Genomic DNA, 144,179 nt, shown 5'->3' on the forward strand with positions numbered 1-144,179 from the left:
CTCCGGGTACAGTGATACTTCTTGCCGTCATTAGTCATTCCTCGGTCTTCGTGTTGATGCAACCGGAATACCGACAAATGAATTGTGATGTGTGAAATCAATACGCCTAGCAACCTCGTTGCTAGGTAGTTAAAGGACAATAATTTTATTCTTAGTGTGTTGGTTACTGAATCATCATTCTAAGATTGATCGTGCTACCTAGTCCATTCTCCTGGTTCACTCCTCGATCGATGAGTTAGGATTATTTCAAATTCTTGCTCTATTGATCATATCGTCTTGCCCTGAAAAGCAAGATTGTTCTCGAGCTTAGTAACATACCGGTGGCTCGTGATTCTCTGAATATCTTCTCAGAAGTATTACCAGGTTGTCACCTGACCGCTATGTTGAGCTCGTGATCAAGTTGGTTCATCCTGTAAACCACCCTTTCTCCAAGAATCCGTGTTGGATACCCCTGAGCTAGTTGGTTAAGCTAGACAACAACTTGGAGAGTTGGGAGATAAAAGCTTGCCTGACTTAGTTCGTTCCAAAGGGATATTCTTGTGTAGTGTGTGTTGAAGAAGGATGATATCTTCATCGATTGGTCCCTGTGATCAGTTGCTGGATCTATTGTCTTATCAATCCTTTGATTTGAGTGTGGGCTATCGTCAAATCAAATCAGAATCAACGATATTCGTAATGTTGTCTTACTCGTGGTTGATTCCTCGAGCATACACCATTATATCTTTGGTCTGACCAATGCTATCACCGTGTTCACTTAACTATGGAATTCCTTTTAAAAGGAAACCTAGATGAATTGTTGTTGAGCCCATTAACAACATCCTTATCTCCTCCATAATTTTGTTGAACATCAAGCTAGTGTTGGAAACTTTTGAAAGCATTTGTTCATGCTAGCTCATGAAGCATATGTTTGGATGAAGGTAGTGACTTCCTTTAATTCATGTGCATCTGATGCAAGTTTCCGCCGTGGATTCGAGAAAGTCAATGTTGTTTTCTTGGAATCATTCCAAATCAGTCATGCACACGTGCGAAGAATTCTGTGGTTCGAAGACTTGCAACCTTCAATCTATATGTGTCCCTAGCACACCAAGCCACTGATTGAATTGTTCAAGGAGAAGAAGTTCCTTCTTAAGAGTATACCTTATGCAAGGACTTCGATATCCTCGATGATGGTTCCCCTCCTGAATTCGGTAGTGTTTTATTATAAGACTACTTTGTGGTCATGCTTGTCTTGGACAACATGTTCACATGTTTGTAGCAGAACCAACTCATGTTTTGGAGCTTGCTATCGTAGTTCGTCTCCCGAGAATCTCGCAACGTCATCTCGTCGATTTGTGTTGCAAACTTCCGTTTTTCTTCCTAGACTCGATGAGTCTGGAATATCCTGACACCAACCAGATCTGAATCTTAGGCAGATATGATGGGTTGGAACATTTCCCAAGAACTATAATATTGGTCTCTCGATAACCGGTAAGGTGGATGTCGTGGCCAACACACCCATCCGGTAGACCTATTATTATAGTATCTTATTTGATGGAATTGGCCACCTCCCCATAGGGATTTCATAGGATTTACTCCCTAGTTGCCCCTATGGATCTTTGTGTTCCCGAAGTCCGACCTTTACTTGATGTTCTAGATACCAAACCATTTCAATGAATGGGATACACTAGCACATCAAGGAGAACATTAGAAGCGGAGTGCTAAATGTCTCTCGGTCGATCATCCAGATTCTATCTCCTTGGCCCCGTCAAGGGTGAAATCTGAGATGATGTTATCTTCCTTTGCATCTGCATCATCCATCATCATTCATCATGGTAGCAAGTTGTGTTGCCAGGACCCTTGACACGGATGTTGGTAAAACCTTGATGAATGTGGAAATGCTCAAGTTCTTGAGAGCACGCACAAGCGCTACGTGTTATCATCGGCTCTAATTGGGATGCTCTCAGTTCCCTCGGCAATGCTATGACCTTCTCAAACAGTGAATTCACTCTCTATTGTTGGGTTCTTCCCCAGTTACCAGAATCATTCCCAGCATTTGCATTTTGTTCCCAGCTTGCACCGCCAATGTGCCATTCTACCATGGGTCTCTTCCATTTCCGGTGATAAGCAAATTCATCCATTACGTTGTCTTCAACAAGGTAATCCACATCATCCAAGTCTGGATATGCCATTCTACCGACCCCCTCCAAACGATCGCTCGAAAATTGCCTTAGGCTGGTTCAAAGAGTTTCAATGATCTTTGAATCAAAGGTAATTCTTTTTGCCACTTAAGGGGATATTTCTATGAGTCACCTTCCCTAAGGTGCATCATTATGGTGTCATGACAACTCAACTCCTCGCTACGTTGACAATCGTTTACCACCTTCCTAGGTGTGGAATTGTTGTCTACCTAGTGAACCTTCGTCATCCGTTTCTTTCCACCCCTCTTGATGTGTATCTCGTGTCTCAACCCGAGAGATGGTTCTATGTCTCATTCCGTGAGTTGTTCGACCTTCAAGAAGACCGATCCTCCTAGAGTTTTCCTTTCCTCTTCTTGTCATGATTAGCTGGAGTTCTCAGAGCAAGACGACAAGACAAAGATGGTGTTCAAATCAACGTTCATTTGAAGTGCAACCTGGATCGTGAAGATTGTGCTAGTTTGCGTTCCCCTTTCACCTTACCCTACGCTTGAATCTCGAGACGAGATTCTTGTTTAGTGGGGGTGAGTTGTCACAGCCCAGTTCAGCCCTTGCTTGACTTTGCTTGTTCATCATGCCATCATGTTTAAATTCCAAAGAAATTTGAAATGGGGATTGCTCAAACCCTAGCATTAAAGGAACTCACTAGGTTCACCTAAAATACTTTCAAGTAAGTCCAAATGGCTTTCAAAAATGTTCATGATTTTTGACAAAGGTGAAAAACCTCTACCAAAAATGATGCCAATATTTTTGGGCCATTATGGATTTTTGAATAATCCATATTGTACTTGAATTGGGGCATTTAAATACTATTAATATTTTTAAATGCTCCAACAATTCTGAAAATAGTTAAGGGCCTCTGTAATAATTCATTTAATGGCCACAATTATTTGCAGGATTTATTAAAATGATTTGGGCTATAAACTAAATCAGAAACAAAACTACAGAAATAGAAAAGAGAAACAAAATAGAAAAAAAGAAGGGAGACGGCCACCTGGGCCACTTACCTGCTTACCTGCCCGGCCCAGCTCCTCCCGCTGGCCCAGCCCGCCACCGCTACCCCCCCTGTCGTCTTCTTCCCTCGCCAGAAGGACGCGGGCACGCGCCCGGCGCGCGCGGCCACGCGCCCCGGCCACCTCCTCCCTGCCTGGCTGCCTCCTCCTCCCCTGGTTCCCTCCCGCGACGCCACGCAGCCCCCTCGGACCCCTCTCACTCTTCCTCGAGGCCCCGCCCCTCTGCTCTTTCTCTCTCGCCCGAACCCGAACACAGCCGTCGCCACCGACGCCGTTCGCCGCGGCCACCATCCCCCTCTCGCCTCCCCGACGCCTCCCAGAGCTCCGCAAGTCCTCCCTCGTCCTCCTCGTCGTCTCACGCGACCAGAAGAGCCCCGGAACGCCGCCCCCGACGTTTTCCCCCTCGCCGGCCGCCGAGGATCTTCTCCGTCGAATTCGGCCACTCCGGCGCGCCCCCGAGCTCGCTGACCCTCCCTGCACGATCCCCGTGAGTCCCTGCTCCGTTTCCCCCTAACCCCAAGTTCGATTTCGAGCTCTAGCCGCCCCCTCTACCGGAGCCGAGACGCTCCGCCGCACGGGCTCGTCGCCGGTGAAGCTCCGGTGACCTTTTGGTCCCACGCCTGCGTCCGTTGCACTCGTTGCGTCCCGTAGAGTAAAACTAGCGCGACCACCGTCTTGTTTGCACACCGCAGCGCCGGTCCCGCGAACACCCGAGCTCCGGCAGCCGCAAAAGAGGTCGCCGCCGGCAGCTCCGGCCACCCCAGCCTCCGCCACCACCACCGTTGGATGCGCCACTCCACCCTCTCCCCGTAGTTGCTCCCTGCGCGCCAAAAGAGCCCCTGTAGCTGGTTTCCGACGCGCACCACCGCGTCTGGCCTCGCCGGCGTCAAGCCGCCGGTGGGTCTGACCACGTTGACCACGGCGGGACCCCCCCCCCTCTCTGGGTCGATGACAGGTGGGGCCAGCCCCCCCCTGTTAATTAGTTTAATTATTTTATCTTAACTACCCCCTCTGCTGACACTGACAGGTGGGCCCCCGCTATCAGGTGATTAGCCTAAGCTAATCACCACCTAATCTAACCCCAGAGCCACTGACATGTGGGCCCTAGTGCCCTAATCCTTAATTAAACTAAAATAAACCCCCCTGTTAACCTGTGACGCTGACTAATGGGACCCCCTGGTCAGGTTTGACCCGGGGCAGCCCTGTTGACTTGCTGATGCAAGCATGACGCACTGCTGATGTCATAAAGTATTTTCTGGATTTAATTATATTCAGGAAATTCCAGAAAATGCCTAAAACTTCAATAAATCATAGAAAATTAACCGTAACTCCAAATTAAATAATTTATATATGAAAAATTATCAGAAAAATTCAAGGAATCCATCTGTACCATTTTCATGCATGTTAGAACAACTTATAGATGCTGTTTAGCACAAATCATATAAATGGCATTTGAATAATCACATATGGAGTTTGAATTTGAATTTTATATTCAAACCAACTTCATTTAACCTGTTGCTAGTTGCATTAGCCCAAAACACATTCATTTTGCCATGTCATGATCATGCATCATGTTGTGCATTGCATTGATTGTGTTCCTTTCTGTGTTGCCGGTATTTGTCCCCTCTCGATAGACGTGATACCGATGATGTGATCGTTGACACTGATGAAGACCCAATGTTATCTTCAGAAGTGCCAGGCAAGCAAAACCCCCTTGTTCATTCCGATACAATCCTACTCTCTCGCTCCTGCTCTCTTTTAATGCATTAGGACAACACCGATTCATCTGTTACTTGCTGCGGTAGCTGAACCCCTTTATCCTCTGCATGACCTGTCATTGCCACAGTAAATAGATGAAACCCACTAGCATGAGTAGGAGTTGTTTGAGCCCTGTTGTGCCTACTCATTCATGCTTGTTTGTCATGCCTGCTACTGCTTAGAGTTGAGTCAGGTCTGATTCATCGGGGATGAATCAGAGGCGTGTGAACATGTCCTACTGTGTGTGAGCTAAGTGTGTGAACACGATTTGGTAAAGGTAGCGGTGAGAGGCCATGTAGGAGTACATGGTGGGTTGTCTCATTGTAGCCGTCCTCAGGAACTGAGTTCTGTGTTTGTGATCCATGATTCAGCTACTACCATACATTGGGCCCTGAAATATGACCCCGCTCGACTTCTTATTCACCCTTGTCCTCTGTCCAGGAGTTGCAAGTAGTTTCTGGTGTTTGTAGTATGCTGGAGGCCGTGGACAGCGCTGACCGTAGGGGTGGGCTGTGATGCGGTAGGCACGTGGCCGGGTAACCGGGCGCCCGTTTGGTGTCACGGAACCCTGTTCACATCGTTTGGGGCTGTGAGCGAAACTCCGGCCGGATCTCCTCATGGATGGAACCCGAATAGGCGATAAACCTGGACTAGAGACTTGAGTGTTTAGGTAGGTCGTGGTCTACACCCACGTCGGCTTTCGCTTGAAGTCTGCCGAGCACATGTCGTGTGCAGACGCTAAGTGGTGGAAACATGTATGAAGAAGTACACCCCTGCAGGGTTAACATCATCTATTCGAATAGCCGTGTCCGCGGAAAAGGACTTCTGGGTTGCTTATATCAGTTCATAGACAAGTGAAAGTGGATACTCTAAAATACGCAAGATAAGCGTGAGTGCTATGGATGGCGTTCTCGTAGGGAGACGGGAGCGGATCCATAGTGGTGTATTGATATGGTGAATATGTGGACTCGTGTGCGCCACCTCAAAAGAGTCGCTTGCAGTCGTAGTTTAGGATAGCCACCGAGTCAAAGCTGGCTTGCTGCAGTTAAACCCCACCATCCCTTTGTTGATAATGATGCATATGTAGATAGTTCTGATGTAAGTCTTGCTGGGTACATTTGTACTCACGTTTGCCTATTTTATGTTTTTGCAGAGAGACTTCAGTCTCACTAGTAGTTTCCGCGTGGACTTCGACGTTTAGCTTGATACCTCAGCTACGATCTTGTGCCCTCGGCAGGATCTGATAGATAGTCAGGCTTCTCAGCCTTTTTCATTTATAGATGTCTGTACTCAGACATGATAGCTTCCGCTTGTGCTTTGACTTGTATGCTCTGAGTGTTGGGTCATGAGACCCATGTTTGTAATATCTCGCTCCTCGGAGCCTATTGAATAAACTACTTGAGTCGTAGAGTCATTTTGTGATGCCATGTTGTATTGCACATATCGAGCATATTGTGTGTATGTTATTGAAATGCTTGGTATGTGTGGGATCTGACCATCTAGTTGTTTATCTTTAGTAGCCTCTCTTACCGGGAAATGTCTCCTAGTGTTTCCACTGAGCCATGGTAGCTTGCTACTGCTCCGGAACACTTAGGCTGGCCGGCATGTGTCCTTCTTCGTTCCTGTGTCTGTCCCTTCGGGGAAATGTCACGCGATGAATACCGGAGTCCTGTTAGCCCGCTACAGCCCGGTTCACCGGAGTCCTGCTAGCCCAGTGCTACAGCCTGGTTTCACTCGCTGATGACCGACACGTTCGATGCTGGGTCATGGATGCCTGTCCCTGTAAGTCTGTGCCACTTTGGGTTTACGACTAGCCATGTCAGCCCGGGCTCCTTATCATATGGATGCTAGCGACACTGTCATATACGTGTGCCAAAAGGCGCAAACGGTCCCGGGCTAAGGTAAGGCGACACCCGTGGGAATACCGTGCGTGAGGCCGCAAAGTGATATGAGGTGTTACATGCTAGATCGATGTGGCATTGAGTCGGGGTCCTGACAGTAACCTACTATAAATATTAAAATTAAAGATCATGAGTGCTATGATTTACGTGATTTGGGTGCTAGTGTTTCCACGATTCCGAAAACTTTATGTGATATTCTAGGTTTCCATGATTTAATGATTTCTCTTTAAATTTGCACCTTGCGGATTCCACCATTAAGAAACCTATGGGAAGGATCAATGTTGTTCTTATTGTTGCAAATAGGAATTATGTGCCCGTAGATTTTATCGTTCTTGACATAGATTGCAATCTTTCATGTCCTATTATTCTTGGTAGACCTTTCCTTAGAACGATTGGTGCAATTATTGATATGAAGGAAGGGAATATTAGATTCAAATTTCCATTAAGGAAAGGCATGGAACACTTCCATATAAACAAAGTTAAATTACCTTATGAATATATCATGCGAGCTACTTATGAATTGAGTGCCAAAGAAGGCACTACTTAGATCTATCCTCGCTTTTATGCCTAGCTTGAGGCATTAAACAATAGCGCTTGTTGGGAGGCAACATAATTTTATTTTTCTTTCTTGCTTTTTGCTTCTGTTTAGTAATAAATATTTCATCTAGCTTCTGTTTGGATGTGTTTTCATGTTTTAGTTAGTGTTTGTGACAAGTAGAACCTATAGGATAACCTACGGTGATAGTTAATTTGCTTCTGCTGAAAAACAGAAACTTTTACGCGCATGAAAATAATTTTAGTAATTCACAAAAACGTTCTTTTTCGTTGATTCTTTTTGATGTAGATCAATAGACAAATTTCCCAGGACTTCCTATTTTTTAGGATTTTTAGAGTTCCAGAAGTATTCGAGAGTTACAGATTGCTACAGACTGTTATGTTTTTGACAGATTCTGTTTTTCGTGTGTTGTTTGCTTACTTTGATGCATCTATGGCTAGTATCAAGGGGTATGAACCATAGAGAAGATGGAATACAGTAGTTTTAACACCAATATAAATAAATAATGAGTTCATTACATTACCTTATGTGGTGGTTTTTCTTTCTTGCACTAACGGAGCTTATGAGATTTCCTATTGAGTTTTGTGTTGTGAAGTTTTCAAGTTTTGGGTAAAGATTTGATGGACTATGGAATAAGGAGTGGCAAGAGCCTAAGCTTGGGGATGCCCATGGCACCCCAAGATATTAAAGGATAACCAAAAGCCTAAGCTTGTGGATTCCTCGGAAGGCATCCCCTCTTTCGTCTTCGTCTATCGGTAAATTTACTTGGAGCTATATTTTTATTCGCCACATGATATGTGTTTTGCTTGGAGCGTCATGTATGATATTAGTCTTTGATTTTTATATTACCACAATCATCCTTGATGTACACACCTTTTGGGATAATACCACATGATTTGGAATTTATTAGAATACTCTATGTGCTTCACTTATATCTTTTGAGCTAGATAATTTTGCTCTAGTGCTTCACTTATATCTTTTAGAGCATGACGGTGGCTTAATTTTGTAGCATTTGTTGATCTCTCATGCTTAACTTATATTATTTTGAGAGTCTCTTAGAACAGCATGGTATTTGCTATGGTTATAAAATTGGTCCTAGAATGATGGGCATCCAAGTTGGGTATAATAAAAACTATCATAGGAAGTGAAATGGATGCTATGATCAATTTGATGCTTGATAATTGTTTTGAGATAAAGAGGTGGTGATATTAGAGTCATGTTAGTTGGGTAATTGTTAATTTAAAGAATACTTGTGTTGAAGTTTGTGATTCCCGTAGCATGCACGTATGGTGAACCACTTTGTGATGAAGTTGGAGCACAATTTTATTTATTGATTGTCTTCCTTATGAGTGGCGGTCGGGGATGAGCGATGGTCTTTTCCTACCAATCTATCCCCCTAGGAGCATGAGCGTAGTACTTTGCTTTGAATGGCTTGTTTATTTTTGCAATAAGTATATGAGTTCTTTATGACTAATGTTGAGTCCATGGATTATACGCACTCTCACACTTCCACCATTGCTAGCCTCTCTTGTGCCGCGCAACTTTCGCCGGTATCATACACCCACCATATACCTTCCTAAAAAAAAGCCAACATACCTACCTATTATGGCATTTCCATAGCCATTCTGAGATATATTGCCATGCAACTTTCCACCGTTCCGTTTATTATGACACGCATCATCATTGTCATATTACTCTTTGCATGATCATGTAGTTGACATCATATTTGTGGCAAAGCCACCTTCATAATTTTTCATACATGTCACTCTTGATTCATTGCATATCCCGGTACACCACCGGAGGCATTCATATAGAGTCATATCTTGTTCTAAGTATCGAGTTGTAATCTTGAGTTGAAAGTAAATAAAAGTGTGATGATCTTCATTATTAGAGCATTGTCCCAAGTGATGATAGGATGATGGAGATTATGATTCCCCCACAAGTCGGGATGAGACTTCGGACTTTAAAAAAAAGAGAAAGGACAAATAAAAAAATAGAAAGGCCAAATAAAAAAATGAGAGAAAAAGGGAGAAGGGACAATGCTACTATCCTTTTTACCACACTTGTGCTTCAAAGTAGCACCATGATCTTCATGATAGAGAGTCTCCTATGTTGTCACTTTCATATACTAGTGGGAATTTTACATTATAGAACTTGTCATGTATATTCCAATGATGGGCTTCCTCAAAATGCCCTAGGTCTTCGTGAGCAAGAAAGTTGGATGCACACCCACTTAGTGTCTTTTGTTGAGCTTTCAGACATTTATAGCTCTAGTTCATCTGTTGCATGGCAATCCCTACTCACTCACATTGATATCTATTAATGGGCATCTCCATAGCCCATTGATACACCTAGTTGATGTGAGACTATCTTCCTCCTTTTTTTCTTCTCCACAACCACCATCCTATTCCACATATAGTGCTATGTCCATGGCTCACGCTCATGTATTGCGTGAAAGTTGAAAAAGTTTGAGATTACTAAAGTATGAAACAATTGCTTGGCTTGCCATCGGGGTTGTGCATGATTAAATACTTTTTCTGATTAAGATAGAGCAACAGCCAGACTATATGATTTTGTAGGGACAACTTTCTTTAACCATGTTATTTCGAGAAGACATGATTGCTTAGCTAGTATGCTTGAAGTATTGCTATTTCTTATGTCAATATGAACTTTTATTTTGAATCATTTGGATCCGAACATTCATGCCACAATAAAGAAAATTACATTGAGAAATATGCTAGGTAGCATTCCACATCAAAAATTCTGTTTTTATCATTTACCTACTCGAGGACAAGCAGGAATTAAGCTTGGGGATGCTTCATACGTTTCCAACGTATCTATAATTTTTTATTGTTCCATGCTATTATATTACACGTTTTGGATGTTTATGGGCTTTACGTTACACTATTATATCATTTTGGGACTAACCTACTAACCAGAGGCCCAACCCGAATTGCTTTTTTGTGCCTATTTTAGTGTTTCAAAGAAAAGGAATATCAAACGGAGTCCAAACAGAATGAAACCTTCAGGAGCAATCTTTTTGGAACAAACGTGATCCATGGGACTTGGAGTGGACGTCAAGCAATAGAGGAGGCGGCCACGTGGGTGCCCGACATGCCCCCCACCCTCGTGGACCCCTCGAGCGTCCACCGACCTACTTCTTCCTCCTATATATACCCACGTACCCTAAAACCTTCGAGGAGCACCACAAAAACCTAATTCCACTGCCGCAACCTTCTGTATCAGCGAGATCCCATCTTGGAGCCTTCGTTGGCGCTCCGCCGGAGGGGGAATCGACCATGGAGGGCCTCTACATCATCTCCAAGGCCCTTCCGATGAGTTGTGACTAGTTTACCGCAAACCTTCGGGTCCATAGTTATTAGCTAGATGGCTTCTTCTCTCTCTTTGAATCTCAATGCAAAGTTCTCCTTGATCTTCTTGGAGATCTATTCGATGAAACTCTTTTTGTAGTGTGTTTGTCGAGATCCAATGAATTGTGGGTTTATGATCAAGTTTATCTATGAGAAATATTTGAATCTCCTCTTAATTCTTTTATGTGTGATTAAGTTATCTCTGCAAGTCTCTTCGAATTATGAGTTTGGTTTGGCCTATTAGATTGATCTTTCTTGCAATGGGAGAAGTGCTTAGCTTTGGGTTCAATCTTGCGGTGTCCTTTCCCAGTGACAGCAGGGGGAGCAAGGCACGTATTGTATTGTTGCCATCGAGGATAAAAAGATGGGGTTTATATCACATTGCATGAGTTTATCCCTCTACATGATGTCATCTTTCTTAATGCATTACTATGTTCTTATGAACTTAATACTCTAGATGCAGGCAGGAGTCGGTCAATGTGTGGAGTAATAGTAGTAGATGCAGAATCATTTTGATCTACTTGTCACAGACGTGATGCCTATATACATGATCATGCCTAGATAATCTCATAACTATGCGCTTTTCTATCAATTGCTCGACATTAATTAGTTCACCCGCCGTAATACTTATGCTATCTTGAGAGAAGCCACTAGTGAAACCTATGGCCCCCGGGTGTATCTTTTATCATATAAGTTTTCATTTTATTTTATTTGCATCTTTTACTTTCCAATCTATATCATAAAAATACCAAAAATATTTATCTTATCATATTATCTATATCAGATCTCACTTTTGCAAAGTGGCCGTGAAGGGATTGACAACCCCTTTATTGCATTATTTGCGAGGTTTTTGTGTAGGTGCGTGGGATTTCTGAGGAGCCTCCTACTGGATTGATACCTTGGTTCTCAAAAACAGAGGGAAATACTTACGCTACTTTGCTGCATCACCTTTCCTCTTCAAGGAAAGCCAACGCAAGCTCAAGACGTAGCAGCCTCCTACAGACCATTGGATAAACGGGCCTCCAACGGGCCATTGGATAAATGGGCCTCCAACAGGCTGTAAGATCGGGCGGCCTCGGGCCGTCGGATAAATGGGTCCACATGGGCCGTAAACTGGCGTAATTGGTAACGGCTAGCATGGTGATAGGCCGTTAATAGGCCGGAAGACAGCAAAGGCTTAATTCTGTCACACGCATAACATGTCGTTAACAGGCCATAATATAGGACATGCTAGAAACGGCGCAACAGGTTAATAGGCCACAAACAGGCTATCGGATATTGGGTTCCGGCAAAACCTTTAAGGTTCAAACTTTGGGGTGCGCACGAAGATTTTCTCTCTACCGATCCACGCCCCAAAACCTCACCGCGATTCTAAGGTAGCACGATGAACAACACAAGGGACACGAGGTTTATACTGGTTCGGGCCACCGTTATGGTGTAATACCCTAATCTAGTGTGTGGTGTGGTGGATTGCCTCTGGGGCTGATGATGAACTGTACAGATGAAGAACAGCCTCGCGAGGGGTGTTCTTGAGCTGGTGCAGTGTTCTACCAGGGAAGGATTCCATGCTCTCTACTGTGGTGGCTATCACTATTTATAGAGGCCCTGGTCCTCTTCCCAAATATTGAGCGGGAAGGGAGCCAACAACAACCATTTTGAAGGGGGACAGCTAGTACAAGCTATCCTGACTAAAGTTGGTCTTCGGCTGGCAAAGGCACTGGTGATGATGCCGTCTTGGGCTCCACAATGACCTTCGTCCTGCCGCTCTGCTGGTATTAGTCTCGTTGCACCGATATGGAAACCTTTGCATGATGCCTCGGTACTCCACGCCTGCGCTTGCCCCCTTTGCACCAAAGAGGAAACGAGGACACTGCGCTGGCTGGCACCCGCCGGGCGCCCGCCTGGTCTTCATCTTCATGTCTTGCGTCACGAGCACCTGGCGAGGTACTCCTTGCCTTGATCTCTCCGCCTCCTCGCGAGCCTGCCTGGTGTGGCCGCCCCTGAGAAAGCCTTGTGTCGTTCGCCCCGTGAAGCTTGGCCCGTCGCGAGGGCCTTGGACTTGGGTTGGTGAAGACGGGCCGTACTGGGCCACTGCTTGAGCCACGCCGCCGGCCGCAGGCACGCAAGTCTGGGAACCCCCGTTCCCAGAACGCTGACAATAGCCCCCGGGGCCAAGGCGCGCTCGGACTTGGCTTAGCATCGAAGCCAAAGGGCAAGTGCGGAGCGCCGCGGGCCCCAATAGCCTGCAGCCTTGGTCGCCGCGTGGCGGTTGATTGGATGTGGGTGTCTCCACTTCCCCATGCTGCCTCGGCAACTGCCTAACTGATAAAAGGCTGGCCTGGGTTATGCTTACCTTCATTTCTCTCATTCGCCTTGCTCCAGATCCCCTTCCTTGCCCTTGCTCTCTTGCTTCCGAAATCTCCAGATCCGCTCCATCCTTCCTCTTTCAGCGAGCAATGGCACCTCGCAAGCCCGCAGCCAAAGCCCTGTCGGCTTGGTACTCACCGGCCCTGGATCCTCCCAACATGACAGAGAAGAATCTCGCCGCTACGCGCCTAATGACGGCGGCACAAGGCAGTGAGATGGGGGAGATCGGACTCCGGGCCGGCTCCGCCACGCTGGAGGCTAAGGGGAGCACCTTCTACCCCTTCTTCATGAGCACCGTCATCGCCGCCCTAGTGCCTCCCTTCTCCTAGTTCTTCTATGCCGTCCTCCGCCATTACAAGCTGCAGGCCCTACATCTCCATCCCAACTCCGTCCACCTTCTGTCAATTTTCGCCTACTACTGCGAGGCGCACGTTGGGGTGATGTCGTTCGTGGCTTTGCTGCGCCACTTCTTCTCCCTCCGAATCACCGGCAGCCATACCTCGGTGTGTGCTGGCTTCATCGCGTACTCCAAGGCCAACGCGATCTCGAAGACCGGGAAGAGGGTCGATGGCTTCCGGAGCAAGTGGGTCATGCTGGATGCCGGATGCATCCTCTCTCGGTTGGTGTTGCCCACAGAGCAGCCCCTGGCTGATGAGGCATGTTCTCGTGCGAAGCTTGACGACCAACGGGCGAAGTCGGTGCTGGAGAAGATGAACACCGACCTGAGGCCAGGCAACATGAAGGCGGCGAAGCAAACCGGGGCCACGCTCCTGAGGGAGTTCCTGGTGCAGCGGGTGGCTCCACTTCAGGAGCACTCGCGCCCGTTGTGGATGCTTGGGGGTGCGGACGACGATCTCCGCCTGAACTCGGTGGCCCTAGCCGACGAGGATCTAGTCGCAACTCTCCGCTTCTTGGTTGGAGAGGATGTGGACGGTCTGGAGGGCGCTCCTGCCCCCCTGTTCCTCCGTGAAAACTGGCAACAGGTGGTGGATGCCATGCCCACCTTCGATGGGAACGGTCTGGTGCCGGAGGTGCCTCTTGAGGGCTAGGAGGCGACGGGGCCGGTGGAATTATCTTCTGATGATTCTTGCGGAGGAGGAGAGGAAGACTAAGAAGAAGAGGAGTGCGACTCGGAGGCGACCACTGAGGGGACGGGGGAGACATCTCCCCGGTGCAGGGCCAGCATCTTCCGCACCCTGCCGGACAACGACGAGGCCGACGCCAGGCGAGGGGGAGAGGACTCGCCCGTGATCCCAAAGAAAGAAAGGTCGGGGTTGATCTCCCGAGGGGCTACCCCGGCCCAGGCATAGCTCAAAGCCGCCTCTAGCCCTTCTGGGGCGCCCTCTTCTGCCTCTGGACCTCTCAAGGCTGTGCCCCGGACGAAGAGGCTCACGGGCTTTAAGCTCGACAAGAGACCGCCAGAATGCGCCGCGATTGACAAGTAAGTGCTCGAACCCCATCTTGTTCTTGTTTTTGCTACCGAGGCTTGACGTTCTCCATCACTTGGTTAGGCCGCCGCTTGCGAAGAAGAAGCTGAAGGGGAACATGGCGGCTCCTCCTGGGGCAAGCTCATCTGCCACAGCTGCGCCCTGGCCCGTGGGAATGGGAGGCAGCGGAGCTCGCACCTCGCCTGCCAGGTTGTCCTTGCGAGGCCTCAGGGAGCGCTCTGACGAGGTGCCAGCCCCCGTGGCCTCGCTGACTCTAGAGATACCGGTGGCTGATGTCGTTGCTGAGGTGGAGAAGGCTTGGGAGCTCCCAGTCTCCCAAGCCGTGATCACGCTACCGCCTTCTCCTCCTGCACCACTGGTTTCGGACTCCTCTGCCTCTTCTGCCGTCTTGGACCATGCCCTTGCTGGCTAGGCCGGCTATGAGAAGACCTCCAGGGCACCAACCCCCACCTGGTGGCCGGGCGCCTAGAGCTGATCTCTGGCTGGGTTCACTCCGACACCTCCGTCCGAGCGGCGCTGAGACGGGCTGCGGCAGCTTCTGAGGAGGAGAAGCAAGTCGCCACCCAGTCTGTAGCCACCCGTGATGCGGCGCTGAAGGATGCCACGGTCGCCCAGGACAGGTGCAAGGCGTTGGAGACCGAGCTGCAGGGTCTGCGCGATGAGCTCGCCAAAGAAGCTCGCGGCCACCAGGCGAAGGAGGAGGAGATGAAGGCTCGGGAGAGAACTATCGGGGACCGCGACACCGAGCTGGCTGCTGAACACAGCCAACTGAAGACGCTGGAGCAAAAGCTAAAGGTGGAAAGGGCCGAGCTAGATGCCAAGGCGAAGGTATTGGCCGAGGATCGCGTGGCCTTCACAGATCTTAAGGTGAGGTCTCGCAAGGCGTTGAAGACGCTCTACAACAATGGCCTGGAGAAGCCGCCAGCTGGGGCCAAGGACGGCCCCGCCCAGCTGCTTCCCTTCTTCGTCGAAGCGCTTGAGGAAGTCGTGACCGGCGTCGGCCCCATGGCCGGGGTTGAGGCTCGCGTCCTTTTTTCTGCAGCGCTGATGCGGGTCCTCAGTCACGTCTACCTTCGCAACCCTGGCGCCAACCTCGAAGAGCTGTTAGAGCCTGTGGACGGCGAGCGCTCCGCCGCTGCTGCTGAAGCCGTGAAGGGCCGAGCGGAAGCCCTGCTGGCGAAGTTCCGCGCCTTCGCCACTGCGCCCAAGGCAGGTACTGCTGATTCCGCAGCCTCAGGAGGTGGAGCTGACAGGCGCAACACCACCACAGAGGCGGGACTCCTGGCGAATGACAGCGCTTCCCAAGGGTGATCTTCTCGCGGCTTCTTTCCTGTTTCAACTCCTACAATATGCACCGTGCCTCGTGGAGGCGTTTAAACTTGTGTTTGTTATCGTGAGGACAATTTATGGTTTGTAATATTTGCTTCTAGATTTGCTTCGAGATTTTGTGGTTTCCTTCCTATTTGCTTTGGGTTCTACGTCAGCAGGGCCCGGCCCCGCGCATACCTCAGCCGCCGTTAGCCCCGACCGGATCACCAGGACGGGACCAAGGAGTGAGGGGCTACATGACAAGTTAGGCTCCTGAGTCGCGATGCTCAGGAGTTCCCCTTGACGCGCAAACATCAAATAGGGAGGGGTGTAGGAGTAGATATGTCATTCTACGTCGGCAGGGCCCGGCCCCGCGCATACCTCAACCGCTGTTAGCCTTGCGGAACTAAGGAGTGAGGGGCTACGTGACCAGTTAGGCTCCTGAGTCGCGATGCTCAGGAGTCTCCCTTGACGCTCAAACGGTCTTCATACCTTGTATCCGCTCGGGGAGGGGCGCGCGACGACCAGGTCCGAGAGACCTGGCTGGATGGCGTGCGCTCGGGCATGACCCGGGCGCAGCCCCCGTGTCCAGCCCCCGTCATGCCCCCTCGCATGGCGCTCCCGAGGGGAGGCATTGCGATGAGACCAGACACTGAGCTCTGGGCTCGCTGAGGTTGATACGGCCGTGGGCCGCCCTCAGTTGTTTATCACCAGCGCAGAGCATAGCGCTTCGCATGTGTACAGGCATAGCCGCTCCTCAGCAGTGTCGTCAGCCAGCGCGGAGCATGGTGCTTCCACTGGTACGTGGGAGGGGGTCCCCCTTCGGGATGAGCCCCTGGGGCGTGAACAGTCCCGCCCTGACATGTGGTTGGCATGGCAGGGCTAGACGAGGTGTATCTGGGCACTCGTGAGCCAGCGCGGGACTCACGAGGCCCTACCTCAAGGCGTGTTGCGCCTGGTCTTGAGCCTTGGATGGCTGTGTGTTCCTGCGAGATGGTTAGATACAAATGCTCTGCATCCTCAGGTCCTAGCCCTCGAGCGAGCTCAGCTGCCGCTGGTATGCCAGGTCGCGATGCCGTGGACAAGGCCAGTGGGTGAGGGCTGGAGAGCCAGTAAGAGCTCCTGAGTCGCGATGCTCAGGCGCCCCCCTTTTAACGTGCAAGCGATTTGCATGAGGGAGAAAAGGCCCGTGGTATGCGGGAGATGATAATCATAAGCAGGTTAAGCATGAAAGGCAAATCGACTTAGATAAATGCAGGAAGGATACATGCCACTAGGTCAGGCCCGAGCGGCTTGGGGATGATGCAGCCCAAGGGGCGCCCCCAGCAAGGTAAACTAAAGACATAAGCAAAAGGGATACATGCCACAGGGACAAACCCACGCGACCTGGGAATGACGCACCCCCGAGGGCGCTCCCAGCTGAAATGAACTCGAAGGATGTCACCTGATACCATTGTAGAGGAGGCGTTGAAGTAGCTGAAGACGCGTGGTGATGAGACCGACCCTCACGAGCCACCGGAGCCCTATGCCTTGGGAGGCTCTGGGGGTCCAGGCGGTTCCTCGAGGACCATCTCCATCTCCGCCAGGATTGCGTGGTGCCTGGCCTCCTGAACTACTAGAATACTCCGCAGATGACGCTGGTGAGTGGCAGCCGCGTTCGGCAGACCGAAAGGCATGCGAACATAGCTGTGCGGTGGACCCTCGCAGCGTCCCACGCGCGAAGGCCCGAAGCGCTCCTGAGACGCGACTCGACTGAGCCCTGGGTAGTCGATGCAGACGCGCAGCCCGCCATCCTCACCTGGATAGGGAGTTGCGCCAGGTAGGCTGCGATCGCCGCGTATGACTCTTGATTCTTGAAGCTCCTGAGTGGCCTTGGTGATGAACTCCTGAGGGTAGGGCCTTCCTTGCCCCATGCCTTCCTGAGGGAAATGTGCTGCGAAGCACGCCTCCAAGTGGTGCCCGAGCTCCTCCCTCGTGATCTTGGTAAAGTCCGAGGCCCTCCAGAAGAGAGCCCCCGAGCCCTGCCCGAGGAGGGCACCGGGCGTGCCTTCCTATGCGATGGAGGGAGGCGCCCCTTGCACGGGCGCGGATCCTGATGCGACACCTCCGGAGATGCCAGCCTCCTGTGGCCTTGAGCTGGGCGATGTCTTCTTCTTCTTGGGAACTACCTCGGGAGGGTTCTCGCTCCTGTTGTCTGGGTCCTCGATTGATGCAGCTTGGAAGGCACGCTCGAGGGAGCACACTGCATCCTTCTCTTCGCAGGGGACGGTGATAATTCCGCCGCTTCCCAGCATCTTGAGGACATCGTAACCATGGTGAGTTACCGCCATGAACTTGGCCAGGGCTGGATACCCGAGGATGGCATTGTATGGCAGGCGAATGTGGGCAACGTCAAAGTCGATGAGCTCGCTACGGTAGTTGTTGCGCTGTCCGAAGGTGACAGGGAGGTGAACCTGCCCTATCGGGGTGGTGGAGCCTTCAGTGACTCCTGAGAAAGGCTTGGTTGGCTGAAGTTGATCATATGGCACTTGAAGGTTGCTGAACATTTCGGGGAAAGAATGTTGAGCCCTGTGCTGCCATCGATGAGAGCCTGGTAACTTGTACATTGATGATGACTGGGGAGCAAAACATTGGGAGGATGCCAGCTGTAGCTGCACACTTGAGCTGATCCGCTGAGGTAAACGTGATGGCACACGTGGACCACGTGAGAGGGCGCGTGGCCTCGAGCTTGTGGAGGACTGCATAAACCTCGCGAGCAAATTGTCTGAAGATGCGCTGAGAGGCTGGGGCCTGGGCACTACCCAGGATGCAAGCGATAGCATGTGGCTCCTGGAAGCCCCCAGCCCCCTCGTCCTGGTGGTGGTCATCATTCCTTCTTGGCGGTGGTGGCCGAGGAGGAAGGCCTGAGTTGCCCTGCGGGCGGTTCTCCCGAGGCTGATCCCTCCAAGCCCCCTCGCGAGGCTTGTCCTGCCAGCAATCCTCGCAAGGGCGGTCATGCCACTCCTGGCGAGGGCCTCGGTCGTCCCATCATCCTCCACATCTTCCTCCTCCTTGGTTGTATCCCCGGTCGTTGCACTCGGGGCATCGACCGATGCGTCCTTCTCGAACGGATCTGAGCTCTTGGCATTCGTTGGTGTTGTGGGTGAGGAGGTTGTAGTAGGCGCAAAATCGGTTTCCCTTGGACGACTCTGGCTGGTCCCTGCCTCGCATCGTGTCCGGTTCTGCCGTGAGTACGACTGCTCCTTTGTGCTTCACGTCCTTGGCCCTTGCTTTCTTCTCTTTTGGGTCAGCAGCCGGAAGCTCGAGGAGGGAGAGGCGCCCCTCCTCTTGCGCACTTGGTCGCCAGGTTGAACAGCTCCAGGGATGTGCACAAATCCTCGTGGATGGCAAGCTCCTCCTTCATCTTAGGAATCTTGGGAATCTTGAGGCGAGTGCTGTTGAGACACTGGATGTACTTCTACAGGGTCTCTCCAGGCTGCTGCTTGATGCGGCGCAGGTCACCCACGACCGGAGGACGGTCGCGAGTGCCCTGGAAGTTGGCGATGAAACGGCTGTGCATCTCATCCCAAGAGGAGATCGAGCCGGGAGGCAGGTTCAGGAACCATGTGCGGGCAACATCCTTGAGTGCCATGGGAAACCAGTTCGCCATAACCTTTTCGTCTCCATTGGCCGCCTCGATGCCCAGCCCGTAGAGCTACAGGAACTCCATGGGGTCGGCAGTGCCGTCTTAGCGAGGAGGCAGATCTGACTTGAACTTGCCTGGCCAGGCGACGCTGCGTAGCTCGGTGGTGAAGGTGCGGCAGCCTGCGGTAGCCACCGAAGCCTTTTGCAGACGCTGGGCCTGCTCTTGATGGTTCCCGCATGCCGCCGCCAGGGGCAACATGGGGTCTTGGCGTGCTGGTGCAGGGATGCGGTCTTGACGTGCTGGAGCAGGGAGCACGCGAGCGCCTTCTTGAGGCCGAGGGATTTCTTGGCAGGTCCTTTCTTGTCGCGCGGGCCCTGGACGTGGTGGGTCTCGTCCAGGGGCCGTGCGCCTTGGGGCCAGGGTGCCTGCTTGGGGAGGAGGTGGTAGAGGCACCCCCTGAGCCGCATCGCCCATGCAGGACGGAGGGTGAGGCAGCGCGAGGGATGGCGCAAGAGAGACCCCTGCGGCGCTGCCGAGCTCGGTGATGCGAGCGAGCCACTCCTCGTAAAGGTCGTCGATGGGGCGCTAGTGCAGGAGCTCACGTGCCAGGAGCAACGCGGCCTGCGTGTCCGTGGGAGCGCGACGAGCGTGAGACGATGAACCGGCTGGAGTTAGCGACGGAGTGGCGGTGCGGCCTTCCCGCCGCACCGAGGGATGCAGCGACGATGCTTGCTGCTCGTTCCCCGCCGGGCCGGTGGCGGTGTTGGTGGTGGGTGACGGAGAACAAAGAGGAGGCCCACCGATGGGATCCGTCTGAGCGACGCGAGCGGCGAGAGCAGCCCAACGCTTGGCGCGAGGTCGGCGAGCATCTGCCATGGATGCGACGAAGCGGTGGAACGCAAAACAACAGAAAGAAGATGCGGCACACCCCTACCTGGCGTGCCAAATGTCGGATATTGGGTTCCGGCAAAACCCTTAAGGTTCAAACTCTGGGGTGCGGATGAAGATCTTCTCCCTACCGATCCATGCCCCAAAACCTCGCCGCGATTCTAAGCTAGCACGATGAACAACACAAGGGACACGAGGTTTATACTAGTTCGGGCCACCGTTGTGGTGTAATACCCTAATCTAGTATGTGGTGTGGTGGATTGCCTCTGGGGCTGATGATGAACAGTACATAGGAAGAACAACCTTCCAAGGGGTGTTCTTGAGCTGGTGCGGTGTTGTACCAGGGAAGGATTCCATGCTCTCTACATTGGTGGCTATCTCTATTTATAGAGGCCCTAGTCCTGTTCCCAAATATTGAGCGGGAAGGGAGCCAACAACGACCATTTTGAAGGGGGACAACTAGTACAAGCTATCCTGACTAAAGTTGGTCTTCGGCTGCCAAAGGCACTGGCGATGACGCCGTCTTGGGCTCCATGATGACCTCCGTCCTGCTGATCTTCTGCTCTTGGTCTCGTTGCACCGATATGGAAACCTTTGCCTGAATCCTCGGTACTCTGTGCCTGCACTTGCCCCTTTTGCACCAAAGAGTAAACGAGGACACTGTGCTGGCTGGCACCCGCCTGGTCTTGATCGTCATGGCTTGCGTTATGAGTACCTCACGAGGTACTCCTCGCCTTGATCTCTCCGCCTCCTTGCGACCCTGCCTGGTGAGGCCACCCTTGAGGAAGCCTTGTGTCGTCCGCCCCGTGAGGCTTGGCCCCTCACGAGGGTCTTGGACTTGGGTTGATGAAGACGGGCCGTACTGGGCCACTGCTTGAGCCACGCCGCAGGCCGCAGGCAGGCAAGTCTAGGGACCCCCGTTCCCAGAACGCCGATAGTAGTCTGGGGACCCCCATTCCCAGAATGCCGACACAGGCTGATTCTAACCACGGGTCGTACTTGGCCCATTAGGGGAACATGACAGTATTGGGCTGGAAGTAATCGAGGGCCGGAAACATGCCCAAGAATGTATGGGCCGTCAGTAGACCGAAAGCTAACACGGATTGGAAACGGCCCATGGAAATCATGAGCCGTTAATGGGTAGAAAGAAATTTACTGTTCATTATGGGCCAGTGTCACCTTGGGCCACCGAAGTGCCTAAAGATACAGAAGGCCTCATATGGGCCGAAAGACGTCGTGGGCCATACATGGGCCAAAAGTGAAATGGGCTAGTGTTATATTTGACGGCCTACATGATGTTGTTGGTCCGATTTCGGGAAGGCCCTAACGGGCCGTGATTTACCGGGCCGTAAAATGGGCTATATGTGAAAAGACCGTTAACACGCTTTTCATGGGCTGGCTCGCTAACTTTTGACCAAGTCAAACAGGCCGGCCTTTGTAAGCTAAATAGACCAGTGTTGGGCCTTCGCACATGTCGACATATCATAGGCGCCTATCTGACCCAATGACGAGCTGACACGTGTTTCCTTCGGACAATGAGAATTTTACACATGGAAAATCGCCATTGGTCCGGGCTGTTAACTGGTTATAGGATAAAAAACCGAACCCGATAGCTTAACGGCGACCCACTACGGTGGATGCCACATGTTGGTCACCCTGGACGAAAGCACTTCTATGACGCGTGATTTATCATCATGGAATTGACACTTCCGTGATGATAATTTAGGTAATGTGGAAAACATCTACAACAGTACAACTATGACTATCTTGATTTTGTCATAAAATCATCATGGATGTACATGCATGACAACAAACGTGACCTACTGTGACAAACACGTATCATCACGGAAGTGTATTTTTTTGTAGTGGTTTCCATGAGCAGGGCGCAAGGCAGGATGCGCCAGGCGCTCAGGAGTTCATCACCAAGGCAATCAAGGATCTTCAGAAGGCGCGAGCCATGCATGGCGAGCGTCTCCCTGCATCATCCAGAGCAGCTGCCGCCCCTGACGTGGTTGGCGAGCTGCGCGTCTGTGTCAACATCCCGGGCCTCAACAGAGCTGCTTCTCAGGATCTCTTCTGGTTGTCCCGCATTGGCCGGTGTGGAGGCCACCCCCACAACTATGTTCGCATGCCGTCCGGCTTGCAGGATGCGGCTATCTTGCACCAGTGCTACATGTGGGGCGTTCTGGCAGCTCATGAGGCCAGGCGCCAGGCGATCCTGATGGAGGAGGAGCCTGCTGGTTTAATAGGAGTGACTTTTGCGGCGCGCATCTCCAGCTACTTCAACACTTCTACACCAAAGGTGCCAGGTGACTTTTTGGTTTGTTCAGTTGAGGGCGCCCCTCGGGCTGCATTATCCTCAAGTTGTACGGGTCCGCACTGCAGCATGTATCATTTTGCGCATCTATTAGGATTGATCTCGCCTTATCGTGATTACCTAAATCACCCTTGCTATCCTATTAAGTGTGGAGTCAGCCCGCGCGACCTCCACGCATCGCTAACCCACCTCTCGCTCATCCTGCAACGGGGCCGCTAGCACGGTGCATGTGCTTGGCTCCGTCCCTGCAGCGTTGATAAATCTGAGAGATCGAGCTCTAGCTCGCAGCCAGCCCCGCGCATGTCACCTCACTATGTCCTCAGTGCCTTCACCTTTTCATGGCGGGTTGCCGAGCGGGTTGCCGAGCGCGGCTACGCTCTATATTTTCTTCCTTCCTCTAACTTGCAGGGACCACTTCAGCCAAGACATGGGTTGTGATCCCTCCAAGGCACCTTCGTGAGGCCAGCCACCCCTTCTTCACGCAATTCGCTTGCACGTTAAAGGGGGAGCCCCTAAGCATCACGTCTCTGGGGGCCCTACTGGCCCTCGAGCCCTCACCCCCTAGCCTTGACCACGACAGCACGACCTGGCATACTAGCGGTGGCTGAGCCTTGCTTGAGGGATAGGATCCTAGGACGTAGAGCACCTAAATGAGCAAGGGAGAATGGGTCGACACGGGTCTTGCCTGGGAATGCCACAGCCACCAGGACGCAGCCAGGCAGCGCAATGATAACTATAAAATCGCCAAGATAAGTCACATCATACGCAAAGTGTGCATCTCTCGTTCAGCGTTTCACCCCTCGCGATCTTGCTAGGGCAAGGATGTTTCCCTTTTAGTCTTTCGAGAGCCGCTTGCACGTCAAAGGGGACCTTCTGAGCATCACGCCTCAGGGGCTCTTACCGGACCTTGGGCCGCTCACCTACTGACCTTGACCACGACATCGCGACTTGGCATACCAGCGACAACTAAAGCCTACTTTGGGACTGTATCCTGCAAACATAGAGCACTAAGCTATCGGAGATAAAAGGGGGGACCATGCCGTAGTGGGAAACGCAAGCACAACATTGATTGGGGACACTAGCGCCTAAGCAAAAGCATCACAATTTTTGCATAGCCCCACGGGGCTCGTCACGATCCTGTGCAGGTGTCACATCCCTAGCTTCTGGTAATGCTCTAGGCTAGCTTCATGTGTGCATCATGTTTAAATTTCATTTAAATTTGAAATGAGGATTGGTGGAACCCTCAGAATCATTTTGAAAATGACCCAAATAAAAAAAAATTCCCCAAAAGGGTCCAAGAAAATGCTCATGTTGCCCTCTGAAAATATTGGACAGAGATAAAAATCAAAACAATATTTTTAGGAGCTCATGGACATTTATTTTGGCCATTTGGATTAATTCGATAAATATTTGCATTGGAAAGATATTTCTATATATATGAAATATGGTCCAAAAATTATGCCAATTATAAAAGAGCTCTGGAATAATACCATTAGCCCCTACAAAAATTGGCATAATAAAATTAAATGATTTAATATATATTTATTAAATCAAACAAATGTCAGAAAAATAGAAAACAGAAGTAAAATAGGAAAAAACAGAGAGAGGGAGGGAAACATTACCTGCAGCCCACCTGGGCCACTTACCTGTAGCCGGCCCAGCTCCTCCCGCTGGCCCAGCCCACCTCCTCCCCCCCTTGTCCTCTTCTTCCTCTGCCAGTAGGCAGAGGCGAGGCGTGGCGCGCGCCCGAAGAGCGCCGGCCACCTCCTGCTTCGCCGTGGCAGCCTCCCTGCCTCCCTCCTCGACGCCCGGAGACGCCACGCCACCCCCTCGGACCCCTCTCACTCTTCCTCGAGGCCCCGCTCCTCTGCTCTTTCTCTCTCGCCCGAACCCGAACACAGCCGTCGCCGCCGACGAGAACCACCACGGCCACAGCCACCCCCTCGCCCCTCGGTTGTGCCCACGAGCTCCGCGACGTCGTCCTCGACCCCCTCACCGAACCACGCCCCGCCGGAAGCCCTGCAGCGTCGACTTCGAGCTCTTCTTCAACCTTCGGCCGCCGGTGACCTCGTCTTCGATTCGCGCCGTCTAGGTCGTCCCCAGGCCCACTGAGCTGCGCTTCGACCTCCCAGTGAGCTCCTCCGTCGTTTCCCCCTAACCCTACGGCCTAGCGCTCGTTGTAGCACCACTTCCCATGATGGCCGAAGCACACCGCCACACGAACTCGTCGCCGACGAGGCTCCGGTGGCCAATCGGCCCCGTGCATATGCCCGTTGGCTTTGTGGGAGCCTGCAGAACGCGTTGTTGCTACCCGTTGATCCTCCCGTGCACGGTGGCGCCGTTTTCATCGGCGCCCGAACTCCGGCGACCGCCAAAGTCGTCGCCGGCGACGTCTCCGGCCACCCCAAGCTCAACCATCACCACCAAGAGCTGCGGCTCGTTCCCAGGAGCTCGTAGATGCTCTCCGCCTCCCGTTTGTGGCCGTAACGTGCAAATGCACTTCCTCCGCCGCGCTCGGCCTCGCCGGCGGCTAAACGCCGGCGAGTTGACCGGGTTTGACCCCCCAGGGTCGCTGACCAGTGGGCCCGACCCCCCTAACCTTTTAATTAAATTAAATTAACCCCTGTTAACCCCCCTGTCACTGACGTGTGGGTCCCACACGTCAGATTTGACCGGTCTGTGCCACGTTGACCTGCTGACGTCATCATGACATCAGGCTGACGCAATTAAATCATTTCTGGATTTAATTTGATTCTGAAATTCCAGAAAATAACTAAAACTTCAATAAATCATAGAAAATTAACCGTAACTCCAAATGAAATAAATTATATATGAAAAATTATCAGAAAAATTCAAGGAGTCCATCTGTACCATTTTCATGCATGTTAGAACAACTTATAGCTGCTGTTTAGCACAAATCAATTAAAGGGCATTTAAATAATCACATATGGAGTTTGAATTTGAATCTTGTATTCAAACCAACTTCATTTAATCTATTGCTAGTTGCATTAGCTCATAACACATTCATTTTGCCATGTCATGATCATGCATCATATTGTGCATTGCATTGATTGTGTTCCCTTCTGTGTTGCCGGTATTTGTTCCCTCTCGATAGACGTGATACCGATGATGTGATCGTTGACACTGATGAAGACCCAATGTTATCTTCAGAAGTGCCAGGCAAGCAAAACCCCCTTGTTCATTCCGATAAAATCCCACTCTCTCGCTCCTGCTCTCTTTTACTGCATTAGGACAACAACGATTCATCTGTTACTTGCTGCGGTAGCTGAACCCCTTTATCCTCTGCATGACGTGTCATTGCCACAGTAAATAGATGAAACCCACTAGCATGAGTAGGAGTTGTTTGAGCCCTGTTGTGCCTACTCATTCATGCTTGTTTGTCATGCCTGCTACTGCTTAGAGTTGAGTCAGGTCTGATTCATCGGGGATGAATCAGAGGTGTGTGAACATGTCCTACTGTGTGTGAGCTAAGTGTGTGAATACGATTTGGTAAAGGTAGCGGTGAGAGGCCATGTAGGAGTACATGGTGGGTTGTCTCATTGCAGCCATCCTCAGGAACTGAGTTCTGTGTTTGTGATCCATGATTCAGCTACTACCACACATTGGGCCCGAAACCAATGGACCCTCTCGGCTTCTTAATCACCCTTGTCCTCTGTCCAGGAGTTGCAAGTAGTTTCTGGTGTTTGTAGTATGCTGGAGGCCGTGGACACTACTGACCGTAGGGGTGGGCTGTGATGCGGTAGGCACGTGGCCGGGTAAACCGGGCGCCCGTTTGGTGTCACGGAACCCTGTACACATCGTTTGGGGCTGTGAGCGAAACTCCGGCCGGATCTCCTCATGGATGGAACCCGAATAGGCGATAAACCTGGACTAGAGACTTGAGTGTTTAGGCAGGCCGTGGCCGACACACACGTTGGGCTTCCGCTTGAAGGTTGCCGAGTACATGTCGTGTAAACGGCGGTAAGTGGTGAGAGCGTGTGTGAAGAAGTACACCCCTGCAGGGTTAACATCATCTATTCGAATAGCCGTGTCCGCGGAAAAGGACTTCTGGGTTGCTTATATCAGTTCATAGACAAGTGAAAGTGGATACTCTAAAATACGCAAGATAAGCGTGAGTGCTATGGATGGCGTTCTCGTAGGGAGACGGGAGCGGATCCATAGTGGTGTATTGATATGGTGAATATGTGGACTCGTGTGCGCCACCTCAAAAAAAGTTACTCGCAGTCGTAGTTCAGGATAGCCACCGAGTCAAAGCTGGCTTGCTGCAGTTAAACCCCACCATCCCTTTGTTGATAATGATGCATATGTAGATAGTTCTGATGTAAGTCTTGCTGGGTACATTTGTACTCACGTTTGCCTATTTTATGTTTTTGCAGAGAGACTTCAGTCTCACTAGTATTTCCGCGTGGTCTTCGACGTTTAGCTTGTTACCTCAGCTACGATCTTGTGCCTCGGCAGGATTTGGTAGATAGTCAGGCTTCTCAGCCTTTTTCATTTATAGATGTCTGTACTCAGACATGATAGCTTCCGCTTGTGCTTGATTTGTATGCTCTGAATGTTGGGTCATGAGACCCATGTTTGTAATATCTCGCTCCTCGGAGCCTATTGAATAGATTACTTGAGTCATAGAGTCATGTTGTGATGCCATGTTGTATTTGCACATATCGAGCATATTGTGTGTATGTTATTGAAATGCTTGGTATGTGTGGGATCTGACCATCTAGTTGTTTATCTTTAGTAGCCTCTCTTACGGAGAAATGTCTCCTAGTGTTTCCACCGAGCCATGGTAGCTTGCTACTGCTCCGGAACACTTAGGCTGGCCGGCATGTGTCCTTCTTCGTTCCTGTGTCTGTCCCTTCGGGGAAATGTCACGCGGTGAATACCGGAGTCCTGTTAGCCCGCTACAGCCCGGTTCACCGGAGTCCTGCTAGCCCAGTGCTACAGCCTGGATTCACTCGCTGATGACCGACACGTTCGATGCTGGGTCATGGATGCCTGTCCCTGTAAGTCTGTGCCGCTTTGGGTTTACGACTAGCCATGTCAGCCCGGGCTCCTTATCATATGGATGCTAGCGACACTGTCATATACGTGTGCCAAAAGGCGCAAACGGTCCCGGGCAAAGGTAAGGCGACACCCGTGGGAATACCGTGCGTGAGGCCGCAAAGTGATATGAGGTGTTACATGCTAGATCGATGTGGCATTGAGTCGGGGTCCTGACAGCGTTGGTATCAGAGCTTGACTGCCTGTAGGATTACCAAGCCAAACTGGTCGAAGTTGAGTTTAGAAATTCTTTAGTTATATAAGGGAATTGATTGTGGGATGGAACGTAAGGCTCTTTTTACTCCTTATACCTCATGCCCTTCTGATCTGAGTCATCTTATCTTTCCTGCGGGGATTAAGAACTAGGCTATCTCTTCTTTCTATTAGGATCACGTGTTACTAATCAGTAGACTTATAAGATTGTTGGATTTAAGTCTCAGTTCAGTTCCTACTACTTCCGTATGTTAATTGTTGATCTCGGAACCTTGATATTGTGCTTCTGAGTGGTTATGCCACCATTTTTGTGATTGTCTCAAATCTTTTTGAGCAATTATAGCCGTTATGCTGTCCGAGTCATCCCAGGTTTCTAAATAGTCCGATGCATTTGCAAATCCCTTCCTTCTGTTTCCGATGTTCCCATGGGCCAGATTAACCACACTAATCGGTGTGTTGAGGTAATTATTGCCTCGACATATATGTTGGAATTATTATTATGACCCTAAGTGCTTAGGGGATCATCTAGTGGTCTAGCCATGATTTGTGTCCTAGTGTGAAGATTCTGGCCTTTATTCTCGGAAGCATCCCGTGATGCTACTTAGTAGTAGGTATTCTACTCCTGGGTTCTGAACCCGAGATTCACTCTACCTACTTCATGTTGATAGTAATTGCTAGTGCCTTTAGGATATTAGTAACCTTTGCGATAGTCCTTGAAGTCCGTGGTATCTTCTTCTTCCAAATACCATGAACTACTTATGGCAGATGTTTATTGGATCAAAAAAAAATCACAATTAGAGTACTCTTGAGGAGTTCTCCATTCATAAATCGTGACTCTGCCAGTTCTACCTTTTTGCATGGGTTATCCGGAAGAAATATGTTGAACTTGGTTTGACATGCTAATCTATGCATCCACAACTCAGAAAGTCATATGTTCCTTTGAGTTGTTCTCTTTAGTTGCATTCTGACCCTCGTCTATCAATTGATAGTCAAGAGTATGCGTGCGTTCGTTCATCGATGCCTATGACTCTTGTGGTCTGTCAAGCCATTCTATTCCGGAATGACTAGGAGAAACAAACTCCAGTACCTCTTCCATATCTAGGATTGGGTCAAAGTAGTTGTATTCCGCAGATCAAATGCCAATCCAGCTTTTGGTTCTGCTCTACCTTGGAGTATTACATATTTTATATCGAGATTGTTATAGGAATTGCACACCATCCCATGAACTCTTGGTACAGTGATACTTCTTGCCATCACTGTTCATTCCTCGGCCCTCGTGTTGATGCAACCGGAATACCGACAAATGAATTGTGATGTGTGAAATCAATACTGCTAGCAACTCTGTTGCTTGGTAGTTAAAGGATAATAATTTCATTCTTAGTATGTTGGTTTTCGAATCATCCTTCTAAGACTGATCGTGCTACCTAGTCCTTATTTCGGTGCACCCTTCGATTGATGAGTTAGGATCTTGTCAAGTCCTCACTCATTTGATCATATCGTCTTGCCCTCAAAAGCAAGATTGTTCTCGAGCTTAGTAACATACCGGTGGTTCGTGACTTTCCAAATATCTTCTTGGAGGTGTTACCGGGTTGTCACCTGACCGCTATGTTGAGTTCGTGATCAAGTTGGTTTCTTGTGAACCACCTTCTCTCCAAGAATCGGTGTTAGATATCCCTGAGCTAGTTGGTTAAGCTAGACAACAACTTGGAGAGTTGGAAGATAAAAGCTTGTCTGACTTAGTTCGTTCCAAAGGGATATTCTTGTGTAGTGTGTGTTGAAGAAAGATGATATCTTCATCGATTGGTCCTTGTGATCAGTTGCTGGACCTATTGTCTTATCAATCCTTTGATTTGAGTGTGGGCTATCGTCAAATCAAATCAGTACCAACGATGCTCGTAATGTTGTCTTATTCGTGGTTGATCCCTCGAGCATACACCATTATATCTTTGGTCTGACCAATGCTATCACCGTGTTCACTTAACTATGGAATTCCTTTTAAAAGGAAACCCAGATGAATTGTTGTTGAGCCCATTGACAACATCCTTATCTCCTCCATGATTTTGCTGAACATTAAGCTAGTGTTGGAAACTTTTGAAAGCATTTGTTCATGCTAGCTCATGAAGCATATGTTTGGATGAAGGTAGTGACTTCCTTTAATTCATGTGCATCTGATGCAAGTTGCCGCCGTGGATTCGAGAAAGTCAATGTTGCTTTCTTTGGAATCATTCCAAATCAGTCATGCACACGTGCGAAGAATGCTGTGGTTTGAAGACTTGCAACCTTCAATCTATATGTATCCCTAGCACACCAAGCCACTGATTGATTTGTTCAAGGAGAAGGAGTTCCTTCATAAGAGCTAATCCGGACTTATGAAAGAACTTCGATACCCTCGTTGATGGTTCCCCCTCCTGAACTCGGTAGTGTTTTATTATAAGACTACCACGTGGTCATGCTTGTCTGGGACAACGTGTTCACATGTTTGTAGCAGAACCAGCTCATGTTTTGGAGCTTGCTATCGTAGTTCATCTCCCGAGAATCCCGCAACGTCATCTCGTCGATTTGTGTTGCAAACTTTCATTTTTCTTCCTAAGACTCGATGAGCCTGGAATATCCTAACACCAACCAGAGCTGAATCTCAGGCAGATATGATGGTTGGAACATTTCCCTAAGAACTATAATATTGATCTCTCGATAACCGGTAAAGTGGATGTCGTGGCCAACACACCCCGCCGGGAGACCTAATATTGTAGTATCTTGATTGGAGAAGTTGGCCACCTTCCCATAAGGATTTCGTAGGAATTACCTCCGTAACTGTTCCTTATGGATTTTTGTGTTCCCGAAGTCCGACCTTTTACTTGATGTTTTAGATATCAAACCATATCTATGAATGGGTTATACTAGCACATCAAGGAGAACATTAGAAGCGGAGTGCTAAATGTCTCTCGGTCGATCATCCAGATTTTATTTGCTTGGCCTCGGTAAGGTGAAATCTGAGAAAGTGTTATCTTCCTTTGCATCTGCATCCTCCATCACCATTCATCATGGTAGTAAGTTGTGTTGCCAGGATCCTTGACACGGATGTTGGTAAAACCTTGATGATTGTGGAAATGCTCAAGTTCTTGAAAGCACGTACAAGCGCTACGTGTTACCATCGGCTCTAACTAGGATTCCTCTCAGTTTCCGCGGCAATGTTATGACCTTTTCAACCAGTGAATTCACTCCTTATTGTTGGGTTCTTCCCCAGTTACCAGAATCATCCCCAGCATTTGCATTTTGTTCGCAGCTTGCACCGCCAATGTGCCATTCTACCATGGATCTCTTCCATTTCCGGTGATAAGCAAAATTCATCCATTACGTTGTCTTCAACAAGGTAATCCACATCATCCAAGTTTGAGTATGCCATTCTACCGCCCCCTCCAAACGATCGCTCGAGAATTGCCTTAGGCTGGTTTAAAGAGTTTCAATGATCTCTGAATCAAAAGTAATTCTTTTTGCCACTTAAGGGGATATCTCTACGAGTCACCTTCCTTAAGGTGCATCATTATGGTGTCATGTCAACTTAACTCCTCGCTACGTGGACAATCGTTTACCACCTTCTTAAGTGTGGAATTATTGTCTACCTAGTGAACCTTCGTCATCCATTTCTTTCCACCCCTCTTGATGTGTATCTTGTGTCTCAAACCGAGAGATGGTCCTATGTCTCATTCCGTGAGTTGTTCGATCTTCGAGAAGATCGACCCTTCTAGAGTCTCCTTCTTCCCTCCATGTCATGTTGGTAGGATTTCTCAGAGCAAGACATCAAGACAATGATGGTGAATGAATCAACGTTCAACTGAAGAGCACCCTGGATCGTGAAGATTATACTAGTTGCATTTCCCCTTCACCTTACCCTACGCTAGAATCTCGAGACGAGATTCTTGTTTAGTGGGGGTGAGTTGTCACATCCCTAGCTTCTGGTAATGCTCTAGGCTAGCTTCATGTGTGCATCATGTTTAAATTTCATTTAAATTTGAAATGAGGATTGGTGGAACCCTCAGAATCATTTTGAAAATGACCCAAATAAAAAAAAATTCCCCAAAAGGGTCCAAGAAAATGCTCATGTTGCCCTCTGAAAATATTGGACAGAGATAAAAATCAAAACAATATTTTTAGGAGCTCATGGACATTTATTTTGGCCATTTGGATTAATTCGATAAATATTTGCATTGGAAAGATATTTCTAAATATATGAAATATGGTCCAAAAATTATGCCAATTATAAAAGAGCTCTGGAATAATACCATTAGCCCCTACAAAAATTGGCATAATAAAATTAAATGATTTAATATATTTATTAAATCAAACAAATGTCAGAAAAATAGAAAACAGAAGTAAAATAGGAAAAACAGAGAGAGGGAGGGAAACATTACCTGCAGCCCACCTGGGCCACTTACCTGTAGCCGGCCCAGCTCCTCCCGCTGGCCCAGCCCACCTCCTCCCCCCCCCCTTGTCCTCTTCTTCCTCTGCCAGTAGGCAGAGGCGAGGCGTGGCGCGCGCCCGAAGAGCGCCGGCCACCTCCTGCTTCGCCGTGGCAGCCTCCCTGCCTCCCTCCTCGACGCCCGGAGACGCCACGCCACCCCCTCGGACCCCTCTCACTCTTCCTCGAGGCCCCGCTCCTCTGCTCTTTCTCTCTCGCCCGAACCCGAACACAGCCGTCGCCGCCGACGAGAACCACCACGGCCACAGCCACCCCCTCGCCCCTCGGTTGTGCCCACGAGCTCCGCGACGTCGTCCTCGACCCCCTCACCGAACCACGCCCCGCCGGAAGCCCTGCAGCGTCGACTTCGAGCTCTTCTTCAACCTTCGGCCGCCGGTGACCTCGTCTTCGATTCGCGCCGTCTAGGTCGTCCCCAGGCCCACTGAGCTGCGCTTCGACCTCCCAGTGAGCTCCTCCGTCGTTTCCCCCTAACCCCACGGCCTAGCGCTCGTTGTAGCACCACTTCCCATGATGGCCGAAGCACACCGCCGCACGAACTCGTCGCCGACGAGGCTCCGGTGGCCAATCGGCCCCGTGCATATGCCCGTTGGCTTTGTGGGAGCCTGCAGAACGCGTTGTTGCTACCCGTTGATCCTCCCGTGCACGGTGGCGCCGTTTTCATCGGCGCCCGAACTCCGGCGACCGCCAAAGTCGTCGCCGGCGACGTCTCCGGCCACCCCGAGCTCAACCATCACCACCAAGAGCTGCGGCTCGTTCCCAGGAGCTCGTAGATGCTCTCCGCCTCCCGTTTGGTGGCCGTAACGTGCAAATGCACTTCCTCCGCCGCGCTCGGCCTCGCCGGCGGCTAAACGCCGGCGAGTTGACCGGGTTTGACCCCCCAGGGTCGCTGACCAGTGGGCCCGACCCCCCTAACCTTTTAATTAAATTAAATTAACCCCTGTTAACCCCCCTGTCACTGACGTGTGGGTCCCACACGTCAGATTTGACCGGTCTGTGCCACGTTGACCTGCTGACGTCATCATGACATCAGGCTGACGCAATTAAATCATTTCTGGATTTAATTTGATTCTGAAATTCCAGAAAATAACTAAAACTTCAATAAATCATAGAAAATTAACCGTAACTCCAAATGAAATAAATTATATATGAAAAATTATCAGAAAAATTCAAGGAGTCCATCTGTACCATTTTCATGCATGTTAGAACAACTTATAGCTGCTGTTTAGCACAAATCAATTAAAGGGCATTTAAATAATCACATATGGAGTTTGAATTTGAATCTTGTATTCAAACCAACTTCATTTAATCTATTGCTAGTTGCATTAGCTCAAACACATTCATTTTGCCATGTCATGATCATGCATCATATTGTGCATTGCATTGATTGTGTTCCCTTCTGTGTTGCCGGTATTTGTCCCCTCTCGATAGACGTGATACCGATGATGTGATCGTTGACACTGATGAAGACTCAATGTTATCTTCAGAAGTGCCAGGCAAGCAAAACCCCCTTGTTCATTCCGATAAAATCCCACTCTCTCGCTCCTGCTCTCTTTTACTGCATTAGGACAACAACGATTCATCTGTTACTTGCTGCGGTAGCTGAACCCCTTTATCCTCTGCATGACCTGTCATTGCCACAGTAAATAGATGAAACCCACTAGCATGAGTAGGAGTTGTTTGAGCCCTGTTGTGCCTACTCATTCATGCTTGTTTGTCATGCCTGCTACTGCTTAGAGTTGAGTCAGGTCTGATTCATCGGGGATGAATCAGAGGTGTGTGAACATGTCCTACTGTGTGTGAGCTAAGTGTGTGAACACGATTTGGTAAAGGTAGCGGTGAGAGGCCATGTAGGAGTACATGGTGGGTTGTCTCATTGCAGCCATCCTCAGGAACTGAGTTCTGTGTTTGTGATCCATGATTCAGCTACTACCACACATTGGGCCCGAAACCAATGGACCCTCTCGGCTTCTTAATCACCCTTGTCCTCTGTCCAGGAGTTGCAAGTAGTTTCTGGTGTTTGTAGTATGCTGGAGGCCGTGGACACTACTGACCGTAGGGGTGGGCTGTGATGCGGTAGGCACGTGGCCGGGTAAACCGGGCGCCCGTTTGGTGTCACGGAACCCTGTACACATCGTTTGGGGCTGTGAGCGAAACTCCGGCCGGATCTCCTCATGGATGGAACCCGAATAGGCGATAAACCTGGACTAGAGACTTGAGTGTTTAGGCAGGCCGTGGCCGACACACACGTTGGGCTTCCGCTTGAAGGTTGCCGAGTACATGTCGTGTAAACGGCGGTAAGTGGTGAGAGCATGTGTGAAGAAGTACACCCCTGCAGGGTTAACATCATCTATTCGAATAGCCGTGTCCGCGGAAAAGGACTTCTGGGTTGCTTATATCAGTTCATAGACAAGTGAAAGTGGATACTCTAAAATACGCAAGATAAGCGTGAGTGCTATGGATGGCGTTCTCGTAGGGAGACGGGAGCGGATCCATAGTGGTGTATTGATATGGTGAATATGTGGACTCGTGTGCGCCACCTCAAAAAAAAGTTACTCGCAGTCGTAGTTCAGGATAGCCACCAAGTCAAAGCTGGCTTGCTGCAGTTAAACCCCACCATCCCTTTGTTGATAATGATGCATATGTTGATAGTTCTGATGTAAGTCTTGCTGGGTACATTTGTACTCACGTTTGCCTATTTTATGTTTTTGCAGAGAGACTTCAGTCTCAATAGTATTTCCGCGTGGTCTTCGACGTTTAGCTTGTTACCTCAGCTACGATCTTGTGCCTCGGCAGGATTTGGTAGATAGTCAGGCTTCTCAGCCTTTTTCATTTATAGATGTCTGTACTCAGACATGATAGCTTCCGCTTGTGCTTGATTTGTATGCTCTGAATGTTGGGTCATGAGACCCATGTTTGTAATATCTCGCTCCTCGGAGCCTATTGAATAGATTACTTGAGTCATAGAGTCATGTTGTGATGCCATGTTGTATTTGCACATATCGAGCATATTGTGTGTATGTTATTGAAATGCTTGGTATGTGTGGGATCTGACCATCTAGTTGTTTATCTTTAGTAGCCTCTCTTACGGAGAAATGTCTCCTAGTGTTTCCACCGAGCCATGGTAGCTTGCTACTGCTCCGGAACACTTAGGCTGGCCGGCATGTGTCCTTCTTCGTTCCTGTGTCTGTCCCTTCGGGGAAATGTCACGCGGTGAATACCGGAGTCCTGTTAGCCCGCTACAGCCCGGTTCACCGGAGTCCTGCTAGCCCAGTGCTACAGCCTGGATTCACTCGCTGATGACCGACACGTTCGATGCTGGGTCATGGATGCCTGTCCCTGTAAGTCTGTGCCGCTTTGGGTTTACGACTAGCCATGTCAGCCCGGGCTCCTTATCATATGGATGCTAGCGACACTGTCATATACGTGTGCCAAAAGGCGCAAACGGTCCCGGGCAAAGGTAAGGCGACACCCGTGGGAATACCGTGCGTGAGGCCGCAAAGTGATATGAGGTGTTACATGCTAGATCGATGTGGCATTGAGTCGGGGTCCTGACAGCAGGGAAGAAGCAAAAGAAAAACTCTAAAAGAAGCCAACGCCTCGGCGGCATCACCGGTAACGACGGGTTGACACCGCTGCTGAGGTACGGGCATGGCGGCTTGGCGGCTCATAGCTGACATCATCGCTCATGTCATGCTCGGAGGAGGCGCTGCTACTGGCGGAGGAGTCGCGGACAAGGCCAAGGGCAAGTTCACCATTGGCGGCCCCGCCACCTCGACTGCCCCCCCTCCCCCCCGAGGCAGCACTCCAGGCACTGCCTGTCCTCGTCGAAGACCCCCGTCGTACTCAAAGTGGATGGCGTGGCCTTCTTCTGGGCGGCAGGCATGGGCGATCGCGCCCCGTCCATGGGCCATGAATACATCGCCAGAGTTGATGACCGCGACCTCCGCCTCTGAAGCAAGGGCACAACGCCCGTCGTGCTGCGGCCATACCTCCATGGGCCCTCTTGGTGGTATCTCCTCCGCGAAATACCTCGGGAGCCTGATCCATGTGAGCGGCAGCATTGCCCCCCACACCATGAACTCGGGGTCCGTGCCTTCAGCATGGGTCCGCGAGTGAGGCAGCCCCATGGCCGCGGCCTGTCCTCGTCTACGGCCCCACTCCTCGCGGCTCCAGTCATCGCTCCCCTGCGCAGGGCCCTGCGCACAGGCATATAGTGGGGCTAGGAAGCCCGGTGGAGCCCGTTCGTGCCAAGGCCGCATCATCATGGTGTCTGTGGTGGTGCCCTGGGAGTGATCGGGACTCTTCTTCAGTGGGAGCAGCCCGGGTTCCACTTGAGGGGCCTTCCCCTTCTCCATGGTGGAGAATCTCCTGATTGGTGCCATGGATGCTTTAGCAAGGTGGCGGAGCGAGAAGAAGGAGGAGCAAGCAACAAGAAGACGGAGATGAGCAGGGGGCTCCGCGCCCTCTCCCATTAGCTGAAGGGAGGCCAACCGCCGACCACCACGATCTTGAGTAATGATGGTTTTTTTTGCATGCAACAGGCAGTTGTCAAGTCGGCAGTTCTTGAGGCAGCGGGGGGAAGCGGAGGAGCCCACGTCCCATCAAGAGCCATGTGTCGATTCGGTCTATAGGCGATTGGGGCCTGCGAAGCTTCACACTTGTCCTTTGGCTTCGCCTCGCAGCCAAGTACGAGCGTGCCTTGGGCCCGGGGGCTTCTGTCGGCGTTCTGGGAACCAGGGTACCCAGACATGCCTGCCTGCAGCCCACGGCGTGGCTACACCAACGGCCTGGTACGACCCATCTTCAGCACAAACTAGGCAAGACCCTCGCGAGGGGCCAAGCCTCGCGAGGCAGGTGACATAAAGACCTGTGGTTGGAGCGGCCTTCCTAGGCTGCCTCCTGAGAAGTGGAGATTTCTATGTAGGTGCTCAACCTCATGAGGCTGAGGTGACACAAGCCATGACGCCTAAGGCCAGGTGGGCGCCAGTGGGCGCATAGGGGCAGGTTTCCTCTTTGGTGCTAAGGAGGCAAGCACAGGCGCGGAGTCCTGAGGAATCAACCAAAGTTTGCCATTTCCATGCAACAAGACCAAGATCGCCAGGGCGGTAGGGCGGATGTCATCACCGAGCCCACCATGATATCATGACTAGAAGCTTTGCAGGCAAAGACCACATTTCTTTAGGATAAGATGTACTACTTTGCCTCCTTCAAAATTGGCTAATGTGGCATCCCTTCCCGCCTATGTTTTGGGGGAAGAGGACCGAGGTCACTATAAATATAGCCTAGCCACCACCATAGAAAGAGAGAGCTCCCGGAAGCTACCACCAGCACAAGAACAACCCTCCTGAGGTTGTTCTTCCTCCTTGTACTAGTTCATCCTCAGCCCCCCGTAGGGCTAATCCACCATAAAGTAGGAGTAGGGTTTTACACTGCAAGGTGGCCCGAACCTTGGTAAACTCCCGTGTCCATTTCCTTTCATGTTCATTGAGCTAGGCCGTGAGAGCAGTGAGTTGGCTGGCTGGAGAGGTTGAGTTCTTCGCACACGCTCTAGAGTTCAAACCTTTCTTTTGTCTGCGGAGCCTTCAATCCGGCAGTTCGCCTCTCCCACTTTGATATACCTTATTATGCATCTTTTTCCAATATAGAAACTGAATATGCAAAAGGTGCTCATGATGAAGTTTTACTATCTTTCTAAAGTTAGCCTCAGGCCTTGACAGAGGTCACATTTCCTCTATATTATCCAGCCACAAGATCAGCTAACTACATTTCTCAATGAGCCTCTTAATGTGTGAAAGCCCCTTCTGCCATTTTTTCAATGCAAACCTCAGAGCTTTCAATTTATCCACAATGATGGCAGATATATGAGGCTTATGAGAGCTCCTAAACAAGACAGTTTGCACACAATCCATGAAACCGGGCTAATGAACCCAGTAATTTTCAAACCTGAAAATACTTGCTTTTGGGATGGAAGTACCAATAGAAATCAAGCGAGGTACATGATCAGAAGAAGTTTTGGCCAAGGGAGTGACTTGTGTCATAGGGTATTGATTAATCCAACTAGCAGATGTGAAAACCTAGTCTAGCTGCTCCATCAGAGGAAAATCTTGCATATTAGACCAAGTAAATCTTCTTCCTTTTAAGGGAATTTCCAAGAGGCCCAGATGCCCAATGATTTCATTGAATATGAAGATGGCATTAACATCACCACCAGGGACGTTTCGGTTATCAAGGGATCTTATGAAGTTTAAATCTCCCATTAACATCTAGTTATGATCTGCCTCAATATCCAGAGCATACATCCATCTAACAAATTGATCCCTCATTTCTCCTTTACATGGCCCATAAACATTTACTAAAAACCATTTATCATTGTTATGAACTGAGGCAAAAATTATGACAATGGAAAATGGTTTTACCTCCACCAAAGTACCACGGAGGATGTCAGGACGCCAAACTGTCAATATGCCACCTGAGGCCCCTCTTGAGGGTGACTCGGTAAAACTATCAAAGGAGGGGGGCAGATTTTTTAATAAGAGCACAATCACAGCTAGACAGCTTATTTTCTTGCAAACAAATAACATCACTTTCGCTTTCAACCACTTTTTCTCTGATAGACCGTTGATGAGCATCAGAATTTAGTCCTCTGACATTCCAGCATAGGATTTTCCAATTGCGTGTAGACATTGGATTCATAGATATTCAAGTCTAATATAGCCAAAAGTACTACGACATGCAATGCCATACAGCCCAGAGTCTTACAAAAGATAACAAGCCAATCCCCAAAGTTCATGACACGCTCAATAGAAAGCATAAGATAATGTCGGATTTCGGGTTCCGGCAGACCCTCAAGGTTCGAACTCTGGGGTGCACGCGGAGATCACACCTCCTGCCTACCCACGTCTCGTCGCCTCACAAGGATCTAAACTACGTGAAGAGCAACACAAGGGACACGAGGTTTATACTAGTTCGGGCCACCATTGTGGGGTAATACCCTACTCTAGTTTGTGGTGTGGTGGATTGCCTCAGGGGGCTGATGATGAATAATACAAGGGAAGAACAGCCTCGCGAGGGTCTGTCCTTGGCTGGTGCGATGAACTGCTTGGGTGAGTTCAGGTGCCTCTTGGATGCCTATTTGATTTCTAGCTGCGGGGTGGCTCTCTATCCGATGCCTTCTGCAGTGGTGGCTAGTCCTATTTATAGAGGGAGGCCCTAGACCTCTTTCCAAATATTGAGCAGGAAGGGCGCCAACAATTGGCCATTTTGAAGGGGAACATCCACTACACTTATCCTGACTAAAGTCGGTCCTCGCCTGCCAAAGACTATGACGGTGACGCCGGCTTGGGCTCCACGATGACCTCCATCCTGCCGTTCTGCTGGTCTTGGTCTTGTTGCACCGAAATGGTTGCCTTTGCTTGATACTTTTGCCTGCGCTTGCCCCCTTTGCACCAAAGCAGAAACAAGGACTCTGCGCAGGACGGCACTCTCCTGGCTTCAGTCATCATGGCTTGCGTCACGGGCACCTCGTGAGGTACCCCGCCTTGATCTCTCCGCCTCCTCGCGAGCCAGCCTGACAAGGTTGTGCCCGAGGAAGCCTCCTGTCATCTGCCCCGGGAGGCTTGGCCCCTCGCGAGGGTCTTGAGCATGTGTTGATGAAGATGGGCCGTACTGGGCCACTCCCTGAGCCATGCCGTAGGCCGCAGGCAGGCAAGTCTGGGTACCCCCATTTCCAGAACACCGATAGTAGCCCCCAGGCCCAAGGCGCGCCTGGACTTGGCTTAGCAGAGAAGCGAAGGGGCAAGTGCGAAGCGCCGCGGGCCCCAACAGCCTGCGGCCTTGGGCGCCGCATGGCGGTTGATTGGACGTGGGCGTTGCTGCTCCCCACGGCGCCTTGGCAACAACACGAATTGACAAGAGAGCGGTACCCGTCCAGGCTTACCTTCTTTGCCTTCTCCAGTCATTGCCCAGATCCCCTTTCTCGCTCCTATCCTTCTTGCTTCCGAAATCCCTAGATCTACTCCAACCATGGATCTTAGCAAGGCATGGTGCCTCGCCAGACTCCGGCCGGAGCTTGGTACACGCCCGCTCCGGATCCTCCGAATGTGTCGGAGAAGAACCTGGCCCGGATGCGCCAGATGATGGCGGCACAAGGCAACGACGGGGCGGCCGTGCTCAAGGTTGGTTCCGCCCTTCCCGAGGACAAAGGAAGCACCTTCTATCCGCTCTTCGTGAGCGCCATCACCGCCGGCCTGGTGCCTCCCTTTTCTGAGTTCTTCCTCTCTGTTCTCCGCCATTACAACCTGCAAGCTCTGCACCTCCATCCCAACTCTGTTCTTCTCGTGGCGATTTTCGCCTACTACTGCGAGGCTCTTGTCGGGGTAAGGCCTTCAGTGGCCTTGCTGCGCCATTACTTTTACCTCCGGGTTTCTCGCGGCCCCATCACCGCGTGCGCGAGCTTTGTTGCGTACGCCAGCTCCAATGCTATCTCGAAGCCCGGGAAGAGGATTGAAGGCTTCAGGAGCAAGTGGGTTATGGTGGATGCTGGGCGCGTCCATCCCTAGCTGATCCTGCCCACGAGGCAGCCCGAGGCCGTCGAAGCTTGGTCCCGCGTGGAGCTCGTCGATCCCCGCGCGAAGCCAGTGCTGCAGAGGATGGGCGTGGACCTGTGGCCGGGTAACATGGCGACGGCGAAGCTGACTGGGGCGTCGCTCCTAAGGGAGTTCCTGGAGAACCGGGTGGCTCCGCTTCGGGAACATTCGCTCCCACTGTGGAGGCTCAGGGGGGGCGAAGCCGCCCCTCGCCCGAGCTCCGTAGTACTAGTCGACGAAGATCTGGCCGTGGTCCTCCAATTCTTAGTTGGGGGAGACGTGGCGAGATTGGAGGGTGCTCCTGTACCCCTGTTCCTTCGGGATGATTGGGAGCAGGTGGTGAACTCCATGCCCGCTTTCAACGGGGACGGGCCTGTGCCCGTGGAGGTTCCAAAGGACCTGGCGACCCTGGCGATGGTGAACGTATCTTCCGGCGACTCCGGCAGAGAGGAGGAAGAAGAGGAGCAGGAAGAGGAGCCCCATTCTGAGGCGACTGACGGGGAGTCGAGAGCGCCCCTCCCTCGGTGCAGGTCCCGCTCTCTTCGCCTCATGCCGGACGATGACGAGGATGGCGACGAGCGAGGAGGTGAGTGCTCGCCCCTGATCCCGAAGAAGGATAGGACGGGGCTAGTTCTCCGCGGGCCTGCACCGGCTCCGAGGCAATCTGCAGACGTGCCTCCTGCTCTCGAGTCTCTTGAGGTTGATCCCAGCAGCCGGCTCTCGGGCTTCAAGTTCGGTCGGAGGTTGCTTGAGCCCGCGGGCGATAACCAGTAAGTGGTTGATTCTTGTTTTGCCTCTTGTTTTGTTGCTGAGGCTTGACGTCCATATTCCTTGGCTAGGCTAGTGCCTGCGGCGAAAAAGCTGATGGGGGCCCCTGAGGCTTCGTCCGGGGCAGCACTTCCACCTGCGGGAGAAGGGGGCGGCAAGGCCCGGGCCTCTCCTGCCCGGTCATCCTCGCGAGGCTTGGCGGGGCGTACTGGGGCGAGCTCAGCCCCCGTGGCCCAAGCGACTCCCGAGATGTCCTCGCCTGACCCCACTGCCGCAGTCATTGGGGCGCAAAAGGTCCCAACTCATGGTGCTGTCATTACGCTGTCGTCTTCTCATCCTACTCCGCCAACTGTCATTTCTCCGACTCCTTCTACTATCCTGGATCGCGCTGCTACTGAGCTGGACCGGCTACGAGAAGATCTTTAGGGCGCCAACCCTTGCTTGTTAGCCGTGCGCCTGGAGCTGGCCTCCGGCTGGGTCCACTCTGATGCTTCAGTTTGAGCGATGCTGGCTCAGGCCGCGATGACTTGCAATGGGGAGAAGCAGGCCATCCTTCAGGCCAAGGCCGCTGGCGACGCCGCCTTGGGTGATGTTGCAGATGTCCAGGGTCGCTGCAAGGCGCTGGGGAGCGAGCTGCAAGGCCTGCGCGACCAGCTCACCAAGGAGGCCCGTGACCGCCAGGAGAAGGAGGAAGATATGAAGGCTCGTGAGGCTGCCGCCAAGGACTGGGATGCCAAACTTGATGAACGCCATGGCCGCTTAGGTACGCTGGAGCAGGCATTGGAGGCGAAGAGGATCGAGCTGGACGGCAAGGCACGGGTCCTGGCCGAGGACGGCGTGGCCTTCGCAAAGCTGGAGGAGAAGGCTCGCACCTTGCTGAAGACGCTTTATGATAGCGGCCTAGAGAGCCCGCTAGCCGGCGTCGAGGACGGCCCTGCCAAGTTGCTTCCCTTCCTGGTCCGCGGCCTTCAAGATGTCGCCCTCGGCCTTGGCCCCACGGCTGAGGCTGAGGCGCGTGTCCTTTCTTCTGTAGCGCTGAAGCGCTTCTTCACCCACGTCTACCTTCATGACCCCGACATTAACCTTGACAGCCTGCTGGAGCCTGTGAGCGGTGAGCTTGCCGCTGTCGCTGCTGAGGCCGTGAGGGGTCGAGCGGAGGCTTTGTTGGCGAAGTTCCACGCTTTCAGCACCAAGCCAAGGCGAGGTGCTGCCGATCCTGAGGCTCCATGAGGCGAAGTCACCCAACGCAGCTCCGTCACCGGTGATGGCACTGCCAGAAAGTGACCCCTTCGCGGCTCCTGTCCTGTTTTGAGCTCCTGCAACATGCATCATGCCTCGTGGAGGCGTTTAAACTTGTGTTTGGCGTTGTGAAAGCACTCTATGGACTGTAATATTTGCTTTTGAATTCCTTGAGATTTGCGCTTTTCCTTCCTACTTGCTTGTGTTCTACGTCGGCGGAGCCCGGCCCCGCGCATACCTCAGCCGCCGTTAGCCCCGATCAGAAACCAGGACGGGACCAAGGAGTGAGGGGCTACGTGACCAGTTAGGCTCCTGAGTCACGATGCTCAGGAGTCCCCCTTGACGCGCGAATAGCAAGTAGGGAGGGGAGATGTATGAGTAAATCTACCGTTCTACGTCGGCAGAGCCCGGCCCCGCGCATACCTCTACCGTCGTTAGCCTTTCGGAACTAAGGGGTGAGGGGCTACATGACCAGTTAGGCTCCTGAGTCGTGATGCTCAGGAGTCCCCCTTGATGTTCAAATAGCCTTCGTACCTTGGCTCCGCTCAGGGAGAGACGTGCGATGAACCAGGCCCGAGGGGCCTGGCAGGGTGGCGTGCGCCTGGGCGTGACCCAGGCGTAGCCCCCGTGCCCAGCCCCCTCGCGCGGCACTCCCGAGGGAAGGCGTTATGATGGGGCCGGACACTGAGCTTTGGGCTCCCTGAGGTTGATGCGGCCGGGGGCCACCCTCAGTTGTTTATCACCAGTGCGGAGCATAGCACTTCCGTATATGTACGGGCATAGCCGCTCCTCAGCAGTGTCGTCAGCCAGCGCGGAGCATGGTGCTTCACTGGTGTGTGGGAGGGGGCTCCCCTCCGGGAGGAGCCCCTGGGGCGTGTACAGCCCCGCCCTGACACGTGGCTGGCACGGTAGGGCCTGACGAGGTGTATCTGGGCACCTTTGAGCTAGCGCAGGACTCATTGGGCCCTACATCAAGTCGGGTTGCGCCTGGCTCTGGGCCTTTACTTGTAATATGTTCCTGCAAATTTGGTTAGATGTCGACGCTCTACGTCCTCAGGTCCCGGCCCTCGAGCAAGCTCAGCCGTCGCTGGTATGCCAGGTCGCGATGCCGTGGACAAGGCCAGGAGGTGTGGGCTGGAGAGCCAGTAAGTGTCCATGAGTCGCGATGCTCAGGTACCCTCCCTTTATCGTGCAAGCGGCCGACATGAAGGAAGAAGGGTGCCGCCACAAGCATCAAGTAATGATCATGATGGGTCAAACGCACGGCCCGAATAAACGCGAGAGGGATACATGCCGCTGGGTCTGGCCCGAGTGGCTTGGGGATAATGCAGCCCGAGGGGCGCCACCAACAAAGTAAGCTGAAAACAAGAACCAAAGGGATACATGCCGCAGGGACGGACCCACGCGGTCTGGGAATGACGCAGCCCTGGGGGCGCTCCCAGTTGAAAATGAAACTCGAAGGATGTCACCTGATGATGTTGAAGATGAAGGGATGCTAAAGTAGCGGACGGCGTGCGCTGTGGAAGCCGATATTTACGAGCCCCCAGGTCCAGGAGCCTCGGGAGGCTCCGGAGGTGCTGGCAGCTCCTCGCGGACCATCTCCATCTCCGCCAGGACTGTGGAATGCCTGGCCGCTTGAGCCTCCAGGATGTTCCTCATGAGGCGCTGACGCACAGCAGCCGCGTTTGGCAGGCCGTACGGCATGCGAACATAGCTGTGGGGTGGACCTTCGCAGCATCCCACACGTGAGGGCCAGAGGTGCTCCTGAGAAGCGGCTTGGTTGAGTCCTGGTATGTCGATGCAGACGCGCAGCCCACCATCCTCACCCAGATGGGGATCCACGGCGGGTAAGCGGCGGCTGCCACTCATGACTCTTGACTCCTGCAGCTCCTGAATGATCTCGCTGACGAACTCTTGAGGGTTTGGCCCTCCTGGCCTTGCTCCTTCCTGAGGGAAACGTGCTTTGAAACACGCCTCCAAGTGGTGCCCGAGCGCCTCCCTCGTGATCTTAGCAAAGTCAATGGCCCTCTAGGAGAGAGCCCCCGAGCCTTGCTCGAGGAGGGCGCCGGGCACACCTTCCTGTGCGACAGAAGGCTGCACCCCCTGAATGGGCGCGGACCCTGAGGGGCCTGCCTCCCGAGGGTTTGGACCAGGCGATGTCTTCTTCTTCTTAGGGACAGCCTCGAGAAGCCTTCCGCTCCTGTGATCTGGGTCTTCAATTGACTCGGCTTGAAAAGCACGCTCCAGAGAACACACAGCATCCCTCTCTTCACAAGGCACCGTGATGACTCCACCGCTTCCTGGCATCTTGAGGACATTGTAGCCGTGATGAGTCACGGCCATGAACTTGGCCAGGGTTGGGTACCTGAGGATGGCATTGTACGGCAGGCGAATGTGCGCGACGTCGAAGTCAATGAGCTCGGTGCAGTAGTTGTTGCGCTTCCCGAAGGTAACATGAAGGCGGACCGGCCCTATCGGAACCATGGGAACCATCAGTGACTCCTGAGAAAGGCTTGGTTGGCTGAAGCTGATTGTATGGCACTTGGGGATTGTTGAATGTCTCGACGAATAGGACATTGAGTCCTGCTCCGCCATTGATGAGGGTCCCGGTGACTTGCACATTGCTGATGATTGGGGAACAAAGCATCGGGAGGACTCCGGCTGTAGCCGCGCACTTGAGCTTGTCCACTGAGCTAAACGTGATGGTGCACGCTGACCACCTGAGAGGGCGTGTGGCCTCGTGCTTGGGGAGGACTGCATTCACTTTGCGAGCAAACTACTTGAAGATGCGCTGAGAGGCCGGGGCCTAAGCACCTCCCAAGATGCAAGTGATTGCACGCGGCTCCTGGAAGCCTCCAGCCCCCTCGTCCTGATGATGGTATTCATTCCTCCTCGGCTGTGGTGGGAGGGAGGCCCGTGTTGCCTTGTGGGTGATCCTCGCGAGGCTGGTGCCTCCAACCTTCCTCGCGAGGCTGGTCCCTCCAGCCTCCCTCGCGAGGCTAGTCCTGCCAGCGGTCCTCGCGAGGTCGGTCATAGCACCCTTGGCGAGGGCCACGGTCTTCCCATCGTCCTCCACCTCTTCCTCCTCCTCGTCCATAGCCCCGGTCGTTGCGCTCGGGGCGTCGGCCGGCACGCATGTCCCGCACGGCCCTGAGCTCTTGGCATTCGTTGGTGTTGTGGGTGTGGAGGTCGTGGTACACGCAGTACCGGTTGCCCTTGGATGACTCAGGCTGATCCCTGCCTTGCTTGGTGTCCGGTTCTGCTGCAAGCATGGCAGCCCCCTTGCGCTTCACGTCCTTGACCTTGGGCTTCTTCTCTTCTGGGTCGGCAGCTGGCAGCTCAAGGAGGGAAAGGCACCCTTCCTCAACCCTAGCGCACTTGGTCGGCAAATTCAACAGCTCCAGGGAGGTGCACAGGTCTTCATGGATCGCATGCTCCTCCTTCGTCTTGAGGTCATGCACGCCGGCGGAGAAGGCTGAGATGTTGGCTCCTCAGACACCCTGGGGATCTTAAGGCGAGCATTGTTGGAACGCTGGATGAACTTCTGTAGGGTCTCTCCCGGCTGCTGCTTGATGCGGCGCAAGTCACTCATGGTCGGGGGCCGGTCGCGGGTGCCTTGGAAATTGGCGATGAATCGGGTGCGCATCTCATCCCAGGAGGAGATCGTGCCAGGAGCCAGGTTCAGGAGCAAGGTGCGGGCACCGTCCTTGAGCACCATGGGAAACTAGTTCGCCATGACCTTCTCATCCCCGTCGGTGGCTTCAATGCCTAGCTCATAGAGCTGGAGGAACTCAGTAGGGTCAGCCGTGCCATCGTAGCGCGGGGCCAGATCTGGCTTGAACTTGCCCGGCCAGGCCATTTTGTGCAGCTCGGCGGTGAAGGCACGGCAGCCTGTAGTGGCCGTGGGAGGCCTTTGGTGACGGAGAGCTTGATCTTGGAAGTCTCTGTGTGTTGTCGCCAGGAGCAGCGTAGGGTCTTGGCGCACTAGAGTAGGAGCGCGTTCATGCTGGGCCGGTGCGGGGAGCACACGGGCAGCTTCTTGGGGACGAGGGATCTCTTGGCAGCTCTTCTCTTGCTGTGCTGGCGCCGGACGGAGTGGGTTCCGTCCAGGGGCCACGCGCCTTCGGGCCAAGGAGCCTTCTTGAGGGGGAGGCGGCTGAGGCGCCCCTGGAGCTTCGTCGCCCATGCAGGGCGGGGCGCGGTGCAGCGAGAGGGATGGCGCAGGAGAGTCCCCAGCGGCACTGACGAGCTCGGTGATGCAGGCGAGCCACTCGTCGTAGACGTCGTCGACGGGACGGCAGTGCAGGGGCTCCCGCACCAGGAGCAGCGCGGCGTGCGCGTCCGTAGGAGCGCGACGGGCATGGGACGAGGAACCGGCTGGAGTCAGCGACGGGGTGGCGGTGCGGCCTTCTCGCCGCATGAAGGATGCATGGACGACGCATGCTGCTCGTTCCCCGCCGGGCCGGTGGCGGCATTGACGGCAGGCAACGGGGAACAGCGGGGGCACCCGCCGACGGGGGACGTCTGGGCGACGTGAGTGGCTAGAGTGGCATGGTGCTCGGCGCGGGCTCGACGAGCGTCTGAATTGGATGCGACGGGCAGCAAAACATGGGGCGACGGAAGGCGGATTCCGATGCACCCCTACCTGGCGCGCCAAATGTCGGATTCCGGGTTCCGGCAGACCCTCAAGGTTCGAACTCTGGGGTGCATGCGGAGATCACACCTCCTCCCTACCCACGTCTCGTCGCCTCGCAAGGATCTAAACTACACGAAGAACAACACAAGGGACACGAGGTTTATACTAGTTCGGGCCACCATTGTGGTGTAATACCCTACTCTAGTTTGTGGTGTGGTGGATTGCCTCAGGGGGCTGATGATGAATAATACAAGGGAAGAACAGCCTCACGAGGGTCTGTCCTTGGCTGGTGCGATGAACTGCTTGGGTGAGTTCAGTCGCCTCTTGGATGCCTATTTGATTTCTAGCTGCGGGGTGGCTCTCTATCTGATGCCTTCTGTAGTGGTGGCTAGTCCTATTTATAGAGGGAGGCCCTGGGCCTCTTCCCAAATATTGAGCGGGAAGGGCGCCAACAATTGGCCATTTTGAAGGGGAACATCCAATACACTTATCCTGACTAAAGTCGGTCCTCGCCTGCCAAAGACTCTGACGGTGACGCCGGCTTGGGTTCCACGATGACCTCCATCCTCCCATTCTGCTGGTCTTGGTCTTGTTGCACCGAAATGGTTGCCTTTGCTTGATACTCTTGCCTACGCTTCCCCTCTTTGCACCAAAGAGGAAACAAGGAATCTGCATAGGCCGGCGCCCGCCTGGCGCCCGCCTGGCTTCAATCGTCATGGCTTGCGTCACGGGCACCTCGTGAGGTACCCCGCCTTGATCTCTCCGCCTCCTCGCGAGCTAGCCTGACGAGGCTGTGCCCGAGGAAGCCTTGTGTCATCCGCCCCGCGAGGCTTGGCCCCTCGCGAGGGTCTTGAGCATGTGTTGATGAAGATGGGCCGTACTGGGACACGCCCTGAGCCACGCCGCAGGCCGCAGGCCGCAGGCAGGCAAGTCTGGGTACCCCCATTCCCAGAATGCCGACAGATAAGTAGCCCAGTTAACAGGATCGCTACACCTATATAAAGAAACTTGTATTAATATCCAAGCCGATGAGGAAGAGGAGTCCTCCTTGGAATCAGCCATAAGTTGTCTGCGGCAAGGAGATTAGCATCAATTTCCAACTCCACTCCGGTAGCTTGAAGAGCCTTGATTGGTGTGTGGGGAGGGATATCATCTTGCATCTTCTTCCAGTGGCTGTCAGTCTCCTCAGAGTTGGGCTGGGCCATTCTGTCATGGGCTTCGAATGTGGCCTCTTCTTATTGGGTTGCGTGGGAAGCTGCTCAAAAATCACATTTTTGAAGCCATCGAGTTTTGCAGCACTCCTGGTGCAACACCGTACAGAGGTGTCCATTAGAGGGACAATCACCTTATTCTTCAGCCTGTCTTTTTCCCCTTTGACTGTTTCTCTGCAGAAAAAATAACTGATGAGGACCAGGGCATCTCATTGACCCTCTCTTGCAGAAAATCCACTGAAGTATCAAGAGATTCATCAGTCACAGTATCAAACAGAGCCCTGGCCACTGGCCGCCTTGCTAGAACAATGATTTTCTCTGGGATGGAACAAGGTAACATAGCCACCAGCAGTGGCATTTTCCTGGTGTCATCAAAGGCAATTGACCAAGTGCGCTTGGAGTAAATCACCTTGCCCAATGGCTTGAAACAGATCGGCCTTGGCACCTCTCGAGTGGTGAAATCACTCATCAAGTTATCAAAAGATCTTTTCCATATCATCTTAGGAGGGACCAGCGGTCCTGCCACAATGCGAGCCATAACAATGAAAATCTGGTGATGATGGATCACAGGTGGCTGATACGGCACTATCGCCAGCGGGTTCTCTGGTGCCACCTGAGCTTGCTGAACATTTATCTAAACTTGCTGCTCCACCCAAATAGATCCCTCTGGCTGATCATTCACAATAGAAATATGATCTTGCTCTGCTGCTGCCTGGTGCGGAGGCTGCTCATTCTCATCAACATCGTCCCCCCAAACTACATGACCCCAGCCATCAGCCACATCGTGACGTTCAGGTTGCTGTGGAGTTACATCTGGTGCATCATTCCAACCAAGCTGAGGAAAAAAAGGGGTAGCACAAATGGCAGATTGTCAGGCACCAGGTTTCCGGGTAGCGGATGAGGATTTCCATCTAGAGGCATCGGATCCTCATCATTCGGCATTTGATCAGCAAATTCAGCACCCAAAACATAACAGGCTGCAGTCTAGGACACTCAAGCTCCCCCCCCCACTCAGCATAATCACTGACCACATCACGGGGAACCAAAGGAATGTCAGGAAAGCTAGCCTCAACCAGAGTTTGAACTAAATATGGATCTTCAGTGTCCCATGAGATAAGTTTCACAAAAGTGCTAACCGCCCGAGATGTAAACTCAGTGGTGCAATAATCTATGGGAATTCCAATGAATATTATCCAAACCTTGCGGAAACCATGCGTACCCTTAAAATTGTCCCCCTCATCATGCTTCACGAATCTAACAAAGCCATCATTGCCAATCGGGAACAGAGCATGCTGAACTAGAAAGTATCTGACAGTCGGATCTCTAACTTGAAATAGGCCAACACCATGAAACCACATCTGAGCAGAGCGAACCAGAATATCTCTATTTTGCAGAAACTGAACAACGTACTCTCGAACCGGACCCAGTGGTCCCTCTGGTGCAGGTATCACCTCAGCAACCATGTAATCCTCATGGCATCAAGGCGGACGTGCTGCGGGCGTGAAGAAGGTGCGGGGCAGGCGGTGCTCGCCACCGTTGATATGTGGTGCCCCGCCGACACAAATTGCCCCGGTTCAAGCTTGTAGTTCAGCATGGAGGGAGGTGGAGAGGCCTGACTATTGTTTTCTTTGGGAGGAATACATGAGGAGTGCTGCAAGACAGGCTGTGTAGATGTGACCGAGCAGTCTATCCCATTAACGTTGGCTCTCTTCCCATAACAGGTAGAGGTTTTCAATATACCCGAATATTGTTGCTGTAAAATTGGATTCCAAACCAATACATTTGAGCGCGTGAAATCATGGGGTCCCGTCTAGAGTGACCAGGGCGAGAGCAGGCCCTGCAGACTGCTCATTCCATAAGAAGATGACACGTGGCCCCTCTGAGAGGAAAGAGAGCAAGTAACAATCTGGTCCACCATGTCATCGACCATAGCTTCGAATTGCATAGCCGCATCTTGTGTAGTAGGAATCTCAAGTATAAGGGTTGGTGGCCCAGATGAGGCAGTCCGCCCAGCAGTAGTAGAACCATCCAAAATATTTGGGCTGCCCTGCTGAATTGGGCTATCATTACTTGGGCTGCCATGCTGGGCTGGGCTATTGGACATATCTGCATTTTGAACAGAGAGAGGGAGAGAGAGAGAGAGAGAGAGAGAGAGATCCTGCCTTCATGATTCTAGCAGAATGATCTCCACCATGCACGAAGTTTAGCTACAAAGATATCGGAGCGACCTTCGATGAACGGGAGGTCGCCGGCCGATTAGAGTCCGGCAACGAAGCTACGGTACCAAAAACAATGTGTAGCCTTGTGACCATCCATTGAAAGTCGACCTGAGCAGGTTGCCTAATGAAGACACATTCATGGGCAGGAACCTCATAGCCCCCATCTAATACCGTATCAATGCAATTCTATGTAGCGGGATATCTATATCCTCTACATGTTATCTATCGCTCAAAATTAGCAAAGGATAATTTTTTCTCAGCAGAAACTGCCGATTTGATGGAAGACCTAACAGGGGGTTTATGCATGGCCGTTAGGCCCAAGGATGATCGATGCTTAGACGGACTATCCAGAATCCACTCTGCGTCACATTCTTTCCTCCAAATCTTAAGCTCACGGATCCAATTAGGCCCCCCATTGCCCCATCGATTAAAATACCATTTGAACATATCACAAGCGAAAGAATGGAGATCACAATAACAAAACCAACTTGCTTGCAAGAAACTTGAAAGGAATAAACCTTATCTTTGATTTGACATACCCGAAGATCAATTGGAGATCCACCAATTGCAAATTCCAACGCTGCTGCCATAGAATGTTTCGTCAAACGGAAAGTGTGACGGCTAAAGGAGACAACCAGAGCGAAAGATCTCCTGGCTCCCATCGGGTGCACCGTGAAACCAGTAGATCTGAAAACTTCCTTAGAAAAGACCATACCCTTGGAGAAATCCAAGCCAAGGGTAGATCCACCAGTGGAACCCATTGAAGATGGGTATTGCCTTGATCCAAAGATCATGCCAGAGAGAATCGTCGAAGAAGATCCACAGATTAGTGGAGGGTTTTGGAGATCACCGGCGATGAGGTCAGCACCGTGGTGGGGGGTGGGAGTGCCACTGCCTAGTACAGATTAGTGGTGACCTTGTTGGGTACCATTAAGGAAATATGTTGTGGTAATCATTGCTGGAAATTATAAACCTCCTGAGTCGACCATAGATCGAGTCTTGCTCCGGTAACCACCATACTTGAATCGTGCTACCACTTGTCCCTGCCATAGTGTAACGCCCCGAGACTGATGCGGCAGGTGTCTTTCATTTGTTCACCGTCGTTTCCATGTCATTTTCTTGCATGTTGCACTTTGCCATGTCATCATCTACAATTTATCTACATGTTTTTCAAAACTTGCATCCGTCTAGGTTCCCCCGATTCTCTCTGTTGTCCGTTCTGAGCCCAACCACACTCGCATGCACCCATTGCACCTCTCAGTCCTTGTTTTGTGAGCCGTAGAAAAACGTCCTTGGAATGGGCCGAGATTTGCCTAGTGGCCTTGGTATATCACCGGTAGACCGCCTGTCAAATTTAGTTCCATTTGGAGGTCCTTTGATGCCCCAATGGTTAACCGAGTTAACCGAAACCCCCCTTCTCTTTGCAGCCCAGCACCCCTCCACATCAGCCCGCTAGCCCATCCAAGCCCCCTCCATGCTCTCCGTCGTTGGATCATGATCGTGTGGGCGGAAACCGCACCTCATTTGGACTCTCCTAGCTCCCCCTACCTATAAATATGCCTCTCCCCCGAAATTTTCGCAGTCCAAACCCTAGCATCTTCCTCCTCGCATCGCCGGACATGTCCACCGTCGCCCTCCAGCCAATCCTCCGCCACGACATGTCCCCTGCGCCTCCTCTCTCTCCTCCCTCCGTTGCCGGCCCGCGGGGCCCGTGTCGGGCCCTCCCGGTCCAACCGCAGCTCGCCTCCGCCCGACCGCGCCCTACGCCTCCCGCTCCCTCGCGCCTCCGCCCACCGGCCGCCGCACGCCTCCAGCACCGCCGCCCGCCTCCGCCTGCGCGCCGCCCTGCTCCGCCACCCAATGCCGCGCCTCGCTTCCGCCGCTCGCCTGCCGTGCCACCGCCCCCGCGCCGTGCCGCCGCCGCTGCAACGCCTCCGCCGCCACTCGCCGTTCGCCGCCGCCGGCCGCCGCCTCCCCTCGCCGGGATCCGGCCGGATCCGGCGAGATCCGGCCCGGATCCGCCTCCGCGACCCGACTCTCTTCTCCGACCCGCTCCGTCCCGACCCGATCCATGTCTCCGACCCGATCCGTGTTGACTTTTTTGCGGAGTAAAATTCCACCAAGTCTCTGGCATTTTTCATCTCATATTGCCATGTTTGCATGATCATAACTCTGTGCTCGTTGCTTTGATTTGTGCATATCATATGTCAAAATGTTCATCTCTTGATGCTCTTCGTGATGGAGTAGTTTGCATGCATGTTCCTGTTCATATTGATACCTTAAGCTTCGTTGCCAAACTGCTACGTGATATAAACTGATGGAATCTGCTGTTCGTTAACATCATGTATGCATCTTGTGAGTGCCATAACTTTGTCCCTGTTGTCCCTATGATCATGATCTTGATATGCACATGTTCTGCTCTTCATGCTCTTCATGTTTGTTGCTTTCGAATTCATGTTAGGGCGCATTTTGACATATTAATCCCTGTTGCAAAAGTGCATGTTGCTGTTAACTGCTGAAAACTGTTGTAACTTGCCTATTTGTCATTTTTTATATCTTTTTGTGCAATTTGCTTTTGTGTATCATGTTTACACATTTTAGGAGCATAATTATGTCATATTTAATGTGGTCCGATTCATATATTTTGATAAGCCCTGTAGTGAGTGCATCAAAGTTGTGAAGTAGGCTACTCGTTGTTAATGTTCTATCAATCCTGAATCTGCTATATCATGTTGCTATATTTGCTTGATGCTGCCAATTAATCCATGCTTGATCTGGAGATGCTTATTTGACATGTTTTGCTGTCCATGCTATGCTCTATCATGCCATGACTTTTGATTCCCTGTATATGTCCTGTAGTATATGTTGTCATTGCCATGAACATGCCTACATGTTGTTCCAGTTTTCTGTTAACTTCATTATACAATGTTTTGAGCTTGTTATTGAGTGATCCATGCCTCTTCTAGAGATGCTCCAATTGCATGTTCTGAACTATGATATGAGTAACTTCATCACATGCCATGTCTGTGAACTTTGGATATCATATACCTCTGTTCCATGCTTGCAAACATGCTATCATAATGTTGTTGTTTTACACTTGCTGAAACTATTTCAACATTCAATTTTGTCTTATTGGTCCCTACTAATCCATGAGCCATATGTATATGATGCCATGATGTTATTTGCTCTTTGTTATGTGTACTTTGATACGATTTGCTTGGTTGCTATGTTTACTTGTTGTAGCTTGTCTCTTTCTTGCTCTCAAGTTGCCATCATATTAACTCTGCTCATGCTTATGCTCCTGTGTTATAAAGTTGCATATTGCATTGATCATATTGGTTTAATATTTATGCCTATAAAACTTATGCTTAATGATATTTGAAGTATTTTATCTGTACATTAAGTGCATGTCAAGTTTATGCTCATGTGTTTCCTGTAGCATGTTGTTTTGATGTTTGCAATGTGCCTACTTGCTGTTTTGGGCAGATTGTTATTATATCTTGTTTGGAGTGTATGTGTTGCGCCGTTGCTCCGTTTTGAGCATGCTCTATATGAAGCTTGCTTGATTTTGCATGTAGCTTCATCTTATCATGTTGCATCCATGTTTTGAGAGTGTTTTCTTGATGTCTGAATGCATTTTGCATCAATGCCATGTTTAGCTTGTTTTGCTCATATATTCTAGGTCGTAGCTCCGAATTAAATGAACTTTATATGTAACTTGACTAGAATTTCATGTAGATCATCTTGGTGCATCTTAACTTGCTGTTTAATAACTTGAACATAAGGTTTATTCAGATCTGGGCCAATTTCGAAATTTGCATACGAGGACTTATCGGATTTGTTATATGTTGTTCCGGCCTCATTTAAACTTGCTTTGATGTGTTGTTCTTGTATGCATCATCTCTTGTCATGAGTAGCATCATATAGCCTTTTTCATGCATCATGCTTGGTTGTGCATCTTGTCATGTTTATGTGTTGTGTGTTTACCGTGTTGTTTGCTTCTTTTCGGTTGTGCTTCTTCTCGATAGTTCATGTTTTGTTGCGATCATGAGGATTAGTTCATCTAAGCTTGGTTCATCTTCGTCCGTTCTTCTTCCTAGCAGGATTTCAGGCAAGATGACCGTTACCCTGGATCTCACTACTATCATTGCTATGCTAGTTATTACGATGATATCGCTATGTTGCGCTTCCTACCACTTGTTTATCAAGCCTCCCATATTGCCATGTCAGCCTCTAACCTTTTTCACCCTTCCTAGCAAACTGTTGCTTGGCTATGTTACCGCTTTTGCTTAGCCCCTCTTACAGTGTTGGTAGTTGCATGTGAAGTTGAAGATTGCTCCATGTCGGAACAGGATTATGTTGGGATATCACAATATCTCTTATTTTAATTAATGCTTATATATACTTGGTAGAGGGTGGAAGGCTCGGCCTTATGCCTGGTGTTTTGTTTCACTCTTGCCGCCTTAGTTTCTGTCATACCGGTGTTATGTTCCTTGATTTTGCGTTCCTTACGCGGTTGGGTTTATGGGAACCCCTTGACAGTTTGCTTTGAATAAAACTCCTCCAGCAAGGCCCAACATTGGTTTTCCATTTGCCTAACAACCTATAACCCTCCCTTGGGGTTTGTAGCCCCGAGGGTCATCTTTATTTTAACCCCCCCCCCCCCCCCCCGGGCCTGTGCTTCTCCAAGTGTTGGTCCGAACCGGGCGATGTTCGGCGCCCCCTGGGCAACCAGGGTCTATACCAACCCGACGTCTTGCCCATCCAATGTGCCTTGAGAACGAGATACGTGTGACTCCTATAGGGATTAGTCGGCACATCGAGCGGTCATGCTGGTCTTGTTTTACCATTGCCGAAATGTCTTGTAACCGGGATTCCGAGGCTGATCGGGTCTTTCGGGGAGAAGGAATATCCTTCGTTGATCGTGAGAGATTATAATGGGCTAAGTTGGGACACCCCTGCAGGGTTTAAACTTTCGAGAGCCGTGCCCGCAGTTATGTGGCAGATGGGAATTTGTTAATATCCGGTTGTAGAGAACTTGACACTTGACTTAATTAAAACGCATCAACCGCATGTGTAGCCGTGATGGTCTCTTCTCGGCAGAGTCCGGGAAGTGAACACGGTTTGGGTTATGTTTGGACGCAAGTAGTTTCAGGATCACTTCTTGATCATTACTAGTTTGTGACCGTTTGTGTAGCTTCTCATCTTATTCTTGTATTCGTAAGTTAGCCACCATATCATGCTTAGTCGCTGCTGCAACCTCACCACTTATCCATTCCATGCCCATTAAGCTTTGCTAGTCTTGATACCCATGGTAATGGGATTGCTGAGTCCTCATGGCTCACAGATTACTACAACAACAGTTGCAGGTATAGGTAATGCGATGATCATGATGCAAGAGAGATGTTTACTTGTTTTGGTGTTCTTCTTCTGCTTCTTCTTCGATCAAGGGATAGGTTCCATGTCGGCAGCCTAGGCTAGCAGGGTCGATGTCGTTTGAGTTCCTGTTTGTGTTTCATCCATAGTCGAATAATGCTCTTATGCAAGAGAGATGTTTACTTGTTTTGGTGTTCTTCTTCTGCTTCTTCTTCGACCAAGGGATAGGTTCCAAGTCGGCAGCCTAGGCTAGCAGGGTGGATGTCGTTTGAGTTTCTGTTTGTGTTTCAACCGTAGTCGAATAATTCTCTTATGTATGATGTTGTTGTATTCATGTGGCATTGTATGGCTCTTGTATGTATCCCCAACTATTATGTAGTGGTACGATGTAATAATATCCACCTTGCAAAAGTGTCTCCAATATGCGCTTCTATCCTTGGTGGAACCTTCGAGTTCCTTTAGGATAGGGTCGCATATTGGGCGTAACCCATAGGTAGGGTACGGTTTAGTAAGTTGTTAACCCATTTTTGTGCACACATCATATAGAGAGGCCATAGTGAAAGATACCATTAGCCCATTGTAGGCATGTCACTTGGCCCGGGGGTATGGGTGTCTTTAGTTGAGGTTGAAGAGGGGTAGCACCCCTAGTTGTGCGTGGTATAAGTATTGTGATCCCATGCTATTGGAGGCCGTTTAATGAGGCCTTCCCACTTAGAGTCTTACTCTATCATTGCCTTGGGTGGTTCCTAGCTTCGGTGAGTTAAAACTGGTGTGTGCTGGTCAGGTGTGTTTTCAACTCAAATACCGTAATGGGAATTAGTCAATGTCTTGGTGTTGGCTAAAGAAATCCTATACACGTGGGTAAATAGTACACCCTCTGCAGAGTTATATCTATTCGAATAGCCATGTCCATGGTTAAGGACTACATTCTGGGTTGGTCAAGTATCAGTCTTAGTGTCAATCTCCGGAGGAAATAATTAAATTGATCATGATCCATTTGTAGGATGTTCATTGCCACTACTAGTGTTATGATGTATATTGTTGTTGACCTGAGTATTATTATGGACTAACCTTTTCCTCTTATGTGCAACCATGCGTATCTCTTGGGATGGCTAGACTACCTGGGTTACTAGTTTTGTTTTGTTTTGTTTTCTGAGTATCACTTGGGATGGCTAGTCCACCTAGATACTCGGGTTTGTATCTTCATATAAGCCCTTTATGAGGTGTCGCTTCAGACACCCGACTATGGCATTTATTTTCAAGACCTCTAGAGGCATCGCTTTTAGACACCTATTTGGCATTTATTTTCAAGATCACACGAGGCGTCGCTTTCAGACACCCATTTGGCATTTCCTTCAAGACCTCTCGAGGCCTCGCTTTTAGACACCCGCTTGGCATTTCTTTTCAAGACCTCTCGAGGTGTCACTTTCAGACACCCGCTTGACATTTTTCGTGGAATTCCTCGGGCGGTCCAATGCCCGATGTTCCATTTCATTTCCTTGATTTATTAGTAACATGATTTATTTATCCTTTCGTACCGTGTTGGATTCAGGGCTCCGAAGACCCAAGAAAGGTTCAGACTCTGGGGCGTGTGTGAAGAACTCAACCTATCCAACCTACCAGCCCGTCAGCCCACGGCCTAGCTCAATGAACAAGGAAGAAGATGAACATGGCAGTTTACCCAGGTTCGGGCCACCTGCGGTGTAAAACCCTACTCCTGCTTTGTGGTGGATTGGCCTCACGAGGGGTTGTGGATGAACTAGTACAAAGGATGAACAACCTCCCGAGGTCTGCCCTGGTGAGGGTGGAAAGGGTCTGATCCCCTCTATGGTGGTGGCTAACCTATATTTATAGTGGCCTCGGTCCTCTTCCCCGGAAATGTAGGCGGGAAGGGATCCCACAATGGCTGATTTGAAAGGGGACAAGTAGTACATCTTATCCTGACGAAATGTGGTCTTTGCCTGCAAAGCTTCTGGTCATGACACTGCGGTGGGCTCGGCGATGACATCTGTCCTGCTGTCCTGGTGGTCTTGGTCTTGTTGCATCGGAATGGAAACCTTTGCCAAATTCCTCAGGAACCCATGCCTGTGGTTGCCTCCTAAGAACCAAAAAGGAAACTGCCTCTTATGCGCCCGCTGGCGCCTGCGTGGCCTTGGTCGTCATGGCTTGTGTCATCGCAACCTCATGAGGTCGGGTACCTGCATAGAAATCTCCGCTCCTTGGGAGGTCTCCTAGGGAGGCCACTCCCTCCGGAGGTCTTGGTGTCATCCGCCTTGCTAGGCTTGGCCCCTCGCTAGGGTCTTGTCTTGATGGCCTTGTAGATGTGCCGTACCAGGCCATCGATGGAGCCATGTTGTGGGCCACAGGCAGGCAAGTCTGGGTACCCTGGTTCCCAGAACACCGGCAGTAGCCCCCGGGCCCAAGGCGCGCTCGGACTTGGCTTCAAGGTGAAGCCAAAGGGCAAGGGCATAGTGTCGCGGGCCCCCAATCGCCTGCAAACCGAGCCAACGCATGGCGCTTGACGGGACGTGGATGTCTCTGCTTCACACGCCGGGTCGGTAACTGCCCAGGCTGACAAAAGACTGGTGCTCGCTACCGAGCCATCATTGCCTTCTCTACGCCTCGCTCTAGATCCTCTTTCTCCCAACCAAGAGCATCTCCAGATCCAGTCATGTTCCTCCTTCCTTCTATGCCTCTTCCTCCAAGATCTCGTGAATGGCATCCGGGAAGGCAAAGCCTGCCGCACCAGCTGCGAGCTCCTGCTCCTCCTCACCTTCGCTGGCCCTCGGCACGTCCTCCATCAGCGAGGAGAAGCACCTCGCCGTTGCGCTCCCGCTGACGGCGAGTGATGATGATGAGTGGAATGAGACCATCCTCCTGGCCGTCTCTGCCGAGCAAAGGACCTTGGCGCCGATGTTTTATCCCTTATACCTCCACAGTGTCTTCGCAGGGCTCGTTCCACCTGTCTCTAGGTTTTCACTACCGTCCTCGACCACTACCAGGTTCAAGCCCTACATCTTCAGCCCAACTCCATCCTCCTCCTATCCATCTTTGCCTTTTACTGCGAGGCATTCGTGGGTGTGAGACCCTCTATTCCGCTCCTCTGGCACTTCTTCTACCTGCGGCTGCATTATCCAACCCAGCGCTCCGGCTGCGTATCCATCACCGCGATCCACAAGAGCAGCATGCACATGAGGGCCGGGAAGAAGGTGGAGAACTTCCACCGCGAGTGGGTCTTCATGGATGCCAAAGGCCTCCACGCGCGGCTGGAATTGCCAAGACAGCTGTCGAAGAAGCTTGATAGGTGGGGTCATGAGAAGTTCTCCGACCCCTGGGGATGCGTCTATCCTGAGGAAGATGACTGCACACGTGGAGGCCAAGGCGCTGATGGGAGGCATGCTCATCAAGGATTTCCTGACACATCGCCTGGCCCTGCTTCAGGCGCATACACGCCCCATGTGGGAGTTCCGGGGTGCAGAGGACGACATCCGGCTGCGCTCGGGGAGCCTAACGGGTGAGGAGCTGGACAAGGCCAAGAACACCCTAGTCGAGGGGGAGCTGGGTAACCTCCCAGAGGCCTACACCCCATTGTACCGCCGTGCCGACACGACAGCGCTGTCGTGGCCATGCTTGTCTTCAACAAGCTGGGGCTCGTGCTGCCCGAGCTCCCCAACACCCAGGTGCTTATGTCTTCCGGCGACAACACCGGCGAAGAGGGCGAGGAGGACTCGGAGGCAACCGTGGATGGCGTGGCGGAGATATCTCCTCCGTCCCAAAGTGAGCTTCTCCGTGGCCTCACATACAACGATGATGCCATCAAGCCCCCGCCTGTGGAATCCCCATGCTCCACCGGGGTCTTCACGAGGTCCAGGGCCACTCCCCGAGCCCTGCAAAGGCCAGGCCAAGTGACCCTGAAGAAGAGCGGGGCGGCACCCCCTCCTCAAGGTCACGCCTCTGCCTTGCTGGCCGTCGGCGCCGCACCGAGGCCGGCCGACATGCGCCCCGCCAACCCCCAAAATGCGGCAAAGGCCGCGCCCAGGAAGATCGGAGGTGCCCCGGCCTCAGCTAGGAAGAGGGCTTACAGTACCCCTCACAAGTAAGTGCCTTACCTTGTTTTTGTTTTTCGCCCTTTGATGTCGTTCCCACAGCGCTCCCCTCTAGTGACCAGGATGGGCCTCTTGGTGAAGAAGAGGAAGGAAGGAGATGGAACCCCGGAGGCGCCACCACTCGCCACAGATGTGACGGCTCTGGCACAGATGGAAGAGGTTGCTTCATGCTTACTTACAACGGAGCAGGCCCCCCAAGGCATGGTGGTGGAACCTCAGGAGGAGTCTGCCCCCGTGGGCCAGCAGGCTCGAGAGCTGTCCGTCCCTGTCGCGCCCGTGGGGGTTTCAGAGGCCCCAGCGCCCCAAGCTGCCCTTGCTGCCACCTCCCTGGTGGTGATGCTAGCCCACGCGCCAGTGCTGCTTCCTCCCCAGGCCCTTGAACTGGCAGACTGTGGCCCCCTTGTCAGGCCTGGGGCTCTAGAGAAAGCCTACGCCACGCTAGATCAGCTCCAGACTAATCTCCAAGACGCCAACAGGTGCCTGGTGAGGGAATGGATGGGGCTGATCTCGGGGTGGCTCTAGGACAACACGTCCTCTAGGATGGCCTGGGGCCAGGCCGAGGCCGCCGCCGCGGAGAGCAAGAAGGAGGCCAATGAAGCCACGGGGGCTCGTGACGCGGTGCTGGACGATGCAGCATCTGCTAACGAGTGCTGCATCAAGGCGGAGGCTGACCTGTAGGCTCTCCGCGAGGAGCAAGCTGCCCACATCCAACGGCTTAAGCAGCGAGAGGAGGACCTCAAGGCCCGTGAAGCGACGCTCGCTGATTGTGACGCCAAGCTAAGTCAGGCGACCGGCGACCAAGCCGTGGAGCAAGACCGCCTGGGCAAGCTGAATGAGGAGGTGGACAAAGCCTAGGCCTCTCATGCCCAACATGTCTCCGAGGCGATGACTCAGATGGAGGTCAGGGAGAAGGCCCTCGCCACCAGCGAGAAAACAGCGGCCGTGGAGCGCAAGGCCTTCCTCTCTCTTGAGCTCAAGTCTCGCAAGTCGCTACGCTCCATCTATGGGGGGGTTACGAAGAGCCGCTGGCGGCCCCTGGGGACGGCCTCACTGGGCACTACCCCAAGCCTGTTATGGCACTCGAGGATGTCACCGCTGGAGTGGACTCCTCGGTGGAGGTGGAGTGCCGCTCACTTTTTACAGCGGCCACGACGCGCGTCTTCAGCCACCTCCAGCACCAAGACCCAGTCTTTGACCTCAGCGCACTGATGGAATCGGTGGCTCTTGAGTCCTGCACCACTGCCGCTGAGGCCGTGAAGGAGCAGGTGAACACCCTGTTGGGGAAGTTCCTTTGCATCCCCGACCCCAAAGCCGTGGCGGCAGAGGCCAGCGGCGGCGAATATGGTGGCAGTGTCACCGACGACAGGCTTCCCAAGGCGAGCGGTGGCAGCGGCCAAGGCAATGGTGGCGCTTCTTCCTAGTTTGACCCTGCAACATTTATCGTGTCTCGAGGAGGCGTGAAAACTTTTGCTTGACTTCTGGAACATTATGTTTTGTAATACTTGCCAGAACTCCACGATTTCCTTTCCATGCTCAGTTTCCTTCATGTTTGCCTTTGTGTTCTGCGTTGGCAGGGCCCGACCCTGCACATACCTAGACCGCCGTTGGGGCGTACGGATCACCAGGACGAAGCCAAGGGGTGAGGGGCTATGTGACTAGTGAGGCCCCTGAGTCGCGATGCTTAGGGGTCCCCCTTGACGTACGAACAACCCTCATGAAGGAAACGTGAGCAGCTTCTAAGTTAATAAGGAGCCCTCCATACCTTTCCTCGCCAGCTTTTGCCTCGGACGAACACGAGAAGACCAGACGTGAGAGACCTGGTGACATGGCGTGCGCCAGGCATGGCGTGAGCGTAGCCCCCGGGCCGAGCCCCCTCACACGGGCCTCCCGTAGTGAAAGCTTTGCGTTGGGACCGTATAGCGAGCCTATAGGCCATCCCGAGGTTGTCGCAACCACTAGGTTGCCCTCAGTTGTTTATTCACCAGCACAGAGCATGGTGCTTCCACTGGTGCGTGGGTGGGAGTTCCCTCGGGGGGAGATTGCAAGGCGTGTATAGCCCCTTCGTATGCGTGGCTAGCATGGCAGAACTGGAGGAGCTGTATATGGGCACTCGTGAGCCAGCGCGGGACTCGCGAGGCCCTACCTCAAGGCGGGTTGCGTCTGAATTTCCAGCGTGGGGCGGTTGTTAGAAACCCGTGAGATCTTGAGGTGTCCTGCGCTGAGTGAATCTCTGGAGGACATCGCATGAGAAGGCCAAACACCAATGACCCCAGGAGGTGACGTGAACGGGGCTGGCCTGCCAGACAGAGCTCAGACGTTGGGTCTCTCGACGCTACAGGGATAGATCCGAGCATAGATGTTGTGCCCAGTCTTCTGATCCAACAATCTTAAAGAAAGACAACCAACACGCGGCTCCCGCGGCAGCGAGGCACTGAGTCGCGCGCCCAAACTCATCCACTCTCGATTAGGTCATGCGAGAACAAGGCACCAAGGTCCACGGGAGGTGACATTCATGGGAGCTGGCCCGCGAGATAGAGCTCAGCCACTTGGGTTTAGCGATACTGCAGGGACAGACCCGAGCACAGACACCGTGCCAGTCCTTAGTCATGAGGCGATCGTGGGCGGGTTTGTGAGGGCGCACAACATTCATGGTGGCAAAGCACCGACATGCAGGTTGCAATATTTAAATAATTCATAAAAGGCGATGCCAGTTCTGATACATGCGCAAAATGAATTAGGTTGCAGGGGCAGGCTCTAACAGCTTGAGGATAATGCAGCCCAAGGGGCACCCTCAATTGAACAAACCAAAAAGTCACCTGGCACCATCATTGTAGAAGTGTTGGAGTAGCTAAAGATGCATGCTGCAGAGATCGCTCCTCACGAGCCGGCAGGCTCCTGAGTCCCAGGAGGCTCCAGAGGTCCGGGGAGCTCGCGAGGATCTAGCGCCTCCTCCAGCAGGACCGCCTGGCGCATTGCCTCGTGGGCCACCAAGACACCCTACATGAGGTCCTGGTACGAGGCGTCCACATTCAGCAGGCCGAACAACATGCGGACATAGCTGCAGGGGTAGCCCCCGCTCTGGTCGACACGTGAAGGCCATAAGAGCTCCTGAGAAGCGACCCTGTTGAGCCTGGAATGTTGACGCAGACGCACAGCTCGCCATCCATGTCAGGGGCGGCAGCTAGACTGGATGGTGCGGGTCAACACTCGCCACGCATGGCCAGCACCTCCCGAAGGTCCTCAATTGCCTTGGTGATGAACTCATTAGCACCGACGCCTCAGACCTTGCGCCTTGCTCACGGAGGCACACATCGAAACATGCCTGCACGTGGTGCCCAGACGCCTCCCTCGTAATGCTGGTCTGGCCAGAGGCCTTCCAGATGAGAGCCCTTGAGCCCGTCCTGAGAGGCGTGCCGGGCACGCCTTCCTATGCGTGAGGGAAAGGCGCCCTAGCAGTGGGCGCGGGGCCTGAGGCACGATCATCGGGTGCCCCAGCCTCCTGATGGCCCTTGAGGAGGAGCTGATTCTTCTTGGGGACGGCTTCAGGAGGCGGGATGGCTCCCTCGTCGTCAGAGTTCTCAACTGCCGCGGCCTGGTAGGCGCGCTCGAGGGAGCACACCGCATCCTTTTCATCGCAGGCAACCGTGATGATACCGCCACTTCCTGGCATCTTGACGACATTCTAGCCGTGGTGCGTCGCCGCCATGAACTCGGCCAGGTCAGGATACCCAAGGATGGCATTGTTTGGGAGGTGGGTGTGGGCGATGTCATAGTTGATGAGCTTGGTGTGGTAGTTGCCGGGCTTGCCAAAGGTGACAGGGAGGCGAATCTGCCTTATGGGAATGGTGGAGCTGTCGGTCACTCCTGAGAAAGGCTTGGTAGGCAGAAGCTGGTTGTAGGGCACTTGGAGTGTCTCAAACTTCTTGACAGAGAGAACGTTGAGACATGCGCTGCTGTCAATGAGGGTTATGGTGACGAGGACGTTGCTGATGGTCAGCGTGCAGAGCATTGGGAGTGCGCCGGGGGCGGCTGAGCAGTTGAGCTGGTCCATGGAGTCGAAGGTGATGGTGTGCTTGGAGCACCTGAGGGGACGCGATGCCTCAAGCTTGCGAAGGGCTACGTTCACCTCATGAGCGATCTGCTTGAACATGCGATGAGAGGCGGGAGCTTGAGCACCACCCTAGATGCAGGCAATGGCACAAGGCTCTTGGAAGCCCCCAGCCCCATCATCCTAGCGGTTGTCATCGTTTCTACTTGGCGGTGGCGGCAGCGGAAGAAGGCTAGCATTTCCTTAAGGACAATCCTCACGAGGCTAGTTCTGACAGGGGCCATCATGATGTTGGCCCTGCCAGCGGTCCTCACGAGGCTGATCATGCCAGTCCTGGCGGGGGTTGCGTTATCCCAGCAATCTCCATCGCAGTCGTAGCCGCGGTCGCTGCGCTTGGCACGGTGGCCAAGGCGCCCATCGTGGATTGCCCTGAGCTCCTAGAAATCGTTAGTGTTGTGGCTTTGGACGTTGTGGAAGACGCAGAATGGGCGGCTGCCCCTGGGAGGCTCATTGTGGTCACGTCCACGCTTCATCTCGGGCTCCGCGGCCAGCATGGTGGGGCCCTTACGCTTCACTTCCTTAGCCTTGGCCTTCTTGTCTTCAGGATCGACTTCTGGAAGCTCCAGGAGGCAGAGGCAACCTTCCTTTGCCCTAGCGCACCTGGTTTCCATGTTGAACATCTCTAGAACCGAACACAGCTCCTTGTGTATGGCGAGCTCCTCCTTCATATTGACATCTCGGACGCCAGCAGAGAACGCCAAAATGATGACATCGTCCGACACCTTTGCGATCTTGAGGCGAACGTTCGTGAAGCGTTGTATGTACTTGTGCAAGGTCTCGCCCGACTGCTGCTTTATGTGTCGCAGGTCGCCTGTTGTCGGAGCGCGGTCACGAGTGCCCTGGAAGTTAGCAATGAAGCGTTCGCATAGCTCGTCCTAGGAGGACATCAACCCCACCAGGAGGTTCAGGAGCCAAGAACGCGTGCCATCCTTGAGGGACATGGGGAACCAGTTCGCCATGACCTTGCCGTTGCCGTTCGCCGCCTCGATGCTCATCTTATAGATCTGGAGGAACTCAGCAGGGTCGAGGTGCCGTCGTAGTGTGGAGGCAGATCCGGCATGAACTTGCCAGGCGAAATGACGTGGCGCGGCTCTGGGGTTAAAGCACAGCATCCTGTCGTGCTCACAGGGCCGGTTGCATGGGGGGCTTGGTCTTGGCGCCCGCGCGTGACCTCCTCCGGCGGGGTGTAGTCTTGATGCGAAGGTGCTGGGAGCGCACACGCGTCATTCTGCGGCCGCTACACCACCTGGCAGCTTTCTTCATCGCGTGTCGGTGCCCTGCACAGCGGGTCACGCTGGGGTGCCTCACGCGTGGGCCCGAGGTCCACGCCATGAGCCACGTCGCCCGCCAGGGACGGCGGAGGACGAGGCGAACAAGCTCGGCGATGCGCCGAGCCAGTCGTTGGCTGGAAGGTAATGCAGAAGCTCATGCGCCATGAGCAGCGCAGCCTGCATGTTCACCAGCCCGCGACGGGCATGAGAAGACGATGATGTGGCTAGAGTGGATGATGGAGTTCCGGTACGGTCATTGCATCGCATGGACGGTGGAAGCAACGAGTCCTGCTGTTCGTGAGCAGCAGGGTCAGTGGCGGTGTTAGCCACCGGGGAGGCGGAGCGGTGAGGAGCGCCGTTGCCCATGGGTGTCGTCTAAGCGACGCGAGCGGCCCGACGCTCAGCACGAACATGGCGAGCGTCGGCCATAGGAGTTGCAGAACAAAGGTGGAATGAACGATGGAGGAGAGGCATCGACACGCCCCTAGCTGGCGCGCCAAATGTCGGATTCAAGCCTCCGCAGACCCAAGAAAGGTTTGAACTCTGGTGTGTGCGTGAAGAACTTGACCTATCCAGCCTACTAGACCGTGGCCGCATGGGTGCCATCCGAGCAACGCGAGCGGCTTGGCGCTTGGCACGAACACAGCGAGCGTCGGTGATGTCTACTACACAACCTTCGTCTTGTAGACGTTGTTGGTCCTGCAAGTGCACATGTTTGTAGGACAGTAGCAAATTACCCTCAAGTGGATGACCTAAGGTTTATCAACCCGTAGGAGTCGTAGGATGAAGATGGTCTCTCTCAAACAACCCTGCAACCAAATAACAAAGAGTCTCTTGTGTCCCCAACACACCCAATACAATGGTAAATTGTATAGGTGCACTAGTTCGGCAAAGAGATGGTGATACAAGTGCAATATGGATGGTAGATAAAGGTTTTTGTAATCTGAAAATATAAAAACAGCAAGGTAACTAATGACAAAAGTGAGTGTAAACGGTATTGTAATGGTAGGAAACAAGGCATAGGGTTCATACTTTCACTAGTGCAAGTTCTCTCAACAATAATAACATAGATAAATCATATAACAATCCTCAACATGCAACAAAGAGTCACTCCAAAGCCACTAATAGCGTAGAACAAATGAAGAGAATATGGTAGGGTACGAAACCACCTCAAAGTTATCCTTTCTGTTCTATCTATTCAAGAGTCCGTAGTAAAATAACATGAAGCTATTCTTTCCGCTCAATCTATCATAGAGTTCATACTAGAATAACACCTTAAGACACAAATCAAGCAAAACCCTAATGTCACCTAGATACTCCATTGTCACCTCAAGTATCTGTGGGCATGATTATACGATATGCATCACACAATCTCATATTCATCTATTCAACCAACACTAAGTACTTCAAAGAGTGCCCCAAAGTTTCTACCGGAGAGTCAAGACGAAAACGTGTGCCAAACCCTATGCAAAGGTTCATGGGAGGAACCCGCAAGTTGATCACCAAAACATACATCAAGTGGATCACGTGATATCCCATTGTCACCACAGATAAGCACGGCAAGACATACATCAAGTGTTCTCAAATCCTTAAAGACTCAATCCGATAAGATAACTTCAAGAGGAAAACTCAATTCATCACAAGAGAGTAGAGGGGGAGAAACATCATAAGATCCAACTATAATAGCAAAGCTTGCGATACATCAAGATCGTGCCATAGAGAGAACATGAGAGAGAGAGATCAAACACATAGCTACTGGTACATACCCTCAGCCCCGAGGGTGAACTACTCCCTCCTCGTCATGGATAGCGCCGGGATGATGAAGATGGCCACCGGTGAGGGATTCCCCCTCCGACAGGGTGCCGGAATGGGCTCCCGAGAGGTTTTTGGTGGCTACAGAGGCTTGCGGAGGCGGAACTCCTGATGTATCTTCGTATTCGATGGTTTTAGGGCATATGGGAATATATAGGCGAAAGAAGTCAGTTGGGGGATCCACGAGGGGCCCACGAGACAGGGGGCGCGCCTAGGGGGGTGGACGCGCCCTCCTATCTCCTGGCCTCCTCGAAACTTCCCTGGCTTGTACTCCAAGTCTCCCGGATCATGTTCGTTCCAAAAATCACGCTCCCGAAGGTTTCATTCCGTTCGGACTCCGTTTGATATTCCTTTTCTTCAAAACACTGAAATAGGCAAGAAAACAGCAATATGGGTTGGGCCTCCGGTGAGTAGGTTAGTCCCAAAAATGATATAAATGTGTAAAATAAAGCCCATAAACATCCAAAAGGGGTAATATAATATCATGGAACAATAAAAAATTATAGATATGTTGGAGATGTATCAAGAATCCCCAAGCTTAATTCTTGCTTGTCCTCAAGTAGGTAAATAGTAAAAACAGAAATTTTGATGTGGAATGCTACCTAGCATAATTCTGAATGTAATTTTCTTTATTGTGGCATGATTGTTTAGATCCAAATGATTCAAGATAAAAGCTTATAAAACATAAAAAATAATAATGCTTCAAAGCATACTAACAAATAATCATGTCCTATCAAATAGCATAGCCAAAGAAAGCTTATCCCTACAAAATCATATAGTTAGGCCATGCTTCATTTTCATTACACAAAATACTCCCATCATGCACAACCCCGGTTTCAGCTAAGCAATTGGTTCATACTTTTTAATGCGCTTCAGCTTTTTCAACTCTTACGCAATACATGAGCGCAAGCCATGGACATAGCACTATGGTGGTATATGGTGGTGGTTGTGAGGACAAAAAGGGAGAAGATAGTCTCACATCAACTAGGCATATCAACGGGCTATGGAGATGCCCATCAATAGATATCAATGTGAGTGAGTAGGGATTGCCATGCAACGGATGCACTAGAGCTATGAATATATGAAAGCTCAACAAAAGAAACTAAGTGGGTGTGCATCCAACTTGCTGCTCATGAAGAACTAGGGCATTTTTGAGGAAGCCCATCATTGGAATATACAAAGCCAAGTTCTATAATGAAAAATTCCCACTTAGTATATGAAAATGAGTACATAGGAGACTTCTCTATTTATGAAGATTATTGTGCTACTTTGAAGCACAAGTGTGGTAAAGAGGATAGTAGAATTGTCCCTTCTCTCTTTTTCTCTCATTTTATTATTTTTTTCTCTTTTTTTTCTTTTTTTTCTTTGGCCTTTTCTTCTTTTTTTTCTTTTTGGCCTTTCTTCCTTTTTTTTTCTTTTCTTTTTTTTTAAAGTTCGAAGTCTCATCCCTACTTGTGGGGGAATCATAGTCTTCATCATCCTTTCCTCACTAGGACAATGCTCTAATAATGAAGATGATCACACTTTTATTGATTTACAACTCAAGAATTACAACTCAAAACTAGAACAAGATATGACTCTATATGAATGCCTCCGGTGGTGTACCGGGATATGCAATGAATCAAGAGTGACATGTATGAAAATTATGAAGGTGGCTTTGCCACAAATACGATGTCAACCACATGATCATTGCCATAATAGGTAGGTATGGTGGCTGTTTTGAGGAAGGTAAATAATGGGTGCATGATAACGGCGAAAGTTGCGCGGTATAATAGAGGCTAGCAAAGTGGAAGGGTGAGTGTGCATATATCCCTGGACTCACATTAGTCATAAAGAGCTCATATACTTATTGCAAAAGTCTACTTGCCCTCGAATCAAAGTACTACTACACATGCTCCTAGGGGAAGGGTTGGTAGGAGTTAACCATCGCGCGATCCCGACCTCCACTGATAAGGAAGACAATCAAAAGAGCACCTCATGCAACAAATTTGTCACACAACTTTTACCATACGTGCATGCTACGGGACTTGCCAACATCAACACAAGTATTTCTCAATTTCATAATTACCCACTAGCATGACTCTAACATTACCACCTCTATATCTCAAAACAATTATCAAGCATCAAATTGATCCTAGTGTTTTATGCACTTTCTATGATAGTTTTTATTATACCCAACTTGGATGCTCATCATTCTAGGACCAAATTTGTAACCATAGCAAATACCATGCTGTTCTAAGATACTCTCAAAATAATATAAGTGAAGCATGAGAGACTAGGAATTTCTTCAAAATTAAGCCACCGCCATGCTCTAAAAGATATAAGTGAAGTACTAGAGCAAAACCTATCAAGCTCAAAAGATATAAGTGAAGCACATAGAGTATTCTAATAAATTCTAATCAAGTGGGCTTCTACCAAAAGGTGTGTACAGGAAGGATGATTGTGGTAAATTAAAAAGAAAATACTAATATCATACACGACGCTCCAAGCAAAACACATATCATGTGGCGAATAAAAATATAGCTCCAAGTAAAGTTACCAATGAACGAAGACGAAAGACGGGATGCCTTCCGGGGCATCCCCAAGCTTAGGCTCTTGGTTGTCCTTGAATATTACCTTGGGGTGCCTTCGGCATCCCCAAGCTTAGGCTCTTGCCACTCCTTATTCCATAGTCCATCGAATCTTTACCCAAAACTTGAAAACTTCACAACACAAAACTCAAAAGAAAACTCGTAAGCTCCGTTAGTATAAGAAAATAAAACCACCACTTAGGTATTGTAATGAAATCATTCTAAATTCATATTGGTGTAATATCTACTGTATTCCAACTTCTCTATGGTTTATACCCTCCGATACTACTCATAGATTCATCAAAATAAGCAAACAACACATAGAAAACAAAATCTGTCAAAAACAGAACATTCTGAAGTGATCTGTATGAAACGTATACTTCTGGACGTCCAAAAGTCCTACCAAATTAGGAAGTCCTAAGAAATGTTTGTACCAATCCAGAGCAAAAAGAATCAGATCAAAATAACGTTTCTGAGAATTATCAAAACTAATTTACTCGGTGCAAAAGTTTCTCATTTTCAGCAGGATCAACACAACTATCACCGTAAGCTATCCTAAAGGTCTTACTTGGCACTTTATTGAAACAAAAGCTATAAAAAATGATTAATACAGTAGCATAATCATGTCAACACACAAAAACAGTAAGGATAAATATTGGGTTGTCTCCCAACAAGCGCTTTTCTTTAATGCGTTTCTAGCTAGGGATGATGATGGCAACGATGCTCACATAAAAGATAAGAATTGAAACATAAAAGAGAGCATCATGAAGCATATTACTACCACATTTAAGTCTAATCCTATTCCTATGCTTAGGGATTTTGTGAGCAAACAACTTATGGGAACAATAATCAACTAGCATAGGAAGGTAAAACAAGCATAGCTTCAAAATTTTCAACACATAGGAAGGAAACTTGATATTATTGCAATTCCTACAAGCATAAGTTCCTCCCTCATAATAATGTTCAGTAGCATCATGAATGAATTCAAAAATATAACCAGAACCTAAAGCATTCTTTTCATGATCTACAAGCATAGTCAATTTACTACTCTCCACATAAGAAAAATTCTTCTCATGAATAGTAGTGGGAGCAAACTCAACAAAACAATTATCATGTGAGGCATAATCCAATTGAAAACTAAAATCCTGATGACAAGTTTCATGGTTATCATTATTCCTAATAGCATACAAGTCATCACAATAATCATCATAGATATCAACTTTGTTCTCATAATCAATTGGAACCTCTTCCAAAATAGTGGAATCATCACTAAATAAAGTTGACACTCTTCCAAATCCACTTTCATGTTCATCACAATAAGATTCAACATCCTCCAAAATAGTGGGATCACTACTTCCTAAAGTTGACACTCTTCCAAACCCACTTTCATCAATATAATCATCATAGGTAAGAGGCATGCTATCATCATAACAACTTTGCATATCAAAACTTGGGATGCTAAAAATAACATCTTCATCAAACATAGCATCCCCAAGCTTGTGGCTTTGCATATCATTAGCATCATGGATATTCAAGGAATTCGTACTAACAACATTGCAATCATGCTCATCATTCAAAGCTTTAGTATCAAACATTCTATAGATTTCTTCTCCTAGCACTTGAGCAAAATTTTCCTTTCCATCATACTCACGAAAGATATTAAAAATATGAAGCGTATGAGGTAAACTCAATTCCATTTTTTTGTAGTTTTCTTTTATAAACTAAACTAGTGATAAAACAAGAAACAAAAAGATTCGATTGCAAGATCTAAAGATATACCTTCAAGCACTCACTGTCAGTGTCAAAACCGATGGATCTCGGGCAGGGGGTCCCGATCTGTGTGTCTAAGGCTAATGGTAACAGGAGGCAAGGGACACGATGTTTTACCTAGGTTCGGGCCCTCTTGATGGAGGTAAAACCCTACTTCCTGCTTGATTGATATTGATGATATGAGTATTACAAGAGTTGATCTACCACGATATTGTAGAGGCTAAACCCTAGAAGCTAGCCTATGATGATTATGATTGTCTTGATCGTCCCTATACGGACCAAACCCTCCGGTTTATATAGACACCGGAGGGGGCTAGGGTTTACACAGAGTCGGTTACAGAGAAGAAATCTATTATCCGGATCGCCAAGCTTGTCTTCCATGCAAAGGAGAGTCCCATCCGGACATGGGACGAAGTCTTGAGTCTTGTATCTTAACGGTCCAACAGTCCGGCCAAAGTATTTATTCCAGCTGTCCGGATACCCCCTAATCCAGGACTCCCTCACTCACCTCCCTGGCAACAGCGTCAGAAAAGAGCTTAGTTGACGGGGTGTGAGTGTCGCTTACCTAGGCTCCCCGGCAACGGAGCCAGAAAAGAGCTTGATGTCTACTACACAACCTTCTTCTTGTAGACGTTGTTGGGCCTGCAAGTGCATAGGTTTGTAGGACGGTAGCAAATTTCCCGCAAGTGGATGACCTAAGGTTTATCAATCCGCAGGAGGCGTAGGATGAAGATGGTCTCTCTCAAACAACCCTTCAACCAAATAACAAAGAGTCTCTTGTGTCCCCAACACACCCAATACAATGGTAAATTGTATAGGTGCACTAGTTCGGCGAAGAGATGGTGATACAAGTGCAATATGGATGGTAGATAAAGGTTTTTGTAATCTGAAAATACAAAAACAGCAAGGTAACTAATGATAAAAGTGAGCATAAACGGTATTGTAATAGTAGGAAACAAGGCATAGGGTTCATGCTTTCACTGGTTCAAGTTCTCTCAACAATAATAACATAGATAGATCATATAACAATCCCTCAACATGCAACAAATAGTCACTCCAAAGCCACTAATAGTGGAGAACAAACAAAGAGATTATGGTAGGGTATGAAACTACCTCAAAGTTTTCCTTTCTGTTCTATGTATTCAAGAGTCTGTAGTAAAATAACATGAAGCTATTATTTCCGTTCAATCAATCGTAGAGTTCATACTAGAATAATAGCTTAAGACACAAATCAACCAAAACCCTAATGTCACCTATATAATCCATTGACACCTCAAGTATCCGTGGGCATAATTATATAATATGCATTACACAATCTCAGATTCATCTATTCAACCAACACAAAGTACTTCAAAGAGTGCCCCAAAGATTCCACCGGAGAGTCAAGATGAAAATGTGTGCCAACCCCTATGCAAAGGTTCATGGGCGGAACCCGCAAGTTGATCACCAAAATATACATCAAGTGGATCACGTGATATCCCATTGTCACCACAGATAAGCACGACAAGACATACATCAAGTGTTCTGAAATCCTTAAAGACTCAATCCGATCAGATAACTTCAAGAGGAAAACTCAATTCATCACAAGAGAGTAGAGGGCGAGAAACATCATAAGAACCAACTATAATATCATAGCTTGCGATACATCAAGATCGTGCCATAGAGAGAACACGAGAGAGAGAGAGAGAGAGAGATCAAACACATAGCTACTGGTACATACCCTCAGCCCCGAGGGTGAACTACTCCCTCCTCGTCATGGATAGCGCCGGGATGATGAAGATGGCCACCGGTGAGGGATTCCCCCTCTGGCACGGTGCCGGAACGGGCTCCCGAGAGGTTTTTGGTGGCTACAGAGGCTTGTGGCAGCGGAACTCCTGATCTATCTTCCTATTCGATGGTTTTAGGGTATATGGGAATATATAGGTGAAAGAAGTCGGCCAGGGGAGCCACGAGGGGCCCACGAGACATGGGGCTGCGCCCAGGCGGGTGGGTGCGCTATCCTATCTCCTGGCCTCCTCGAAGCTTCCCTGGCTTGTACTCCAAGTCTCACGGATCATGTTCGTTCCAAAAATCACGCTCCCGAAGGTTTCATTCCGTTTGGACTCCATTTGATATTCCTTTTCTTCGAAACACCGAAATAGGCAAGAAAACAGCAATATGGGCTGGGCCACCAGTTAGTAGGTTAGTCCCAAAAATGATATAAATGTGTCAAATAAAGACCATAAACATCCAAAAGGGGTAATATAATAGCATGGAACAATCAAAAATTATAGATACGTTGGAGACGTATCAGTCGGCCATAGGAGTGACAGAATGGAGGCGGAACAAACAATGGAGGAGAGGCTTCGACAAGCCCCTACCTGAAGGAAATATGCCCTAGAGGCAATAATGAAGTTGTTATTTATATTTCCTTATATCATGATAAATGTTTATTATTAATGCTAGTATTTTACTAACCGGTAACTTAGTACATGTGTGGATACATAGAACAAACATAGTGTCCCTAGTATGCCTCTACTAGACTAGCTCGTTAATCAAAGATGGTTATGTTTCCTAACCATAGAGATGAGTTTTCATTTGATGAACGAGATCGCATCATTAGGAGAATGATGTGATGGACAAGACCCATCTGTTAGCTTAGCATTGTGACCATTACAGTTTCATTGCTACTGCTTTCTTCATGACTTATACATGTTCCTCAGACTATGAGATTATGCAACTCCCGAATACCGGAGGAACATCTTGTGTGCTATCAAACATCACAACGTAACTAGATGATTATAAAGATGCTCTATAGGTGTCTCTTAAGGTCTTTATTGGGTTGGCATAGATCAAGAATAGGATTTGTCACTCCGTGTTTCGGAGAGGTGTCTCTAGGCCCTCTCGGTAATGCTCATCACTATAAGCCTTGCAAGCAATGTGACTAATGAGTTAGTTGCGGGATGATGCATTAAAGAACGATTAAAGAGACTTGCCGGTAACGAGATTGAGCTAGGTATGAAGATACCAATGATCGAATCTCGGGCAAGAAACATATCGATGACAAAGGGAACAACGTATGTTGTTATGTGGTTTGACCGATAATGATCTTCGTAGAATATGTAGGAGCCAATATGAGCATCCAGGTTTTTCTATTGGTTATTGAACGGAGATGTGTCTCGGTCATGTCTACATAGTTTTCAAACCCGTAGGGTCCGCATGCTTAACATTCGATGACGATTTGTATTATGAGTTAAGTGATTTGATGACCGAAGTTTGTTTGGAGTCCCGGATGAGATCACGGACATGACGAGGAGTCTTGAAATGGCTGAGAGGTAAAGATTCATATATTGTAAGGCTATATTCGGACATCGGAAAGGTTCCGAGTAATTCGGGTATTTCTCATAGTACCGTGGAGTTACGGGAATTCACCGGGAGAAGTAATGGGCCTTATTGGGCCATACGGGAAAAAGAGGAGGCAGGCCAAGGGGAGGTGGTGCCCCCCCCCATGGTCCCGAATTGGACTAGGGGTAAGGGGCGGCACCCCCTTGCCCTTTCCTACTCCATCTCTCTTTCCCTCTTTCCTTCTGTCCTACTCCAAAAAAGGAAGGGATTCCTTCTAGGACTTGGAAGTCCTAGTAGGACTCCATACTCTTGGCGCACCCCTAGGGGGGCCCCTCTCTCCCTTCCTGCTTTATATACGTGGGTAGGGGCACCCCAAAGACACGCCGTGTGTGGTGCCCCCCTCCATAGTTTTCCACCTCGGTCATATCGTCGTAGTGCTTAGGCGAAGCCCTGCGTTGGTAACTTCATGATCATCATCACCATGTCATTGTGCTGACGGAACTCTCCCTCGGCCTCAGCTGGATCTAGAGTTCGAGGGACGTCACCGAGCTGAACGTGTTCAGATCACGGAGGTGCCGTGTGTTTGGTACTTGATCGGTTGGATCGAGAAGACGTTAGACTACATCAACTGCGTTACTTAATGCTTCCGCTTTCGGTCTACGAGGGTACGTGGACACACTCTCTCCTCTCGTTGCTATGCATCACCTAGAAAGATCTTGCGTGATCGTAGGATTTTTTTTGAAATTACCGCATCCCCCAACAGTGGCATCCGAGCCAGGTCTATGCGTAGATGTTTTAGAACACAAAGAATTGTGGGCGATAATAGTCATACTGCTTACCACGAACGTCTTATATTGATTCAGTGGCATTGTTGGATGAAGCGGCCCGGACCGACATTACATGACCGCGTTCATGAGACTGGTTCTACCAACGTGCTTTTGCACATAGGTGGCTGGCGGGTGTCTGTTTCTCCAACTTTAGTTGAATTGTGTTTGACTATGGTCGGTCCTTGTTGAAGGTTAAAACAAACCACTTGACGAAAAATCGTTGTGGTTTTGATGCATAGGTAAGAACGGTTCTTGCTAGAAGCCCGTAGCAGCCACGTAAAATTTGCAACTGCAAAGTAGAGGACGTCTAACTTGTTTTTGCAGGGCTTGATGTGATGTGATATGGTCAAGACATGATGTGATATAAATTGTTGTATGACATGATCATGTTTTGTAACAGAGTTATCGGCAACTGGCAGGAGCCATATGGTTGTCTCTTTATTGTTTGCAATGCAATCACCATGTAATTGCTTTACTTTATCACTAAGCAGTAGCAATGGTCGTAGAAGCAATAATTGGCGAGATGACAACGATGCTACGATGGGGATCAAGGTGTCGTGCCGGTGATGATGGAGATCACGATGATACTTCGGTGATGGAGATCATAAGCACAAGATGATGATTTCCATATCATGTCACATATTTTGATTGCATGTGATGTTTATCTTTTATGCATCTTATTTTGCTTAGTACAGTGGTACCATTATAAGATGATCCCTTATAAAAATTTCAAGGTATAAGTGTTCTCCTAGAGTATGCACTGTTGTGACAGCTCTTCGTGTTGAGACACCATGTGATGATCGAGTGTGATAGGCTCTACGTTCACATACAATGGGTGCAAGCCAGTTTTGCACAAGTAGAATACTCGGGTTAAACTTGACGAGCCTGGCATATGCAGATATGGCCTCAGAACACTGGAGACCGAAAGGTCGAGCATGAATAATATAGTAGATATGATCAACATAGAGACGTTCACCATTGAAAACTACTCCATCTAATGTGATGATCGGACATGGTTTAGTTGATTTGATCACGTGATCATTTAGATGACTAGAGGGATGTCTATCTAAGTGGGAGTTCTTAAGTAATATGCTTAATTGAACTCTAATTTATCATGAACTTAGTCCTGATAGTATTTTGCAAATCATATTGTAGATCAATAACTCGCGTTGTAGCTTCCCTATGTTTTTATATGTTCCTAGAGAAAACTAAGTTGAAAGATGGTAGTAGCAATGATGCGGACTGGGTCCGTGATTTGAGGTTTATCATCATTGCTGCACAGAAGAATTATGTCCTTGATCACCGCTAGGTGACATACCTATTGCAGGAGCAGATGCAGACATTATGAACGTTTGGCTAGCTCAATATGATGACTACTTGATAGTTTAGTGCACCATACTTTACGGCTTAGAACCGGGACTTCAAAAATGTTTTGAAACGCCACGGAGCATATAAGATGTTCCAAGAGCTGAAATTGGTATTTCAGAGTCATGCCCGTGTCAAGAGGTATGAGACCTCTTACAAGTACTTCGCCTAAAAGGATGGAGGAGAATAGCTCAGCTAGTGAGCATGTGCTCAGAATGTGTGGGTACTACAATCGCTTGAATCAAATGGGAGTTAATCTTCCAGATAAAATAGTGATTCACAGAGTTCTCTAGTCACCATCACCAAGTTACTGGAACTTCGTGATGAACTATAATATGCAAAGGATGACAAAAGTGATTCTTGAGCTCTTCGTGATACTGAAATCAACGAAGGTAGAAATCAAGAAAAGCATCAAGTGTTGATGATTAAACAAGATCACTAGTTTCAAGAAAAGGGCAAATGGAAAGAAAGGGAACTTCAATAAGAATGACAAGCAAGTTGTCACTCCCATGAAGAAGCCCAAAGCTAGACCTAAGCCTGCAAAGGAAATGGTCACTCGAAGCGGAGTTACCCCAAATATTTGGTGGATAAGAAGGATGGCAAAGTGAATAAAGGTATATTTGATATACAAGTTATTGATGTGTACCTTACTAGTGTTCGTAGTAGCCCCTAGGTATTTGATACTTGTTCGATTGCTAAGATTAGTAACTCGAAACAAGAGTTACAGAATAAACAGAGACTAGTTGAGGGTGAAGTGACGATGTGTGTTGGAAGTGGTTCCAAGATTGATATGATCATCATTAGCACATTCCTTGTACTTTCAGGATTAGTGTTGAACCTAAATAAATGTTATTTGGTGTTTGCGTTGAGCATAAATATGATTAGATCATGTTTATTGCAAAATGCTTATTCATTTAAGACAGAGAATAATTGTTATTCTGTTTACATGAATAAAACCTTCTATGGTCATACACCTAATGTTGATGGTTTATTCAATCTCGATCGTAGTGATACACATATTCATAATATTAATGCCAAAAGATGCAAAGTTGATAATGACAGTGCAACATAGTTGTGGCACTGCCGTTTGGGTCATATCGGTGTAAAGCGCATGAAGAAACTCCATGCAGATGGACTTTTGGAATCATGTGATACTTGCGAACCGTGCCTTATGGGCAAGATGACTAAAACTCCGTTCTCCAAAACAATGGAAGGAGCTAATGACTTATTGGAAATAATGCATACCGATGTATGCGGTCCAATGAGTATTGAGGCTCGTGGCGGGTATCGTTATTTTCTGACCTTCATAGATGATTTAAGCAGATATGGGTATATCTACTTAATGAAAATAAGTCTGAAACATTCGAAAAGTTCAAAGAATTTCAAAGTGAATTGGAGAATCATCGTAATAAGAAAATAAAGTTTCTATGATCTGATCATGGAGGAGAATATTTGAGTTACGAGTTTGGCCTTCATTTAAAACAATGTGGAATAGTTTCACAGCTCGCGCCACCTGGAACACCACAGCATAATGGTGTGTCCGAACGTCATAACCACACTTTATTGTAGTCAACACCTTCTCCTGAATTGGAATGTAGTTCATCACATAAATAAGTTCCAGTGATTCCTATACCAATTAGTGAGGAAGCTAATGATGATGATCATGAAACTTCATATCAAGTTACTCCCGAACCTCATAGGTCTTCCAGAGTACGATCCGCACCAGAGTGATACAGTAATCCTATTATGGAACTCATGTTACTAGACCGTGATGAACCTATTAACTATGAGGAAGCGATGATGAGCCCAGATTGAATGGCTTGAGGCCATGAAATCTGAGATGGGATCCATGTATGAGAACAAAGTGTGGACTTTGATGGATTTGCCCGATGATCGGCAAGCCATAGAAAATAAATGGATCTTCAAGAGGAAGGCGGATGCTGATAGTAGTGTTACTATCTACAAAGCTCGACTTGTCACAAAATGTTTTCGATAAGTTCAAGGTGTTGACTACAATGAGATTTTCTCAACTATAGTGATGCTTAAACTCGTCCAAATCATGTCAGCAGTTGCCATATTTTATGAAATATGTCAAATGGATGTCAAAATTGCATTACTTAAATGGATATTTCTTAAAGAAGAGTTGTATATGATACAACCAGAAGGTTTTGTTGATCCTAAAGGTACTAACAAAGTATGCAAGCTCCAGTGATCCATCTATGGACTGGTGCAAGTATCTCGAGTTGGAATATACGCTTTGATGAGTTCATCAAAGCATATAGTTTTATACAAACTTGCGATGAAACCTGTATTTAAAAGAAAGTGAGTGGGAGCACTACAGCCTTTCTGATAAGTATATGTGAATGACATATGGTTGATCAGGAATGATGTAAAATTTTCTGGAAAGCATAAAGAAGAGTTTGAAAAGATATTTTCAAAGAAAGACCTCAGTGCAGCTTCTTACATATTGGGCATCAAGATCTATAGAGATAGATCAAGATGCTTGATAAGATTTTCAATGAGTAGACACCTTGACAAGATTTTGAAAGAGTTCAAAATGGATCAGTCAAAGAAGGAGTTCTTGCCTGTATTAGAAGGTGTAAAGTTGACTAACACTCAAAGCCCGACCACAGCAGAAGATAGAAAGAGAATGAAAGTCATTCCCTATGCCTCAGTCATAGGTTCTATAAAGTATGCCATGCTATATACCAAACCAGTTGTGTGCCTTGCTATAAGCTTGGCAAGCGAGTACAATAGTAATCCAGGAGTGGATCACTGTATAGCGGTCAAAGTTATCCTTAGTTACCTAAGAGGACTAAGGAAATATTTCTCGGTTATGGAAGTGATAAAGAGTTCGTCATAAAGGTTACGTCGATGCAGGCTTTTACACCGATCCAGATGACTCTAAGTCTCAATCAGGATACATATTGAAAGTGGTTGCTATTAGCTAGAGTAGCTCCATGCAAAGCATTGTAAACATAGGATATTTTCAAAATACACACGGCTCTGAATGTGATAGACCCGTTGACTAAAATTCTCTCACGAGGAAAACATGATCACACCTTAGTACTCTTTGGGTGTTAATCACATAGCAATGTGAAGTAGATTATTGACTCTAGTAAACTCTTTGGGTGTTGGTCACATGGCCATGTGAACTATGGGTGTTAATCACATACAGATGTGAACTACTGGTGTTAAATCACATGGCGATGTGAACTAGATTATTAACTCTAGTGCAAGTGGGATACTGAAGGAAATATGCCCTAGAGGCAATAATAAAGTTGTTATTTATATTTCCTTATATCATGATAAATGTTTATTATTCATGCTAGTATTGTATTAACTGAAAACTTAGTACATGTGTGAATACATAGACAAAACATAGTGTCCCTATTATGCCTCTACTAGACTAGCTCGTTAATCAAAGATGGTCATGTTTCCTAACCATAGACATGTGTTGTCATTTAATGAACGAGATCACATCATTAGGAGAATGATGTGATGGACAAGACCCATCCGTTAGCTTAGCATTATGATCGTTATAGTTTCATTGCTACTGCTTTCTTCACGACTTATACATGTTCCTCACACTTTGAGATTACACAACTCCCGAATATCGGAGGAACACCTTATGTGCTATCAAATGTCACAATGTAACTGGGTGATTATAAAGATGCTCTATAGGTGTCTCTGAAGGTGTTTGTTGGGTTGGCATAGATAGAGAATAGGATTTGTCACTCCGTGTTTCGGAGAGGTATCTCTGAGCCCTCTCGGTAATGCTCATCACTATAAGCCTTGCAAGCAATGTGACTAATGAGTTTGTTGCGAGATGATGCATTACAGAACGAGTAAACAGACTTGCTGGTAACGAGATTGAACTAGGTATGAAGATACCGACGATCGAATCTCGGGCAAGTAACATATCGATGACAAAGGGAACAACGTATGTTTTATGCGGTTTGATCGATAAAGATCTTCGTAGAATATGTAGGAGCCAATATGAGCATCCAATTTCTGCTATTTTTTATTGACTTAAGATGTGTCTCGGTCATGTCTACATAGTTCTCGAACCCGTAGGGTCCGCACGCTTATTGTTCGATGACGATTTGTATTATGAGTTATGTGATTTGATGACCGAAGTTTGTTCGGAGTCCCGGGTGAGATCACAGACATGACGAGGAGTCTCGAAATGATCGATAGGTAAAGACTCATATATTGGAAGGCTATATTCGGACATCGGAAAGGTTCTATGTGATTTGGGTATTTTTCGTAGTACCGGGGAGTTACAGGAATTCACCGGGAGAAGTAATGGGCCTTATTGGGCCATACGGGAAAAAGAGGAGGCAGGCCAAGGGGAGGTGGCGCCCCCCCCCCATGGGCCCGAGTTGGACTAGGGGTAAGGGGCGGCGCCCCCTTGCCCTTTCCTACTCCATCTCTCGGAAAAAGAGGAGGCGGGCCAAGGGGAGGTGGCGCCCCCTGGGTCCGAATTGCACTTCGGGAAAGGGGCGGCTGTCGGTGTCAAAACCGGCGGATCTCGGGTAGGGGGTCCCGAACTGTGCGTCTAAGGCTAATGGTAACACGAGGCGGGGACACAATGTTTACCCAGGTTCGGGCCCTCTCTATGGAGGTAATACCATACTTCCTGCTTGATTGATCTTGATGATATGAGTATTACAAGAGTTGATCTACCACGAGATCGTAGAGCCTAAACCCTAGAAGCTAGCCTATAATTCTGATTGTTGTTGTCCTACAGACTGAACTCTCCGGTTTATATAGACAACGGAGGGGGCTAGGGTTACACAGAGTCGGTTACAGACAAGGAAATATACATATCCGAATCGCCAAGCTTGCCTTCCACGCAAAGGAGAGTCCCACCCGGACACGAGACAAAGTCTTCAATCTTGTATCTTCATAGTCAAACAGTCTGGCATAAGCATATAGTCCGGCTGTCCGAGGACCCCCTAATCCTGGACTCCCTCAGTAGCTCCTGAACCAGGCTTCAATGACGATGAGTCCGGCGCGTAGATTGTCTTCAGCATTGCAAGGCGGGTTCCTTGTCCAAATACTCCAAAGAAGATCTTGAACACAAGAATCATGTCCGGCTCTGCAAAACAAGTTCCACATACCACCGTAGAGACCATAATATTCCACAAGTCTAATCTGCTGACAACTTTTTCATAGCGTGACATCACGCTGCGGCCCGGTCATTATTCGAATCGTTTTTCTCAACCTGCCACCGCACATCTCGCGAGGCGGTTTTATTGGCACGTCTTGTCGAAGCAGAGATCGTGTCCCCTTATCACGGGATTCTCATCAATACGGGTGTGGGTAACCCAACCGCGCCATTAGCACGGCGCTTGGGGAATAAGCGAGTTTCTAGGGCAAGTGGGGAGGCGCACGACCCCCACGGCCTTTATAAGGAGACAAGGATGCCCCTTTCTCACCCACACCTTCTTCTTCCTCTGCTCACCCGTTCTCGAGCTCCAACGCCCAAGCTTTCAACTTCTCCGTGAAATCATTCCGAACATGTCCGGAGTGGGAGGCAAGTGGATGGCCTCCTCCGTCACGAAGGGGGACATCAAGAAGCTCCGGGAGGCCGGATACTTGTCCGCAGACATCGTGCATCGGCTTCTAGCCGAAGGGCAGATCATCCCTACCTCGAAACCCCAGGAAAGGGTAGTATTCTTCTCTCATTTCATCCGCGGGCTGGGATTCCCCCTTCACCCGTTCGTCTGTGGACTAATGTTCTACTATGGGCTGGACTTCCATGATTTGGCCCCCAACTTTATCCTCAACATCTTGGCGTTTATCGTCATGTGCGAGGCCTTCCTCTGCATCACGCCCCACTTCGGCCTATGGCTGAAGACCTTCAACGTGAAGCGAAAGGTGGTGGGTGGCCAACAAGAAGAGTGTGGAGGCGCCATGGTGGGAAAGATGCCCAATGTCACCTGGCCCGAAGGCTCCTTTGTGGAGACCGTGAAGGGGTGGCAATCGGGGTGGTTCTACATCACCGAGCCGCGTGACGCCAACTGGGCGGTGACCCCCAAATTTCGATCCAGCGTCCCCATGCGGCTCACCTCCTGGAAAGAGAAGGGCCTAGCCTGGGGCTCAGCATAAGAACTGACCGGACATCAGACCAGCGTCCAAAATATGATAGGAAAGAAGATCAAGCTCGTCAACGTGGTTCAGGTCATGCTCCTCCATCGTATTCTTCCGTGTCAAAGACGGGTTTGCAATCTGTGGGAGTTTGTCCCGGCCGAACACCAATGCTGCAAGAGCTCTTCTACACGACACACGAAGACGTCTGGAAGGTGCTTTTCAAGGCCAACGAGGTACCACCACCCATAACCAAAGATCGCGGACTCAGCGCGAAACGTCGAGCCAATCCGGTGAGTTTTCATATTTAGCAAGATGTGCTTTTTACCAGCACATCCGCGGGAGGAATCTAAGCCTCCATGCCGTTTTTAGAGGCCTGGGTAGCGATAGCGGAGCAGATTGACTGTCCGGCTCCGCTACCTGAAGATCCAGAATCGCATATTCTAACGAAGATGCTGTTTCCGGCACCCTATGAGGTGCTGGAGAAGAAGGCCAAGAAGACGGCCGCCGGGACCAGGGAAGGTCTCTGGCGCAAGGTTGCATTAGACATGACGTTCGAAGACACCGAGACGCACTCCTCCACGGAAGAAGAGGAGGAGGAGGAGGAAATCCATCCCCCCCTCGCCACGGGGGGGGGGGGGAGAAGAGGAAGGCCACCCGTCATGGGGAGGCCGAGGTGTCCAAGAAGGGAAAAATCTTCCTTCCGGACCACTCCACCGCAGCCACCAACAGCGGCGAGGAGTGGGAGCCCAGGGACAAGCCGATGGCTAAGTCGTAAGTATCTGGACACAATAGTACTTCCGGTATGTTTGCTTTATTGCTTCTTATTATGCCGAACATGCACCTCCAGTCTGGCCAAATCCCACATCGAGGTATCCTCCTCTTCGGAGGGGTCTCTGGACCCGTCGGTGATGAACAGTGATTCGCTTCCCACAGCCTCCTCCCCCAAGCCCGCGGACGACACTGAGGTGTTGTCTCGAAAGATACCAGGCCAAGGGGAGACAGTTCCGGAGACACCCCCATGCGAATCCCTGTCGCTGGGCACATGGGGGGGAAGACCCCCATGGGCTCCGAGAATGGAGGTCGTAGCCAGTTTGGCCCCCAGCCGAATACGGCTCCGGAAACCCAAGTGGTTCCGAATTCAGGTAGGCAGCCTCTCACTAAGGAGGGCGAGACGCCTGTACCGATGACCTCTGTCCATCCAGAGGCACCGGACAACTTGCTGGAAATGCTTCGCGGCACTTGCATTGATGAAGAACACCGTACTCTTATGAGTACGATGATAGAGAAGATCTGGTCCGCCAAAAGCGGATTGACCGAAGCTTGCGCCGGCCTTTTAACAGGCTTTGAGGTAAGTAAGAAAATTGTAAGAGAATATCACAATGTAGACAGTAGCCCCTGATGCTCTGTTTGGTGCTCGGAAAGAAAAATCCGAACAGAGGATCAAATAATGTTCGCACGAGTCCAACAGAAGATGTCTATGTGAATATGCAGACGTCACTGCTGGACACTGCCGCTCGTACTGCGGAGGTCTCTGGACTAAAGCAGGACCTGGAGCAGACTGAGGGGGAGCTCGGCCTCGTGAAGAGGCAGCTCGAGGGAAGTCAAGGTAGACGATACCCCATTTATATATTTATAAAGGATAAATGGTTTCTGCTGATAGAAGCGTCATGAACTTTGATAGCGGCCACGACCGAAGTGGCGGCCCTTAAGAAGTCGCTGACCGAGGCCGAAGACAAAGCAGCCAAGGAACGCGCCGAGCGCGAGAAGCAAGAGGCTCGTACAACGAGGTCCAGCAAGAGCTCCATTATTTCGTCCAGAAACGAGTCCTTGGAGTGTGACTCTAAGACTCAAGAGTCCGATCTTGCTAAGGCCCTCCAGAGCGTGCAAGACACCAAAACCGAAGCCCAGAAGGCCCTCCAGGAGATTCAGGCGGCCAAGAAGATTGCGGCGGGTAAGGCATTCATTATGCAAAGCAAGCATGTGAAGGAGACTTTCCTTTTACTTACCCGAATTTGGAGCTCTCCAGGAGCATTCGCAAATCTACCGCGCAGCATATCTGATGCCGCAGAGTTCTACCGAGCCGAAGAAGGGAGCTCAACGGAGAAATTGTTCTGGTCTCAATATCTTGGGACAGAACTTCCGATGCCCTTGAGCGACCAGCTGAAGCAACTGGTCGAGCTGCACAAGGCAGCCGAACTGGCCATGAAGGACCTCATAGTCCGTCTGTGGCTTGCCGAGCCAATGCCCAGCAGCTACTTGGATCTCGTGAAGCGTCTTGTGAGTGCCTGCCCACGACTTGAGGTCATAAAGCGGTCAGTTTGCATTGAAGGTGCGCGAATGGCTTTCGCCCGCGCCAAAGTGCACTGGGCGAAGATGGATGCCGAAAAGCTGATGACTAAGGGGCCACCAGAGGGCAAGGAGCACCGCCGTCCCGAAAATTATTATGACAATGTCTTGAAGGGCTCTCGCCTTGTGGCGGAGCAATGTGCTAAGGATGTAATCTTTGAGTGAATGCATTCATTGTATCCTGTAATATGAAACAAGTTCATTTGCGCAATATAATACTTGTTGATTTAAATTTTTACCTCCTGGCCGCTTAGAAAATCTGAGAGTTCACCAGTCGTCGGCTTCTGCCCCCATGTAACTAGTACAGGGGTGTTCGGAATAAATCTAAACACTCTTTATCCAAATTTTTGGTCCTTTAAGGAGGAGTTTAGCGCAACGAACAAGGCAATCGGACTATATAGCTTTATCACCCTCACTTAGCCATCGAAGTTCTATAATTTTAAATTTTGGCATAGCCCCTGGTATTCAGAAGGCTGAACTTGGGGCGCTATACACGCCTAAATCGGACAAAGACCGATTCCGCCCATGAAGCGGAAAAAATCTTTAAGGATTTGAAACCTCTCGAACAGCGACCAGCTCTCGCCGCATCTCGACAGTCAGTTTTCGGCTTTCTCTACTGAGGTGCTCATCCGGAAGAACCGGGACACAATCGCAGTTGTTCTCCCTTTACTACCCTAGCCGATATAGCGGAACGTAGGATAGCAAGCACAGGAGCTGGGCAACCCAACTATTGACCCAAGACATGATTCAGAGCTGATGCATCTAATGATATAAGTTCAGGGTGCCGCACTGTCGAAAGTGTTCGGACATTCTTGCCAGGTTATGGGGTACACTGAAGCCCCTGGCGAACTGAATGTACCAAAATGTACGGGTGCGATTTGTAATAAATAAATAGTCAAGGAAAAAAAGAAATGTAGTAATAAGCTGATGTTGCGCATTATTTTCCATTGTTATTATACGTCAAGGCATATGTATACAAGTAGTGCGATAAGCAAATAAGGCTATTTGACATATGTCGGTGTCAAAACAGGCGGATCTCGGGTAGGGGGTCCCGAACTGAGCGTCTAAGGTTAATGGTAATAGGAGGCAGGGGACACGATGTTTTACCCAGGTTCGGGCCCTCTCGATGGAGGTAATACCCTACTTCCTGCTTGATTGATATTCATGATATGAGTATTACAAGAGTTGATCTACCACGAGATCCTAGAGGCTAAACCATAGAAGCTAGCCTATGATTATGATTGTTGTTGTCCTACGGACTAAACCCTCCGGTTTATATAGACACCGGATGGGGCTAGGGTTACACAGAGTCGGTTACAGAGAAGGAGATCTACATATCCGAATTACCAAGCTTGCCTTCCACGCAAAGGAGAGTCCCATCCGGACACGGGACGAAGTCTTCAATCTTGTATCTTCATAGTCCAACAGTCCGGCCAAAGTATATAGTCCGGCTATTCGAGGACCCCTTAATCTAGGACTCCCTAAGTAGCCCCTGAACCAGGCTTCAATGACGATGACTCCGGCACGCAGATTGTCTTCGGCATTGCAAGGCGGGTTCCTTCTCCGAATACTATAGAAGATTTTGAACACAACAATCGTGTCCAGCTCTGCAAAAACAAATTCCACATACCACCGTAGAGAGTACAATATTCCATAGATCTGATCTGCTGATAGCTTTTTACAGCATGACATCATGCCACGGTCCGGTTATTTTTCGAACCGTTTTCACAACCAGCTACTGCACGTAATGCGAGGCGGTTTCCTTAACAGGTCTTGTCGAAGCAGAGATCGTATCCTCTTATCACGGGATTCTCATCAATACGGGCATGGGTAACCCAACTGCACCATCAATCGTGGTGTTTGGGGAATCAGCGATTTCAACGGGCAAGTGAGGAGGCGCATAGTTTATACCGCCTTTCACCCACACCTTCTTCTTCCTCCGTTCATCCATTCTCGCACGCTCGAGCTCCAGCGCCCCAGTTCTCACCTTCTCCGTACAGCCATTCCAAACATACCCGGAGTGAGAGGCAAGTGGATGGCCTTCTCTGTCACGGAGGAGGACATTACGAAGCTCCGGGAGGCCGGATACTTGGCCGCAGACATCACGCACCGGCAACCAGACGCGGGGCAGATCGTTCCAACTCCACAACCCCACGAGAGGGTTGTGTTCCACGCCCACTTCGTCCGTGGAATAGGATTCCCCCTCCTTTACTATGGGTTAGATTTTCATGATCTGGCCCGTAATTTCATCCTCAACATCTTGGCGTTTATCATCGTGTGCGAGGCCTTCCTCCACATCAAACTGCACTTCGGTCTGTGGCTGAAGATCTTCAATGTGAAGCCAAATATAGTGGTTGGCCAGCAAGCGGAGTGCGTAGGCGCTATGGTGGGCAAGATGCCCAACATCACCTGGCTCGAGGGCTCCTATGTGGAGACCATAAAGGGGTGGCAGTTGGGGTGGTTCTACATCACCGAGCCGCGCGACGCCAACTGGGCGGCGGCCCCCGAATTCCGATCTGGCATCCCCATGCGGCTCACCTCCTGGAAGAAGAAGGGCTTAGCCTGGGGTGCACCCGCAAAGCTGACTGGACTCCAGAACTGTGTAAAAAATATGATAAGCAAGAAGATCAAGCTTGTCAACGTGGTCTAGGTCATGCTCTTTCGCCGGATCCTCCCGTGTCAAGTTCGATTCGGCCAAGCACCAGACGCTGCGAGAGCTCTTCGACATGACGCACAAAGACATCTGGAAGGTGTTGTTCAAGGCCCGCCGAAGTACCTCCTCCCACCACCGAGGACCGTGGACTTAGCGCAAAGCGCCATGCCAATTCGGTAAGCACTCTATATTTCACCAGATGTGCCTTTCCTCAGTATATTCGTGGGTGGAATCTAAGCCATCATACTGATTTAACAGGACTATGTGGCGACAGCGGAGCGGATCGACTGTCTAGCTCTGTTGCCTGAAGATCCAGCAACTGATCTCCTGACAGAGATGCTGTTTCCGGCGTCCTATGAGGTGTCAGAGAAGAAGGCCAAGAAGAAGGCCACGGGGACCAGGAAAAGTCTCCAGCGCAAGGTGGTGTCGTACTCATCGTCCGAAGACACCGAGGCGCACTCCTCCAACGACAACGAGGAGGAGGAAGAGGAAAACCCTCTCCCCTAAGCCGAGGGGGAGAAGAAAAGGAAGGCAGCCCCTTCCGGGGAGGCCGAAGGGTTCAAGAAGGGAAGGAACCTCCCTCCGGACCATACCACCACAGCCGCCTACAGCGATGAGGAGTGGCTACCCAGGGACAAGTCCCTGGTGAAGTCATAAGTATCCGGATACCATAATACTTCTGGCATGTTTATCTTTATGGCTTCTTTATCATGTCAAAATATATTTGTGCAGTCCCTCCAAAGCCCACATCAACTTATCCTCCTCGGATGGGTCCTTGAGCTCATCGGAGATGAACAACTATTCGATCCCGACGGCCTCCACTCCCTAGCCCGTGGATGACATCGAGGTGTTATCTCAGAGGATACTGGGCTAGGGAGAGATAGTTCTGGAGGAGCCTCAAGGCGAAACCCCTGATGTCGGGCTCATGTAGGAGAATATCCCCATGGATTCTGATGAGGGGGGTTGCAGCAAGCTTGGCCCCCAGACGGATACTGCACTGGAACCTCCAATGGTTCCGGATTCAGGCAGGCAGCCCCTTGTCAAGGGGGGTGAGCCGCCTGTGCTGATGACCTCTGTCCATCCAGAGGCATCGGATAACTTGGTGGAAGCGCTTTAGAGCGCTTCCCTTGATGAAGGACACCATACTCTTATGAGTACGGTGATTGCGAAGGTTCAGTCCGCCAAAAGCGGATTGACCGAAGCCTGCGCCAGCCTCCTGACAGGCTTTGAGGTAAGTAATTCAAATTATGAGAAAGTACCACAGTATAGCCAGTAGCCCCTGATGCTCTGTTTGGTGTTCGGAAAGAAAGGCCGAACAGAGGATCAAATATTATTCCCAGGAGTCTGATCATATTATGTGTATGTGAATGAGCAAGCATCGCTGCTGGCTGCCACTGCTGCTACTACGGAGGTCTCTGGACTGAGGCAGAACCTGGGGCGGGCCGAAGAAGATCTCGACCTCATGAAGAAGCACCTCGAGGAGAACAAAGATAAGTGATACCCCATCTGAATGTTATATAAAGGAAAAAATCATTTATGCTCATAGAAGCATGATGGATTTTAATAGGGGCCGCGACCGAGGTGGCGGCCCTTAAGAATGCGCTGTCCGAGGCTGAAGGAAAAGTGGCCAGGGAGCGCACCGAGCGTGAAAAACAAGAGGCTCGAGTTGATGAGGTCCACCAAGAGCTCCAGGATTTCGTCAAAAAATTTGAGTCCTTGGAGCGTGACTCCAAGATGCAAGAGTCGGAGATTGCGAAGGCCCGTCAGAGTGCGCAAGACACCAAGGTAGAAGCCTAGAAGGACCTCCAGGAAATTGAGGCGGCCAAGAAGATAGTTGCGGGTAAGGCTTTTATTATGCAAAGCAAGCATGTGAAGGAGACTTTCCTTTTACTTACCCGAATTCGGAGCTCTCCAGGAGCATTCGCAGATCTGCCGCGCAGCCTCTCTGATGCCACAGAGTTCTACCGGGCTGAGGAAGGGAGCTCCACGGATAAGCTGTTTTGGTCCCAGTATATTGGGGTCGAGCATCCGATGCCCTTGAGCGACCAGCTGAAACAACTGGTCGAACTTCACAAGGCGGCTGAACTGGCCATGAAGGACTTCATAGTCTGGTTGTGGCCTGGCGAGCCCCTGCCCAGCAGCTACTTTGGCCTTGTCAAGCGGATGGTAAATGCATGTCCGTGGCTTGAAGTTGTTAAGCGGTCCATCTGCATTGAGGGTGCACGCAGGGCCTTAGCCCGTGCGAAAGTGCACTGGGGAAGATGGACGCCGAGAAGCAGGTGACAGAGGGGCCGCCAAAGGGCAAGGAGCATTGCCACCCCGAACAGTACTACGAAAATGTCATTAAGGGTGCCCGCCTTGTGGCGGATGAATGTACTAAGGATGTAATATTCGATTGAATGTACTCGTGTCATCCTGTAATATGAAAACCAGTTCATGTGCGCTATATGGTGCTTGTTAATTTAAAATATTACCTTCTGTGCGGCCGTTTATAAAATCTTGAGAGTTGGCCAATCGTCGGCTTCTGCCCCCATGTAACTAGTACTGGGGTGTTCGGGATAAATATAAACACTCTTTATCCAATTTTTTGGTCTTTTGAAGGAGGTGTTTAGCGCCACGAACGAGGCAATCGGACTATACGGCTTTATCGCTCTCACTTAGCCATAGAAGTCTACAATTTTAAATTGTGGAAAAGCCCCTAGTATCCGGAAGGCCGGACTCGGGGCACTATACATGCCTAAAGTGGACGAGGCCGATTCCTCGCCTGAAGCGGAAAAAATCTTTAAGGATTTGAGACCTCTCAACAGCGACCAGCTCTCGCCGTATCATGACAGTCAGTTTTCGGCTTCCTCTACTGAGGTGCTCGTCCAGAAGAACCAGGGCACAATCGCAGTAGCTCTCCTTGTGCTACCTTAGCCGATATAGCGGAACGTAAGGTACCAAAACATAGGAGCCGGGCAAACCCAACTATTGACCCAAGACATGATTCGGAGATGATGCATATAGTGCTATAAGTTCGGGGTGCCGCACTGTCAAAAGTGTTCGGAATTTTCTTGCCAGGTTATGGGGTACACTGAAGCCCCCGGCAAACTGGTCGTGCCAAAATGCACAGGTATAATAAATAAGCAGTAAAGGAAAGGGGTAAATAAACGTAATAGCAAGCTGACGATGTACACTATTTTCCCTTGTTATTCAAATGATACGTCAAAGCGTACATATACAAGTAGTGCGATAAGGAAAATATGATTGTCTGACACATCCTGACCAGGAGCGGGTTGTATGCGGGTACGTAAAACAGGTATAACAATCGTTATCAGAGACCACCTGAGGATTCCCTTGTACGCCAAAGCTTCTTGTCCTCCTGGTGTGTCCGTCCCACTATGTGTCCAATAGCCGGTCTTTCAAAAGAGCCTCCTGAAGATAGGGACTTGAACGAAAAAAGGTGCAAAGATGCATGGGTCCTGGGGCGGTCGAACCGCATTGTGGACCGTGTCATGGCCGTGCCTTCGCCTATGCCCAGAGTATTTTAAGTGCGTAGTTGTGTATGCGCGGCACAAATTTCGCCTCTTGACTGGGACTAGGATGGAGGCCGGATTGCTAGTCGAGCTCTGGACATGCCGGATGATCCTCTTGCGGAGTAGTCCGGACTCGCTTGACGGTGTCCGGGTTCATTATCGCCGAATTGGCTGTTTGCCTAATAAGGTTGTTTGTACTTCTGCCGCGAGGGCTGCAGTGTGCTCCTCCGTATGGAGTGAGTGCTCTATGTTTCATTAACTGTAATAACCCCGCGAGGTCCTGGCATTTTGAGTTTGAGGTATGCATAATGCGGTACCGCATTGAATTTGGCGAATGCGGTTCGTCGGAGTAGTGCATGATAGGCACTGCGGAAGGGGACGATGTCGAAGATTAACACCTCGCTTAGAAAATTGTCCGGAGATCCGAAGACCACTTCCAGTGTGATTGAGCCCGTGCAAAAGGCCTCCACACCGGGTATGACACCCTTGAAGGTGGTTTTTGTGGGCTTGATCCTTGAGGGGTCGATGCCCATTTTGCACACTGTATCCTGATAGAGCAGGTTCAGGCTGCTGCCACCGTCCATGAGGACTCGTGTGAGGTCAAGGACCAATGCGGCTGAACCGCCATGACGGATACTGGTAGGATGGTCCCTGCGATCGAATGTGATCGGACAAGAGGACCATGGGTTGAACTTTGGGGCGACTGGCTTCATAGCATAGACGTCCCTTAGTGCACGCTTCCGTTCCCGCTTGGGAATGAGGGTTGCGTATATCATATTCACCGTTTTCACCTAGGGAGGGGATTTCTTCTGTCCTCCTGTGTTCGGCGGCCAGGGCTCCTCGTCGTCATTGATACGCAGCCCCTTTTCCTTTTCGGCATCCAACTTGCCGACCTGTTTAAACATCCAGCATTCCCTGTTGGTGTAGTTGGCTGGTTTATCGGGGGTGCCATGAATTTGACATGAGCGATCGAGTATGCAGTCCAAACTGGACGGCCCGGACTATTTCTTTTGAATGGCTTTTTCCGCTGTCCGGATTTAAAGCCTCTGAATCCGGCATTAACTCTCGTGTCTTCGGCGTTGTCGCCATTGTTGTGACGCTTGTGTCTATTGTGTCGTGGCTTGCCGTTGCTATCTCTGGCGTCTGAATCGCTGGTTTTTTTGGTGTGATGTTGTTACGAGCCAGCCAGCTGTCCTCGCCCGCACAAAAGCGAGTCATGAGTGTCATGAGGGCTGCCATCGATTTTGGATTCTCTTGGCCGAGGTGTCGGGCAAGCCATTCGTCGCGGATGTTATGCTTGAAGGTTGCTAAGGCTTTGGCATCCGGATAGTCAACAATTTTGTTCTTCTTAGTTAAGAACCGAGTCCAGAATTTCTTGGCTGACTCTCCGGGCTATTGGGTTGTGTGACTTAAGTCATCAGCATCCGGTGGTCGCATGTAAGTGCCCTGGAAGTTATCAAGGAATGCATCCTCCAGGTCCTCCCAACTGCCAATGGAGCTTGCTTGCAGGCTATTCAGCCAATGTCGAGCCGGTCCTTTGAGCTTAAGTGGTAGGTACTTTATGGCATGTAAGTCATCGCCCCGGGCCATGTGAATGTGTAGGAGAAAATCTTCGATCCATACCGCGGGGGTATGTTGTGCCATCATATGATTCAATGTTTACGGGTTTAAACCCTTCTGGGAATTCATGATCCATAACTTCATCAGTGAAGCATAGGGGGTTTGCAGCGCCTTTATGCCGGGCTACATCCCGACGTAGTTGAAATGAATCTGGTCTGTTGTATTCTGCCTGGCCGGACTTTGGTTTATTGTATCTGGCGTGACGGTCATCGTCACGTCTTGTGGCGTGCCCCCGTGATCTGTAGAGGTCCTGCTTTGTTTTCCAATACATCTCGCAGGTCCTTCGTGTATCCTCAAGCCTTAGTATTATCGTTTGATTGGCGACGGGGTGCGGTCTGGACTTCCGGCTGGTCGCCGCTTGGTCGCGGCCACGGGGTGGCCGGTCAGCCGCATCATGCGCTGGTAGCGTGGGCTTTCAAGCCTCCTCCTCGAGTTGAGGTAGCAACCTGCGCTTTGGGTAAATTTTTCTAGGGCGCTCGAGTCCGTATTCCTCAGCAGCGAGGACCTCGGCCCATCTATCAGTTAGAAGATCTTGATTAGCTTGAAGCTGTTGCTGCTTTTTCTTCAGGCTTTTTGCAGTGGCTATAAGCCGGCGCTTGAAGCGCTCCTGCTCGACGGGATCCTTAGGCACGATGAATTCTTCGTTGCCGAGGCTCACTTCATCTTAGGATAGAGGCATGTAATTATCGTCCTCTGATTCTCCATCTGTTGCTTGTTCCTTAGGGCTAGCTTGCCCATCCTCTTGCTCGGCCTGCTCGAAGCCTGGCTGGGCAGGATTCTTTTTGTCTTCGGCACCATCCGGATTGTTATTTGTGCCGGTATCACTATTTTTGCTATGGCGGGGCCTGGAGCGGCGCCTATGATGCCATTGCCTAGATTGCTTCTCCAAGGGGTTGTCTTCCGTTGCCTCATTGCCATTGCTTTCTTTGGGGGTGTCCACCATATATATATCATATGATGAGATGGTTGTCCAGGGCCCTATAGGCGGTGGTCCCTGTTCTTCTCATGCATCATCGTCCATACTGTCGATGTCTTCAGAGTTGAAGTCAAGCACGTCGTTTTAGTCATCGACGGTGGCTATTAAGTGGGTGGTGGGTGGGGAACAAAGTTTTTCATCGTCCGCTTCCCACTCGAACCGGACATAGTTCGACCAAGGATCTCCTGACAAGGAAGGAGATCTCAATGAATTTAGCACATCACCCAAGAGCGAGTGCTGAAAAATATCCGCGGCGGTGAACTCCATGACCGGTACCCAATCAGATTTGATAGGCACGGACGTACGCGGTTCAGATCCTGTAGCCGGAGACGAGTCCGAGGGTCCGATGACACCACCCTCACAGGAGGTGGGATCAGTGTTCTGCTCCAACATTGATGAGTGCACGACCTCCGTGGCGGGGTCTATCCACCCGTCCTCGGAAGGCACGATCTGCTCTGGATTGATTACCGGCACCGCCGCAGGCGCGATCTCCCGAACACTGTCCGATGGCAGATCAAAGCCATGCCCGTCGTGACCGTTCGGCGCACCTGATATGGGCTCGAATCCGTCGAAGATCAAGTCTCCGCAGATGTCGGCAGTATAGATCACGCTTCCAAACCTGACATGATGGCCTGGGGCGTAGCTATCGATCTGCTCCAGATGGCCAAGCGAGTTGCCCCGTAGTACAAAGCCACCGAATACGAAGATTTGTCCGGGAAGGAAAACCTCCCCCTGGACCGCGTCATTGAAGATGATTGAAGGAGCCATCAAGCCTTACCGCGACGACACAGTGGAACTCTCAATGAAAGCACCAATGTCGGTGTCAAAACCGGCGGATCTCGGGTAGGGGGTCCCGAACTGTGCGTCTAAGGCTAATGGTAACAGGAGGCAGGGGACACGATGTTTTACCTAGGTTCAGGACCTCTCGATGGAGGTAATACCTACTTCCTGCTTGATTGATCTTGATGATATGAGTATTACAAGAGTTGATCTACCATGAGATTGTAGAGGCTAAACCCTAGAAGCTAGCCTATGATTATGATTGTTGTTGTCCTACGGACTAAACCCTTCAGTTTATATAGACACTGGAGGGGGCTAGGGTTACATAGAGTTGGTTATAGAGAAGGAGATCTACATATCCGAATTACCAAGCTTGCCTTCCACGCAAAGTAGAGTCCCATCCGGACACGGGACGATGTCTTCAATCTTGTATCTTCATAGTCCAACAGTCCGGCCAAAGTATATAGTCCGGTTATCCAAGGACCCCTTAATCTAGGACTCCCTCAGTAGTCCCTGAACCAGGCTTCAATGACGACAAAGTATATAGTCCGGTTGTCCATGGACCCCTTAATCTAGGATTCCCTCAACATGCCCTAACCAAGAGCGAGCTGCGTGTGGGTATGTAAAACAGGTATAGCGATCGTTATTACAGACCACCTGGGGATTCCCTTGTACGTCGAAGATCCTTACCTCCTTGGTGTTTACGTCCCGTGATGGGTCCGAGAATCGGGTTATCGGAAGAGCCTCAAGAAGATAGGGACCTGAAAGAAAGGAAAAGGTGAAGGTATGCGGATTCTGGGGCGGTTGAGCCGCAGTGTGGACCGCAGTCTAGTTGTGCCTCCGTCTATGCCCATGGTATTTTGAGTGCGTAATTATGTACGCACGGCACAAATTTCACCGCTTGACTGGGATGATGACGGAGGCCGAATTGCTAGGCTAGATCTGGACGAGACGGACGATCCTGTGGTAGAGTACTCCAGGCTTGCTTGACGGTGTCTGGGGGCTTTATTGCCGAATTGAAGGTCTGTCTAAGGAGGTTGCTCTGTACTTCTGCTGCAAGGGCCACAGTATGCTCCTTCGTACGGAGGGAGCAATCTGTATTTCCATTGACTGTTATAACACTGTGAGGTCCGGGCATCTTGAGCTTGAGGTAGGCATAGTGTGGCACCGCATTGAATCGAGCGAATGCAGTTCGTCCTAGCAGTGCATGATAACCACTGCGGAAGGGGACGATATCGAAGATTAACTCCTCACTTCGGAAGTTGTCCGGGGATCCGAAGACTACTTCTAGTGTGATGGAGCCCGTAGAACAGGCCTCTACACCTGGTATGACACTTTTGAAGGTGGTTTTAGTGGGTTTGATCCTTGAGGGATCGATACCCATTTTGCGCACTGTATGCTGATAGAGCAGGTTCAGGCTGCTGCCACCGTCCATGAGGACTCATGTGAGGTGAAATCCGTCAATGATAGGGTCAAGGACCAGTGCGGCTAAGCCACCATGACGGATACTAGTCGGATGGTTCCTGCGATCAAAGGTGATCGGACAGGAAGACCATGGGTTGAACTTTGAGGCGACTGGCTCCATCGCTTAGACGTCCCTTAGTGCACGCTTCCACTCCCTCTTGGGAATATGGGTGGCGTATATCATATTTACCGTTTTCACTTGGGGAGGAAATTCCTTCTGTCCCCCTGTGTTCGGCGGCCGAGGTTCCTCGTCGTCATCATTGTGCGGGCCCTTTTCCTGATTTTCGGCATTCAGCTTGCCGGCCTTTTTAAATACCCAACATTCTCTGTTGGTGTGGTTGGCTGGTTTATCGGGGGTGCCGTGGATTTGACATGAGCGATCGAGTATGCGGTCCAGACTGGTCGGGCCCGGGTTGCTTCTTTTAAATGGCTTTTTCCATTGACCAGACTTGGATCCACTGAATCCGGCATTGATGGCCATGTCTTCGGCATTGTCGCTCTTATTGCGGCGCTTGTGTCTGTTGCGCCGGGGCTTGCCGTTGCTATCTCTGGCATCTGAGGTGCCAGGATTCCTTGATGTGCTGTTGCTACGGGCCAACCAGCTATCCTCGCCAGCACAGAAGCAGGTCATGAGTGTCGTAAGGGATGCCATGGATTCCGGCTTCTCTTGGCCAAGGTGTCGGGCAAGCCACTCGTCACGGATGTTATGCTTAAAGGCCGCTAGGCTTCGGCATCCGGACAGTCGACAATTTGGTTCTTTTTAGTTAAGAACCGGGTCCAGAATTTCCTGGCTGACTCTCCGAGCTATTGGGTTATGTGACTTAAGTCATCAGCGTCTGGTGGTCGCACATAAGTGACCTAGAAGTTGTCGAATAATGCGTCTTCCAGGTTCTCCCAACTGCCAATGGAGTTTGCTGACAGACTATTCAGCCAATGCCGAGCTGGTCCCTTGAGCTTTAGTGGGCGAGGTATTTGATGGCGAGCTGATCATTGTCGCGGGCCATGTGAATGTGGAGAAGGAAATCTTCAATCCATACCGCTAGGTCTGTTGTCCCATCATATGGTTCGATGTTTACAGGTTTAAACCCTTCTGGGAATTCATGCTCCATTAATTCGTCAGTGAAGCATAGGGGGTGTGCGGCGCCTCTATGGCGGGCTACATCGTGACGCAGTTCGGATGAATCTCGTCTAGTGTGTTCGGCCCGGACAGATTTGTATTTAGTATATCCGGCATGGCGGTCATCGTCACGTGTTGGGGCGCGCCCCCGCGATCCGTAGATCGATCTTGATTGTCCTGCTTCGTTTTTCAGTTTGTCTCGCAGGTCGTGCGTGTAGCCCCGGGCCTTCGTGTTCTTGTTCGATTGGCGACGGGGTGCAGGCTGGTGTTCGAGTTGATACGCCGCTTTATCTCGGCCACGAGGTGGCCGGTCAGCCGCATCCTGCGCTGGTAGTATAGGCTCTAGTGCCTCGTCTTGCGCCTCAGGTAACTTTTGGCTGGGCGCTCAAGTCTGTATTCCTCATCTGCTAGGACCTCAGTCCATCTATCAGTGAGCAGATCTTGATCAGCTTGAAGCTGGTGTTGTTTTTTCTTTAGGCTATTTGCTGTGTCTATAAGCCGGCGCTTGAAGCGCTCCTGCTCGACGGGATCCTGAGGCACGATAAATTCTTCATCGCCGAGGCTCACCTCGTCTTCGGAGAGAGGCATATAGTTGTCGTCCTCCGAGTCTTCATCCATTGCCTGTTCATCAGGGCTAGCTTGACCGTCCTCCCGTCCGCCCTACTCGAGGCTTGGCTGGGCGGGATTGTTTTCGTCTTCGGCATCATCCGGAGTGCTATTGTCTCTTGTGCACGTATCTCTGTTTTTGCTATGGAGGGGTTTAGAGCGGCGCCGCTCACGCCGGCGCTTTGGTTGCTTGTCAAGAGGGTCACCCTCCATTGCATCCTTTTGATCCTCGCCATTGTTTTCTTTGGGTGTGTCCACCATGTATATGTCGTATGACGAGGTGGCTGTCCAGTGCCCTGTGGGCGTTGGTTCCTGTTCTTCTGTGGCATCGTTATCTAGACCGTCGATGTCTTCGGAGTCGAAATCAAGCATGTCGGTTAAGTCAGCAACAGTGGCTATTAAGTGGGTGGTGGGTGGGTAACGAATTCCTTCGTCGTCCGCTTCCCACTCGAGCCGGACATAGTTCAGCCAAGAGTCTCCTAACAGGGAGAGATATTTTAATGAGTTTAGCACGTCCCCCAATGGCGAGTGCTAAAAGATATCCGCGGAGCTAAACTCCAAGATCGGTGCCCAGTCAGATCCGATGGGGACGGATGTACCCGGTTTGGGGCCTATACCCGAAGACGAGTCCGAGGATCTGATGACACAGACCTCCTTAGAAGTGAAATATGTGTTCGGCTGTATCGCCGCTGAGTGTGCGGCCTCTGTGGCGTGGTCCATCCTCCCGTCCTCAGATGGCACGATCTGCTTTGGATTTAAAGCCGGGGTAGCCGTAGGTGTGATCTCCTGAGCAACGTCCGATGGCAGATCTAGGTCATGCTCATCGCGACTGTAGGGTGCACCTGTCATGGGCTCGAATCCATCAAAGATCAAGTCTCTGCGGATGTCGGCGGTGTAATTCAAGCTTCCAAACCTGACCTGATGGCTAAGGGCGTTGAGGGAGTCCTGGATTAGGGGGTCCTCGGGCAGCCGGACTATGTACATGTGCCGGACTGTTGGACTATGAAGATACAAGATTGAAGACTTCGTCCCGTGTCCGAATGGGACTCTCCTTGGCATGGAAGGCAAGCTTGGCAATTCAGATATGAAGATTTCCTTCTCTGTAACCGACGCTATGTAACCCTATTCCCCTCCGATGTCTATATAAACCGGAGGGTTTAGTCCGTAGGACAAAAACAATGATAATCATAGGCTAGCTTCTAGGGTTTAGCCTCTACGATCTGATGTTGCCACTCTTTGACGGAATCATTGAATGTACCTGTTGGCCATGTGATGTTGGGCATCTTGCTCACCATGGCACCTCCGCACTCAGCATGCTCGCCGCTCACCACCTCTGGCTTCACATTAAAAATCTTCAGCCATAAGCCAAAGTGTGGTGAGATGCGGAGAAAGGCCTCGCACACGACGATGAATGTCGAGATGTTGAGGAAGGAATTTGGGGATAGATCGTGAAAATCTATCCCATAGTAGTACATGATGCCGCGAACGAATGGGTGGAGGGGAAACCCTAGCCCACGGACAAAGTGAGGGAGGAATACAACCCTCTCGTGGGGTTCCGGGGTTGGGACGATCTGTCCCACCGTCGGGAGACGATGGCTGATTTTCTTGGCTAGATACCGGCCTCCCGAAGCTTTTTGATATCCTTCTCCTGGATGGTAGAGGCCATCCACTTGCCTCCTGCTCCGGATCCGAACATTTTCGGAGGTCCTTTGTGGGCAGAGAAGATGAACGCTTGGGTGCTGGAGCTCGAGTGAGAGAATGGATGAGCAGAGGAAAGAGAAGGTGTCGGTGAAGAAGGGGGGTTCTTATCTCCTTATAAAGGCAGCAGGGATCCTGCGCCTCCCAACTCGCCCGGTAAACTCGCTTATTCCCCAACCGCCGCATTGATGGCGCGGTTGGGTTACCCACGCCCGTATTGATGAGAATCCCGTGATAAGGGGACACGATCTCTGCTTCGACAAGATGTGCTAGTAAAACCACCTCGCAAGATGTGCGGTAGTAGGTAAAAACGGGTCGAATAATGACCGGGCCGTGGCGTGATGTCACACTGTGGAAAGTTGTTAGCAGATTAGATTTGTGGAATGTTGGGCTCTCTATGGTGGTACGTGGAATTTGTTTTGCAGAGCCGGACACGTTCCTTGTGTTCAAAATCTACCTTGAAGTATTTGGAAAAGGAACCCGCCTTGCAATGCCGAAGACAATCTGCACACCGGACTCATCGTCATTGAAGCCTGGTTCAGGGGCTACTGAGGGAGTCCAGGATTAGGGGGTCCTTGGACAGCCGGACTATGTACATATGCCAGACTGTTGGACTATGAAGATACAAGATTGAAGACTTTGTCCCGTGTCCGAATGGGACTCTCCTTGGCGTGGAAGGCAAGCTTGGTAATTATATGAAGATTTCCTTCTCTGTAACCGACTCTGTGTAACCCTAGCCCCCTCCTGTTTCTATATAAACTAGAGGGTTTAGTCCATATGACAAGAATAATGATAATCATAATCTAGCTTCTAGGGTTTAGCCTCTACGATCTCGTGGTAGATCAACTCTTGTAATACGCATATGATCAAGATCAATCAAGCAGGAAGTAGGGTATTTGTAACGCCCCGGATACAACTTTCCATATTCATAACTCCAACTCTTGCCATTTTCGGCTATGTGATATATCATTTTCTCCGTGGTAGGGTTTTTGTCTTTTGTTTTGCAGTTTGTTCATGTCATGCATTTCATCTCATGTCATCATTCGCATTGCATCGACATCGTTTTCATAAAACTTGCATTCGCTCATAGTTGCCGCTTCTTCCTTGCCCCTGTTGACCCATCTCAGATCAACTGGGCTGCTCTCTTCTCTCTCTTTTCTGAGCCCATCAAAACCCCTTGTCTCCATGGCCTTTTGTCAAACCCCTCGCATGCGCGTCCGAAAACTTCTCCTGGACCCGACCCGAGCTGTCGTTACCATTGGGTCCGGATCATCCCCAAACATCTCTAAAATATCTTCGGTTTCTTCCTTGACTTCCCTAACCTATTTATTCTCGGCCATTCGATTTCGATCGGAGGGACCGGATTGACCCCTATCCTAATCCCCTTACTGTATAAATAGACGCCTAACCCTAGATCCTAGGGGCTTGTCCCATCCATTCCCCTCCTTGCGCCACCACTAGCTCCACCTGGTCTCCCCCTTCCACGGGATCCCCAATCCAATCCATCCACCCCACCCGGCCGAACCAACCACCTCCTTGTTTTGCATCCCCGACCAACCAGAGAAACCAGCCCCACTCCTCGTGCTCGAGGCTCCCCAAGACGCTCCTCGCCGGCAACTAGCAGGACCGTAGCGTCCCTCCTTCCCGTCCTTCTCCTTTCCCCTGTCTCCCTCTCGCTCACACCATCTTTCTCCCTGTCTTTTTCCCTACAGGAGCTTCCCGCGCCATGGCTGCAGCCCGAGCCCTCCTTCCTCGCAAGATCTGGACCAGGAGGGCCCCGAGCATCTCCTCCGCTGCCTCCCCTCTGTTCTCCATCAAGCGCTCCGCCTTGCCTCGTCGGTACTTTGCATGCTCGAGGACGCCCGAGCCCATGCCTCTTCTTCCCTCTGCTGTCTGCTCGATCCCGACTGGTTCGTGAACACCAGCGCTACCCCGCGCCCGTCCTCGCGACCAGCTGCATCGCCGCCGATCACCAGCCCCAGGCCCGTGCTCCACCTCCCTCTCCCTTCCCTTCCTCTTCTTCGCTGAAGCTCTCTATGACCACCCCCTCGTCGTGTTTCTCTCTCAGGGAACCATGGCGCCGCCTCTCGGGGCTCTATGACCGGGCCTCCCTCTCTCGTCTCTGGTCAAATCCATGGCCCAGGGACCGAATCCGCCTCAAGCTTGCCGCAGCTCCATGCCCGTCGTCCTTGCGCTGCCTCCAGGACCAATCGAAGCCCCGCCGTCGCCCTCCTTCACGAGGACGAGCACGACCCCTGCCTTCAACCATGCCAATCACCGCCCGCTCTGCCGCCTCGCCTCGACCCTGCTCTGTGCCGCTCTTCGCCAGAGTCCCAAACCGCGCTAGGCCGCCGCTGTGTCCCCTGCTTTCCCTCGCGCAGGCCTCTGCTTACTCTTCATCGAGCAGGAGCGCTTGCCCCCAAGTCTTGTTGCTGCCTCTATTCGAGACGAGGACGACGCGGTCGACGCCCGCATTGACTGCGCCTCGTCCGCAAGCGACCGCTAGGTGGGCTCCAAGTCCCGGCTGCGCCCCCTAACCGGCCTCCCTCTGCTTCCAATCGGGCCTCGGCCCATGGGTGAGCAGCCCCCAACAGCCCCTCTCTTGTGCATGTTTGGCCCAGCAAGATTCGGCCCGATGCATGTTTTTTTTCCTGCCAGCGATTTTAACCAATATCCAGAGTTTACAGTTTTGCAGAAAAACCCTCCATGTTCATGCATTAATAATTCACAAACCGTGCATTGGATTAAAATGAATTATACATGTAAAATGCTTAGTTTTTAATCTAGTTTCATAATATGCCACTTTCATCCATGTTTAAAATGCTTAAATTGCTGTTTGCACTAATTTGCGTAAATGCCATGCTAAAATGATTTATTTCATAACTAAATAACCGTAGCTCCAATTGTAATAAACTTTATATGTAAATGGGGTGGAAAAATGCTTAGTTTAACATGGTGCACTTCATTTTGCTGTTTGCCATCATTAAAATTATGTAATAGGCAGAACAGTACCAAATTCAAAATATGCATATGGGGATTTTCCGGAATTGTTGTTTGCTATTCCGGCCTCATTTAAACATGTCTAGATAGGTAGTTTTTCATATGCTTCACCCCTTGCCATGTTCAACAACATTTAATATTGTTTGGTAGCTTAAACGAGATTAAACTAAATATGTCAATGTGGTGTTTTGTCAATATGCAACTCGTTGCATATTGAGCTCCACTTAACTTGTAGTATTGTTTGTTGCACTTTGGCATGCCATGCTATTTAAACAGGACATCCATCATACTTGAATTGTGCATCATGCCATGATTATGCTTGTGTGTGGTGTGTTTACCATGTTGTGTGCTTCTTCTCGATAGTTCCTGTTTCGTTGCGATCGTGAGGATTTGTTCGTCTACGCTTGGTTCGACTTCATCCGTTCGTCTTCTTCATGGACTCGTTCTTCTTCCTAGCTGGATTTCAGGCAAGATGACCGTCACCTTGGATCTCACTACTATCATTGCTATGCTAGTTGCTTTGTTCTATCGCTTTGCTGCGCCACCTATCACTTGTTCTTCAAGCCTCCCAATTTGCCATGTCAGCCTCTAACCTTTTTCACCCTTCCTAGCAAACCGTTGTTTGGCTATGTTACCACTTTTGCTTAGCCCCTCTTATAGCGTTGTTAGTTGCAGGTGAAGTTGAAGATTGCTCCATGGTGGACATGATTATGTTGGGATATCACAATATCTCTTATTTAATTAATGCACCTATATACTTGGTAAAGGGTGGAAGATTCGGCCTTATGCCTGGTGTTTTGTTCCACTCTTGCCACCCTAGTTTCCGTCATACTGGTGTTATGTTCCTTGATTTTGCGTTCCTTACGCGGTTGGGTGATTTATGGGACCCCCTTGACAGTTCGCTTTGAATAAAACTCCTCCAGCAAGGCCCAACCTTGGTTTTACCATTTGCCTCACCACCACCTATACCTTTCCCTTGGGTCGGCCAACCCGAGGGTCATCTTTATTTTAGCCCCCCCTCCGGGCCAGTGCTTCTCTAAGTGCTGGTCCGAACTGAGCCGCCTGCGGGGCCCCCTCAGGGAAACTCGAGTTCTGGTTTTACTCGTAGCCTGTCTCATCCCGTGTTGCCCTGAGAACGAGATATGTGCAGCTCCTATCGGGATTGTCGGTGCATCGGGTGGCTTTGCTGGTCTTGTTTTACCATTGTCGAAATGTCTTGTCAACCGGGATTCCGAGACTGATCGGGTCTTCCTGGGAGAAGGAATATCCTTCGTTGACCGTGAGAGCTTGTGAGGGGCCAAGTTGGGACACCCCTGCAGGGTATAAACTTTCGAGAGCCGTGCCCACGGTTATGTGGCAGATGGGAATTTGTTATCGTTCGGTTGTAAATAACTTGACACTTGATTCAATTAAAACGCATCAACCATGTGTGTAGCCGTGATGGTCTCTTTTCGGCAGAGTCCGAGAAGTGAACACAGTTTTGGGTATGTTTGACGTAAGTAGGAGTTCAGGATCACTTCTTGATCATTGGTAGCTTCACGACCGTTCTGTTGCTTCTCTTCTCGCTCTTATTTGCGTATGTTAGCCACCATATCATGCTTAGTCGCTGCTGCAACCTCACCACTTTACCCCTTCCATACCCATTAAGCTTTGCTAGTCTTGATACCCATGGTAATGGGATTACTGAGTCCTCGTGGCTCACAGATTACTACAACAACAGGTGCAGGTGCTGGTTATGCGATGATCATGACGCGAGAGCGATGTTTGCTTGTTTTGGAGTTCTTCTTCTGCTTCTTCTTCGATCAGGGGATAGGTTCTAGGTCGGCAGCATGGGCTAGCAGGGTGGATGTCATTTGAGTTTCTGTTTGTGTTTCATCCGTAGTCGGATGGTGCTCTTATGTAAGATGATGTTGTATTCATGTGGCATTGTATGCCTTTTGTATGTATCCCCATCTATTATGTAATTTTGATGTAATGATATCCACCTTGCAAAAGCGTATCAATATGCGGTTCTATCCTTGGTGGGAACTTCATGTCTCTTTAGGATAGTATAGCATATTGGGCGTGACAAGTTGGTATCAGAGCCTCGACCGACCATAGGAGCCCCCTTGATTGTTGGCCGTTGTTGAGTATAGAAGAAAACTATTTTGAGTCTTAGGATTATATATATCGGAGAGTAGGATTATTATTTTTACTTCTCAGCCCCCTTCGTCGCTCTTGTGAGGACTCTCGACGTAGATGTTTTGTCTTTCCTCTCCTCAATTTTTCACAAAAAAAAATTTAGGATCACGCGGGTATCTTGGAATCGTTTCGATATTCTTGTAACGAGAACATTGTTCTTGGTTCCTCCTGACATTTAGAGGTTGTGGTGGTGTCCCAGGGAGTTAAGCTCCGAGGTGTTGTCGTCACAATTTTATCGTTGCAGTTCTGGAATACCTGAGTTTTGCCGACATCGAAAATCTCTTTTATGCAGTTGTTGGTGAGATAACCTCGATGCCACCCAATACTGGGGAGTTCGAGTGTATTGCCATAGCTCGTATAACGAATGCTTTTCGAAGGTTGAGGTACACGATTTCCGGAGTTTTCTTGGTTATGTGTTGACGGATGGATACAGCTGGATGTAGGGATTGTTAGTTTGGGTGAGATATATTGCTTCCCCTGTATCCCCAACACCAGATTGCATAACCGGAAAGATTCGGGAGTTTATAGGTGGGAATTCAAGTAGCTCCTAGAATATCTTTCCGACAGATGCATGATATGGGTTTGGGTAATCTCTATCATATGTATTTGTTCCAGTTTATTCTGCAAGCCAAATCCTTTGTTTTGTTTTATTTGTGGTATTTGAGTTGCTTCGAAGTCAAATGTTAAATCCATACCTTTCCTAAATGTTGTTCTCATATTGCTATGTGAATACTAATCCTTTGTGTTCATTGAGGTCGTCATGTTAATTCTTTTCCAACCGGCGTGCTTCTCTTCAGGTGGATCCGATCATTTCAATATTTGCGACATTAATTCTAAGTTTTCGCAATGGTGTTTGTTCCATCTTCCCCTAGTTGCGTTTGTTTTCCCGCCCTCCCACCCTTTTCTTCAAGGACTCAGATATCTTAATCAAGTATCCATCTTATGGATGTGAAGTTTCTCCATTCTTTTCCCATCAATGTTCTTATCCGGTGATTCTCACGAAGATACTAACGGAGCTTTGAGTTCATCATTCTTCGTTATTTTTCTTCTCCGGTGGATTCAAGTCAAGTTTTCGGTGTTGATCATATTCCCTTCCTCGTTTAAAGTGTTTGTGTATGCCGATGTATCTCTTAATCATTCCCCGCTTGCTATTCAATTGTTCCGGAGTGCTGAAGATATCTCTGAAGATTCGTGTTTCCACTCCGCATCAATTCTAACTATTTCGAGGTTGTTACCTCATTCAAGCCATTTAATTCAACGGGTGCAATCTTTATTTCAAGCAATCCTTCAATGATGTTTCTTTTTTTAGTGGGCCCTAACCCACAAGTCTTTTCCTAGAATCTTACCTGACTCTTCTAATTCCCCCGGAGTTATTCTCAATTCTTTTCAAGTGTGACGTAAGAATGGATTTCATCAGTCATATGCCTTCTCCAAGATCGATTTCAAATCATTTCATCGTTGGGTCAACCTTTCTAAATTTTTATTCTCCCGGAGTATCTCAATACTTTATGGTGGTGTTTCTCATCGTCATTCTCAGTATGTGAAGACTGAAGAAGAGTTTTTCCTCTAAATCTTGTCCGTTCTCTCAAAGATTCATGGTTCTAGCTTCATGCTATCCTCTCGAATTATTCCATTTGTCAGATATTCTTTTCTTACCCATCCAGAGTATGTCAGGAGTTGGTTTTCCTTTTCTTTTCACCAGAGGCCATCATTCCAGAAGAATTTTTTGTCTTCACATTTCAGCTACCGTTATCCAATTATCCAGGTGCTTCGTTCAAGTGTTCTTTAATCAGCTCATGATCTCTTTGTTCTTTTGCATCTAAATCCCTGCTAGCATATTGGTTCTTCTAATTCTTCCCGGTGATTCAGTCTCTTTCATCAGTCATTTTTGAATTAATACGGTGGTTCCTTCAGCATTCCTCTCCCTTTTGTTTTTGTCATATCAATCCACTCATTCTTTCGAATCCTACCGGTGGTTCATGAAGACTTTCCCAAGTTTTGTGCTATAACCCCGTTAATCCTTTTCAAGAAGAATAAGTAGTATGCAAAATCCATTGCTTGTCATCAATTTAATTTGATGAAGGATAAGCATACAATAAATCTTATTTTTATTTCATCCAAGTGAGTAATCTCTTCCTTAGAGTTTGTTCATGAGGAATAAATTCTAGTTCCAAGTGTTTTCTTCTTTTCTTTTCTGGAGTTCCAAGTTTTTCTGCATTATCTCATCACGAAGCTCCACCTAAATCATTGCAAGGCTTAACCTTGTGTTTTCAACTTCTCTTTCTTTTTATCATCCTTTTATTATCGGAGTTCTTCATGGAGGCTCTACATGGTGGTTCGTCAAGGATTCTTTTCATTCTTCAATTGTTCTTCAAGATTTCTCTTGAAATTAAGATCAGCCAAGCTGTACTCTAAAAGTAAACATGGTGCTCAACACATGTTTTATTTTGAGGACCTCAAGTATTCTTCATCTTGCATTCCAAAGTGCAATTCCTTCTATCTTGTCTTTGAGATGGTGCTATGTCATCCTTGACTATTTCTCTTCATGTTTCATGATTCACATGTTGTCAAGAATGAGATATTTTAAATCCATCCATCTCTTTGTTGGAGTTATCTTGGGTTATAGTTCACCTAAAGCCTTCCATTGGGAATGTTGCTATTTGTGGGGCGTATCTATGATCCAATTTTCTCCTTCTCATCTCGGTGAAGAAGTTTTTCATCTCTTTGGTGCTCTCAATCAAATCAATGGTTTCCATTAGTGGTCGGTCGTCACCTCATAGTCTCGAGATGTTTTCCATAAGCCCACTACAAGCTTATTCGTTTCATTGTGGGTTTTCCAACAACTCCGTTATAACATTCTCGGAAGGGTGCTTTCCAAGCTCATTTGTGGCAGAAGTTGGCATTTTCTCCTCCATCTATTATTCCAATGATCTATCTTCTATTCTTTCTTCTGGAGGCATTGTAATGTTGCTCTTTTCACTCATCATGTTGAATTGTGAAGGTCGTGTTCTTTTCGTGCTTATCCATTTAACCGGAGTGTTGTGCTCTCTTCAAGTTCTGTCATCTTATCAAGTTTTGCCTCTCTTTTCAACCTGAGTGATGTCTGAAATCCTTTTTACCCATTATGCCATTCTTTCAATAGTTCCAGAGGCAGTGTGTCGTCGATTTCATCAAGTATCATCCCATCTTCTCAAGTTCATGTTCTATTCCTTCCATGTTCAACCGGAGTGCTGCCCGAATTCTTCCTCTCTCATCTTATTTCAACCGGAGTGGTTTCAAATTCTATCTTGCCCGTTAAACTCTTGATTCATGTCTTTGCAACCTTCAAGTTCTCATAATGTTCCTTGTTCCTCTTGTCCAACGGACTGTTTGCAATCTTGGTCATCTCTGTTGTTTTGTTTCTTTCAATTTGTTCAACCTTTCAAGGTTCATGGTTTCACTCGTTTGTCAAAGAAGCAACTTAGTTTTACCTCTTTTCTTCCTCTTCCGTTTTTCTCCAGTGCCATCCTAGATCTCGGGACGAGATCCTCTCATAGTGGTGGAGTGTTGTAACGCCCCGGATACAACTTTCCATATTCGTAACTCCAACTCTTGCCATTTTCGGCTATGTGATATATTATTTTCTCCGTGGCATGGTTTTTGTCTTTTGTTTTATAGTTTGTTCACGTCATGCATTTCATCTCATGTCATCATTCGCATTGCATCGGCATCGTTTTCATAAAACTTGCATTCGCTCATAGTTGCCGCTTCTTCCTTGCCCCTGTTGACCCCTCTCAGATCAACCGGGCCGCTCTCTTCTCTCTCTTTTCTAAGCCCATCAAAACCCCTTGTCTCCATGGCCTTTTGTCAAACCCCTCGCATGCGCGTCCGAAAACTTCTCCCGGACCCGACCCGAGCTGTCGTTACCATTGGGTCCGGATCATCCCCGAACATCTCTAAAATATCTTTGGTTTCTTCCTTGACTTCCCTAACCCATTTATTCTCGGTCATTCGATTTCGATCGGAGGGACCGAATTAACCCCTATCCTAATCCCCTTACTGTATAAATAGACGCCTAACCCTAGATCCTAGGGGCTTGTCCCATCCATTCCCCTCCTTGCGCCGCCACTAGCTCCACCTGGTCTCCCCCTTCCTCGAGATCCCCGATCCAATCCATCCACCCCACCCGGCCGAACCAACCACCTCCTCGTTTTGCATCCCCGACCAACCAGAGCAGCCAGCCCCGCTCCTCGTGCTCGAGGCTCCCCGAGACGCTCCTCGCCGACAACCAGCAGGACCATAGCGTCCCTCCTTCCCGTCCTTCTCCTTTCCCCTGTCTCCCTCTCGCTCACACAATCTTTCTCCCTGTCCTTTTCCCTACAGGAGCTTCCCGCGCCATGGCTGCAGCCCGAGCCCTCCTTCCTCGCTCGATCTGGACCAGGAGGGTCCCGAGCATCTCCTCCGCCGCCTCCCCTATGTCCTCCATAAAGCGCTCCGCCTTGCCTCGTCGTTGCGCCGCATGCTCGAGGATGCCAGAGGCCGTGCCTCTTCTTCCCTCTGCTCGATCCCGAGTGGTTCGTGAACACCAGCGCTACCCCGCGCCCGTCCTCGCGACTAGCTGCGTCGCCGCCGACCACCAGCCCCAGGCCCGTGCTCACCTCCCTCTCCCTTCCCTTCCTCTTCTTTGCTGAAGCTCTCTCTGACCACCCCCTCGTTGTGTTTCTCTCTCAGGTAACCATGGCGCCACCGCTTGGGGCTCCATGACCGGGCCTCCCTCTCCCATCTCCGGTCAAATCCATGGCCCAGTGACCGGATCCGCCTCAAGCTCGCCGCAGCTCCATCCCCGTCGTCCTTGCGCTGCCTCCAGGACCAATCGAAGCCCCGCCGTCGCCTGCTTCATGAGGACGAGAACGACCGCTGCCTTCAACCATGCCAATCACCGCCCGCTCTGCCGCCTCGCCTCGACCCTGCTCTTTGCCGCTCTTCGCTGGAGTCCCAAACCGCGCTAGGCCGCCGCTGCGTCCCCTGCTTCCCCTCGCGCAGGCCTCTGCTTACTCTTCATCGAGCAGGAGCGCTCGCCCCCAAATCCCATTGCTGCCTCTGTTCGAGAGGAGGACGACGCGGTCAACGCCCGTGTTGACTTCGCCTCGTCCGCAAGCGACCGCCATGTGGGCTCCAAGGCCCGGCTGCGCCCCCCAGCCGGCCTCCCTCACTTCCAATCAGGCCTCAGCCCATGAATGAGCAGGCGCCAATAGCCCCTCTCTTGTACATGTTTGGCCCAGCAAGATTCGGCCCGATGCGTGTTTTTTTCCCTGTCAGCGATTTTAACCATTATCCAGAGTTTACAGTTTTGCAGAAAAACCCTCCATGTTCATGCATTAATATTTCACAAACCGTGCATTGGATTAAAATGAATTATAGATGTAAAATTCTTAGTTTTTCATGTAGTTTCATAACATGCCACTTTCATCCATGTTTAAAATGCTTAAATTGTTGCTTGCATGAATTTGCATAAATGCCATGCTAAAATGATTTATTTCATAACTAAATAATCGTAGCTCCAATTGTAATAAACTTTATATGTAAATGGGGTGGAAAATGCCTAGTTTAACATGGTGCACTTCATTTTGCTGTTTCACATCATTAAAATTATGTAATAGGCAGAACAATACCAAATTCAAAATATGCATATGGGGATTTTCTGGAATTGTTGTTTGCTGTTCCGCCTCATTTAACCTTGTCTAGATAGGTAGTTTTTCATATGCTTCACCCCTTGCCATGTTTAACAACATTTAATATTGTATGTTAGCTTAAACGAGATTAAACTAAATATGTCAATGTGGTGTTTTTTCAATATGCAACTCGTTGCATATTGAGCTCCACTTAACTTGTAGTATTGTTTGTTGCACTTTGGCATGCCATGCTATTTAAACCGGACATGCATCGTACTTGATTGTGCATCATGTCATGATTATGCTTGTGTGTGGTGTGTTTACCATGTTATGTGCTTCTTCTCGATAGTTCCTGTTTCGTTGCGATCGTGAGGATTCGTTCGTCTACGCTTGGTTTGGCTTCATCCGTTCGTCTTCTTCATGGACTCGTTCTTCTTCCTAGCGGGATTTCAGGCAAGATGACCTTCACCTTGGATCTCACTACTATCATTGCTATGCTAGTTGCTTCGTTCTATCACTTTGTTGCGCCACCTATCACTTGTTCTTCAAGCCTCCCAATTTGCCATGTCAGCCTCTAACCTTTTTCACCCTTCCTAGCAAACCGTTGTTTGGCTATGTTACCGCTTTTGCTCAGCCCCTCTTATAGCGTTGTTAGTTGCAGGTGAAGTTGAAGATTGCTCCATGGTGGACAGGATTATGTTGGGATATCATAATATCTCTTATTTAATTAATGCATCTATATACTTGGTAAAGGGTGGAAGACTCGGACTTATACCTGGTGTTTTGTTCCACTCTTGCCACCCTAGTTTCCGTCATACCGGTTTTATGTTCCTTGATTTTGCGTTCCTTACGCGGTTGGGTAATTTATGGGACCCCCTTGACAGTTCGCTTTGAATAAAACTCCTCCAGCAAGGCCCAACCTTGGTTTTACCATTTGCCTCACCACCACCTATACCTTCCCCTTGGGTCGGCCAACCCGAGGGTCATCTTTATTTTAGCCCCCTTGGGCCCGTGCTTCTCTAAGTGCTGGTCCGAACCGAGCAGCCTGCGGGGCCCCCTCGGGGAAACTCGAGGTCTGGTTTAACTCGTAGCATGTCTCATCCGGTGTTGCCCTGAGAACGAGATATGTGCAGCTCCTATCGGGATTGTCGGCGCATCGGGTGGCTTTGCTGGTCTTGTTTTACCATTGTCGAAATGTCTTGTAAACCGGGATTCCGAGACAGATTGGGTCTTCCTGGGAGAAGGAATATTCTTCGTTGACCGTGAGAGCTTGTGATGGGCTAAGTTGGGACACCCCTGCAGGATATAAACTTTCGAGAGCCGTGCCCGCGATTATGTGGCAGATGGGAATTTGTTAACGTCCGGTTGTAGATAACTTGACACTTGATTTAATTAAAACGCATCAACCGTGTGTGTAGCCGTAATGGTCTCTTTTCGGCGGAGTCCGGGAAGTGAACACGGTTTTGGGTTATGTTTGACGTAAGTAGGAGTTCAGGATCACTTCTTGATCATTGCTAGCTTCAAGACCGTTCCGTTGCTTCTCTTCTCGCTCTTATTTGCGTATGTTAGCCACCATATCATGCTTAGTCGCTGCTGCAACCTCACCACTTTACCCCTTCCATACCCATTAAACTTTGCTAGTCTTGATTCCCATCGTAATGGGATTGCTGAGTCCTCGTGGCTCACAGATTACTACAACAACAGTTGCAGGTGCAGGTTATGCGATGATCATGACGCGAAAACGATGTTTGCTTGTTTTGGAGTTCTTCTTCTACTTCTTCTTCGATCAGGGGATAGGTTCCAGGTCGGCAGCCTGGGCTAGCAGGGTGGATGTCATTTAAGTTTCTGTTTGTGTTTCATACGTAGTCGGATGGTGCTCTTATGTAAGATGATGTTTTATTCGCGTGGCATTGTATGCCTTTTGTATATATCCCCATCTATTATGTAACGTTGATGTAATGATATCCACCTTGCAAAAGCGTATCAATATGCGGTTCTATCCTTGGTGGGAACTTCGTGTCTCTTTAGGATAGTATCGCATATTGGGCGTGACAGTATTACCTCCATAGAGAGGGCCCGAACCTGGGTAAACATTGTGTCCCCCGCCTCCTGTTACCATCAGCGTTAGACGCACAGTTCGGGACTCCCTACCCGAGATCCGCCGGTTTTAACACCGATAGGCATAGCTATCGATCTGCTCCAAATGGCCAAACGAGGTGGCCCACAGTGCGAAGCCGCCGAATACGAAGATCTATCTGGGGAGGAAAACCTCACCCTGGACCGCATCATTGTGGATGATTGAAGGAGCCATCAAGCCTTATGGTGACGACACAGTGGAACTCTCAATGAAGGCACCAATGTCGGTGTCAAAACCGGCGGATCTCGGGTAGGGGGTCCCGAACTGTGCGTCTAAGGCTAATGGTAACAGGAGGCGGGGGACACAATGTTTACCCAGGTTCAGGCCCTATCTATGGAGGTAATACCCTACTTCCTGCTTGATTGATCTTGATGATATGAGTATTACAAGAGTTGATCTACCATGAGATCGTAGAGGCTAAACCCTAGAAGCTAGCCTATCATTCTTATTGTTGTTGTTCGACGGAATAAACTCTCGGGTTTATATAGACATCGGAGGGGGCTAGGGTTACACAGAGTCGGTTACAGAGAAGGAAATCTACATATCCGAATCGCCAAGCTTGCTTTCCACGCAAAGGAGAGTCCCACCCACACAGGGGACGAAGTCTTCAATCTTGTATCTTCATAGTCCAACAGTTCGGCATAAGCATATAGTCCGGTTGTCCAAGGACCCCCTAATCCTGGACTCCCTCAGCGGCGCCCCCCTTTCCCTTACCTACTCCATCTCTCTTTCCCTCTTTCCTTCTCTCCTACTCCAAAAAAGGAAGGGATTCCTACTAGGAAGTCCTAGTAGGTCTCCATACTCTTGGCGCGCCCCTAGGGGCCCGGCCTCTCTCCCTCCCTCCTTTATATACGTGGGCAGGGGGCACCCCAAAGACACAAGTTGATCTTTAGCCATGTGCGGTGCCCCCTCCACAGTTTTCCACCTCGGTGATATCGTCGTAGTGCTTAGGCGAAGCCTTGCACCGGTAACTTCATCATCACCATCACCATGCCGTCGTGCCGATGGAACTCTCCCTTGGCCTCAGCTGGATCTACAGTTCGAGGGACGTCACCGAGCTGAACGTGTGTAGATCACGAAGGTGTTGTGCATTCTGTACTTGATCGGTTGGATCGCGAAGATGTTCGACTACATCAACCGCGTTACTTAACGCTTCTGCTTTCGGTCTACAAGGGTACGTGGACACACTCTCTCCTCTCATTGCTATGCATCACCTAGATAGATCTTGCGTGGTCGTAGGAATTTTTTTCAAATTACCACGTTCCCCAACACTACCTAGCAGACCAAATGTCAGATTCAGGGCTCCGCACACCCAAGAAAGGTTCAAACTCTAGGGAGTGTGCGAAGAACTCGACATATCCAGCCTACCAGCCCGTCACGCCATGGCCTAGTTCAATGAACAAGGAAGAAGATGAACATGACAGTTTACCCAGGTTCGGGCCACCTTGCGGTGTAAAACTGTACTCCCGCTTTGTGGTGAATTGGCCTCACGAGGGTTTGTGGATGAACTAGTACAAAGATGAACAACCTCATGAGGTCTGCCTTGGTGAGGGCGGAAAGGATCCGATCCCCTCTAAGGTGGTGGCTAACTTATATTTATAGTGGCCTCAGTCCTCTTCCCCCAAATGTAGGCGGGAAGGGATCCCAAAGTGGCTGATTTGAAAGGGGACAAGTAGTACATCTTATTCTAACGAAAGGTGGTCTTCGCCTGCAAAGCTTCTGGTCATGATGCTGCGGTGGGCTCGGTGATGACATCCCTCCTGCAATCCTGGTGGTCTTCATCTTGTTGCATCAAAATGGAAACCTTTGCCAGATTCCTTGGGAAGCCATGCCTGCGCTTGCCTCCTTAGCACCAAAGAGGAAACTGCCTCTTTCGTGCCCGCTGGCGCCTGGCTGGACTTGGTCGTCATGGCTTGCGTCATTGCAACCTCATGAGGTTGGGTACCTGCATAGAGATCTCCGCTCCTCGGGAGGTCGCTTGATACGTCTCCAATGTATCTATAATTTTTTATTGTTCCATGCTATTACATTGTCTGTTTTGGATGTTTAATGGGCTTTAATATGCTCTTTTATATTATTTTTGGGACAAACCTATTAACCGGAGGCCCAGTGCCAGTTTCTATTTTTTGCCTATTTTAGAGTATTGCAGAAAAGGAATACCAAATGGAGTCCAAACGGAATGAAACCTTCGCGATGATCTTTCTTGGACCGAAAGCAAACTAGAAGATTTGGAGTTGAAGGCAGAAACGCCATGAGGCGTCCATGAGGCAGGAGGGCACGCCCAGGGGGTAGGTGCGCCACCACCCTCGTGGGCCCCTCGTAGCTCCACTGACGTACTTCTTTCACCTATGTATACTCTTATACCCTAGAAACATCAGGGAGAGCCATGAAACCACTTTTCCACCGCCGCAACCTTCTGTACCTGTGAGATCCCATCTAGGGCCTTTCCGGTGATCTGCCGGTGCGGGAATCGATAACGGAGGGCTTCTACATCAACACAACTGCCTCTCCGATGAAGCATGAGTAGTTTACCTCAGACCTTCGGGTCCATAGTTATTAGCTAGATGGCTTCTTCTCTCTCTTTGATTCTCAATAAAAAGTTCTCCTCGATGTTCTTGGAGATCTATTCGATGTAATACTCTTTTGCGGTGTGTTTGCCGAGATCCGATGAATTGTGGATTGATGTACAAGATTATCTATGAATATTATTTGGTTCTTCTCTGAATTCTTATATGCATGATTTGATATCTTTGCAAGTCTCTTCGAATTATCGGTTTAGTTTGTCCTACTAGATTGATCTTTCTTGCAAGGGAGAGGTCATGACTTTAGTTAATGTTAATCCCACTGTTTTGGAAGAGTGTCAACTTCGCATGCATGTGGATCATGTTGAGAATATATTATGTGATATCTATATTGTTGAATTTGCTGATGATCCTACTTGAAATTATTATGAGAGAGGAACATATGGTTGTAGAAATTTTCGTGTTATTAAATTACCTCTCTTCATGTTGAGATTGCTGTCGGTGTCAAAACCGGCGGATCTCGAGTAGGGGGTCCCGATATGTGCGTCAAGGCTGATGGTAACAGGAAGCAAGGGACACAGATGTTTGCCCAGGTTCGGGCCCTCTCGATGGAGGTAAAACCCTACTTCCTGCTTGATTAATATTGATGATATGGCTAGTACAAGAGTAGATCTACCACGAGATCGTAGAGGCTAAACCCTAAGAGCTAGCCTATGATGGTATGATTGTAATTGTGATCGGCCTTCTAAGGACCAACCTCTCCGGTTTATATAGACACCGGAGAGGGCTAGGGTTTACATGGACTCGGTTACAAGGAAGGAAATATAATATCCGGATCGCCAAGCTTTCCTTCCACGCAAAGGAGAGTCCCATCCGGACACGGGCCGAAGTCTTGAGTCTCATATCTTCACTCTTCAATAGTCCGGGCGTTGTACACAGTCCGGCTGTCCGGATACCCCCTAATCCAGGACTCCCTCAGTAGCCCCTGAACCAGACTTCAATGATGATGAGTCCGGCATGCAGTATTGTCTTCGGCATTGCAAGGCGGGTTCCTCCTCCGAATACTCCAAAGTGGTTATCGAACACGTAGACCATGTCCGGATCTGCAAGATGATCTTTGTATGGTATAGATCTGATTTGCTGGCAATACTCATGCGTCGTGCCCTTGCATCGTGGCTCGGTCCAACGTGAACCGATGCTTCCTACCCCACAACGACTCGTGTTACGAGGCGGTTTTATTGGCACGTCCCATCGAGGCAGAGATCGTGTTCCTCTTATTACGGGATTTCCATCAATATGAGCGTGCGTGACCCCACGACGGATGTTGGTATAACCCGTGTGTTTTTTAGATAAGCCTCAAATGGTCACACCGGGGACTCTTGATATTCACCCTCTTTATAAAGGGGCCGAGACCTACGCCTCTTTTTTCACCTTCATCACGCCTTCTCGCACCTCGAGTTTTAACACCCAAAACCTAAGCTCCTCCCCTTCGGAATCCTCCAATCTGTCTGGATCTGACCCTCAAGGCCGGTGGGTGGCCTCCTCGATTGAAGAGAAGGACATTGCAAAGCTTAGGGAGGTCGGATACTTGACCGCAGATATCCAGCACAGGCTTCCTACTCCAGGGCAGGTCATCCCTACGCCGGAGCCCAATGAGTGTGTCGTTTTCTTCCCAGACTTCCTCCGCGGTTTGGGTTTCGCCCTTGATCCCATCGTGAGGGGGCTCATGTTCTATTACGGGCTGGATTTTCATGATCTGGCTCCGGATGCTATCCTCCATATATCGTCGTTCATTATCGTGTGCGAGGCTTTTCTCCACGTCACCCCGCACTTCGGCTTATGGCTCAAGACCTTCAATGTGACGCCGAAGATGATCGAGGGGCGACATGTGGAGTGTGGAGGTGCCGTAATAAGCAGAAGCGCTGATGCCCCATGGCCAGAGGATTCTATCCCAGAAGTATCCGATGTATGGCAACGTAGGTGGTTTTATGTCACGGCTCCTAGAGGCACAAAGTGGGTGGCTTCCCCCGAGTTTCGCTTGGGCCCTCCGTCTCAGTCGGCGTCTTGGACAGACGTAGGGCGGAATTGGGGACCCGCTGGTGACATACCAGTACTGCAGAATCGCATCCGGGAGCTTCTTGCAAGGGACATTAATCTTGTCAGCATAATGCAAGTGATGTTGATCCGGCGGATGTTGCCGTGCCAACGCCGGCCTCTCCGGATGTGGGAGTTTAATACGGAGGGTCCGCGGACCATCAAGCACGTCTTCGGCCTGAAGCTCGAAGAGATGTGCAAATTATTCTTCGGATGGAAAGTAATGTGTCCGAACACCATCGAGGATGCGGGCCTAAGCTGTAATCTCCTAGACACTCGGGTAAGTAGCCTTGATACCGGACACCCCGTTTTGTATTTGTCATGATTGTTTATTCCGAAAATCATCCGCGTCCAGGAATGGCTCAGCAAGGCAGAGAGAATCGTCCGGCCACTTCCCGAAGGCTCGCCCGCTCCCACCATGGCCAAGATGCTTGACCGAGTACTCAGCAGGATGCCCTCGGGGAAAGACAAGGGGAGAGATTAAGAATCCGAACCCCACATGCTGCGCATCCAAACCGGGGGAATTGTTACCTCCCCCAAGGAGGATAGTCGGGGAGGAGAGGTTAAGGCCTCCACCCCGCGCGGGAAGAAGAGGGCCGCCTCTGAAGATTTCAAGGCGGAGATGCCCAAGTTAGGGAAAAAGACATCCCCAGGGGGCCTTGCCCCGACGGGCACCCTCACCGCACCATGCCCTCCAACAGGACAGCCCTCCACCGAGTCGTAAGCCAATCTACGATCCGAAGGTACTATGTTTCCCCTCGGTCAGTAACCATGATTCAAATTTTTGCAGTCCGGCCAACAGCTCCTCTCAACAGGGTTCGTCTTTGGGGGACCTTCCTCCGGAGATGATGGAAAGCGAAACCCCACCCCCTTCTCCGACTCATGAAGCGGGGGACACCGAGGTGTCGTCACGGAGGAGTCCGGATCTGCCAAAGCCGGCTATCAATTCATCAGCCGCCCTGCACCCGGAGCACTTGGCTACAATGGGGGGCGATGGGAAGAGTCCAGCGCAGTTCAATGTCCGGCCGGACGTACTGACGGGCTTGCTGGAGCGAGCTGCGCTCTCGGAGGAGCACTACTCATTAATTAGCGCGGTGCTTAAGAAGATTTCATTCGCTACGAGCGGTTTGAATGAAGCATTCACAAGCCTGCTCAGAGGCTTTGAGATATGTAATGGAGAATCCATTATTTATTTAATTGTGAGGTACGCGCTAGGTGTGCTCCATATAGGTAGTAGCCCCTGAGACGTTGGTTGCCCGCCTTAGGCGGCAAACGGGGGATCATATACCAAAGATTTATGTTGCAAATATGTGCAGATACCTGTGGGTCTGGCCACCGGCCTGTCCATTGAAGTTGCCGAACTGACGAGGCAAATTGGGTCGATTGATGCCGATATCACTCTGATGAATGAGCGGCTGGATAAATCACAAGGTGTGTGTCCTGTCTTTCCTGCATAGGGAAATATTTAAGGTGGCACATAGTAATGTAATATGTTCAGACTGCAGATGGTGCTGCTGCCGTGGAGGCCTTGAGGGCGGAACTTGCTGTAGCCAAGGAACATGTTCGGGTGAGCAATGCGTCTGCCCTAAAGGCGGCTGAGGAATTGAGAGCCGAACAGGCTGCTCATCGCCGAAGCGAGGAAAAGATAGCCGAAATGGCTATTCAGTTAAAAAATGCCGCTGACAGGCATGAGCTGAGGCACTTAATGAGGATAAATCGGCTGACCTGAGCAACGCACTTAATGCCACCAAGGAAATACAGACCGAGCTCAGAGGTGCGCGGGAGGAGCTTCAACAGGCCGGTAAAATCACGGCTGGAGGCTCCTATTTGCTGCGGACGAAGTTCTTCGATCTGAAGTACGCTCCCCTGGATGGACGATGGAGTTCGGCGGACGCCTACGCGGACCTGGCGAAGAGTACGGCTGATGCTGTGGAGTTCTTCAAAGATCAGGGTGAGAGGGAGGTGGAGAAGCTTTTCTCGTCGCAGTTCAATGCTCCCACTCGCCCGCTGCCGTTAAGTGATAAGATGGCTGCTGTAGCGGAGCTTCACAAGCTGTCCGGTCTTGCAATGCGGTTTGTAATAGACCTTCTTTAGCCGAAGCGGCCTAATCCGGATAACTACTTTGGTTTGGTGCAATAGTTCCTTGGGGCCGTGCCTCAGATCGATGCCATGAGGAGGTCAGCATACATAGAGGGTGCGCGGATGGCCCTTGCCCGCGTTAAAGCGTATGGACGGATATGGATGCCACTATGATAGCGTCTCAGGATCCGGCGGGGGGCCAATATCCGGCCGGGCACTACTTGGCGCAGGTCACAGAGGGTGCCCGCCTGATAGAAGCGTAGTGCGTGAAGAATCTCCTATTCGAGTGATGATTCAAATCATTGTAAAAATAATGTTTATTTTGATTGGAAGGTTATATTTATAATGTTTGTCTGAAAATATGATTGTGTCCATGTGCGGTATATATATATATATATATATATATATATATATATATATAGGGATTGACTATTCGTCACCCTAGGTGAGGAATAGTTATTCTTCACCCCCATTATTTTACCACCAATGCACTGTAATTTTAAGTTTCGTAAGTTTTGTCTTATTTCTGACGTAAAAAGAGACCGTAAGAAAACATACAATCGCCGTAAAAAATATTTTATGTTATGTAAAATTACAAACGTAAAAACATAGTGTAAAATATACATGAACTCCAAATTTTCTTGTCTTATGACCTATATTTTTTTTCTTATACCAAATTTTACGTCGTGAATCAATAGGAATGTAACTATTTGAACTCCAAACGTAATTTAATTATGAAGTGACCGTATGATTACCTCGGGTGAAGAATAACTTATTCTGCACCCTGGGTGATGAATAGCACCAACACTATTCTAATCCTAGGATTATAATAGTTATTTGGATCACAGCGCCCTATATATAGAGGAGCCGCGGCGGTGTTCCCGAACTCCACCGGAAAAAAACATCGTGTGTCCTGCACCTCCCGCGCCTCGATCCCCACCTCCCTCGCCTGGATCCCCAACCCCCACCCACCCATCAGCGACCCCCTCCCCCACCCACCGCCAGTGCTCCGCCCCGCCCCAGACCCTCTCCCCCGTCGTAGGTGCCCCGCTCCACCTCTCTCGCACCCTCCGGTACCCCCCGCTGCCGCCCCCGTCAACACCAGCCACCGGAACGTCCCCAATGGCGACGGGGTCGACCGCCTCCCCGGTCGCGCGCCCACGCGTTTCCTTCCGGTGACCGCCCCGCCGCCCGCGTTCCCCTCCGGCAGCCCGCAGCGTGCCTCGCCCTCAACGACGACTGGGTCGACCGCCCCCTGGGTCGCACGCCCCCGCGTTTCCTTCCGGCGACCGCCCCACCACCTGCGTTCCCCTTCGGCAGGCCGAAGCGCGCCCCGCCCTCCCTCCGGCCACCCACCCCAGCCTCCGGCCAACTCCATTACCGCCGCTGGGCACCGCTCCCCTATCCCCGACCTCTCTCATCGCACCAGAGCAGGATCCTGGTAGCACGACGCGACCAGCGACACACGGCGGTGCTTGTGTCTTCTCTACTCATGCTTTTTTTTCTTTCTGATGCAAAAGGCTATGGTCAAGTTCATGGTGAGAACCGGTTGTGTTCTTCCTCATGGCCAGAGCTCGTCGGTGATGTAGGAGATAGATGGAGCCCCAACCGTGTGGTCTAATTCATCATGGGGCTTCTGGAGCCACTTTTTTTGCAGTTCAACATTGCTATACTTTATAAGTTCATCTACTAACTGATCGAGGTGTTTCCATCTGCCTCCTGCCGCATCTCTAGTATGTGACCTGCTCTGGCACCTCTAATCGACCTTCCCCGTCGTCTTTGGCTTGAACATGTGCACCTCTGCTACTCCATGTAAACTGCCTGCTACACTACTACGGTTGCTCTATGTGTGCCCTTTTGCTGGTTGAAGTTGTTGTTATTTGCTAGCTTTGCCATAGGCTGCTGCACTTGGAGCTTGAAATCAATTTCATCGATTATGTGCGTGCTTGTACTGACAACATTAGGCCATAGAAAAAATGGATGCTCCTCGACTACTAATTCCATGGCTGCCTCAGCTCTACTCGCTCAAGCAACGATAACTCTGATGTTTGTTTCTACAATATTGTTTGCAAGTCAGTATTGTTGGTATGGATGCTTCTCTGTTGTTCATCTTATAGTATGTTAAAGAAGAATCATGAATGATTGGGTCTACATCTGCATAAAAGAGAGTCCCTTTCCGAGTTTTGATTCGTTAATTAATTTCATATGTATGTTGTTAAAAAAGAATTAACCGTGTAGAATGTGAAAAACTGAGATTAGAGTTGTATTTTTTCTGCTGAATTTTTTCACCATGTTTCTTGGTTATCAAGTAAGTGTTCTTTCGTTCTTTTCATCAATTTCCTAATTGATGGAAAAGCTTGCTGCTACTCGCATCCAGTGTTGTGTACTGTGCTCCTCCTCTCTAATGTACTATCTAAAGCTTGTACAGCGTGCCAGAGCAAAAAATGGGTAGGCACTAATCTAAAGTTCAGATATGATAAAGAAAGAAGTCGTGCGATCTGGGATCTAGTGATTTTCCACAATGTAAGTTGCAGCAAAAACTCTGCTCATATTTAAAATTTGTGAAGTATCAGACTAGAATAGTTCCATCAATTTCAGTGCATGAGCAGCATGTTTATGAACATTGCTTTCTCACCCACAGCTATGGCCCCTTTCCCTGATGCATAAACGCGGACGGCCGCCCTGCAACATACCTCTTTCTCCCGCTACTCCAGCAAGCAAGCTCCCAGCGTTGCACCTCCAGCCTGCGACCTTCCCTTCTGCCACGTCTCCACCGGCCGTTTCTACCTCCCGACTATATGAATGGCGTTGCTGAAGTCCACATTGTACTACACCAGCAGGACGACTCCTACAGGTCGTGCCAATCGTCTTTCTTCCACCGTCCATGGTCGCCATTGCCGTTAATAAAGTTGTACTCGATCCATGTGTAATATGTTTGCGGTACGTGCTTGATGCATTCGATCGCCTCACGCAGTGCTCCAGGGAAGTAGCTGGAGGCAGGAGCTAGCTGCGCACTAGCTGATTTTGGCATAGCCTAGTGGTTGTTAACCAAGCTAAGCAGGTCATGTTTGTGTTAGCTAGAACTACCAGTGTGAGGCGTTACATAGAGCTTGTGGGTTTGACTGAGTTAGACGTACCAGGATGGGAGATGCGAGTGTTCTTTACTTGTGAGTTTATTATAATCGTTGTCATCGTGTCTTCCGGGACTACTACTAACACTGTACTGATACTGTAAAATAAAATAAACATGTTAATGTTCAATTATGACAGACTTAAAAATATATTCAGTTGACTAGACTTAAAATAGAGCAGTTTGATGTACATATACATATTTTTGGATATTCTCTGTTTCTAAAAAACAAACCAAGAAGACTAAACTAAAAAAACAGAGCAGTCCAACATTTATTTTTAAAAGATTAGTTTTTCATGTTCGTAAAAAATAGAATAACATCAAATAAAAAATAATAAAGAACTTCAATGTGTACAAAAAAGGATTTATCCATTTTAAAAAAAGAGAAGATTACTTTCGCAACCATCGGCGCCGCCCCTCATCCCCCTCCCCGACCATCGACGCCATCCCTCACTAGCACTCCCTTCCTCTTTTGTAAAAAATATATGAGAAAGGATTGTCCCCATTTCAAAAAAAGAACCAAAGGTACAAAGTTAAAAGTAGAGAAGTTCACTGTTTATTACAAAACCAAAAAGGTTAAACTAAAAAACAAAGCAGTCCAAAAGGATTATAAAAAATAGGTTTTCATCGATACAAGAAAACTTAGAAGTTCAAATTTAAATAACGGAGAAGTTCATTGTTTATTAGAAAATCAAGAAGGTCAAATAAAATAAATAGAGCAGTACATATTATATATATATAATGAGTTTTCTTTGTTTCTTTAAAAACACGGAAGTTCAAATTTAGATAACAAAGCGGTTTAGTATTTATTACAAACTAGGATTTTCCTCCTTACTTAATAATTAACCAAGGAGTTCAAACCAAAAAAAAGAGAGTAGTTCAAAATTTATAGAAAAATGGAATTTTCTTGTTTTCTACAAAATCTAGAGCTTTATATTAAGAAAAGCAAGAAGTTCAATGTTTATTACAAAATCAAAGAAGGCCGAATTAAAAAACGAAATAAGTCCAAATTTTTTTAAAAACGGATTAAAAGAACCAAAATTTTCCAAAGAATAAAACTAAGAAGTTCAAATTAAATAATAGAGAAGGTCAAAGTTTATAAAAAACTCAATTTTGTGCTCGGGGGAGCAAAAACAAATAAGTTCAAATTAAATTAGCAGAGCAATTCGAACTTTGTAACAAAACATATTTATCCCATGCCTAAAGAGTAAAAGCCAAGAAGTTCAATTTTTTTATAGAGATCCGTTCGAACATTTGAACAAAAATTGGTTCTATCAAGTTTCTTAAAAAACATATTTATTTCTAAGAAGTTCAAAGTAAAAAAAGAGAGAAGTACGAAGGTTAAAAAAAGTCAGATGTTTTCTCCTTACTAAAGAATAAAATGAAGAACTTTAAACCTAAATAAAAAGGAAAAACCGAAGAAAATTCAAATAAAAACCAAGAAGTTCAAATTAAAAAAACTCAGATTTTCCCTAATACTAAAGATTAAAACCAAGAAGTTCAATTTTAAAAAAATGAAGTAGGTCAATGCATATTAAAAACACAATTTTTCTTGTTACTAAATAATAAAACCAAGAAGTTCAATTTTTAAAAGTAGAGTAGTTTAATCCTTATTTGAAAACTCAATTTTCGGGTCACTAACGAATAAGACCAATAAGTTCTATTCAAAATAATGAAGAAGTTCTATTAAAATAAACCTATAAGTTCATATTTAAAAATGGAGCGGCTCGATGTCTATCAAAAAGTAGGATTTTTTTCGTTACTAAAAGAAATAAAACCAAATTAAAAAGATGGAGAAGTTCGATGATTATAGAAAACTCAGATTTCCCTCGTTATTAAAGAATGGAAAACAAGAAGTTCAAAAATTAAAAAAATAAGAACTTCAACTTTTTAAAATAGAGCGCTTCAAAATTTCATAAATAAGATTAAGAAAAATACTAAGAAATCCAAATTAAAAAGATGGAGAAGTTCGATGATTATAGAAAACTCAGATTTCCCTCGTTATTAAAGAATGGAAAATAGGAAGTTCAAAAATTAAATAACAAGAAGTTCAACTTTTAAAAATAGAGCGCTTCAAACTTTCACAAAAAAAGATTAAGAAAAAAACCAGGAAGTCCAAATTAAAAAGATGGAGAAGATCGATGATTATAGAAAGCTCCGATTTCCCTCGTTATTAAAGAATGGAAAACAAGAAGTTCAACTTTTTAAAATAGAGCGCTTCAAAATTTCATAAAAAAGATTAAGAAAAAAACCCAAAAAGTCCATATTAAAAAGATGGAAAAGTTCGATGATTATAGAAAACTCAGGTTTCCCTCATTATTAAAGAATGGAAGCAAGAAATTCAAAAATAAAATAATAAGAAGTTCAACATTTAAAAATAGAGCTCTTAAAAAATTCATAAAAAGGATTAGAAAAATCAGATTAAAAATTCATAAAAAAACTCAGATATTTTCACGTAACCGAGAGAAGTTTAGATTGATAACTGTCAGAAGTTCACGTGCTACATGGTGTGCATTTTGTATTAAAAGAGGAATAAAAAAGCAAAGACTAAAATATTTGGTGTTATAAGTTCAAGTCTTCCGTCAGAGAAAGTAAAAAAAAATATTGTGAGAGAGGTTTGTACTAAAAGAATATCATTTGTGTAACACTGGCGAAATGGATGAGAAAATTACAAACGAAAATACATCGTAGAAGTTCAACGTGAAAACAGCAGGAAGTTCAACTACTACTGTGAATGAAATTCATATCATTTTTTTTAAATCGTCGCGTGTATGAAAAACGATCAACATAGGAAAGTTGCATGTTTACATCAGCTTTCCACAGGTATATTACTTGCTCAATTCCGGTGAGTGTTCCGGTGAGTGGATGGAGTGCTAGGATAAAAAATAGCACGTGAAAAACAGAGTGAAGTTCAGGTACACGCACCGAGAAGTTCATGTTCTTCACGCGATGCATTTTTGAAAAATCTGTTTCCCGATAAAGGCAGAACGAATGATCCCGTCGTTTTCGAAATTACTTGAAAACGGCTACGAATCAGACAAAACCATCAACATGAAAAAGTTTTGGATTTTCCGTAGCTTTTCAGCGGTATATTATTTGTCCAACTCCGATAAAGTTTGTAGAAATTACGGCAAAAATACATTTTTATCCATTTTTAAAATCGACTTAAAACAGTAAGGAATTGAGAGAAACAATATATACAAAAAAGTTTCGCATTTCCTCATGCTTTCCAATGCCGTATCATTTGTTGCATTCGGACATACAGTTAAAAAATTAGCTTGAAAATATAAAACTCGGTAGGACTTGGACCATTTTCTAAATTACTCTGAAACCATTCAAACTTAGAAAAAAACTTTCATGATGAAAGAGTAGCGCATTTTCATAAGCTTTTCAACGCCATATCATATGCCTCCGTTGGATTAGCCATTTAGAAATGACATCGAAAAAACAAACTCAGTTGTTCGGTTTACGAAATTTTACGTTTTTTCAAATTACTCTTTAACCATAAGGAATTAGAACAAACTTTCAACATGTGGAAGGAGCGGTTTTGCAGCAGCTTTCCAATGCCATATTATATGCCTCATTCTGATAAATGGTTTAGAAGTGCCATCGAAATTACGATTCACGTTTTTTGTGTGAAGAAAAAATGGTTTTCAAAACTGCTCTTAAACCGCTTACATTTTGCAAAAAATTTAATTTGGGTCATGATACTCGTGTCCATAGCTTTCCAATGGTATATAGCAGGCCCTATTTGGGCAATGTTGCGGGAAGTTCAACCTAGCACAGGGGGAAGTTCAGGTCGAACAACTCAGGCAGTAAAATCGCAAAAAATGCGAGTTCTTCACGACCCGAGTGAAAAATACGCATATGAGCGAGATTCCTAACTAAAACGAGTATTTAGTTGCTAAACGGTTTAGAAATGCGATCGAAAATACGATCCACGTTTTTTGTATGAAGAAAAAACGGTTTTCAAAATTCCGATAAAGGTCGAGCTCGTACAGAGGGAAGTTCAGGCACGTGTACAAACAAAAATAAGTCATAGAAGTTCAACGTGAAAATAGCATGAAGTTCAACTACTATGCTGAATGAATTTCAGATGAAAAACTTTCAAAATCGTCGCGAGTATGAAAAAATGATCACACGGGAAAGTTGCGTGTTTACAGCAGCTTTCCATCGGTATATCACCCGCTCAATTCCCGTGAGTGGGATGGAGAGCTACGAGCAGTGGATGAAGATCTAGGAGCAAAAAAATCACGTGAAAAATAGAGTGAAGTTCAGGCACACACACCGAGAAGTTCAGGTTCTTCACGCGGTGCATTTTCGAAGAATCTGTTTCGCGGTAGAGGCAGAACGAATGATGGAGAGGTTCGATGATTATAGAAAACTCAGATTTTCCTCGTCATTAAACAATGGAAACAAGAAGTTCAAAAATAAAATAACAAGAAATTCAACTAATAAAAATAGAGCGCTTCAAAATTTCATAAAAAAAGATTAAGAAAATAAAACTAGGAAGTCCATATTGAAAAGATGGAGAAGTTCGATGATTATAGAAAACTCAGATTTTCCTCGTTATTAAAGAATGGAAACAAGAAGTTTAAATATAAAATAAAAAGAAGTTCAACTATTAAAAATAGAGCGCTTCAAAATTCATAAAAAAAAGATTAAGAAAATCAGATAAAAAATTCATTAAAAAACTCAAATATTTTCACGTAACCAAGTGAAGATCTGGTTGATAACTGCCAGAAGTTCATGTACTACACGGTGTGTATTTTGTATTAAAAAAAGAATAAAAAAGCAAAGGCTAAAAGTTTTGTTGTTATAAGTTCAAGTCCTTCGTCGGAGAAAGTTAAAAAAATTATTGTGAGAGAGATTTGGACAAAAAGAATATCATTTGTGTAAAACTGACCAATGGATGAGAAATTTACAAACAAAATACGTTACATAAGTTCAACTGAAAACAACAGGAAGTTCAACTACTACAGTGGATGAATTTCAGATGAAAAACTGATAAAATCGTCGTGGGTTTGAAAAAACGTTCAACACGCGAAAGTTGTGTGTTCACAGCAGCTTTCCACTTGTATATTACTTGCTCAATTTCGGTGAGTGTTCTGATGAGTGGATGGAGAGCTACAGGCAAAAAACGCACGTGAAAAACAGAGTGAAGTTCAAGGTTTCATACCGAGAAGTTCAGGTACTTCACGCGATGCATTTTTCACGAATCTGTTTCGCGATAAAGGCAGAACGAATGATCTCGCCATTTTCCAAAATTACTTGAAAACGGCAGGGAATCACAGAAAACCATCAACATAAAAAGGTTTCTCATTTTCCTTAGCTTTTCAACGGTATATTATTTGTCCCATTCCGATAAAGTTTGTGGAAATTACAGCAAAAATACGTTTTTAGCCATTTTGAAAACTGACATAAAACAGTAAGGAATTGGGAGAAATAATATATACCAAAAAGTTTCGCATTTCCTCAAGCTTTCCAACGCCATATCATTTGTTGCATTCAGACATAGGGTTAAAAAAATAGATCAAAAATACAAACTCGGTGAAACTTGTACCATTTTCTAAATCACTTTTAAACCGTTCAAAAATAGAAAAAACTTTCTACATGAAAAAGTAGCGCATTTTCATAAGCTTTCCAATGCCATATCATGTGCCTCAAATGGTTTAGCCGTTTAGAAATGACATCAAAAATACGAACTCGGCTGTGAAATTTTACGATTTTCTAAATTACCCTTTAACCGTAGGGAATTAGAGAAAACTTTCAACATGTCGAAGGAGCGGTTTTGCAGCAGCTTTCCAAAGCCATATTACTTGCCTCATTCTGATAAACGGTTTAGAAATGCGATCGAAATTACGATTCACATTTTGTGTGTGAAGAAAAAACGGTTTTCAAAACTGCTCTTAAACCGCTTACATTTTGCGAAAAAATTAACTTGGGTCATGATACTCGTGTCTGTAGCTTTCCAACGGTATATAGCAAACCCTATTTGGGCAATGTTGCGGGAAGTTCAACCTAGCACAGGGGGAAGTTCCGGCCGAACAACTCAGGCAGTAAAAATGCAAAAAACACGAGTTCTTCATGACCCGAGTGCAAAATCCGCCTATGAGCATGATTCCTATCTAAAACGAGTATTTAGTTGCTAAAAATCGTTTGAACATTACACTTACATCACAGGGAACACGACTAACCAGAAAAACTCACGGTAGAAGGCACGGTTGCGAAGATAGCCCGAAGGTCGGGTTCGTATAGAGGGAAGCTCAGGCGCGTGTACAAACAAAAATACGTCACAGAAGTTCAACATGAAAACACCAGGAAGTTCAACTACTACGCTGAATGAATTTCAGATGAAAAACTTTTAAAATCGTTGCGAGTATGAAAAAATGATCAACACGGGAAAGTTGCGTGTTTACAGCAGCTTTCCATTGGTATATCACTTGCTCAATTCCAGTGAGTGGATGGAGATCTAGAAGCAGTGGATAGAGATATACGAGAAAAAAAGCACGTGAAAAACAGAGTGAAGTTCAAGGTTTCATACCGAGAAGTTCAGGTACTTCACGTGATGCATTTTTGGCGAATCTGTTTCGCGCTAAAGGCAGAACGAATGATCTCGCCGTTTTTGAAATTACTTGCAAACGGCTAGGAATCAGAGAAAACTGTCCAAATGAATAAGTTTTGCATTTTTCGTAGCTTTTCAGCGGTATATTATTTGCGCCATTCTGATAGAGTATGTGGAAATTACAACAAAAATACGTTTTTAGCCATTTTGAAAACTGACATAGAACAGTAAGGAATTGGAAGAAATAATATATACCAAAAAGTTTCGAATTCATTCAAGCTTTCCAACACCATATCATTTGCTGCATTCAGACATCAGGTTAAAAAATTAGCTCGAAAATACGAACTCGGTAGGACTTGTACCATTTTCTAAATCACTTTTAAACCGTTTAAAGTTAGAAAAAACTTTCTACATGAGAAAGTAGCACATTTTCATAAGCTTTCCAACGCCATATCATGTGCCTCATTTGGTTTAGCTGTTTATAAATGACATCGAAAATACGAACTTGGCTGTTTGGTTTGTGAAATTTTACGATTTTCTAAATTACTCTTTAACCGTAGGGAATTAGAGAAAACTTTGAATATGCGGAAGGAGCGGTTTTGCAGCAGCTTTCCAAAGCCATATTACTTGCCTCATTCCGATAAACGGTTTAGAAATGTGATCGAAATTACGATTCACGTTTTATGTGTGAAGAAAAAATGGTTTTCAAAACTGCTCTTAAACCGCTTACATTTTGCGAAAAAATTAACTTGGGTCATGATACTCGTGTCCGTATCTTTCCAACGATATATAGCAAGCCCTATTTGGGCAATGTTGTGGGAAGTTCAACCTAGCACAACGGGAAGTTCAGGTCGAACAACTCAGGCAGTAAAATCGCAAAAAACGCGAGTTCTTCACGACCCGAGTGCAAAATCCGCCTATGAGCGAGATTCCTATCAAAAACGAGTATTTAGTTGTTAAAAATCATTTGAAGATTACACTTACATCACATGGAACACGACTAACCAGAAAAACTCGCGGTAGAAGGCACGGTTGCGAAGATAGCCCGCAGGTCGGGTTCGTACAGAGAGAAGTTCAGGCGCGTTACTCATGCAGGTCAGGTTGTGATCAGAATATTATTCTGATCCCGTGATCAGAATAGTGTTATGTATACAGACGGTCTATTCTGCTAATATTAACACAATAACTATTCTGCACACCACTTCCGCACTGCACGCTGATCGCAAGTGCACTACATCTTCTTGACGACGAGCACTCCAATATAGACTAGTGAACTTCGCATCGGAAAAAACTGCATGCAGTGTTTTTCTGGTACTGTTTTCGCTCTAATTTTTTGATTGGTTATCGGAATAAGGAGTATAATATACTGTTGAAAAGCTATGGATTAGGCGCAACTTCACTATGTTGAACACTTTTCGAGATTCCTCGCGGTTTAAGAGCAGTTTCAAAAACAGCGCGGCGGATGACGAGTGGCAGCGAGCGTAGTTTCGTGATTTTTTCTAAACTGCTCATCAGAATAAAGCAAATGATACGCCATTGGAAAGTATCGTCAAGGCGCATATTTTTCATATATATTATGTTTTCTAATTCATTACGGTTTAAGAGCAGTTTCAAATTTACTAAATCGCGGAATTACGTTTTTTTGGAATATTTGCAATTTTTGGTACTATTTTCGCTCTAGTTTTTGAACCGTTTGTCGAAACGAGGCGCGTAATACGTCGTTGGAAAATGGTTTTGAGATTCCTTACGGTTTTTAGTTAATTTTGAAAATCACGCGGCTGACTACGAGAGGCAGCGGCCGTTTTTCGAGAAATTTTTACAAACTGCTTTTCGAAATGATTCAAATTGTACGTTGTTCGAAAGATATCGTCGAGACACAACTTTTTCATGTAGAATGCTCCCTCCAATTCCTTACGGTTTAAGAGCAATTTTAAAATTACGGAAGTGCGGACACTCTGTTTTTTTGCGACACCCAAATCAGCGATTGTACGTCATCCGACAGAAAATCGCACTGCATCGGACGAAAACCGCACTGCATCAGACAGGCAAGTGAACTTCATGATTTCTTTTGTCGAACGTAAAATTTTCTCAGACGAGTTTTTGTTGTCTTTTTTTATTTCTTTTGTGAATGAGCGTGGACCGCAGAGAGGAGGCAAGTGAACCATGACATATATCGAAGTGAACCTCATATTTATTTTTGTTGTTGCGCTAAAATTTTAGCATTTTCATGTTGGGCACAAGTGAACCTCATCACTCTGAAAAGTGAACCACATCCGAGGACTAAACGCACTGCAGGTGTTTGGTGTAGTCAACTGATTTTTGAAACATACGAAACAAATTGCACTTCATACATGGGGTAATGAAACATCATTATTTTTACACAAAAAGAGTGCACTTCAAAAAAAAATCTCGAAAAAATGCAAAATATGGGATGGAGTAAACTGTGTCACCCTACTTTTCCATGAAAAAATGTACTGCACGCATGCGTGGGGTGAGAGGCAGAATACGCGCACGTCCGGCGGGACTGCAAGCAGATGCGCTCCGCACTGCACGAGAGCATCGACTAAACTGAACGGCGAGCCATAGAGGTGAATGGGATTGAAGCAAACTACAAAATTTGTCATAATCCCGACGATGTTCGCCTCACAGTACAGAAGTGCACTGCAGCCGCACGCACTTGCTGTGTGGACTGCTCCAGGGAGGCCTTGCGCTGCTCATCCCAGAGAGGTGGAATGGGGGAGTGCACAGTTTCTACAACGATGGGGACGAAGTAAGCTGCGATTCAACAACAAAAATTACTATGTGTGAAGATGTGAGCTGCAGTTGTACATGCGCACTAACGAACTAGCAAGCAAACTGTACAAAAAAGCAATTGAGTAAGCAGGATGTGGCGCTGGACGAACCGGAACTACGCGCAAGAACGCCGAAGTCTGCAAGTGCACGGGTATTCAACCGCTTCATGCACGCCTCCGAGCTGCACATCCACGGTCTTCGAGCTGCACGTCCACGTCCGAACAACGGCAGCCGAACTGCATTGGGACAGCAACCGCGCTGCCTCAGGCGGCACCCGAGCACCACTGATGCGCACTCAAGCGAGGTGGATGACCTACTGTGCGACGGGTAGGGGGAGGTCGACACCCACAGTGCTCGTCAGTCGAAGCAGAACGAGATGCCCTCCCTTGGGGGCAATCGGAGTTGCCTCGCGTTGGCCAGAGTCGATGGGGGCTGGATCCGCTACCGGTGGTGGGCAGATCCTATACCTGGAGTGGCCTCCTCAGTCTAGAGAGATGGGGAGGAAGAGTCGGGGGGCACAGTCGTGGCCGGGAGGCGTTGCAGCGGTTGGAGGAGCTCTGGCGGCGGAGATCCAGCGGCCGCATCGGTTGGCGGAGGCTCGAAGGGGGAGACGGGGTGGTTGCGGCAGGGAGCGAAGGGGAAGGTGGGTCGGTGCAGCGGTGCGGCGTGGGGGAGGGAGACTACACAGCATGGATCTTGTTTCACCACGGCGTGATCAGGTGGTGGTTGGGCGGTGGCGGGGAAGGTTGCCAGAGGGCAGATAGCCAGGGCGGCGGCAGCGAAGGAGGTAGCCAGAGGGGAGGAAGGTGGTGGTGCAGGGGGTAGCCGGTGGGTACCGAGTTGGGGGCGTGGGATGTGGGCGAGATCCACGGCAGCAAGGATGGCCAGAGGTAGTGGGGTGGGGGAAGAAGTTGGGTGGTTGGTGGTGATGGTGGCGGTTTGACCACGGGAGGGTCGCTGGATTTTTGTTTTTCATCTCCGCACACTTCGTTTGGGCTGAGTGTTAGCAGAATAAGGGTTTGGGGTGCAGAATAAGGGTCTTAAGGGTTATATATATATATATATATATATATATATATATATATATATATATATATAGGGTGGCACTATTCTAATCCTGGGATTAGAATAGTTATTTGGATCACAAGGCCCTAGCGACAGTGCGTTCCTGAGATCGCGAGAAACCCACCCGACCCCGATCGGTTGAAGGAAAAAAACAGCACCCACCCTCTCCCCCACGACCCCCTCCCCTCCCCTAACCTCTCCCGTTGTCAACATCGCCTCCCTCCCTGGCCTGCGACGCCATCGGCCTGCACCAGATCGCACCACCACAGCCGTCGCCCTCACCAGAGCCCCGCTGCCGCCGCCTTCCTCCTCGGTGGCGCCACCACCATAGTTTCCCTCCCCAAATCATGCCGCAACTGCCACCTCCGGCCTCCTCTGCACCACGCCCCTGCTCCTGGACCTCCGCGCGCGGCACTGCGCCGCAACCGCCGCCGTCATCCAACCCCAAATGCCATCAACCTGGGCGCGCCCCTCCCGCTTGCTCCGACCCAGATCTGGTCAACCACGCAACCCTCCCGTCCGGTGAGCCTCCTCTTCTCCTTCTCTACCTCCGGCGTCCCACCCCTTCCCCCACCTCCTTCCGTGGCTGCGGCGGCACACAAAGCCGTTCAACCACACTGCCTCGGGCCGTTCAAGGACACGACCCCAGGACGTTCGCCCCCGCAGCGCCCGGATCACACAACCAGGATGCTCCGACGAGGCCGAGAACTTTCCTCTGTTCACCCAACCCTCTCTCCAGGAGGATTTGAACTTCTTTGAATTTGAAAGAAAATTTCTTGCAAAAATTGTTTCTGTATATTTGGTTTCTGAAAAATGCACTTGGATGTGATGGATGAAATTAGTTTGAGCATAGTTGAACTACAGTTTGTTTACAAAACATTGTGAGAAATGCAGGTTTGTTCGAAGCTGACGACGCTCCATATGTGCAGCAGCAGCGCCGCCGCTATGGCCTGTCTCCCATGCAGAGCAATCAGCCGCTGCTTGTCAGTACAGCTGCTGGCCCATGTATTACTCGCCTAAAAAGTGATTCGTGGTGCCACCAAGAACAACACATGTGCATGTTCTTAGCACTTCTTTCTCTCTCTCTAATTAGTTCTCAGTGGAGGTAGTGCATCATCTGCCTCGTTTCAACTTGTTCAAACAGGTAGCACTAACTGATTTTATGCAAGTTTTTCTCTGTATGTGATGTTGCTAATCTAATATTTGAAAAGCTTTCCCATAAGATGAGTGTGTGTCAGGGTCGAAAAATCATTTCAAGATTCTCTTGTGGTTTTTGAGGGCTTGAATCATGCATTCTGTACACAGGAGGGAAGTTCGGTTTGCTGGAGGAAGACGCGTTGCCGCGGCCGATGCTGGCTGTTCGTGCATGGACGTGCGTGTATTTCATTCAAAAACCTAAGACTGAGAGCATGCCCAACACATTCAGAAGTGGAGTTTGCCGATGCTAACCTGCTGCCTCTCTCTGTGATGCAACATCATCTGCTCTCCTCCTCTCTTGGTGCAGCATCTACCGCTTCTCTCCTATCGGTGCACTATCGGTGCTAATCTAATAAAAAGGTGTATAAAAAGGTGTGATTTCAAAAGTTCAGGTGTAACGAACATTGAAGTTCAAAAAAAAATATAAAACAAAAAAAATCATGGAATTCAAAGAATAAATACTATGGAGTTTTATGAAAAAAATTAATAGCACGCAAAGTTCATGTTTCAAAAATTCCGAAGTTCACGTGTACCACATACAGAAGAAAAATCATCAAATGAAAAAGGGACCACCTAGGCCATTTCACCACGACAAAATTCTATAAGAAGTTCAAATTTAAAATCCGAAGTAGGTCAACATTAAAATAAATGAAGTTTTTAATTTCTAAAAGACAAATTTGGAAGTTCAATTTGAGCAAGGGGTTCAAAACAAAGTAGTTCAAAAATATTTATAACGGATTTTCCCCGTTTGTAAAAAAATTAGAGAAGTTCAAATTAAAAAGGGGAGCATTTCAAAAGATTGTATAAAAACTGATTTTCCCCATTCTATAAAAACTAGAAGTTCAAATTAAAATAACGGCGCGGTATCATTGTTTATATAAAAAAAAATTGTCCCCGTTACTAACCAATAAAAGTAAGAAGTTCAAATTTAAATAATGGTGAAGTTCGATGTCTATAAATTTTTTGGATTTTTTAGATCATTAAAAAATAAAACCAAGAAGTTCAAGTCCTCGATAGGAAAAAAGTTTAAGAAATCATTGTGAGAGAGGTTTGTACAAAAGGAATATCATTTGTGTAACACGGATGAACGGATGAGAAAATTACAAACGAAAATACGTCAAAGTTCAACGTGAAAACAATAGGAAGTTCGACTACTACATCGAATGAATTTGAGATGAAAAACTTTTAAAAACATCATGAGTATGAAAAAATGATCAACACGGGAAAGTTGCGTGTTTACATCAGCTTTCTATCTGGATATCACTTGCTCAATTCCGATGAGTGGATGAAGACCTAGAGAAAAAAAGCACGTGAAAAACAGAGTGAAGTTCATGTAGACGTACGGGGAAGTTCATATCTTCACGCAGTGCATTTTTGGAGAATCTGTTTCGTGACAAAGGCAGAATGAATGATCTCGCCATTTTTGAAATTAGTTTAAAACGGATAGGAATTAGAGAAAACCATCAACATGAAAAGTTTTGCATTTTCTGTAGCTTTTCAGCAGTATATTATTTGCCCAAATCCGAAAAAAATTGTACAAAATACAGCGAAAATACGTTTTTAGCCATTTTCAAGTTTGACTTGAAACCGTAAGGAATTGGTAGAAATAATATATATAAAAAAGTTTCGCATTTCTTCAACCTTTCCAACGCCATATCATTTGCTGCGTTCAGACGTACGGTTAAAACACTAGCTCGAAAGTACGAACTCGGTGGTACTTGTATTGTTTTCTGAATTATTTTGTAACCGTTGCAAATTAGAAAAAACTTTTAACATGAAAAAGTAGCGCATTTTCATAAGCTTTCCAACGCCATATCATTTGCCTCAATTGGATTAGCCGTTTAGAGATGCCATTGAAAATACGAACTCGCCTGTTCGATTTGCAAAATTTTACGATTTTCCAAATTACTCTTTATTCACAGGGAATTAGAGAAAAGTTTCAACATGTGGAAGGGGCGGTTTTGTAGCAGTTTTCCAATGCCATATTATTTGCCTCATTCCGATAAATGGTTTAGAAATGCGATCGAAAATACGATTCACATTTTTTGTGTGAAGAAAAAACGGTTTTCAAAACTGCTCTGAAACCGCTTAAATTTTGACTAAAATTTAAGTTGGGTCATGATACTGGTGTCCATAGCTTTCCAACGGTATATCGCAAGCCCCGTTTGAGCAATGTTGGCGGAAGTTCAACCTAGTTCAGAGGGAAGTTCAGGTCGAATAACTCGGGCAGGAAAATTGTAACAGAGGCATGTTTCATCACGACCCGAGAGCAAATCCGCCAACGAGCGAGATTCATATTTAAAACGGGCATTTAGTTGCTAGAAATGGTTTGCAGATTACACTTACATCACATGGAACATGACTAACCAGAAAAGTTCGTGCCAGGACACACGGTTGCGAAGATAGCCCGAAGGTCGGGTTCGTACAGAGGGAAGTTCAGGCGTGTAACTCAGGAAGTTCTGGTTGTGATCAGAATATTATTTTGATCCCATGATCAGAATAGTGTTTATGTATGTATGTGTGTGTGTGTGTGTGTATATATATATATATATGTGGGTAATCCAAAAGATAGCAGTCGTTGGCTTCAGCCCCACGCATACAATGCGGGGGTGTTTGCGAAAAATGTGCTTAATCACTCTTTATCCAACGTCTTGGTCCGGCAAGGAGGTGATCGCACGTCGAACTAGGCAACCGGACTATATAACTGTAACACTTTCGCTTAGCTGCGGGATTCTAACTTTGGGGCTACTATGTAGCCCCTGGTACCTTCGCGTGCACCCGAATACGGGCGCGTATGTACCTGGCCGGGAAATGGCCCTTCGTTAATGCGGAGGAATCCTAGAGATTCCGGTGAGTTGTCGAGTGGTTGACCAGTCTCTCGCTGTATCATGATAGTCAGTTTTCGGCTTTCTCTACTGAGGTGCTCATCCGGAATAACCAGGGAACAATCACAGTAGTTCTCCTTTGGCCACCTTAGCCGATTATAACGGAACATAAGGCGGCAAACCCAGGAGCCGGGCAAACCCAACATTTGACCAAAGACATGATTCGGAGCTGATGCATATAAGGCCAAACTCGTGACGTTGAACACTCCCGAAGGTATTCGGACTTTATAACAGATGATGGGCTCAAGAATGCCCATTCATTATAAACCCTGTATTTCCAGGTACGTGTGTTAATCTGTCATGGCAAAATGCCAAAAACGGCAGTATCCTCTGTGAGTATCGAACCCATGGGATGGTTAAACAACAAGAGGCAATAGAAAGGTTTACACAGGGGCTTAATCTAAAAAGAAACATGTTGAACAGGGCCCTGTTGCACGTCTGCGCCTTTGTCTCCGTTGTGCCGCATCCTGGAAGGGTATCGCACGAATGTTGTCTGCGGAAAAAGGGAAACTCATAGGAGAGTGCAACGTAAGTATGTGATGTATAGTAAAAAATGTAAGATGCTGGCCTGCCAATAAGGTTGAGCCAAGTGTGGGGCTTTATTATTAGCCCCTGGTGTCCACTATAGGATTACATATACAGTGCCCTGGTTTGATATGGGCTGCCGGACTCGTCTAACCGTGTCTGTGGTCTTAACGACCCGTCATATTTTGTTAGAGGCCGCTTATAGTCTGGCCGCTAGGGCCGTCGCGTATTCCTCCACGCGCGAAAAGCGCTCTGTTATTCCGCTAATGGTGATGACGCCGCGTGGACCGGGCATCTTAAGTGTAAGGTAGCCATAGTGCGACAATGCGTTGAAGCGGGCGAAGGTCGTTCTTCCAAGCAATGCTTGATTGCTGCTTCGGAAGGGTGCGATGATGAAGACTAGTTCTTCGCTTCTGGAGTTGCCTGGGGAGCCGAATGTTACCTCCAGTATGACCGAGCCCCTGTTGTAGGCTTTAACGCCTGGTATCACCCCTTCAAAGGTTATGTTAATCTTGCTGATTCTGGATGAGTCTATCCCCATCCTGCGGACATTGTCCTCAAATATTAAATTGAGACTACTGCCGTCGTCCATGAGGACATGAGTGAGATGGTATCCGTCGATTATTGGGTCAAGCACCAAGGCGTTTGATCCTTCGCACCGAATACAAGTTCAACCGTCCAGGCGATCGAAAGTGATCGAACAAGACATCCAGTATTTAGGTGTGGGTACGATGGGCTCTATATAGCGTGCGTCTTTATGGGCGCATTCGTGCCTTCCCAAGGATGTGCGAGTCGCGTGGATCATGTTCACTGTTTTAACCTCTAGCGAGAATTTTTTCTGTCCCGTAGTGTTCGGCTGGCGAGGTTCATCCTCATCCTCACATGGTGTTTCCCTTCCCTTGTGTTCGGCATTCAATTTTCCAGCCTGCTTGAAGACCCATCACTCTCTGTGCGTGTGGTTTGCAAGTTTGTTAGGGGTGTCGTGGATTTGGGACAATCTATCTAGGACTCTATTCAGTCCGGACGGTCCCTCTTTACTGCCTTTAGATGGCTTATTTTGCTGATTAGGTCGAGATCCCCTGAATCCGGCATTAACCGTTGTGTTATCCGGGCTCTCTTCCTTGTTTTGGCGTTTATTTTTATTACGCCATGGCTTCCCGTTGCCATCCCTTATTTCAGATGTGCTGGTGTCGCTGGTGCCTTTACGGGCAAGCCATCTGTCTTCTCCTGCGCAAAAGCGGGTCATAAGGCTTGTTAGGGCTGCCATTGTCCTTGGCTTTTCTTGGCCGAGGTGTCTGGCGAGCCACTCATCACGGATGCTGTGTTTGAATGCTGCTAAGGCTTCGGCATCCGGAGAGTAAACGATTTGATTCTTCTTAGTGAGGAATCTGTTCCAAAGCTTGTGGGCGGACTCTCCGGGTTGTTGGATTATGTGACTTAAATCGTCAACATCCGGAGGCCGGACATAAGTCCCTTGAAAATTTGCCCTGAAAGCGTCCTCTAGTTCCTCCCAGCTCCCAATTGAATTTTCGCGGAGGCTTTTCAACCAGTGCTGAGCTGGTCCCTTCAGTTTGAGGGGAAGGTATTTGATGGCGTGGAGGTCATCCCCATGAGCCATATGTATGTGCAGGATAAAGTCCTCGATCCAGACCCCTGGGTCTGTCGTTCCGTCGTATGCCTCTATGTTCACAGGTTTAAAGCCCTGTGAGAATTCATGGTCCAATACTTCATCAGTAAAGCACAGGGGGTGAGTAGCCCCTCTGTATTTGGACGTGCCGTGGCATGCATCGGCTGTTGTTGTGTTTGGTGTTTAGTCCGAACTGGTGTTTGGTTGTCATAATTGTTTTGACGACCAGAGTCCCCCGCCGGGGTGTGTCCTTTAGATCCGTAGATGGACCTAGTTGCACACGCTTTCTTATCCAGGTGCTCACGTAGATCGTGGGCGTCTTCGGTAGTTGATTTATTGCAGTTATGAAGTGGTGCTTTTGGTCTCCTGGTCATGTTACTTTTTGGTGGGACGGCCTCGTCGTCGAATTCTGGCAGTAGCTTGCGTTTTGGGTAGCTCTTTGTATGGCGATCGTCACCATATCTTTCTTCAGTGTCTAGCACTTTGTTCCATCTGTTGTTGAGCGTTTCCTGTGCGGCCTTAAGCCGTTGCTTCTGCTTCTTTAGACTTCTTGCTGTGGCCATAAGCTTTCTGTGGAGGTTCTCTCGTTCCACGCATTCTTCTGGAACGATGAATGCGTCGTCGTCCGGACTATCTTCTTGTCCTGGGCCGGTTTGATGAACCCGTCCGTCTGGATCATTTTCTTCTGGCGTATGCTCCGAACCATGTTCAGCATGACCTGGTTCGTCCTGCTCAATCGCTAGTTCCATTTGGTCGTTATTGCCTTCAGGGTTGACCGGAGTATCCATTCTTCTGGCGCTCTTGCTGATATTGTTACTGTTGCCGGATTTGGAACGGCGTCTGCGCCGTTGCTTTGGTTTTTGCCCACGGGTGTTATCTTCCGGATTGTCACCGTCACCTTCCTTGGGCGTATCCACCATGTATATGTCGTCTGACGAGGCGGGAATCCGATACCCCATAGATTCTGAGTCTTCTCCTGCATCGTCGTCCATATCGTCGATGCCTTCGGAGTCTAGCACGTCGGTTAAATCATCAATCGTGGCTATCAAGTGGGTGGTGGGTGGGTAACGAATTTCTTCGTCGCCTGCTTCCCACTCGAGACGGACATAGCTCGGCCCGGAATTCTGTGTCAAGGAGAGAATTTTAAATGAGTTTAGTATGTCGCCAAAGGGAGAATGCTGAAAGATGTCCGCCGCGGTGAACTCCCTCACCAGAGCCCAACCAGGATCGGCGGGCTCGGGGACATGCGGACTGGAACCTAAATCCGAATATTAATCGGAGGGTCCGGAGTCACAGGTTCCCCCAGAGGTGAGACCTGTGTTTGGCTCCATCGCCGACGAGGGTATGGCCTGCGGGACAGGGTCCAGCCCTCCGTCCATACACAACGCAACCTGCCCCGGATTTAGATCTGAGGCTTCCGCCGGGGTAATATCCCGAGCATCGTCTGACGGCAGGTGCAAGCCGTGCTCATCATAACTATCCGGCGCTCCTGACACGATCTGTTCCAGATGACCAAGCGGATCGGTCCATAGTGTGAAGCCGCCTATCGGTGTCAAAACCGGCGGATCTCGGGTAGGGGGTCCCGAACTGTGCGTCTAGGCGGATGGTAACAGGAGACAAGGGACATGATGTTTTTACCCAGGTTCGGGCCCTCTCGACGGAGGTAAAACCCTGCTCCTGCTTGATTAATATTGATGATATGGGTAGTACAAGAGTGGATCTACCATGAGATCAGAGAGGCTAAACCCTAGAAGCTAGCCTATGGTATGATTGTTGTTCGTCCTGCGGACTAAAACTCTCCGATTTATATAGACACCGGAGAGGGCTAGGGTTACACAGAGTTGGTTACAATGGGAGGAGATCTTTATATCGTATCACCAAGCTTTCCTTCCACGCCAAGGAAAGTCCCATCCGGACACGGGACGAGTCTTCAATCTTGCATCTTCATAGTCTGGGAGTCTGGCCAAAGGTCATAGTCCGGCCATCCGGACACCCCCTAATCCAGGACTCCCTCAGTAGCCCCCGAACCAGGCTTCAATGACGATAAGTCCGGCTCGCAAGTTTGTCTTCGACATTGCAAGGCGGGTTCTTCTCCAAATTCCCTATGCCTGTCGAATAGTGTCCGGCTTCTAGTGCGTGCTGCGCTCCTCGGCTTCTATGCCCCATAATGACCATCTTCCACATGTCAAACGGATGCGAAAAGCCAGGTTTTTTTTCATTTACCCCCCCCCCCAGTTGCGTTAATAAGCCGCCCATAAAAGAGACGGGGATTTAGATCCAATTCACACCATCTTCCCTCCGCGAGTCTTCCTCAGAGTGCCTTTGACAGGGATCCATTCCACCATGGCCGGTCGGTGCAGCTCCTCCTCTCGCCTCTCCAGCCCTCGGCCCGGAGATTGGGGGCGGTGTTCCGTCCCGCATAGCGAGCTAGTAGTGCTTCAGTCCAAGGGGCTACTCCCCCCAGCATATATGGTCCCAGTTCGATCCGGGATTGCCACCTATACCAGCGGAGAGCAGGCGGAGAGCGTCCCCAATCCCTCTCAAAGGGAGCGGGTATGCCTAGTCCCTTATTTAATAAGAGGACTCGGATTTCCAATTCATCCATTTCTCCGAGGGCTACTGGAGTTCTATGGCCTCCAGCTACACGACCTCACACCTGCCTCCATACTGCACATCGCAGGCTTTGTGGCCCTCTGCGAGCTGTTCTTGGGTGTTGAGGCCCATTTCGCGCTGTGGAAGAGCTTGTTTTGCCTCGTGCCCCGTTCTTAGGAGGGGTCTATTTATCAAGTGGGCGGAGCCGAAATATGGCGCATCGCTGGGACCTGATATCTATCCGGTACCCCAAAGAGGACGTCCGAGGACTGGCCCTCAGAATGGTTCTATATAGATGACGTCCCCTTGCCGGACCCTGTACGGATTGGCCTCCCTGAGTTCAATAATGCTCCGTTGAAGAAGCGCCTGAGCTGGCGCCCGCGGAACCCTCAAAGGGAAACTGACAGGGACGTCCTTTACCTAATGAGCCGGATAAGGTTGTTGGCTCATTCCGGACTGACCATGATCAAGGTCATGGCCATATGCATTACGCGAGGGGTGCAGCCGCTTCAAAACAGAGGCCACCCCATGTGGGATTTCAACGGGGAGGACGACGCCACCCGATGCGATCGTAAGGGGCCAGATTCGGCCGCCACTTTAACGAGAATCTTATCCGCTTTGTACAAGGGAGAAGAAGAGGAATTCCTGCGTGCCAACCCGGAGGGCAGATTCTCCATGTACAATCCTCCAAGTTGGGTGAGCGAAAATTTTCACTTGCCTACCTGCTTTCGAAACTCCCATAGTTGAGTACTTAGTCTAGCAATGTTAACGCAGGAGCTGCGCCAGACTGTGAAGGAGATAAACAGCCCTCCTCCACAACCCGAGGACCCGGAACGGTCCCTCGATCCGGACTCCCAAGAGGACCCGGACTTATGCATGGAGTTAATCGATGGGGTGTTTCATAAGTTGAGTAAGGACAACACCTTAGTGGCCATTACGGCCGATTATCCCGGACTACTTCCAGCCTCAAAGGTAACTGAGACCGAAGTCCCAGTATTTTCAAGGAGATCCATCCATGCTTTATCTTGAATGCCGTGAACTAATAGTGTTTCATTTCTCAGGGTAAATCCTTGAGGCGGAAGGCCGAGCCCGCGGTGGGCAGCCAACAAGGGCCGCTGAAGCCAGGCGGGCCAAAAAGAATTTAACGCCTAGGGTTTATGCCCTCAAGTCATGCTAACGCTCATGCTTCTTTTTTAAGAAAGAAGAGAGCCCGCCGGACTATATCCACCGGCCAGAGTTCGAGGCCGGGTCCGAAAGCGGAAGCGGACACGGTTCATGCCTCGGGCGTTCCTCCGATAGAGGACGCGGACGGGCTATCTGCCACCAATTCAGAGGTGGAGAGTGCCATGAACCACAGGCGTCGCCGGACTGTTCTTCGTGACGCATGTTTTTCCCGAGAGGCGTTGGACGCCTTTTAATACGGGAGATGCGTATCTCCGTGCCGCTCAAAATGGTCTAGCCAGAGCCACAGAGCAGTATGTAAAAGACATACAGGTGAGTAAAATTGAAGGTTATATATGTTAGTAGCCCCCAAGACTTGAAATAGTGAAGATAACTATTTTAGAGATCATGTGCCACGCAGTGTCTTACAAAGAAGA

Source organism: Triticum aestivum, chromosome 2B (assembly GCF_018294505.1).
Source record: "Triticum aestivum cultivar Chinese Spring chromosome 2B, IWGSC CS RefSeq v2.1, whole genome shotgun sequence".
NCBI classification, from domain to species: Eukaryota; Viridiplantae; Streptophyta; class Magnoliopsida; order Poales; family Poaceae; genus Triticum; species Triticum aestivum.